The sequence below is a fragment of the Spermophilus citellus genome (assembly GCF_964194105.1).
Source record: "Spermophilus citellus genome assembly, chromosome: 12".
Taxonomy (NCBI): Eukaryota; Metazoa; Chordata; class Mammalia; order Rodentia; family Sciuridae; genus Spermophilus; species Spermophilus citellus.
The window spans coordinates 126,724,905-126,864,572 of NC_138198.1; the positions used below are offsets into that span (position 1 = coordinate 126,724,905).

Consider the following 139,668-nt stretch of genomic DNA (forward strand, 5'->3'; position numbering starts at 1 on the left):
GAAGTCATAGGAAACCACAAGACTCTCCCAGGCTCAAGGTGGATGACATATTGTTCCACATACAAATGGACACAGATGACTTAAGCTAACAGTTTTACATTCAGCTTGGAGACACCATTTTTCACATTAAAAGTGTTTATAAACCATTTGATATAGATTTTCCTGTGTGAGCATTTCTGAAGCAGTTATCATCATCACACTTTAAAGCAGATGTTGATGAAAAGAAGAGACAACTATCAAGTTACCTATACATATTATCTCTTCAAAGGCTGATCAGATCTTTGGCCGGATTTTAAACCACAGAAGATTTTGCATCTGAGTACTTGTGAAATAAAAGTATGCCTCTTTTACTCCACACTAGTGGTGGATATGCTTTTGTGTGTAACTCAAACTTGATTTTGTTGCCAACTGCATAATCAAGAGTTTGCACCTGTTACTTTTCTTGAATTGATTCAACTCAATCGAGTCCTGCTTTGTGATTCTCTTTGTATCAAACATGCCCCTGCATAATCATTTCTCTTGCTTTGCAAACAAAGGCTTTCTTTCTGACAAAGAAATAGGATTATCAAATGCATTTACTTCATGTGTCTGACAACTTAATTTCAATACATAATAATACTAAGATGGTACTGTTTTCTGTTGGTGTAACAAAATACCTGAAACAGTATGACTTATGTAAAAAAATGGCACAGCATCTGCTCAGTATCTGGTAAGTGCCTCATGCTACATCCTAACAAGGCAGAGTGTGTTGCATGGCAGAGAGTGCTATTACTTTGGCTAAATAGGGATGGGGAAGTTTAGAGGGAGATTTTTAAAAAATATTCTACTTTATGTATTCCTATTCTTTGAAATGTTTACCTTTATATATGAGAACAAAGCAAAAATATTTAAGGGCTTTTGATCTAAAGAATAAAGTCCTAGGCAGCATCCACACCCTTGCTCTGCTGTGGCCTGTCAGCTGACTATAGCAGAGGTCTGGTCAACTTCTACAGACTTTGTCTTAAATATGAGCAGAGAGCAAATTCTAATGGGAAAATCAACAATCCAGGAAAACAGACAGAAAGAGCCTATATAAGACAGAGAACACAAGGAAGACAGGGATCATTTTATTTTTTTGTGTTAACTTTTCATTTTGGAATTATTTCATTAAAAAAGTTGTAAAAAATATTTATAAAAAAGATATATAAAAAATTTCCTACATACTCTTCAGATTCTCCAAATGTTGACATTTGATACTAAAATCAGGAAATTAGCAGTGTGTTCTAATGTGTGATCGATATCCCTTCTTCAGATTTCACCCATTGTTTTGTTAGTGTCATTTTCTGATCCAAAATCTAATCAGATTTCTTGCTCTCATCTGTCCCAAGCCTTAGCCTCCTCCTAACTCTTTGTCTTTAAAATTTTCAAAGAGGAATATAGAATACAAGTATAAAATGTTCTTGCCCCTGTCTTAGTCTAATGCTTCCCCATGTATGATTTTTGGTAAACATCACAGAAGTGATGATGTGTCTTTGACATACCAGGAGGCTATGATTTGCTCATTACTGATGCTGTTGACTTTAATGGTTCTGTCTTCTCAGGTTATTCACTGTAAACTTACCATTCTTTCCTTTGTAAGTAGTTAAGTATCAGTGGCATGAGACTTCAACACTACATCAGACTTGGGCACCCATGACTATGGGTTTGCAGTTAAGATGGTAATATTTTTTTGAAAAGGAAATGGATAGCCTAAGACAGTTCTATCCAGGAATGGACAAACTCTAGCCTGAAGCCAAGTTCAGCTGCTGCCTGGCTTTATGAGGTGGTAGTTGTTTTTGATGATTGTCATTTTAAAATTTTTATTGATATGTTATAATTATACATAATAGTGGGATTTATTGTTACATATATGTACATGCACATAATATAATTTGGTCAGTTTTATTCTCCGATACCGCTCCTTTCCCTCCTGTTGCTTGTTTTTGTGTGAACATGATCCCACACCCTCATTTATGGATCATCTGTAGCTGACTTCACACTACAGGGGCAGAGCCGAGCAGCTACAACAGACACCATATATCCCATGAAGCCTAAATTATTGTCTGGCCTTTATAGAAAAGGTTTTCCAACCCTGCTTTGGCAAAATATTGCCCTTGCAGGCTGGGGATGCAGCTCCATGATAGAGCACCTGCCTAGCATGTGTGAAGTCTGGTTTCAATCCCCACCACCAGGGGAGAGGGGGGACTGCACTTAATAAACCAGTACAGATATTTTGAGAAACAACAACAAAAAAAAAAACAGAAAAAGAGTTCCAAAAAATAAAAAACCTGATTATCAAAATGAAAAAGCAAATTCAATAGAAGGATTTAAGAATAAACTGTAGCGGGGATCCAACATGGCCGCCGGCTAGGAAGCAGCGATTCCAATGTCTCCACATTAACGGGATCAGAAAGACCCATTGGAACAGCTGCAGTCTACCTACTGAGGAACTTCTAGCAAAATTCCGTTAAGAGGGGACCTGCAGGGAATTGGTAGGTTTATTAGAAGTGTCAGTTTGTCCCAGACAAGTGGATCTTGGCCGGCCACGCGGGCGCAGAGGTCCAGTCCCAAAGCCACCAGCCGCTTCAGAAAGCGGCCGGCGGCCCAGAGTGGCGCGGCCCCCCGAACCCACAGACGGCACCCGCCATCCCGGCGTCCCGGGGAGGCCCTGCTCTCGCTCTGCGAATGGCCACCCCGCCTGCCAGGCTCTTAGCCACGCTGCCGCAGCTGCCCGGCTCTACAGGCGGCCCCCCGGCGGGTGCAGAGGTCCAATCCCGCGGCCACCAGCCGCTTCAGAAAGCGGCCGGCAGCCCGGAGCGGCGCAGCCCGCCCGAACCGGCAGACGGCACCCGCCATCCTGGCCCTCCCGGGAGGCCCCGCTCTCGCTCAGCGAATGGCGACCCCGCCCGCCCGGATCTTAGCCACGCGGCCGCAGCTGCCTGGCTCTACAGGCAGCCCCCGGCGGCCCAGCGCAGCGAGAAGTGTCCCCGCCTGGCCCAGCAGACAGCCCGTGACCTCCCGGCTCTACTAACAGCCCCGCCCACCCGGCGAACGGCTTCCCCCCCCCCCAGACAGCGTGAAGGGAATCTAACCAACCCTTTACGAAATAGCGAACTAGGAACTAAAACCAGAGATTGTGTCAGACCAGAGACAAGCCAGTTCCACCCCTGCCTTCGGACACTCCGGCAAGGAGCCAGGGGCCCGCCATAGCAGAGAGGGGAAGTCACCAAAGTTCGGCCAAAGAGATTCCTTCCCAGCGGAATCTACTTTAGCAGGTGTGTGACTCCTACCCACATCAGATACAAACAACCAGGAAACTTCAAAATCTCTCCGTGGATGTGACCGTAAGGGCCAAAGGACTCTCAACCCCCAACTCCCCCTACTGCCAGTGACGAGGGCGTGACTGTAGGGGCAGAGGGAAGCAGAGAACACTCCCCACCCCCAAATCCCCCAACCGAGAACTGAGAGGGTGTGACGGTAGGGGCAGAGGGAAACAGAGGACACTCCAGACCCCCAACTCCTCCTACCGCCAGCAGAGTGGTTGTGACTGTAGGGGCTGAGGGAAGTAGAGGGGATCCTCGACCCCCAACTCCTATTACCACCAGCAGCGACACCAATGGTCTTAGCTGCCAGATTCTGAAGGTGTGCCCACCAAAGGGGTCCGGGAAAATTAAACAATTGACTCCCAGACCACAGCTCCACAGCACTGGGGCTTAGATGAATGACAGAGAGAGTGCTCAGTAGTTAGGGAAATAGAGCACTCGGTGGGGCTGAAAGTGTAACCAAATCCTTGGGGAACTGCCTCCGGTGAGCAGGACCTGGCTGGCTGGCAGGAGGAAGGGGAGGAGGGGCCATAGAAGTGAAACGGCTCTGGACCAACAGGATTGAGAGACTCCCAGGAACCGCCTTACAGGGATTGCTGTTGACACATTGAGGGCAAAACTCAGCCCGGAGGGCACAGCTTTGCCTACAGGAAGAGAAGAAAATGGATCTCTAAGACCTAATTTTATTTCCTATTTCATTTTATTTTTTTCTCTCCCTTTTCCCCCTCTCTTTCCCCTTCCAAGTTTTACTGCTCTTTCCATTCTCCTCTATGCTATCTATCTCCCTCTCCTTCTTTCTTTTCAAGAGCACCTACCTTCCCCTTCCCCCCAACTTTCATCCCAAGCATTACGTCCTCCATTTCGCGTAACTGTCTAAATGCAAATAGGTGTGCGCCCTCCCCCCGCGCCTGCAAGGTAGGCGGACCTGCAACCCACCAGCAGGTCAGGCCCAGCAACCTGGGAGTGGCAGAGCCGCCCCACGCGCCTGCAAGGTAGGCGGACCTGCAACCCACCAGCAGACCAGGCCCAGCGGCCTGCAGAGGGGCAGAGCTGCCCCCTCCCCCCGCGCCAGCAAGGTAGGCGGAACTGTGACCACCAACAGAACAGACTCAGTGGTCTGCGGAGGGGCAGAGCTGCCAACCACGCCTGTAAAGTAGGCGGACCTGCGACCCACCAGCAGAATAGGCCCAGCAACCTGCGGAGGGGCAGAGTAGCCCCACGCGCCTGCAAGGTAGGCGGACCTGCGACCCACCAGCAGACCAGGCCCAGCCGCCTGATGAGGGGCAGAGCTACCCCCTCCCCCCGAGCCAGCAAGGTAGGCGGAACTGTGACCACCAACAGAACAGGCTCAGTGGCCTGGGGAGGGGCAGAGCTGCCAACAACGCCTGCAAAGTAGGCGGACCTGCAACCCACCAGCAGAGTAGGCCCAGCAACCCGCGGAGGGACAGAGCCGCCCCCCGCGCCTGCAAGGTAGGCGGACCTGCGACCCACCAGCAGATCAGGCCCAGCGGCCTGCTGAGGGGCAGAGCTGCCCCCTCCCCCCGCGCCAGCAAGGTAAGCGGAACTGTGACCATCAACAGAACAGTCCCAGTGGCCCACGGAGGGGCAGAGCTGCCAACCACGCCTGCAAGGTAGGCGGACCTGCGACCCACCGGCAGAATAGGCCCAGGAACCCGCAGAGGGGCAGAGCCACCCCACTTGCCTGCAAGGCAGGCGGACCTGCAACCCACCAACAGAACAGTCCCAGTGGCCTGCAGAAGGGCAGAGCCGCCTCCCGCACCTGCAAGGTAGGCGGACCTGTGACCCACCAGCAGAACAGGCCCAGTGGCCTTCAGAGGGGCAGAGCCGCTGCCCGCGACTGCAAAGGAGGCGGAACTGCGACCACCGACAGGACAGGCCTAGCAGCCCGCAGAGGGGCAGAGCCGCCGCCCGCGCCTGCAAGGTAGGCGCACCTGCTACCAACCAGCAGAACAGGCCCAGCGGCCTGTCGATGTGGTAGGCACATTGCCCCAATTGGAGGAGGAGCAGAGCCCCTGCCCGAGCCTGCGCGGGAGACTTTGCAACTATACAACAGTAATACAAATATATAGGGGGAAAATTCAATAACACAACAGTCTCAGTAAGCAGAAAGAAACGCAAACAGTATGAAGAGACAAGGAAAGAAAGGACCACAAGCAATGCAGGTCAACTCAACGTTAGAAGAGGTAATATCTGCAGCAGATGGAATGTCAGATAAAGAATTCAGGAGATACATGCTTCAGATGATCTGGAGTCTCAAGGAAGACATTAGACAGCAAAATCAGACAATGAAAGATCTCTTCAACAATGAAATACATAAACAAATCCAGGAAGCAAAAGATCAACTATACAGGGAGATAGAGGTTATAAAAAACAAACAAACAGAAATCCTAGAAAGGCAGGAAGCAATAAACCAACTTAAAAACTCAATTGAGAATACTACCAGCAGAGTAGAACACTTAGAAGATAGAACATCAGACAATGAAGACAAAGTATTTCAACTTGAAAAGAACATAGACAGCTCAGCAAGACTGTTAAGAAACCATGAGCAGAACATCCAAGAAATATGGGATAACATTAAAAGACCAAACTTAAGAGTCATTGGGATACAGGAAGGCACAGAGCTCCAAACCAAAGGAATGAGCAATCTATTCAATGAAATAATTCGAGAAAACTTCCCAGACTTGAAGAACGAGACAGAATCCCAAATCCTAGAAGCCTACAGGACGCCGAATGTGCAAAATCATAAGAGATCCACACCTAGACACATTATAATGAAGATGCCCAACATACAGAATAAGGAGAGAATTTTAAAAGCTACAAGAGAAAGGAAGCAGATCAGATTTAGGGGTAAACCAATCAGGATAACAGCTGATCTCTCAACACAGACTTTGAAAGCTAGAAGATCCTGGAATAACATATTTCAAACACTGAAAGAAAATGGGTTCCAACCAAGAATTGTGTATCCAGCAAAATTAAGCTTCAAGATGGAAGATGAAATTAAAACCTTCCACGGTAAACAAAAGTTAAAAGAATTTGCAGCTAGAAAACCATCTCTCCAAAAAATCCTCGGCAAAACATTACAGGAAGAGGAAATGGAAAATAACAATGAAAACCAACAGTGGGAGGTAGGACAGTAAAGGGGGGAAAATAATCAAAGAGGAAAACAAACCATATTCAGTAACATAAATAAACAAATATGGCTGGAAGGATAACCCATATCTCAATAATAACCCTAAATATTAATGGCTTAAACTCACCAATTAAGAGACACAGGCTAGTAGAATGGATCACAAAACATGACCCAACAATATGCTGCCTACAGGAGATGCATTTGATAGGAAAAGACATACATAGACTGAAGGTGAAAGGTTGGGAAAAATCATATCACTCATATGGACTTCGGAAACAAGCAGGAGTGTCCATACTCATATCAAATAAAATAGATTTCAAGCCAAAGTTAATCAAAAGGGATAAAGAGGGACACTACATACTGCTCAAGGGAACCATACACCAACAAGACATAACAATCATAAATATATATGCCCCAAACAATGGTGCAGCTATGTTCATCAAACAAACTCTTCTCAAGTTCAAGAGTCTAATAGACCACCATACAATAATCATGGGAGACTTCAACACACCTCTCTCACCACTGGACAGATCTTCCAAACAAAAGTTGAATAAGGAAACTATAGAACTCAATAACACAATTAACAACCTAGACTTAATTGACATATATAGAATATACCACCCAACATCAAGCAGTTACACTTTTTTCTCAGCAGCACATGGATCCTTCTCAAAAATAGATCATATATTATGTCACAGGGCAACTCTTAGACAATATAAAGGAGTTGAGATAATACCATGCATCTTATCTGATCATAATGGAATGAAACTGAAAATCAACGATAAAAGAAGGAAGGAAAAATCATGCATCACTTGGAGAATGAACAATAGGTTACTGAATGATCAATGGGTTATAGAAGACATTAAGGAGGAAATTAAAAAATTCTTAGAGATAAATGAAAACAAAGACACAACATATCGGAATCTATGGGACACAGTGAAAGCAGTTCTAAGAGGAAAATTCATTGCATGGAGTTCATTCCTTAAAAAAGAAAAAACCAACAAATAAATGATCTCATACTTCATCTCAAAATCCTAGAAAAAAAAAGAGCAAAACAACAGCAAAAGAAGTAGAAGGCAAGAAATAATTAAAATCAGAGCTGAAATTAATGAAATCGAAACAAAAGAAACAATTGAAAAAATTGATAAAACTAAAAGTTGGTTCTTTGAAAAAATAAATAAGATCGACAGACCCTTAGCCATGCTAACGAAGAGAAGAAGAGAGAGAACTCAAATTACTAGCATACAGGATGAAAAAGGCAATATCACAACAGACACTTCAGAAATACAGAAGATAATCAGAAATTATTTTGAATCCTTATACTCCAATAAAATAGAAGATAGTGAAGGCATCAATAAATTTCTTAAGTTATATGATCTGCCCAGATTGAGACAGGAGGATATAGACAACCTAAACAGACCAATATCAATTGAGGAAATAGAAGAAACGATCAAAAGATTACCAACTAAGAAAAGCCCAGGACCGGATGGGTATACAGCAGAGTTTTACAAAACCTTTAAAGAGGAACTAATACCAATACTTTTCAAGCTATAGAAAAAGAGGGAGAACTTCCAAATTCATTCTACGAGGCCAACATCACCCTGATTCCTAAACCAGACAAAGACACTTCAAAGAAAGAAAACTACAGACCTATATATCTAATGAACCTAGACGCAAAAATCCTCAATAAAATTCTGGCGAATCGGATACAAAATCATATCAAAAAAATTGTTCATCATGATCAAGTAGGATTCATCCCTGGGATGCAAGGCTGGTTCAATATATGGAAATCAATAAATGTTATTCACCACATCAATAGACTTAAAAATAAGAACCATATGATCATCTCGATAGATGCGGAAAAAGCATTCGACAAAGTACAGCATCCCTTTATGTTCAAAACTCTCGAAAAAATAGGGATAACAGGAACATACCTCAACATTGTAAAAGCAATCTATGCTAAGCCTCAGGCTAGCATCATTCTGAATGGAGAAAAATTGAAAGCATTCCCTCTAAAATCTGGAGCAAGACAGGGATGCCCTCTCACACCACTTCTGTTCAACATAGTTCTCGAAACACTGGCCAGAGCAATTAGATGAAAGAAATTAAAGGCATAAAAATAGGAAAAGAAGAATTTAAATTATCACTATTTGCAGATGACATGATTCTATACCTAGCAGACCCAAAAGGGTCAACAAAGAAACTATTAGAGCTAATAAATGAATTCAGCAAAGTGGCAGGATATAAAATCAACACGCATAAATCAAAGGCATTCCTGTATATCAGCGACAAATCCTCTGAAATGGAAATGAGGACAACCACTCCATTCACAATATCCTCAAAAATAATAAAATACTTGGGAATCAACCTAACAAAAGAGGTAAAAGACTTATACAATGAAAACTACAGAACCCTAAAGAGAGAACTTGAAGAAGATCTTAGAAGATGGAAAAATATACCCTGTTCATGGATAGGCAGAACTAACATCATCAAAATGGTGATATTACCAAAAGTTCTCTATAGGTTTAATGCAATGCCAATCAAAATCCCAATGGCATTTCTTGTAGAAATAGAGAAAGCAATCATGAAATTCATATGGAAAAATAAAAGACCCAGAATAGCAAAAACAGTGCTAAGCAGGAAGTGTGAATCAGGTGGTATAGCGATACCAGGCTTCAAACTATACTACAGAGCAATAGTAACAAAAACAGCATGGTATTGGTACCAAAACAGGCGGGTGGACCAATGGTACAGAATAGAGGACACAGAAACCAACCCACAAAACTACAACTTTCTTATATTTGATAAAGGGGCTAAAAGCATGCAATGGAGGAAGGATAGCATCTTCAACAAATGGTGCTGGGAAAACTGGAAATCCATATGCAACAAAATGAAACTGAATCCCTTTCTCTCGCCATGCACAAAAGTTAACTCAAAATGGATCAAGGAGCTTGATATCAAATCAGAGACAAGGCATCTGATAGAAGAAAAAGTTGGCTACGATCTACATACTGTTGGGTCGGGCTCCAAATTCCTCAATAGGACACCCATAGCACAAGAATTAATATCTAGAATCAACAAATGGGACTTGCTCAAACTAAAAAGTTTTTTCTCAGCAAAAGAAACAATAAGAGAGGTAAATAGGGAGCCTACATCATGGGAACAAATCTTTACTCCTCACACTTCAGATAGAGCCCTAATATCCAGAGTATATAAAGAACTCAAAAAATTAGACAATAAGATAACAAATAACCCAATCAACAAATGGGCCAAGGACCTAAACAGACACTTCTCAGAGGAGGACATACAATCAATCAACAAGTACATGAAAAAATGCTCACCATCTCTAGCAGTCAGAGAAATGCAAATCAAAACCACCCTAAGATATCATCTCACTCCAGTAAGATTGGCAGTCATTATGAAGTCCAACAACAACAAGTGCTGGCGAGGATGTGGAGAAAAGGGTACACTTGTACATTGCTGGTGGGACTGCAAATTGGTGCGGCCAATTTGGAAAGCAGTTTGGAGATTCCTGGGAAAGCTGGGAATGGAACCACCATTTGACCCAGCTATTCCCCTTCTCGGTCTATTCCCTAAAGACCTAAAAAGAGCATGCTACAGGGACACTGCTACATCGATGTTCATAGCAGCACAATTCACAACAGCAAGACTGTGGAAGCAACCTAGATGCCGTTCACTAGACGAATGGATAAAAAAAATGTGGCATTTATACACAATGGAGTATTACTCTGCATTAAAAAATGACAAAATTATAGAATTTGGAGGGAAATGGATGGCATTAGAGCAGATTATGCTAAGTGAAGCTAGCCAAGCCCTAAAAAACAAATGCCAAATGTCTTCTTTGATATAAGGAGAGTAACTAAGAACAGAGTAGGGAAGAAGAGCATGAGAAGATGACTAACATTAAACAGGGATGAGAGGTGGGAGGGAAAGGGAGAGAGAAGGGAAATTGCTTGGAAATGGAAGGAGACCCTCAGGGTTATACAAAATTACATACAAGAGGAAGTGAGGGGAAAGGGAAAAATAATACAAGGGGGAGAAATGAATTACAGTAGAGGGGGTAGAGAGAGAAGAGGGGAGGGGAGGGGAGGGGAGGGGGGATAGTAGAGGATAGGAAAGGCAGCAGAATACAACAGACATGAGTATGTCAATATGTAAATCAGTGGAAGTGTAACTGATGTGATTCTACAATCTGTATACGGGGTAAAAATGGGAGTTCATAACCCACTTGAATCAAAGTGTGAAATATGATATATCAAGAACTATGTAATGTTTTAAACAACCAATAAAAAAAATCAATTCCAAATAAAAATAAAATAAAATAACAAAAATTTGAAAATGAAAAAAAAGAATAAACTGTAGGCAATATTTCAGAAAATTGAAATAAAAGATTAAAACAAAATGAATTAAAACAATCAGTCAAGAAAGAACAATAATCCATCAATAAAAGTTACAGAAAAAGACAACAGAGAAAGTACTGCCAGATTAAGAAATCCAGAACTGCAATACACAAATTCTTCAATAAAATGATCCACAATAAATACAAAGAAATTCCAAAAATATCACCTTGAAATAAATAAATAAGGAGAAAATTTTAAAATGCTTCCAGAGAAAGCGGAGAAAGATTGCATATGACAGGGGCCAGGGGTGGGGGATAACAAATGACATCTCACAATGCTAGATGCCAAGGAAAAGAGGTCTTCAAAGTTTCAAGAAGGCTATTTTTCTTGTTTACAACTTGGTATCCAGCTAAACTATCCTCCAGGCTTTTTTTTTTTCTCTCAGAAATTCATGAATTCAAAATGCATGTCCCACATCAACCTTTCTTAGAAAGCCACAGGACAATGTGTACCACTGAAAAAGGACAAGGAAGAAGACAGTATTCCATAAAGTTGGGATGCCCACAGGAAACCCTAAGATGACAACCGTCCAGCAAGGCTAGAGAGCAAGCAGTTTCAAACAAACAAAGGCAAATGAGGATAAAATATTCTGGGAGAAAAAAGAAATTATAATTCATACCTTATTTAATATGTTTAGATATATTTAGAAATATGGAGGTCAATATAAGAAGCAGTAGCTTTAAGAAGTTGCATATTGTATCAGACACATGAGAGGGCATGTGGGGACAGTAGTGTCTTGTAGCCTTACTCAGTCACATAAGGTGTGCACACTTGCTTTGGAGTACCATGGCTTCCTGAAGGCTGTTCCCCTGCCTTGAGTACCTTCCCCTTGCTTCCCAACAACTTCCCTGAGATGCAGATGTTCCCTGAGATATGAATGGTTTCTAGTCTTCTTCAAGCCTCCTTCAAGCTTGAATAGTTGCTGATATATTAGTTAAAATAGCTTTCACTGATTCAACCAATAACTACTGAGCATCAGTTTTTGGCCTGGCATCCTATTGGATGCTAGAGATAAAGCAGTGGACAAGAATCATAGTACCTGCTACATGACTAGCAATCTGGCTCTAAAGGAAGACATTAGGCATTAGTGAAGTCCAGTATTGACAAAGTTTGCAACAATAAGCCCCAGTCTAAAAGCTTTCCAGTTGTCCTATATTTTGTTGTTAAACAGGAATTGAAAAGACAGTTCTTTCTCTGGTTCTACCTTATTTCTGGTATTTTCAGGATGTCTAGTCCCTGCACAGTGTAACCAGCAAGTTTAAGGAGTCTCCTCAAATAGTCTTGTGATGGTTTTCGGACTCAGTCCTGTGAATGACATTTGACTCCAAGATAATACCTTTCCTGCCTCCAAGGTGCCAACCTGCCTCTCACCAACTCCTCATACTCCTGTCTCTGGTCACTGCTAAGCCAAAGCCTCTTCCCTCCCCAACTCCCACTCAAGTGGGGCAGATACTCTTAATGCTCTCTTTGGTGATACCATGAAATGATGTTGCTTTTCACTTTCAATGTCTGATAGGAATTTCAGATTCTCTTCTCAAGGGCTTCAGTCTGAGGCCAAGGAGAACAAGAGAGTGGAGGACAATGTCAGCAGCAAAAAGTCTTTCTACTCTCACACTTCTTTGAACATTAACCTAATATCTGTTCCAAGTCTTCAGTTCATTGCTGTCTTCAATCTCTTTATTCTTCATTCACACACACACACACACACACACACACACACACACACACAATCATGTACACACCTCAAAAAAGAAAATTTGTTATAATTCAAAAGAAGGAAAAACACAGGAGGATAAGTTTAATCACGCATGCCTGATTATGAGAAACATGGTGAGTTACTAAAAAATCACCTCTGAGATCAACTTTCACGAAGGAGATAAAAATATGGTCAAAGCATAGTGTAGTCTAAAAAAAAATCGAAACCAAATGCCCTAAAATAACATATCCTTATATACACACTGACTCTCCTGGATTATTTCTACAGGTGAAGTGTTTGATAACTCCTCCATCTCTACCCTACTAAGGGAGAGCTGGTCTAATTGCATTGCACCAGAAACTGTTCTTTTTTTAAAATTCTTTTTTAGTTGTATATGGACACTATATCTTTATTTATTTATTTCTATGTGGTGCTGAGGATCAAACCCAGTGCCTCACATGTGCAAGGCAGGCACTGTACCACTGAGCTATAGGCCCAGCCCAGAAACTATTTTTAATTTGTATTTCTTCTGATGATCTCAGATACATCTTACTTCTTGGATTTGCCACATTTATTTACTTTGTTTTATTAAATAACAAAATGGCTGTTGAGCTGTAAAACAGCACTGTGTAATTCTAATGAATACCATGAAGTTTATATTTAAATATATATTCAAATATATATTCTCATTTGGGCTTCTTACCGATTAAGAAAATACAAAGATTAAGCTACCCAGCACACATGTAGATTAGGTAGACTTACTTAATTTTTTTTTTAAATAAGGGCATAAGAAAAGTAAATATCATTTTCCCTTTTTGTTTTAAGTGAATTTTCATTGGGATATGCTGTTTTGTTTTGTTTTTTAAGACTTTTTAGTTGTCAATTGACCTTTGTTTTATTTATTTAAATGCATGCTAAGAATTGAACCCAATGCCTCACACATGCTAGGGAAGCCTCTACCACTGAGCTACTACCCCAGCCCTGGGACATGCTGTTTTTATTTTTAAATTTTAATTCGACTTCTAAATATTAACTTAAAATGACCCGCGAATCATACTTTCTAATGTAAAGTAAAAAGCCACCAGATTACTGCAATATGCTTTATTTTAACTTCCAATACCAGGAACAAATTTGTTAGTCAAAAATAAACAGCACACCACACTTTGTCCTCTACTGTCAATTCTTAATATTCTGTCCCAAACCAATGGTTTATTTTTGCCACACTGAGGTAAAGAACCAGGCTGACAATGAAGTATTCTTCAGTCTCTTCAATCCACACCAGCTCCGCATGCACTCTTCCTTCTGTATCCATGTAGTCCACATAGTATGTCTGTCCCAAGAAATTGGGACCATCTGAGGGGCAGGCTGCAGATCTCATGCAAACTGGAGAACTCAAGCACCAAAAGGGCTTCCTGTGTTCATCCAATAGTGTTATGTCCACTATAGAACAACTCTAAAAATAAACAAGATTTATGGAAATAAAATGGCCTATTAGACGCAATTTTCATGGAGATTGTGACTCTATGTAAAACTGACTGGAAATCCTGCATGTGACATCAAAATTGGAAGACTATCACTGGCATTTCGTGGCCTAAACCATAATTAGTATTTCCTGCCTCATCATTTAACATTCACACTCATTCCAACACAGAAGGGGAGGCCTGGGGATCTTCCAATATGGTACAGAACTTTAGTGCCAGAGCCTGAGAGGTGCAGCACAAACGCTGCCCCTGTCCACACAGTCTCACCATTTAGAGGCAACAGATATCACACAGAGGACACAGATGGTTGTGAAGTGCTTCCAAGAGCATGGGGCCACGCTGCCCTGGAGAGCAGCAGTGATTCCTCCAGTGTCTCGATGACACCTACAGACTGTGGCCTCCTCTCCTGCAACAACCCCTGCTCTTTGAGGCTCTGAAGTTCCAGCGCTTCCACGCTTGCTTCACCCGGACTCAGTCATAACCAACCTCATGCTCATCCCTCTCACTGCAAGGCAGGCCCTCTGTTGCCTCTGTGTCTCTCTCTCCGCTCACTTGTTCCCAGGTTTCACTATCCCCTGAAGGATTCCAATACCCACAGGGTCTCGGTACTCTCAATTCCTGCACCACATGACGTCTATGGTCTGCTCTCCACTTCACTTCAGTCATTCCTTTCCAGGGTTTTACCTTTAAACAAATCATTCCCCTAAGTGTTCTCCTTCAAGATCAACACTGTTTCTATGTCTCTTTACCTTTCAGCTTATTCACAACCACTTCCATCATGGCTATCCTTCAGATTCACCTAGAATTTTCACACTGCAAATCACAACTAATTCGTGCATCCTGAATTACATTTAGTGGGGGCACAACTAAATGTCAAAATATAATAAAACAGCAAACTTCAACAAGCATCATACATAATAAGCATAAGTATTATCTTATGAATTTGTGTTTTAATGACCCATGAATATGTATATTCACATGTATGTGGATCACAGTGGAAATGTAAAATGACTTGAGAGCACAGTGCATGCATCCTCACCCCCTGCCCTCCAGTTCTCCCTTCTCAGGCTCTTCTCACCTACTTTAGACCTCCCTGTCCTTCTCTGAACTGATGATGAACACTTCCTTTGCCTCTCTTTCATCATACCTGAGAGCAGGTTTAGCCAAACCCCAGCCCTGGATGAACTCCATTATTTCTCTCTTTCTCTTTGGATCTGAGTGAAAAGCTATTCCAAAACCATGCTCAGCGTCACATGTGGATCCTGCTGTGCTGCTTTGGGGGCTCACTCATCCCTCCCTTGTCCCTCAGCACCCTATTCAAGGTGCCGTGGCAGATAACCACACTCTGCACAGGAAGATAAAAAAGGCACTTTCCTTATTATCCCAGCACCAAACCTGCCATGCCCCCACCCCCACAAAGGGCCATGCCTAAACTCTCTCCCCAACCCTTGGTATGTCTCAGCCTTCAGAACTCAGAGTAGACACTAGTTCCTTGGGGAAGTCTCCTTGACACTCCTATCTCCACAGGCCATAAGCTCAATGGAAGACAGTTTTTTGATGTTGTTTTAATGTGGTGGTTTTGTTGGTTTTTGGACTCATCTCACATGCCTGAGCACCCAGGTCAGACTAGCCCTTTGTGGCCAATAAATATTTGCTGATGAATTAGCAAATGAATGATAAGTAAGCCCTGTCATAAGGCTGAAAAGAATTCATTCTGCAAAAAGGAGAAAGAAAAGGAAAGAGCACATGCACAAAGGCTGAAAGAATATGACACAGTGGTTGTACTGAGGACCAGTCTGTATGACCAGGCCCAGGAAGGGAGACTCCAGAGTTGCCAGGGCAGGTCTCACATTAGCTCCTATTCTCATAACAGGGTCAAAATCGAGTGTCTGGCAGACTATAGCACCCGTCCACGTGGGAATGCCCTGCTCTTTCATGGCACCAACAGCTTGCAGCAGAACCTATGCAGCCAGCCGCAACACTTCTCAGCAAAGTAGCCAGAGCACCCTTCTTATGGGGCATGAGCACCCACAACATGCAGGACCCAGGATCTTCCCATGGCAGGCTCTACTGACCTCAACTCTTCATGCATAAAGCAGAATGACAGATCTATACTAAATACCTAGTTTAAGTTAAAACTTATGTCAAACTCTATGTAGATTTATAAGGAACATTAAAATAACATCAAAAAATACCAAAGCATGAAAGACAAGGAAAGGTAGACATACAAGAAAAGCTTACCAAAAGAAAATTCGTCAGAAAGCGTGATAGGAACTGAGAGCAAACAGAACAGGGGAGTGCTGTATCATATATCACACTGATGACTGCAGCAGGGCACCCTTTATAGGGAACTTGGACATCTAAAGTGTCTTTGTAAAATAGTGTGGTCACTGCTCATATAGCAACTGTCCTATGTGGATTGGTTACTGACATTCAGCCATTGTAAGTATCTTTGAAATGCATTTTAGTTGGTGGTGTGGGCCTATAATCCCAGTGACTCAGAAGGCTAAAGTAGGAGGATCTCAAGTTCAAGGATAGCCTCTGCAACATAGCAAGGCCCTAAGCAAGTTAGTGAGACCCTGTCTCAAAATAAAAAATTAAAAAAATTGGGGATGTGGCTCAGTGGTTGAGCACTCCTGGGTTCAATCCTCAGGAGGAAAAAAAATTATATCAAATCTGACTTATTTAAAAGGAAAAAACTGATCTGCTTTTACTGTTTTTAATGCTGACCCCACTTCAAGATGTTTCTCACTGGCACCTCCACCATCCCAGCAGGTGATAGCAGCCACCACGCTTCTGAACTCACTCCAAGCTCTAGAGAAGAATTTTCATATGGAAACAGTGAAGTCCAGAGGATCAGGACCCTTGCCAGGACATGTCACTTCAAATAAAGCAATGTAACAAGGCAACATATCCTCTGTCATCTACATTATTTTTGGTTTTTTATTTTTTTGTCCTTAGCACTATAATCAGTTGGGTGACATACTTTCTTACCAGTATTTGCTCAGATGGGCATTTTAAGTGTCAGAAGATTCCTTTCCAGAGGCAGTTTTCAGAAGCAATTTTTTTACGTCTATTTTTAATAGCTATATATACCTAAAAACACTTTATATCTTATGCTCTTGTTTAAAAATAAAGGCTTTAGCTCCTTGAGAGCAACTTCTCAAATGTATTTTATTAATTCATTATTCCTATGCCTGAGCTGCACGGCAAACACAAGGAACATATCATTCACTTGACTTCCTTCTTTGGGAACAAGGACAGCTTAGTCTTAGTAGTGACCCCATATATAAATGGCAAATGCAGATTGACCATGCCCCCCTCCAGCTGAGAAGAAGGCACAGAATTTTGAGCTATCGTCCTCCTTTCTTCTCCCAAAGTTCATCCAAGAGAAGGAATTTATAGGGGAACTATCCAGAGCCAGGCAGTCCACTGGCTACTTCAGGGACTCAGAATCCTGTTTCCAGATCAAGCTGCTGTGCCAGAAGCCTGAGTGCCTGGGAAAATCCACAGCAGCCTGCACCTCTGCCCAGAGCTCACTGAAGGGCCTCAGCCTCTGTAAGAACTGCTATGAGGAGTACACAAGTACATTTGCTGCTGAAGTGCTATTTAGGGTTAGTTGGCCTTGCATACAGCTCCATTAGAGATGTTGTTTTAATAATAGAGCTGGAATAAAGCTTTGCTTCTTAGTATAATTACTATATTTCCCCTTGTCCCTTAGTGAGACTAAATGACAGCTTTCATCTTGTTCTAAACTTCCAGAAAACACATAACAAATTATTTTTAAAGATTATGCTGGCCCTTTACAGAATTCATATTTATATTCAGACTTTCTTAGTCCACAAGGTAAATTTTGATTCTAATATTTTATCTTAGTACACATTTTTATTTTAGGCCCCCTCTAAGGCTATCAGAGGAAAATAAAAAGTTAGGTTTATGCTCTTAAAGACATGAAACAACATTCTTTTATGTGTGATAAACATAATGTTTACCAAATTTTAAATGTGCGCTTCTAGATAAATAGGATGAGTAAAACATTTCATTGTGCCAAATATTTTCTCCTTCCTCCTACATCCTTCCATCCTTCCCTACCAATTTCCAACACTAAATCAACTCCCATCCAAGTGGTTTAATTTTTTATGTAACTATCAAAAAGACACCTGTATCCTGGAATAAGAATTTATAACTGCAGAAAACTTTAAATTCATGTAGGAATGATGATGACATTTTGAGCAAATGCTATTTGCCTGGTCCAACTTTCAGCTCTGCTCTCTCTCTGCAGAACAGACAGGCTTTAAGAAAGTGGAGAGTGCAGTCAGCTCAACCCAAACACTGCTCTAGTCTAACTACACACACCATGAAGAGCAAAAGGTGCTTGATAAGAACTTGATGGAGGAATCAAGTGATTGTCACTGGCTTAGGGAATGCCCACAGATCTACAAGGACACTAGCTGGACACTAGCAACTCCATCACTGAAGCAAACAATACCCATGTTCCACTCTCCTTGGCCTCTTTGCTTGGGGATAGCTGGCAGCACTGCCCAGCTCATGTAAACCAGAATAAAAAGTCCAACACTTTAAAGGAAGCATCATAGATATATATCAACACCCTCATTTTGTTATACAGAAACCATGATACGAAGAAAAGGAAGCAACTGTTTTGTTGTTGTTGTTGTTTGGTTTTTTTACCTTTATAAAGCCATCAAAAATATTAGTTCTCCAAGCAAGGCCAACTTTTCCAATAAGAGGTAGGTGTTCTCTGTTATTTTTAAAATTTATCACAATCAGCTTCACATATCCATCTTCGATGCATCCTGAAAACAATTTAAGGTTGTTAGTTACTATAATAAGGCAGGACAACAAATCAAGAGTCTTCAGGTTGGCAGGTCCATAGGGATACTTATCATGTTAAGTTCTAGATTTACCCAAGGACATCTGAACAGCAAAGCCTGGCCCTGAACTGAGACTAGAGCCTTAGAGAAAATTAATGTGTATTCCTAGAAAAGGAGAAACGGATGTTGAAGGTGAGTCAGGACATGTACCTTGTCTCTAATGAAAAGACTACGTGAAGAGCCTTTGTCTTGATTAAGGCTCTTATCACTTGGTCAATGCAATAGTAATGGAAACAGAAAACCAGAAATATGAAGCTTAAGGAAGCAAATACAGAAGAGGCAAAGAAAGACCATAAAATGAGAGGAAACAAGGAGAACACTGCCCTGAGAAAGGAGAGAATAGAGAGCAGATAAACAGGAGGTAAGGGAAGAAGAACAGCATTCAAAATGAACATCTTTGCACATGCTCACAAAAGAGTACAAGTCCTTGCACATGCTTACTAAAGTGCAAGGCCAAACCTTGCCTGGGCTCCTAACTAGCTCAAAGCTGGACACTAGCAACTCCATCACTGAAGCAAACAATACCCATGTTCCACTCTCCTTGGCCTCTTTGCGTGGGGATAGCTGGCAGCATTGCCCAGCTCATGTAAGGATGAGCTTCACAGATCCAATGAACACACCATAAAGAGCAACCATTAAGCACAGTAACACCGTAGCAAGATGATACAACACCTGAATACGATGAAGCACAATTCAGAAGGCAAAGCACATGGGAAAAACAGAAGAGCAAATGTTCTTCGGCCCTAGGTTTAGTTATTTCATAAGACAAAATACAACCAAAGCCAAGTTGTCTTGGGACCAATGCCCTGTTACACAAATTCTATACTGTCTCCTATAACTGAAGCACAGCTAAAGGTAAAAACCAATGTTTTGCAGGGCACTCCTCTATAATAAACAATGTAACTTAAGTGGAAAACGCCACCAGAGGCAGGCATCCCATGTCCTGGGGAGGGGCACTCTTCACCTAGGTATTCTCTCTGCTGGCTTCTGAGAGTCTCATCTCTGCCCCAACTATGGTGGCAGCCCACACTTCCCTCCCTGTTGTTGAGTAATTAACAAAAACTGTGCAGCTTCTTTCTCCACTGCCTCTAGGTACAGGATCGAATGCCAAACAACATTGTCCCTTCCCAAACAGCTCTACTGTCATTTGCAGGGCTGGACAGAAGCAGGCGAAGTCTGTGAAAAGCAAAGCTTCGGTAATGACATTCTGAATGGACCAGATGTGACTGCTCTGCTGTGCACTACTGCACAGCTATGAGCAAAGCAAGAGAGGCCTCCGACTGGCATGGCAAGGGCAGGCCTGTGTGCTAGCAGTAAGTAGCACAGCCATACAGAAAACCACGAGTCCATTTCCATGTGACTTATCCTCAGCACACCAGAGAAAATACACTCCCGATTCAACAACCAATAACATCTCAATGGCAACTGTCTGAGCTAATACACAAGAAATTCCTGCAGGAGGCAAACCTGCTGTTATTTGTTATTACCAGATATCCTACCATTTCAAAACAATCATGATGCTGTGGTGGCTTCAAAGGTCCATGCTCTTTTTGCCAGTCCTTCGCGCCCACTTACATTTATCTTACAGAGAAGGTTCAGCTCTGTCTGCATTTCAACAGCCCACACAGGAAATGTGTGGGTCAAAGTGTGTGTACACACAGGTGGCACTTGGAGGACTTGTTGCCTACCACTGAATTCAGCATTTTACATACAGTAGCTTAAAAAATGCTTTGAAATATTATTTAAAAAATAATGCTAGTAATTATGTTTTATAGTTTTCTGAATTCATAGATGAGAAAACTGATGGACAAAGGTTAACAATGATTTGTTGAAAGTCCTCCCACTAATAAATAGCAGAAGCACAATTGTTTTGTTGTCTAAAAGATTAACACATACAAAAAGGGACAAACAGACTTACCTACTGGTTTTTATACTAGTTTATACTAGCTAAGAATTTATAAGGGGGGCTGGGGATGTGGTTCAAGCGGTAGTGCGCTTGCCTGGCATGCGTGCAGCCCGGGTTCGATCCTCAGTACCACATACAAAGATGTTGTGTCCATCGAGAACTAAAAAATTCTCTCTCTCTCTCTCTCTCTCTCTCTCTCTCTCTCTCTCTCAAAAACAAAGAATTTATAAGGGTAATTCAAATTCTCATGATGCTTTGTTTACATATTACTGTCAATAGAGAAAACCCTATCTATAAATTATCAAAACAAGATTCACTGGGGGATCATTTATGGCTCCCTCAAACTTTTGACAATTTTTCAATCTGTGAGTCTCACACTCACCATTTCCCATTCTCAACCCTCCATTTAGCTAGGTAATGAGTGCCTTGATTGCCCCTTGATGAGACAAGCATACCTATTATGGTTTAGACATTAGATGTTTCCTAAAACCTCATTTGTGAAAAAATATAGGAAAGTTCAGAGGTGAAATGATTGGGTTATGAGTGTCTTAATGTAATCAGTGCATTAAACTGCTGACAGAGATTAACTTGGTGGTAACTAGAGGAAGGTAGGGTGTGGCTGGAGGAAGTGGGTCATTTAGGGATGTACCTTAGGGGTATATATTTTGTTCCTTATGAGCTAGACCATCTCTGCTTCCTGGCTGGCATGACCCAGGCTGCTCTCCTCCTTCACACTCTTCTACCATGATGTTCTGCCTCCCCTTAGGCCCAGTGCAGCAGAGTCTGCCCTCTAGAGACCAAGACCTCTGAAACTATGAGTACCAAATAAACTTTTCCTCTTCTAAAATTGTTCTTATCAGGTCTTTTGGTCACAGTGGCAAATAAGACTGACTAAAACAATGGCCCTGCATACCCAAGGTCAGAAGTGAGCAGAGGATGGGAAAAGCCATTTTATGGAAAATGCAGTGCAGAGAAGCCCTATTACTTGGGGCTGGCAGAGGCAGAGCTCTAGAATAAGTGCACTAATAGGTGATGTTTTCTGGAGAGAAGCCACCGAGTGTGTATCTCAGGTGCAAATGTTCCATCTGTGCTACTGGCAAGACACTGGGATCCTATATCCACACTACATTTCTGTACTCTTTAAACCACTCAAGATAAATTTTACTGTAGGAGACTCCAACTGAAACCTGTGGGTACATTAGACCATTCCCCAATGCACCAAATAAAACTTAAGGCTCACCATCTTGGCGTCCAGTATCAATGCACATATAAGAATGATAAGGACACGATTCTGAACAACGCCTGGCCATATACTAGCTCTATAACCAAGGTCAACTTGCAAGCTTCATAAAATAGGCATACAAATAGAGAGCATCTGAGAAAGCTTTGTGAGAAGTAGTGGAACTAGTAAGATATAAACATTACAAGGAAGCTTATTATGCCAGGCTGCATGTGAAGTACCTTATGTGCATTATTAGAACAAGAAATCAATCTAAAGGGCCAAGTCCACTGTCAAACAGGTAGAGATAACCAAGTTCATGGATTCAAGACTGAATAATGTTACGGTATCTATTTACCCAAATATACTATTGGTATATACTATACTATTGGTCTGTCTTCTATTTTTGTGAGATATATATATATATATATATATATATATATATATATATATATACACACACACACACACACACACACACACTCATACACACATATATATGTATGTATGTATATGTATGTGTGTGTGTATATATATAGTATCTATTTACCCAATCTACCTATAGATTCAATGCAATCACAATCATAATTCTAGCAATCATTTTCATAAACACTTTATAAATAATACTTATAAATAATTTAAAATAACAAGATAATTCTAAAATCCACATAGAAATGCTAAGGACCTAAAATACTCAAAACTATCATGGAAAAAAGAAAAGGGACTTCAACACTTACAATAGAGCTCCAGCAATCAAGACAGTGCAGAACTGATTCAAAAGACACATAAATGGATCAATAGAATACATGTCCAGAAACAGAACCACTTTTATAAGCAATTGATGTTTTATTGGCACATTACAATTGTACATAATAGTGGGATTCATTATGCTATATTCACACATAATTTGATAAATCTCATTGCCAGTACTTTCCCTTTTTCTTCCCTACTCCCTCCCCTAATCCACTGACTCTACTATACTGATCTTCTATTATTATTTTAATTAATGCATTATAGTATATATGATTCAAATTATGCTATGGCTACAACTACTTCCTGATGACCTTCCCTCCTTCTGAATCCCCTTCCTCTATACTATTGGTCTGTCTTCTATTTTTGTGAGATATATATATATATATATATATATATATATATATATATACACACACACACACACACACACACACACTCATACACACATATATGTATATGTGTGTGTGTGTATAGTATCTATTTACCCAAACTACTTATAGATTCAATACAATCACACTGAAAAAAGAATATATATATGAAAATTATAGAATACTGAAGAGACTCAAAAAATTTATAAATGTGCGCATATATATATATATATATATATATTCTTTTCTCTCTCTAGCTTCTGTATACGAAAAGGAAACATTTTTTTTTTGCAAGGCACAGCATTTTTTTATTTATTTATTTTTTATTGATTATTTAAAGCATTACATAGCTCATGATATATCATCTTTCATACATTTGACTCAAATTGTGTTTTGAACTCCCATTTTCACCCCAAATACAGATTGCAGAATCACGTCTGTTACATATTCACATTTTTACATAATGCCATATTAGTGACTGTTGTATTCTGCTACCTTTCCTATCCCCTACTATCCCCCCTCCCCTCCCCTCCCCTCCCATCTTCCCTCTCTACCTCCCCTGCTATTGTTCAATTCTCTCCCTTTTTTTCCCTCCCCCTTGCCCCTCATAACCTCTTATAATTTTATGTATCATTGAAGGTCTCCTGCCATTTCCATATGCTTTCCCTTCTCTCTCCGTTTCTCTCCCCCCATTCGTCTTTGTTTACTGTAGTCTTTTCCTCATGCTCTTCGAAAAGGAAACATTTAACCCTTTTACTTTTTGAGTCTGGCTTATTTCATTTACCAATGATGTTCTCCAATTCAATTCATTTACCTACAAATGACATAATTACAATTTTTCTAAGTAAAACTTCATTGTGTGTATGTGTGTGTGTGTGTGTGTGTATATACACACACACACACACATATATGTACATACATACACCACATTTTCTTTATCCATCCATCTGCTGATGGACAACTAGATTGGATCCATAAATTGACTATTATAAATTGCATTATTATGCATGTGTCACTACAGTATGCGGACTTTAGATCTTTTTGATAAATACCATTTCTAGTCTTTTGAGGAATCTCCATATTGCTTTGCAAAAAGGTTGTACTAATCTGAGTTCCCAACAAAAATGTGTAAGTATACCACTTTCCCCACCCTCTCCAGCAATTATTTTGTTTATATTCTTGATGACTGCCATTCTAACTAGAATGAGATAAAATCTCAATATAGTTTTGATTGGCATTTCCCTAATTGCTAAGGATATTGACCATTTTTTCATATATTTGATGTCCATTTGTATTTCTTCTTTTGAGAAATGTCTTTACATCTTTTGTCCATTTATTAATTAGGTTATTAGTTTTTCTGGTCTCAGTTTTTTTTTTTTTGAGTATATATTCTGGATATTAATCCCCTGTCAGAAGAATAGCTGCCAAAGATTTTCTCTCATTCTTGTTTCCTTTCTTGCCCAGAGGCTTTTTAATTTGTTTCCATCCATATATTGATTCATGGTTTTATTTGTTGAGATTTAGGAATCTTATTAAGGAGGTCAGTGCCTGCTCCCATATATTGGATTATTGACCCTATGTTTTATCTATCAGGTTCATTGTTTCTGGTCTAATTCCTAGGTCTTTGATCCACTTTGAGTTGATTTTTGTGCAGGGTGAGAGAGAAGGGTCTAGTTTAATTCTTCTATGTAAGGATATTCTGTTCTTCCAAGCACCAGTTGTTTAAAAGGTTATTTTTTCTCCAACTATGTTTTTGACACTTCGGTCAAGGAAGAGATGAGTGAATTTATGCGGATTTATCTCTGTGTCTTCTATTCCATTCCACGGGTCTTCATATCTGTTTTTATGCCAATACCTTGTTGGTTGTATTACTCTAGCTCTGTAGTATAATTTGATTATGTACTATCATGCCTTCATCATACCTCTCACTGCCTTGGCTATCTGGGTCTTTTATTCTTCCATATGAATTTCAGGACTGTTTTTTCCTAGTTCTATAAACAAGGTCATTGGTATTTTGATCCCCATTCAGTGCATCCCCAGATTGCACTGAATCTGTATATTACTTTTAGTAATATGGGCATTTGACACTATGAATTCTGCCTGCCCATGAATGGGGGAAGGGGTCTTTTCATTTTCTAAGGTCTTCTTCAATTTCTTTTTTCAGTGTTTTCAGTATTCTATAATTTTCATTGTAGAGGTCTTTTACCCCCTTAGTTTGATTTATTCCCAAAACTTTACTTTTCATTAAGGTTATTATAAATGAAATAGTTTTCTTGATCTCATCAAATTCATTCAATAGGAAAGCTATTGAATTTTCTATGTTGAAAATTTTGTATCTTGCAACCTTCCTGAATTTGTTTATCATGGGTCATTTAAGTTTAGAACCATTCATCAGCAAACAGAGATAGTTCGATGACTTTTTTTTCCTATTTGTATCCCTTTAATTTCCTTTCATTTCCCAATTCCTTTTGGCTAGAGTTTCAAGAACTATATTGAATAGGAGTGGTGAGAATAGACATTTTTATCTTGTTCCTGATTTTAGAGGAAATGCTTTCAATTCTTCTCTGTTCACAATGACCTTGACTGTGGGTTTGCTATACATAGCCTTTATAATGTTTAAGTACGTTCTTTCTATCCCTATTTTCTTCAGTGTTTATTTTCTAACATTAGAGGTGCTAGATTTTTTGAAAAGCTTCTTCAGCATCTATTGAGATGAACATGTGATTTCTGACCTTGATTCTACTTATGTGATAAAACACATTTATTGCTTTGCATGTGATGAACCAACCTTGTACCCCTGAAATGAATCTAACTTGATCAATTGTGCTTTTGAATATGGATTGCTAATATTTTATTGAGGACTTTTCACATCTAAGTTCATCAGGGGTAATTGTCCGCAGTTTCTTTCCTTGATGTGTCTTTTATCTGGTTTTGGTATGAGGATGATACTGTCTTCATAGAATGAATTTGGGAGTGTTCCTTTCTATTTCATGAAATAACTAGTGAGAGCTGAAATTCATTATCCTTTAAATATTGGGTAGAACTCAGCTGAGAATCCATCTGGTACAGGCTTTTCTTTGTTGGAAGGCCTTTTATTACTGCTTCAATCCCATTGCTTGCTCTTAGCTATAGGTTTTCTATATTCTCTTGGTTCAATTTGGGCAGTTAGTATGTGTCTAGAAATTTGTCTATCTCCTAGATTTTCCAATATATTAAAATTCAAGTTTTCAAAGTAGTCCCTAATGACCCACTGTATATCAGAAATGTCTGTGGTGAGATCTCCTTTTTCATCTCTAAGCTTGATTTGGGTCTTCTATCCTTTGGTTATTTTGGCTAAGGGTTTATCAATTTAGTTTAATCTCTTCAAACAACCAATCTTTGCTGGCATTCATTCTTTACATTTTTTATTCTCTATTTTATTATTTTCTACTCTGACCTTAATTATTTTCTGTCTTCTATGGTTTGGGGATTGGTTTATTCTAGCTTTTCTAGGGCCCTGACTTATGGCATTAGATTACTTGGAATCTGTTCTTCTTCTTTTATTTTTTTTTTAATTTTTAATATTTATTTATTTATTTTAGTTCTCGGCAGACACAACATCTTTGTTGGTATGTGGTGCTGAGGATCGAACCCGGGCCGCACGCATGCCAGGCGAGCGCGCTACCGCTTGAGCCACATCCCCAGCCCTTCTTTAATTTTTTTAATGTGGGTGCTTAATGCTATAAAATTTTCTCTTAGAACTGCCTTCATAATGTCCCAGAAATTCTAATACATTTTATCATTATTCTTATTTGATTCTAGAAATATTTAAAATTTCTCATTTCTTCTATGATCAATTCTTTGTTTAAAAGAGTACTGCTCAATCTCCATGTTTTTATTTGGTTTTTATAATTTTTTTCTTGCTGTTTATTTCTAATTTCATTTCATTATGATCTAATAAGGTGCAAGAGATTATATTGTTTTAAGGGGTTTTGGTTTCTTCTTTTGTTTTTGTATGTGGAAAGACTTGCTTTGTGACCTAAGATATGATCTATTTTGGCAAAATTTCCATGAGCTGCTGAGAAGAATGTGAATCTTGCTACTATTTAATTAAATAGTCTAAGGATTTCTGTTAGGTTCTTTTGAGTTATAGTATTATTCATGTCAGCAGTGTCTTTATTATGACTTACTAGTTTGAGGGATATGTTGACATTGCCCAGTATAACTTTACTGGGGTCTAGCTGGGACTGATGCCATTACGTTTGTCTTACATAATCAGGTACACCAACTTTTGGGTCACAAATATTTACTATTATTATAACTTCTTGCTGGATTATTCCTTTTACCACTATGTAGCAATCTTCATTGTCTCTCTTGATTTCCGTTCACTTGAAATCTGCTTCTATGGATATGACAATAGCTAGTCCTGCTGATTTTCAGACTCCCTTTGCATGGAATATTTTTTCCACCTTTTTACTTTCAGCCTGTGGATATCTTTGCCTATAAGATGAGTCTCTTGCAAATAGTATATATAGTTGGATCTTGTTTTTTTTATCCACTTTGCCAGTTTATATTTTTTAATTGGAGAGGTAAGAACATTTACTTTCAGAGTTATGACAGAGAGATGTTTATTATTTTCTGCTATTTTTGTTCCATATATTTAATTTGGTCTTAATTTTCAGTTGCTTAATGGCTCGGGTAGTGAGCTTCATCCATTTGAGGATCTGGGGTGCATTTTTCAAATATTTTTTTAAGTTGTATATGGACACAATATCTTTATTTTTTATTTATTTTTATGTGGTGCTGAGAATCAAACCCAGTACCTCACACGTGCAAGGTAGGTGCTCAACCACTGAGCTATATAGCCCCAGTCCTGGAGTATATTTTTGAGTTTCTCTGGTGTGTAGTATTTCTTTAAGTATTTTCTATAGTGCTGGCTTAGTGATCATGAATTTTTTTGGTTTATCCTGGAAAGCTTTTATTTTTTCTTCAGTTCTGAATGATGGCTTTGCTGGATATAACAATCTTGGCAATTGCTTTCATGCAGAGCTTGGATTCTCTTATGCCAAGTCCTTCTGTGTTTTAGTATCTAAGCTGACAATTCAGAAGTAAGCCTTACTGATTTACCACTTGTTATGGTTTGGATGTGAGGTGTCCCCCAAAAGCTTGCATGTGAGATGGTGCAAGGAGGAAAACTGACTGGGTTATAGCCTTAACATAATCAGTGAATTAATCCCAGATGGGATTAACTGAGTGGTAACTGGAGGCAGGTGGGATGTGGCAGGACGAAGTGGTTCACTGGGGGCCTGGCTATGCAGTATATATTTTGTTTCTAGTGAGTGGAGTATCCCTCTACTTTCTCATCATCATGTAAGCTTCTTCCATCCACCACACTCTTCTGCCATGATGTTCTGCCTCACCTCAGCCCTAAGGAACGGACCTGGCCTTCTATGGACTAAGACCTCTGAAACTGTGAGCCCTCAAATAAACTTTTCCTCCTCTACAATTGTTCTGGTCAGGTCTTTAAGTCACAGTGGTGAAAAAGCTGACTAAAACACCACAAAATGTGACTTGATGCTTTTCTCGTGTGGATTTTACTAATCAAATCTCATGTTAGGCATTTTGATTATGATGTATCTTGGAAAGGTTCTTGTTTGATCTTATCTATTTGGAATTCTATATGTTTTTCGTATCTGAATGTCCATCTCATTCCTAAGGTTTGGAATTTTTTCTGTTATTTCACTGAAAAGGTTCTTAATGCCATTAGCCTGCATCTTTGTGCCCTTTTCTATCTCAATGACTCTTAAGCTTGACCTCAATGTTGTCCCAGAGTCTTATCTATGCTGATCATGCTCTTATATTTCTAAACTTATTGAATATTGAGCATTCAAACTTAGATACCCTATATTTGAGGCCTGAAGTTATTTTTTCTATGTAATCTAATCTGTTTATGATAATTTCAAGTAAATTTTTAATTTAATCTATTTTGTCTTTCATTTTCAGGAGTTCTGATTGTTTTCAGACTCTACCACTAATTAAAGGTCTTTCACTGCTTATATTTGTTTAATTTGTTCTTTAACTTTTCTTTTAGCTCATGATTATTTTAAAATCCATCTTTATAGCCTTTCTCTGGAATTTCATCTCCTTCCATATCTATAGTCTATTGCTGAGGAACTATAAATTTTGAGTGGAGACTTGTTTGCCTGTTTCCTCATGCTTTCAGATGTTTTAGGTTTTCCTATCTGTTCAGAGGGATTGCTCCTTCTCTTTTCTAAGGGTGTCCTTTGGTGTGTAGTTATTTCTTTTGTAATAATAATTCTGTGTTCTTGGCATATCTAAGCTTTAATGCCTATGTTCAGTATAATTTAAGCTATCTTCAACCACCAATGACTCTCAGTTTGCCACTGCAGAACTATTGATATAATTCACTCTTTGAAAACTGCTGCAACACTGTGGGATCTCTGAAGCACTGTCTTGGAATCTGTCTCTTTTTGCTGTAGGAGCAGATGTCCAAGAGTGGGACTCAAGGTACCTGCCCCACAGTGCTTCCTACCTGGGGCTTTGTGACTGGTTTGTGGTTTTTGCACTCCCTCTTCTACATATTAAAATATTTTTGATGCTTGAACAGGGTTAGTTTGTGTGCAGAACAAGATGAATTGTCACTTTGCTGAGTTTTGGGTATGGCTCAGCAGTAGAATCTCTTACCAGTGAACTCAGTGTCCCAGTCCCTTTCCAGCCCTTCTTAGAAAAAAATGGGAAACAAACAAAAGCAAGAAGAGCAGAAAATGACACATAGCATTAAAATGCCCATTGTCTATTGTGATATCTACAATACTAATTACCACAAAAAGAGGAATGGTGGGGTCAGCAATTAACAGCAGCCAGAAAAAATAAATAGTCCTGAACTATATCTACCATTAAAGTAAATAGCAAGTGTCAATTATTCAATTCATAGTACTAATAACCACAACAAAATGAATGGTAGTAGCAGGAATTATACAAATTCAATAGTTCTAAAAGATAGTAAAATTATAGCTCATAAGAGAAAAGATGAGATATAAAGAAAGTTTAAAATATTCAAAAAAAGAGAGGAAAAGAAGACAAGAGTTAGCAAGTGATGACTATAAAGGAGGTAGAGTAAAAATAACTAAAAGAAACTAAAGAGAGAAAGAAAATACAGAATTTGGCTATTAGAGATGGAGAAAGGGAAGGAAGAATAATGAGAAACAAAAATAAAAGCAAAACCAAACAAATAACCCTAACCTTTCAAAGACAAAATAAGATAAAATAACAAATGTGTGTGTGTGTGTGTGTGTGTGTGTGTGTGTGTGTGTGCGTGTGTGTGTGTGTCTCCATTAACCAATCAGGAAGACAGGAATGGGAAGTACTGACACTTGAAGTTTTGTCCAGACAGATGAAATCAATGCACTCCCAAGGTAGGGCTGAAGTATTGTTCTAAAGGGGACATTTTGGCAGCTGCTGGCTGCTGTTTAGCTCTGATTAGAACTTTGTGGGATGGTAAATGTTTCATAGAGTTTAGATCAACACACCCTAGAGCCAGGCAGATGCCAATCTCTGTAGGCATCTGGATCTCTTGGTTCTCCAGAGAAATCCACTTGTAGGGCAGGGCAGCTAACCCTCCACAGGTCTCACACACTCCATCACCCATGAATGTCGTCTTCCTTGGATCAAACCATAAGTGCAATTATGCCTGCCTGATCAGCTTCTGGACTTTCCCCACATGGTCTCATGAGCTGCCAAACCCAAAGGAAAAGCAAGCAAGCTGCACTCCACTCCATGTCCCCATCTGGAATCCCCCCTGGGCACAATCCTCTGTGTCCACTTGAGTTACAAACCCACCAGGGATACCCTCAAACCAAGGCAAGCACTTGCTGGTATAGTCTGGCAATGCTGTCTATGATCTATTGGACTCCTGCAGCAAGAAACAGTAAGGTAGCTGCTTCAAGATGGTTCCCCACTTACAAGCAAGAAACAGAGTACTTTTCAAACACCAGCTTGCTGCACAGCCTCTGGTCAGCTAAGATCAGACTGGCTCTCTGTTTACAAGTTCTCCAGTGCCAAATTTGTTTGCTCTGTTTCCTCTCCTTCTACCTGAGTCACTGTTCCCCTTTGTGGTAAACTACTACTGCTAGCACCACCACCACGATTCCAAACTACTCCTTCCTGTCCTATGCTCAAAGCATATTTCTGTTTCTCTGGTTTTCTTGCTGTCAACTGAATTTCAGTGAATACCCTGTTACCCACCTCACTAAGAAGCCATATTCCTGCTTGAATCCCAAGTCAGAGAGTGGCTGGAAAATGTACCATTATTCTATTCAGCCATCTTTCCTTCTTTTTGATTTTAACAAAGACATCAAAATAATTTAATCAAGAAAGAAAGTCTTTTCACAAATGGTACAAAATAACATGAGAGGAAGAAAACAACCCTTACCTCATACCTTACACAAAATTAATTAGGAACTGATTCGAAATCTAAAAGTAAAAAAGGCTAAAGCCAGAAAACTACTAGAGAATATTCTGTAGCCTGGATAGGAAAAGCCTTTAAGACAGGAAAAAAATACCCATAAAATTAAAAATTGATAAAATTAGATTTCATCAAATGAGAAACCTGTGATCATCAGAAGATACCATTAAAAAAAGAAAACATATGTCTGACAAACAACTGATATCCAGAATATATAAAGAACTCTTACAATTCAGGAATAAAAGGATAACTCATATATGTAAAAGCAAAAGGATTGAGATATTCCTAGTAGAAGTCTCTATATTTTTCATATTAACTAGGACTTAACCAGCAATACAGATGATGGTATTTTTTTCAGATATTGGTGACAATTAATTTGAGTTTAAAAAGAATAAAATATGTGCTTAGACTCTAAAAATTCACTGTCAGTTAATTCAATTGAGTATAAAAGTAGCTTTTTCTATTGCTATATTAAGAGTTTCAACTGGTATTTCTGCAAGATTCAGTTCTGTTTTCCACATCTTTGGAGAAATTTTTTATCAACCCAGTCCAGTCCAGTCCACTCCACTTGGTACATTTTTTCTAGACAAGTCCTTTCTTCTAGACTAGTCCTTTCACAGAAGTCTAAATGAAGAATATATGAATATTTGTTATGGGCTCTCTGATACCTGTTGTGTATGTTCCAATATTCCTGTAAGCAGCACACCCAGGTCAGGTCATATGCTTCACATACAGAAGGTAGGCCTAGTTATCAAACATTCTCCTTACCCAGCTACAAGACTGACTCAACAAGGAGTTCATGGCCTGACCAGAACCAAGAAGATGCAATGAAAATCCTGGGAGGAGATCAAGGGGTCTTGGAAAGGAGAACCTCAGACATGAAACAAGAGATCTAGAACTAGTTAGTGCTACTTTGCAAGGAAGAAAGGTAACTAAGATTAAAGTGTAGCAAGAAGAATCAGGATGGGAGATAAAAATAGAGATAGTCTTATCCAGATCCATGACCAACATTGGACAAGCATGATGAGTCCCTGAATAAAACTAAACTTGAAAAAAAAGACCTACCTCTGAATCTGAAACAACATGACCCCTTTTTGGTAAGCCAAGTTTTGAGTTTGGTTGGGTTTTCTACAACTTTCAATTAATAAATGTCTTATACAGAAGTACTTTGTCTTTTAAAATATTTTTGACACAGAAAGAATATATATATATATTTTTTAAGTAGAAAAGGAGTTGATGGAAAAATAGATTTGAGATGATGAAAGAGATAAGAGACAAATGGCTAAATAAAGGTCCCAGAGCAGGCAGGAGCAAATATACTTAGGAACAGAAATTGGAAAGCTCATTTTAGAAAGAAGTGGGACATCTTTTTCTCTGAAATAGGAGAAAAAAAGAAAACAAGAATACAAAGAGCTTGTGACACAGTGAAGATGCGCTGCCAGAGGAAGATCAGGAAGCACAACTGAGTGACAGTTTCTCCTTAGCACAGTGAGTCCGAGAATAAGGAGCAAAAGAGGAAGATGCTGTAATGGTATTTTTAATTCCTTTACGTAAAATGTTAAAGGGAAGATATCAAGAGTTGGTTTAAAAATTTCTTAGTAGGAAGAAAGGATAAGTTGAATGCCACAGTGGACATGCCTTTGTGATTTCCCTTAAGAAACTAATGAGCATTCAAAGTTTAAAAAGCAACTTCAGTAAGGCGGAAGGGAGTTTTAGATCAGTGGGGGTGAAGGTACAGGGCGACAAGGAAAAGACCTCTGTGGTGCCATATAGGATGAGACAGCCAAGGTGTCATCTGGCTAGATATCCAGAAAAATAAAACCAGAAAGAGAACAAAGACTCAGAGCAATAAGAAATCCAAACAATTCACCAGCAGTAAGAAAGGTGGCATTATAGATGATGGGAAGATTATGATCCAACAAAAAGCTTTAAACCCAGAATCCTAGAGATCCAGAGTCCTGATACCAACTAAATTCATACCAGGGGAAAATTAGAAAATCCACTCCTCATGTTTCTTACTAGACTTACCTTCCCTTATTTTAAGTAATAGATTCTATTTCTATAATTGCCTTACTAAATATTTTACTAAATACTGAAGTCTTATTTAAGCAATATTCTTGAAAACATAAATATAACAAAATAAAGAACACATATCCTTCCTTTTGAATGATTAAAAAAAATTCTAATCAGAAGAGAGAAAGAACAAATGAAAATTTAGGTCAAATTTTGAATAGAAGTCAGAGTTTAAGAATACCAGAGAAGCTATATGGGCGCCTGTAAAGGACTTCAGAATCTTGAGGCTTCTGCTCAGCACAACCTGTGTTGTAGGCAGGGCCATGCTAGGGGTGAAGCCTATGTAGTTGTGAAGGCCCCCCTCTTGCTGTAAGGCTCTACCACTGCCATAAATTCCTATAACTTTGAAACATGGATCCCCACATTTTTCTTTTTCCCTGAGATTATGCAACTTTTCCCACCCATGGGTAAAAGCACAGCTTAGTTCTGATAAGCACTGAATGAAATTATGGAGATCTGGGTTCTCTGACTGCATGAACAGTAATTTGTAATGCTTATTTTTCATAATGAGTCACCAGATGTACAAAAATGTACAAACAACTACTAATGAAGTTGCTATAATGAGTTATCTGTTCTAATTTTTTTTAGGTAATCACCACCCTGAAAGGACAACACTGTTTCTAATGCTTTACCTGTTATGATAAATGCTTACACAGTACAACCTGACCTAGAAACATAGAAAACCATTAATATCAGAAAGAGGGGAACAAAAAAAGTCATCTATTTTTAGAATCACAACAAAAATAACATGATGGAAGCAGAAAATACCTGCAATAAAACAATAAAAACTTGAATAGAAGAATTTTCTGGCTTATCAGGTTCAGCTGCCGAAGAACTGAATGACCCCACTCTTGGTACAAAAGAGCAGTTTTTAAGGCCCTTAACTTTTTTTATCCCCTCGACATTTTTTATGATGTCTTACTGAGTAAGCCCTGAATTTATTATTTAGTCAGTATTTTAATGGAAAGCATACTGCAAAAACTATATAGGAAATAGAGCAAATCTAAGAAAATGCAGATATACTCCATAAAACTTTATTCACAAATGCAACACAAAAATGAAGTGTTAGTGAATAGCAAAAGGTACTTTTCTAAGGGTAGTAAAGGAAAGCTTCAATAAATGGAAAGATAGACCAAAACCCTAAAGAAGATATACAAATTCTTCCAAACTCATATGAATCTGATCAAAATCCAAATAAGATATTGTGTAATCTGGCCAAGTGAGTAAGCACAAAGGCACAAAAACAATCAAGAAATCAGTGACAGAATTTCATTACTAAGTTTATTTTATATTGAGGTAGGGATTGTATACTTTCAGAACAAAATGAACAAGTAAAGTCTGAAATATCTTATTGCCTGGAGAGGATAGGTGCACTAATTCTCAACAGAAGGAAACACTCCTAAGAGGCATAGGCATGGAAACTAGTAGTCTGTGTAATTTTCATGTTAATTAAAAGAAAACACAGGGGCTGGGGTTGTGGCTCAGTGGTAGAGCACTTGCCTAGCACATGTGAGGCTCTGGGTTCAATCCCCAGCACCACATAAAAAATAAACGAATAAAATAAAGCTATGAAAAAATTACTTTGTTAAAAGAAAACACAGATTTGAAAAATGAAGAGAAATTCTCAGTCTAAAGGAAATACAGGTTAGTATTCACCTGATCTTAGAGAGTGAGGGCCTTCCCCCTTATACACACACACAAACACACACACACACACACACACACGTATGTATATATAATTTGCGTGTGTGTGTATATATATATATATATGACAATATTTAAAAAGTAATTTACATAAAATTAAAAACTTTTGGGCTGGGGATGTGGCTCAAGTGGTAGCGCGCTCGCCTGGCATGCATGCGGCCCGGGTTCGATCCTCAGCACCACATACAAAGATGTTGTGTCCACCGAAAACTAAAAAATAAATATTAAAAATTCTATCTCTCTCTCTCCCTCTCTCTCTCTTAAAAAAATTAAAAACTTTTGAGAAATCCAAACCAATATATATAAAATTAAATTAAGGGGCCAGGGATATGATTCAGTGGTAGACCAACCACTTGCCTAGTACACAGAAGGTCATGGGTTTGATGTCCAGCACCAAAAAAAAAAAAAAAAAAAACCTTAAAAATTTAAATTTAATTACATAAAAAGGCAAAATACAAAGTGGAAAAAAGACTGTAATAAATGTAATGCATATAAATCTTGTAAGCATTTAAAACAATGGAATAAATCAATACAAATGCAACATAAATATTCAAGTTGAAAAGAAATATAAAAATAGACAATGATAATAGCAACATAGTGTCATACATATTTGAGACTCAGTTTATTACCTCCTTTTAATCCCTTGGAAGGTAGTTCTAATGTTATTCTCATTTTGTAAGCAAGGACATTATGGTGATTGACCAAAGTCACACAAATATTAAGAAATGGTACTGAAGTTGGTTCCTAGGAAGATATCCCTAAATCAGACTTCCATGTGGTTTCTATAATAACCAAACCTCTGTTACAGTCAATAATTTTTTAAATTTAAAAAAAAATATGCAAACTTAAAGTAATGCAAACTTAAAGTAATTATGCAAACTTAAAGTAATTAGATGTCATTTTCACCTTCCCCAAAGTCACCACATATTTTTTCAAAATAATGTTCATAAGAACAGTATTATAATCATGAAAAATGGAGACCTAAATGCCCAATGTTAGGAGTATGGATCATGAAATCATGATAAAACTAAACAAGGCAATGTCATATAAATTTGCAAAATCAAATGTTCTAAGACTTTTTAGTGACATTGAAAAATGATCCCAATGTAACATTAGGAAGAAAAAGAACAGCATAATTCATATAATATTGTCCACTAATATAAGATTATATATTTGAAAATGGACCAAATTATGGACAATAGTTGTCTTTGGGCAGTTTTTATTTGCTTTTTTATAAATTTCTTATATTTTAAAATGTCATATCTTATAACCAAAAAAAATAGTTTTTAAGTGTGTTTTTATAGTAACTCAAAAAGTCCACTTGGACTTCTGGCTTTCTGTTCAGCACTATAAGAAGTTTATAGGTCACCACTGCATCTTAACAAGTAAAAAGCTGACAAACTGAAAAGTCAATATTTCTTGTTAGATCCACAAGAAAAGTGAAGTCACAGGGCATACCTCTACCCTCAAACTGGAGAAGACAGGCAGGAGAATATAGGAAGTCAGAACTTAGTAGAAAACAATCCTCCATGGAAGCCTGAGCAATAACTGACAAATTGTTGGAGGTCAGGGTGGACATGTCTAAGGGTAAACTCTAGAGGCACCCCACTGTAGGGTAAAGGCATATCTTTATATTATATAGCCTCCAGGAGCTTGTGTACTGAAGCTGGTTCTCACAGTTGGTATGAAGGGAAAATTCCACATTCTACTGTAGAGAGGAAGGGAAAGGAACCATTTTGAAATATACCAGAGCATTTTGTTCTTTTTAATAAGGGTTATCTTCAGAAGAAACCCAATGCAGCCTAACCCATAGGAATTTTATCAGACCCTAACCTACCTTGAAGAAGAGAAATCCCAACTCCAGCCCCTTCCAGCCATCTTGTGCCATCCCCATGTAGTGCAGGGAAACTGAGAAGCATGTGTTAAGTTCACAGTCAGAGGCACATGCTCACTAAAAGACTGGGACCTAACATACAACCAGGGAATGCCCCCACCTGCATACACAAACTTTATCTCCACACTACTAAAGGTATTTATTGTGACTCCTTTTACCCAGCACATCATGTCCATCTATCAGGGAAAAATTGCAAGGAATATTAACAGGCAAAAATCAGTTTGAAGAGAAAGAAAGCATCAGAATCAGACTCAGTTATATCAAAGATGCTGGAATTATCACACTAGTTACTTAAAACAATGATGATTAACATGCCAAGGGCTCCTATGGATGACAACATGCAAGAACATATAAGGCAAGACACTGAAGTAAGAGAAATGTAAAAGAAATTCCAGAGATTTAAACACAGTAACAGAAATGAAGACTATCTTCATGGGCTCTTGTTAGTAGACTGGACACACAGCTCAGTAAAGAATCTCTGAATTTAATAATATTCTCAATATAAACTTCCAAAACAAGAGAAAGAAGACTAGGGAAAGAAAAGAACAGAATAGGTGAGAACTGTGATATATGGTATGACTACAAAAGATATAATGTACACATAATGAAAACACAAAGGAGGAAAAAAAGAAGAAATATCTGAAACAATAATGACTGAGAATTTCTACCAAATTAATGTCAGACACCAAACCACAGGAAGCCCAGAGAACAGCAGCAGGATAAATAACAAAAAAAGGAAAAAAATCAAAGATAATCTTGAAAGAAGACTGAGTAAAAGAAGATGTTGTCTATAAAGAGAAAAATTACATATGATTTTCTCTAAGAAACCATAAAAGTAAGAAGAAAGTAAGAGTAAAATATTTGGTATTATGTGTTGCAAGAAAAAAAAAGCACCAAGCTAGAATTCTCTACCCTGTGAAATTATCCTTCAAAGGTTAAATAGAATAAATAAAGACTTTCTCAGTCAAATGAAAAATCAGAGAATGTGCTGCCAGATCTGCCTGGCAAGAAATGTTCAAAGAAGTCCTTTTGAGAGAAGGAAAATGATATGGGTCAGAAACTCACATCTACATAAAGAAAAGTAGAGCACTAAAAGAGAAGTAAGTGAAGGCAAAATAAAACTTTCCACATTTCCACATTTCTCATTTGAAACTTATTTGTTCAAATACTAAAAAAAATACTATATTAAAATATGTACACAAATGTACAATATATATACACATATATACATATATGCTTATGTATATGTGGAATGAGTGACAGCAATGATACAAGAGACAAGAAGGAAAATTAGAATTATTTTGTTATTGTAAGGTTATTCGCAATGTCTATTGCAAATTCCAGGGCAACAACTAAAAATAATTTAAGAAAGAACTATAACTGATATACTAAGAAAGCAGAGAAAATAGAATCATATTAATGTTCAAATAAAACTGCAGAAGACAGAAAAAAGAAATACAAAGAACAGGGGTAACAAATAGAAAATGACAACAAATATAGCAGACATTAATCCAACTATAAAATAATCACCTTAAATATCAATGGTCTACATATACCAATAGAGACAGTGGTTGTCAAATTGGGTGAAAAAATAAAAACTCAACTATAGGTTGGCTATAAGAAAACAACATAGAGTAAAAGCAAATAAGTGGAGAAAACACACCATGCCAACACCAATCAAAAGAAAATGGAAATCGCTATATAAGTTTCAGACAGAGCAGATTTCAGAGCAAGGGGATTATCAGGTATAAAGAAGAGTACTAGGTAATGACAAAGGGATGGATACCCCAAAGAAGACATAATAATCCTTAATGTGTAGGTGCCTAACAAAAGAGCATCAAAAGACATGAGGCAAAAGCTATAGAACTGCAAAGATAAATAACTGAATCCATTATTAAAGCTGGATACTTCAACACCCCTCTCTCGGAAATGAACAGAACCAGCAGGCAGAAAAATCAATAAGGACAAAGCTGAACTCAATAACAGCATTAATCGACTAGATATAATGGACATCTATAGACTACTTCATACTATAAAGCAGAATGCACATTCTTCTCAAGCTCACATAGAACAATCACCAGGAAAGACCACATTATGGGTCATAAAACCATAAAACGCACTTTAACAAATTTACAAGACTGGAAATCATAGACTGCTAGAAAGCCACAGTGGCATTAAACTAGAAATAATAGCAGAAAGTTAGCTGCAAAATTCTCAAATACTTGGTGATTAAACAATGCACTTCTAAATAATACATATGTCAAAGAAGAAAACTCAAGAAATTTTAAAACATTACGAACTAAATGATAATGAAAATATAATTTATCAAAATGTGTGGGATGCAACAAAGTTGTGCTTAGTTGGAAATTCAAAGCACTGAATGCATATATTAGAAAAAGAAAAAAGGATCTAAAATCAATCTCAGTTTCCACACTCTAGAAAAACAGAAAAAGAAGAGCAAATTAAATCCAAACTAAGCCAGAAGAAGATAATAAAAATTAGTGCAGGAATTAGTGAAATCAACAGAGAAAAATCAATGAAACCAAAAGCTGGTCTCCTTTGAAAATTTCACTAAAATCAATAAGCTTCTAGCCAGCCAAACCAAAAAAAAAAAAAAAAAAAAAGAGAGAGAGGATGCGAATTACTAATATCACAAATGAAAAAAAAATAGATCATTAGTACAGACCCCATGGACATTAAATGGATAGTAAAGGAGAACTATGAACAAATGTGATAATTAGATGAAGTGGATCAATTCCTTAAAAGACATAATGTGACAAATTTACATAAACAGATGATCTGAACAGGCCTCTATAATGCAGCATTATCCTAATTTTGAAAACAAAGACAGTATATGCAAATAAAAATACAGACCAGTATCTCTCATGAACACAGATGACAAATTCTCAACAAAATCTATCAGCAAATAAAATTCAACTATGGAAAAAAAAAGAGGATTATACACGATAACCAAGTAGAATTCCTCCCAAGTGTGCAAGATTGGTTTAACATTTGAAACCAATTAATATTACCTGTTACTTCAATAGGCAAAAAAAGAAAAATCACACAATTATTTCAAGAGATGTGAAAAAAAGCATTTGACAAAATCCAATACCAAGTTATGATTAAAAACTCTCAGTAAACTAGGAATAGAGGGGGAAACTTCCTCTATTCAACTGATAAATATCTACAAAATAATCTACAATTAACAATTTATGATGAGAAATTTTCAACTAAAATAAGAACTGAGAAATTCAAAGCTTTCCCTCTTAAATCAGGAATAAGACCAGGGTGTTTCTTCTCATTGCTGCTTTGCAACACTGTGCTGGAAACATCTAATACAATAATAAAAGAAATAAAAGGTCACTAAAACAAGTTCCTGAGATAATCAACTTATGAAGAGAAAAGGTTTATTTTGGTTCCATGGTTGGTTGGCCCTGTTACTCTGGGCCTGTGGTAAGGCAGCACGTCATGGTAAGAGCACAGGGAGCACAACCATTCACCTCATGGTCAGGACAGAAAGAGGAACAGGCTGGGGTCTCATTAACACTCTTGAGGATCTGCCGCCAATGATCCAGAGACCTGCTGTCAGGCCGTACCTCTTGACATCTCCACCATCTCCCATTAGAGCCAAGATAGAACAAGCTTTTTAACACATGAGGCTTTGGGGGACATTCCAGATCCAAATCACAGCAGAAGGCATCCTGATCAAGAAGGAAAAATTGAAACCGTCTTTGTTAACACATGGCCCAATCATCCACAGAAAATATCCAAAGAATCTTTTTTAAAAAGTCCAAAATCCAGAACACTGACAAAACCAAATGCTGGTGAGGATGCAAGCCTGGAATATGTAATTTATTGCCTCTGGGGATACAGCTGAGTTGGACAACAGTTTGGCAATTTCTTATAAAATTAATCATACTTGTACCATATGATATAGCAATAACATTTTATGGCATTTACTCATAGGTGAAAACTTATGTCTGTACAAAACTTGCATGCACATGCTTATTGTATATTTATAATTGCCCAAACTTGGAAGCAAGATGACCTTCAGTAGATGAACATAAAAATAAACTGTGATAAATCTGGACACTGAAAAGGAATGGGCAACTGGGCATGGTGGCATACACGTATAATCCCAGTGGCTTGAGAGGTTGAGGCACGAGGATTGAGAATAAAAAGCCAGCTTCAGCAAAAGCAAGGCACTATGCAACTCTGTGAGACCCTGTCTCTAAACAAAAAATACAGAATAGGGCTGTGGCTGTGGCTCAGTGGTCAAGTGCTACCTGAGTTCATTCCCCAGTACCCAAAAAATAAAAAGGAATGGGCTATGAAGCCATAAAAAGACATTAAATGCATATTACTAACTGGAAGAAGCCAATCTGAAAGCCTATATACTATATGATTCTAACTCCATGACATTCTGGGAAAGGAAAAACTATGCAGACAATAAAAAGATCAGTGGTTTCCAAGTACTAGTGGGGGGAGAAAGGGAGGGATGGGTGAAGCAAAGATGACTTTTAAGGTTGTAAAATTACTCTGTAATACTATCACAGTGAATACATGCCATTAAAATTTGTCCAAACCCTTACAACGTATTACACCAAGAGGGAAACCTATTGTAAACTATGGCTTTTGGGTGAAAATGATGTGTCAACATATGTGATGCTAACATATGCTCTACTGTGATGGAGAACATTAAAGGTGGAGACTATTCATTTGGGGGTGACGGGTGTAAGTTCAGGAAATCTCTGTACCTTCCTCCCAATATTGCTGTGAACTTAGGTTCTAAAAAGTAAAGGGTGTTTTGTTGTTGTTGTTTTGTGTTGTTTTGTTGTAAGTCAAATGACAGGAACAGCATACTTTTTATTTAAAGTGACTTCCTTCTGCTTCTTTACTATGACTATTCCACTCAAAACTTATTAAAAAAAAAAGACTACAATATACTGTGTTTTACAAGACCTTCTTCCTTCAACTTCTGAAAACTGGTAATAATTGGCTTGATACTAAGATCAAAAAAATATACACTCCTTTATACTTTGCAATGCTGATCAAGCCCTTTGGCAAGCTCTATTTACACTTCAAAGACATGACTGGACTACTTCCTATCTTCTCTTCACTAGGCTGTACCATAATCTCATTAAAATGTTAATGGATAGTTGTGCAGAAAGGAACTAATACAACAAGCCTGAGTCTGTCTATTCTTGGAAAGATCTGCTTGCAAGGTTGGCCCTTGAAAGTCTGGGAACTTGGGAATTTAGGTGTTTTCCTATCACCATTCCCTAACCAATAAGAGTGATTCACTGTGCCTAAACTACTTGTACAACGTAATTTATACTGAACTCATTTCTTCTGGGAGTCTGGACTGTGGTAGTATTATGTAGTGAGGGCCTACAGGACCAGTCCCCGGTAAACACTCCAGGTGTGGAGTCTCTAGTGAGCTCTAATTAGATTATCTAATGGTTGACAGTACTTCACACGCATAGTCACAACTCATTCCAAGAGGATAGGCACATCTTGTATGATTCCACAGGGAAAGAATTCTTGGAAGAGTGTGCTGGCTTCCTCTAAACCTCACCCTATGCACATTTTCTCCTTGCTGAGTATCCTCTATCTATATATAAAGACCTTTAACTATAACTTTAACTTTGAATGCTGCTGGACAGTCAGCATTCAAAGCCAAGAGCCAATTTTTAGCCACTAACACATCTATATTCAAGACTTAGGAGTCCTCCTAGTGAATCACTGACCTTAGGGCCTGTCTTGGGGACTTGGTGTCAATAGTCCATTTACATTTCCAAATGAATAGAAAACAAATTGTATATAGAAAAACCCATAGGCACTTTCATAAGCTTACCTTGAGTTTTCATTTATAAATTACTTTCAGTATTTCCTTAACTGGTTATCCCTCCCTCCCTTTAGCCCCTCATAAATCCGATTCAGATAGCAAAATATTTCCTCACCTAAACCTCCTTTTAGTTTAATTTTAGTGGTAACACAAAAAGAAGCAGATTCAGGGATTTTTTTTTTCAAAAGAGATTTTACGGATCTTTTTTTAAACTCTCAACATGACATGACTTATAGTAAAACACAAAAGAAAGAAAGAAAGAAAGAAAGAAAGAAAGAAAGAAAGAAAGAAAGAAAGAAAGAAAGAAAGAAAGAAAGAAAGAAAGAAAACAAGCTAGCTTCCCATTTTCTTGGGGGAGGAGTATACCAAAGTTCTAAGGAGAAGCAATCAAACTGATGAGGAAGAAAAGACACAGATCCTGATTATTCACTCTCAAATGGAGCTGGGAGAGAGAGAAAACTTATCCCAATTCCTTGCTGAGGGAGAAAAATTCTAGAAACATGAGGGATATATTATAAAATTAAAGAATCTAGGCTCCTCCTGACTGTGCCAGAAGAGAAGAGATCAGAAAAAGCAATAAAATGAAAAGCAAAGCAGGACTTGATGTTCATTACTGGGAGCTGGGCCTGCTGGACAGTCAGCATTCAAAGCCAAGAATCATCAGCTCTACCTTGAAATGGATGAGGACAGCACCACTGAGCTCAGATACTCTGCTTGTCTGCCAAGGAGGCAATACATATCCTTGAGTATTCATGAGGATTCAGTTGGTCAAGTGATCCTCCATGTGACTCAGAAATCTAATCCTAGACACCTAAGCAACCACTTGGGGGCTTAGGTGGGTTTGGTAACACATACGGAAGAAAAAAATTCAAAGAAGCTTATAGTAAAGCATATGGAACAGAGTTAAGAAAATAGAAGGAAAGCATATTTTATTCAGAGAAAATACTATGACCAAGAAGTAGGCAACATTAAAACATTAGAACTTACTCTGAATATTCCATGGGGATCATTCTGTCTAAAAGTAAATATATCATAAATTCTTTCAATATTATTTATATCCCCTTCGTATTCAACTCTTAGAGATCCTATTAGCTAGTCTTTGGCAAATTACATAATGGATTCTATAGAACCTACAGAAATACCTACATATTCTTTAAAGGATGAAGATATGTCCAGATATACAGACATACCATGAAGCAATTAATTTAAATATTAACTGCTTTTCTGTAAGTCCAATATTTATTAGGATGTGGATAAGGGATTTATGAATATAAACTAATGTGACAAAATAATCTTGAACAGCAAAAGATGTGTAGAAGTATTTTGCTCCATTCACCTGAGTTTCTATCCTTCAATGATATCATTCTTTCTTGGTTACTGGAGTTTCAGGGTGTGTCCAGCATTTGATAAATAGTCCCCCTCTTACTATTCATTTCCAAAATTTAATCAAGACCGAGATGGTGATCACACAGGTTTCTGCTTTATAGTAATCTGTTATACGAATTTCTCTGTGTGCCATTTCACAATACAAAAAAAGCTTAATTATTTAAAAAAAGAGTATACAAGAGAATTATTAACATAATAGAGGATGGTGGTCCCCTCTGGCAGAAGGAGAGACAGATGGAGAGCAGGAAGGGACACACAAGTGACTTCAGCACTCAAAGTGATAGTTTCTTTCTTCAACTGTGTGCTGGCTCTCTGTTTTTTGTTTTTGGTTTTGGTTTTTATTGTATTTTCTCCTGTAGCCTATATACATTCCATATATAGAAAAGATATACTAACTCAAAATTGTAAAACAAATTTGCAGCCATTATTAATGCATCTTATATTTCCAAATGGATTTTAGACTCAACTTTGCAAGTTTTGTAACTTCCCACTGAGATGTTTTAAAACAACTGCAATGAATTTGTGGATGAAACTGGTATATCCACAGAATCTTTATTCGAAGATGAAATACTAGAAATGGCCCTATAAGATGACCAGATGCAGGCCCTGTTTATAAATTTCGTCCTATTTAAAGTATTCTCTTTTGCACTACAGCATGACCCTGGAAACTGGACACATGTTGGTCTGAACACAAATGGTTACTTTATCCCTACTGGCAGCAACTCCTGGGTGTCTGTCCTTAGAGCCCCCCAGGAATTCCTAACTCCATGCTCCTGGCATGCACCTGTGCCTGTGCATCCCCTGCATTCCACAACTGTTGGTTAACAAATGAATCAAATAAGTCGGCCTCAACCTGTTGACTTCCCACCACTCCAAAGAGCCTGACTCCTTAGTCAGGCCGGATTCTTCATGTTTCACTGAGGATTAGAGATCACAGAGCAACCTGAATTCTGGAGACATGATGATAGAATTTATCCTTGATAGGAAGAGAGTGTTTTTTAAAAATAGGGGCAAAGTGTTGTCATCCCCAACTGCAATGACATAGTTGGAATTTACTAAATATACCACAAGAGAGTCTCTCAAACACTGTAGAGGACATTCTATTTGTACTTTCAAAAATGTCAGAGACACTCTGATGGCAACAGCACCCTCTGCTGACTCTTCATAGAACCACATGAAAAAGAAATGCATTTGAGTCAGCCTGGGAAGTCATCTGATTATGTAAAGACTTCTTTTGAAAAAAAAACAGACAAAAAAAAAGACAAAAATAGGGTAATTCCCATCTCAGTGTCCAGGTCTCCTTCTTTAAAAACTTAACCTCTTATAAGCTATAACAATCACATAATGATTGAAGGGTGTTACTAGAATTAACACAGAGCTGTGCTGAATGTAAATGCAACAGCTCAGCACATAGGGGCCAAGCCTTGACCACAGTACAATGCCAGCACACTGCACAGCTAATCACACACACACACACACACACACACACACACACACACACGAGAATATGTACTCTAAAAGCATCTCATTCACAGGAGTTTGTAGAGCCAGGTGTTAAGACTCTCAGCTCTGGAGTCCTGTGGGCCTGAGCAAGGACTGGTCCTGGAATTAGAGAAGTGACCTATGCCATTAGCTGTGCGCTCCTTGTCAATGACACAGGAGAGGTGAGAGGACCTGTCTCACAGGCTTTCAATGAAGACTCAGCTAAATAATTAGTGTAGATATAAAACTTATGCAGAAACCTATAATGAGGGCTCATAAATGTGTCCTAGCACTCTCATCTCTATCATTAAGGGTATCTTGTAGATACAAGGAATACAATGTAAAATCTGATCAATATTATACTCTATTTGTTTAGAGGAAGGAAAGGCACAGCCCTGTTCCCTGTATTCCTGGGTACTCCCAAGTCAGACCTGGCACCTAAGAGACCTAATCCCTAAAGAGTAGTGGTCAGGCTAACTCCACATATATACATATATGTATATATGCATACAACACAAATATAGCAAAAATGTTATAAATTGGTAAATTCTGCATAAAAGCTATACAGGAGTTCTCTGTATTTGTACAGTGTGAAAATATTTCAAAGTAAAATTTTTTAAAGTATACAATAGTATATAAAAAGTATCTTAGTAGGAATTTTTATAGATGGCTTGGTAATTTGAAATATTCATGCCTTATAAACCATGTCAGATCAGAAAAAATGTTTATTGTCTACCTCACAGTGAGAGCATGAGGTGGACAAACAGTAGTTGTATCAGATGCTGAAGAAATTTTATTTTGGAGCAAAGTACCCTACTATAGGTACAGAGATACAAAGCCGTCTGCTAAGACATACGTTTATGGAACTTCTTCCCTCCAGAGAGAGATGTACACATAGAAGTACTTAAAAAGGAGGGTTCTGACTCTTCCTCCGGATTCTAAGAGAAAAGGAAATGAGATAATAAGAGGCAGAACTGCAGTAGCATCTCTGGAACTAAGAGATGACCTCAGAACCAGGCTGAACCAGTATTTGGGGGCCTCCTGGACTGTGAGAGGTGGAATGAGGGCAGGATTTCATTTTCCTCCATGGAGGCTTAACCACTAGCGACTTCCCTCACTTTGGTCAAACAAGGAGGCCACTAGGCTACAGATACTGATTCTGCCATGCTAGAAGACAGTCCTGAACAAAACAGACACACACACACTACTTCATGGAGCTCACTTTTATAAACTAACTAATAAACTAAATACAATTAAATAATATAATAGATATCCTGGTGTGGCCTCACAGGAAAGCCTCACTGTGAGGCTGTGCAGAGGGCTAGGACAGCAGCACTGCAGGCGGGGAAGCGGGAAAAGTACCCAAGCACACAGCAGGCCTGGAATGGCCAAGGAACAGGGAGGAAGCCAGAATGGCTGGTGCAGATTGAAGAGAGCAGGCAGAAGATGGAAGGCAATAGGCAATAAGGCCAGAGGGGGACCATGGGAACACTGAGACCAGGAAGAGGATGCAGAGTGAGAGCCCCACAGGCCACTATAATAATGATCACAAAGTTCAGAGGGCAAGGAGAGTTCTGGGGAACAGCTGTGGCAGAAACCACTCCAACTATTTCATCCCCTACTGTGGGTACTAGGTCTCATTCATCCATCACCCAGCCAATTTCTCGCCATGATAAAACCATGAAAGGCTAGCAAGTGTTTCGCAACTCAAACTCAGTCAAGGCTGGGGGAAAGGGACACCTAAGGACACAAGTATGGGCTCCTCAGAGAGCAGTCTAAGTTCTCTGCCAACACAAGCATCAAAGGCACTGGCATTTGAACCTGGGTTGTTATATGGCATGTCAGCAAGACCCTTAACAGTGCATACCTAGATTCCAAGGATCAGATTTTATCTGCAGGGCCACAAAGGACAGAATGACTGCAACCAAAGAAAGAATTTCCACAACTTTGCAAAATGGGTGGGCTGTTCACAGGCAGGGCACCTGACCAAAAGGCTGCCAATGCCTATAACCACCATCTGAAGTGGAGGCCACAGGGCCCAAGTAAGTCCAGGAGAGGCCAGCTCAAGAGCACCTTTCACTGCCTGCCTACCTCAGAGAGCCCAAGACTCTGGGTACAGCAGGAAAAAAACGAGGAAAAACATAAAAACCTGAAAATGAAACAACCTGAACAGTCAATTCAGAATGCTAGGGGGAAAAAAGTCAAAATACACCTACAGAAAACACACACTACTTCATGGAGTTCACTTTTCTAAACTAACTAATAAACTAAATACAATATTAGGAAATTATACAAATACCAAATCTGATTCCAAAGGAGAAAGTCTGATTATTACTGAATCAGTAATAGAAGAAAAAAAATGAAAACTGTACATTGTACCATCTGTGAGTGAGAATGAAAAGACACTAAAATCCAAGTAACTAAAACCAGTGGCTTAAATATAAATATGACAAGAGGAGCTCATTGTAGGGATTCTAGAATATTTAGTATTAGAAATTCATTAGTGAAATTTACTATGTTAATAGTTCAAAGGAGAATAAAAGTCATATGATCATCCATAGTTGTCCAAAGTTATTTAACAATTACTCCTCATTTAAAAAATAATAAAAATCCAACTAATCTAGGAATAGAAAGAATTATCTTCAACCTATAACAATACATAACAAAAACCTTCAGTACCAGCATTCCCTGAAGGAGACTGGAGGATCCCAGTTCCTTCTTTCCCTCTCTTTTTACCTCCCAACCATAAGGTGAGCAGTTATGCACCATGTGTTCCTGCCATGATGTGCTCCTTACTAAAGACCCAGAACATTATGGCCAATTGACCGTTGCCTGGAACCTCTAAAATCATAAACCAAAATAAATATCTTCTCCTAATAAGTTGGTTATATCAGGTATATGTTATAAATGATCGTAACCTAAAACATGAATGAAAATGAAAATAAAATAAATCAGAATTTATGGGACCCCACTAAAGCAGTACTAGGTAGAATACACTATGTCTCTTCATTATCAAAGTTCCTGAAGCAATGACTTCAGTTTTCCTATTTAAAAAGCTAAAAAAGGAAAAGCAAATTACAAACCTGAAGAAGTGGAAAGAATAAAAATCTGCATACAAATCAATGAAACACAAAAGAATATCAAAGAGAGGCCAATTAAACCAAAAGGTGGTTCTCATAAGATCATTAAAATTGACAAGTTTCTAGCCACACTAACCAGAAAAAAAGAAAAGACACAAACTAGTTATCAGGAATCAGGGGGCATCACTACAGATCCTACAAATATTAAAAAATAATAATAAGGGACTATGAACAACTTTATTCTAACAAATTCAACAAGTGAGATAAATGAACAAGTTCCTTGAAAGACACAAATTATCAAAGCTCACACATGAAGAAATAGATAACATAAATATCCCTGTAGATATCAAAAAAATCAAAACTACAGTTAAAATTATTCCCTCAAGGAAAGCTGCAGGCTTTGATAGATTCATAAGATTCTATGTAAAATTCTCCAAAACTCCAAGAAAAAGGAAGACTTCCCAACTGATTCTACAAGACCATCTGTGACCTGAGGCCAAAACTACACAGATATTACAAAACAACTAAAAGACAAAATGGAAGAAAAGATACAAAGATTAAATAGTCACTAAAAATCTTAATGACAAATGTACAAAATTAGTATGAAGAAGATGCTAAAACACTCCTAAAAGACATATAAGTATTTTTAACAAATTGAAGGGCATTCCACATTCTTGGGTGGAACTATTCAACAACAAAAATGTCAAAGCATCTCATGTTAATATATTCATAATTACAATAAAATGCCAAAAAGCAAAGGAAAATATAGAAATCTTGAATCAAAAGGCAAGGAGGGCTCGAAGACTAATGGAGAAGCCAGGTGTAATGCAGCACACCTGAATCCCAGTGACTCAGGATGCTGAGGCAGGAGGACCATAAGTTAGAGGACAACCTCAACAACTTAGTGAGACTCTATCTCAAAATAAGAAATTAAAAGAATGTGGGATATATCTCAGTGGTAAAGTATCTCTGAAGGAAAGGGAAAGGGAAGAAAGGGAAAGGAAAGGAAGACAGACAGGCAGCAGACTAATGGAGGTGAATCCAAAGAACACAGAGCAGACCCCAATGACCAAACTGGCAACAATTTTAGCTTCAAAAAGAATAACATCTATAACTTTTTATAAATTATTGGATAAATAGACTTACCCAAGAATCCAGAGAGACACTAAACATGAAAAAATAAAGGAAGAAAAGAGAAAGAAGTATGAAAAACAGTTCCACTATAGGAGGTAACTACACATCATTTTCTTAATCTGAAAGTTGACACTTAAAATGAAAAGAATTAAGCATCTACCTGCCTTCACCCAAGTGATAAAACAAAGTACCTTTTAAAATCTCAGCTAGAAAATATAGAAATAATGACATAATTAGAAATCCAGCATTTTCTAAATTCAAAAAAAAATTAGGCAAGGATCATTAATGGATGTCAAGTTCATTAGGTAAAAAGCTTTTGAGGAACAGTGTATCTGGTAAAGAATGGCTTTATAATGAGAGCTCTAGTGGTCAGTTTAACCAAAAGAAATTCAGCAATACTAACAGTGAGATGACCCGACATTATACGCCTCTTAATATGATGCAAAATGAAGGAGATATAATTTCCCATATAAAAAATTCTTATCAAAAATATTAAACTCAATTATATACAAGTATTTACATCAAATTCCATGTGTACAGTATACAAAAGAATGAAAAATCGGAATACAGATATTCTCTTTTCTTTTGCTTAGCTCAAGTTCCCTCCTCCATCCCTGGATCTCCCTGGCCTCTTCTCAGCTTTGGCAAGTGGGACAACACTTAACTCAGCACACATAAGAGAAGGCTAGCCTCTCTTTGTTCTCATCCTGGACAGGTACTACATCAGCTCTGTTGGAACACTGACCAAATCCTCAAAGAAAGAAGGGAAAAGGGTGGGGGGGAGTGCAAAACAATAAAAAAAATATAAGCAAAGAAAATGAGACCACATCCAGAAAGTAGAAAGTGATGGTGGTGAAAGAGTCAAAGCCAGATGCAAAAGAGATTCACATTCACAAAGCCAAGGAATCTCACAAGTCCAGAGTGAGATGGGGTCAGGGAACATAACTGTGCCAATGGATTACAAAATGACCAGTTAGGAAAATGATTCTTAGCCCCAGAAATTAGTTCCATATTCTCTACACCTTTTACTTTCATGGAACAAAAATTAAATTAACTTCACCTTTCTTGGTGAAGAGATTGCGAAATGTACCACACAGGTAGAAAACTCCACCGCCGTGCATGTCAACATGGAGTTGGTAGCCATGCAACCCGTACTCTGGACTGTCATCCAAAAAGGGACTGTGAAGAGGCAGCTCATAGGGCCTGAAAAGAAAAACAAAACACACGTAAATCTGTCAACACCAGAGATGAAATACTTGGGTTGAAATTACTTCTAAAACAATTAGCATTCATTCAAAGCACTATCTTTTACCAATGAGACACTATAGAGACACCAATAATCTTCAATACCATAAACCCAAAAGAACTGTTTCATATTCCTCTCACCAATTTCTATAAAAACAGGCACATTTATGAGTGCCAAAGGTACCCATAGGACCACCATGATGAAGGTATTTCTGAGATGGATCCCAACATCAGTTCTACAAAGGTAGAACTGCCTTCAGTGTTCTCAGTAACCAGAAACTGGGGTACTCAGCAAGGAAATGCATCAAACAGCAGACCTACAGTTTAGGGACTCAGGCAAAACTGAAGCCAAGATGATCAAAGTTTTGCTCTATAAGAAAAACCTTACTATAAGGTAACACTCAAAAGCACCCAGGAGCTTTTCAGACAATAAAAAATAAAAATAAATGAGTAAGGGAGTGTATTAGTCCAAAGAGGAAGGTTAAGAGCTACAGGGAAATGGAAAGCATGTTCCCCAATAAAGGACATTCAAATGCATTAAAAGATACCCCAAACAAAATAAATCTGCAGACCAAATTCATCCAGAGGGCCCTTAATGTGCGTGTCTTGCAAAATATGAAAATTCACAGAAGTGCAAGAAACTGAGGGATCAGCTGGCAGCATCTTGTAGTAGTGAAGCATTCCTATGTCCATGAATAATGTTATATTAGGTACAAAATCCTTAACTAGGGATACATAAAGCAAATATGTACTCATTAATAATCCAACTATGTGAGCAACAGCTAAAGCACTTATGCCTGTTGGCTTGTGTCTACCGATTAGAAGAATATCTTTGTAGCTATTGTCAAATATTAAGATGGCATCAACTTCTAACCATTTATATTGATGGTATAAAAATTCAATTCACCCATAGATACATACACAGAGGCTGAGCCTAATGTGCTCCTCTCCACAAGGTGATGAAAATGAAGATTTGCCATGACAAAAGCCAGTTCTTCCTCCTTCTGAAAAGTTAATTAAAAAGAATACATTTTTCAACTGAAATATTTTAATATTTCACAAGGTCGTTGTGAAGATCACAGCACATTCATCTTGCAGATAGATGTGGCTTCTAATAACTAGAAGATCACCATGGCACAAATACGTTATTACTGCTAATATATTATTACTATCTAATAAGACTTATGTGTCACACTGACAGCAGGACCACAATTCATCCAAATAGGCAGAGCACGCAGTACCAAAGAATTAACATCCTAGGACTCGGGAAACATCAAGATACTCTATTATATATGATGATTGCAAATTATAAATATATATATATATATATTTGTGATTGCAAATATGTATAAATGTATATGCATACACACACACACACACACACACACACACATCCATGCATATGGTCAATTCAGGGCTGTTTCGAACTCTTGTCCAATATAAAGACAATGCTGGTAAGACTTTCACAAGTACCAGATTAATTCAACAAATACTGAACATTACTGGCATAATGTTCCTCTCTCAAGAAAGTACTTGATTTAGCAAATGCAGTGAGAGTGATCAGATTCAGCTTTTTCTCATGCCCATTAGGCTGAACAGAAAATGTGACTATTTGGGACTCATCCATCTCTCTTCAGATTCATGGTTGATGCTGACTGGTGTAGACACTCACAAACAGTAAACCTTCAAATACCAGGCAGAAGACAAGCCGATCAACCACAGTCTTCTTAACTCTATAGGCCAACACAGATGGATGGTCAAGTCATAAAATGTAAAATAAAAAAACCCTTGCCTCACCCACAAGTTATCTTCAAAGAGAAGGGGACAGAGGAAAAGAAAAATGGACAGCCATAGGAGATTGAAAAAAGAAAAGAGTGCCACAAGATGATGCTCTATGAAAATGGAGACCTTGATTGTGTCTCATCAGTGTACACTGATGCACACTGCTATTCTCAAAATAAAGTCTGTTAACTCCCTTAAAACATCCACAGGCCAAAGACTTAAATTTGTATACACAGAGGTATATTCTGCCAGAAAATAACCCCAGAGGAGGAGCAAGCAACCAGCCTGACTTGGCACAACAAGAAACCTATGTAAAAGGAAAGGACAACTTCTCAAACACTTGATCCTGAAAAGCAAATTATATCCCATGCTACATCACAGCATCAGAAGCATGCTTGGAACACTACCATGGTGAATGACCAAGAGGCTTTGGCAGACAAGGACATGAAAGAAACAGAGGAAGAAACACGGATTGATTGGAAGGGGGAAAGGAGAAGCCCCATGACATTAAAAGAACAACGTTAACAAAAACAGAAAAGGAGGAAGAAGTGGTTTGTCAACTGTGACAGCAGAACAGTAGAGCTGCTTCAATAAAAGAGAAGATCATTTAGCCAGAAAAATGAGGCTGGTAAGATGCAACTGCTGAAAAGTCAAGGAGTTTACATATGACTTTATACCTAATGGTGAGTGAACATGGGGCTGTGACAGGGAAATGATTCAGGATACACAAGGAATACATCTTACCTTCCATAGCCCCACCAGGAGACCAGGGTGTAGGCAAAAGATCTGAACAAGTCTGTCGCAACCGATCATGGTAGATTCCGTTAAGTGACTCAAGTCATACTTTGCAATTAAAGAATGCCATCGAGGTCTTTGAAAACCCATGCCAAAGAAAAAAAAGAGATGTGAGCTTTCCTATCTGTATCACTGTTACTACTCAGTGTATCTAAAAATGCTTTTGAAGAGCAATTTATACATACTTATTTACTCAAACTAAGTGGCACAATCAATCATGACGTGGGGACACAAAAGACTTGCATAAATAAAACGCAAAATGGATACATTTGAGCTTTTCACCATACTATGTTTTCCCCACTCCCTTGCTCTATCAACTCAATGACCCAGCCAGAGGGGCACTGAAGAATTAGCATGGTAAAGCAGTGGCAGAACTCTCTTCTATTCTCATACCCCCACCCCCACCCGATGCCAAAACCCAGAAAAAACATGACAATCAAAAGTCAATTCTCAATATGTAATTCTAATCTAGTGAGTGAAATAGTGCATAAGCAAAGGTAAGATACTTTAAGTTACACAAAAACAGGTAATCTCAGTAGGATATCTGAACACAAAAGTCTCTTTCAAATTTATCTTCAGGGAAACTAAGAGAGTGAAAACTGAAACATTAGAAAATAAATTTAAACCAAAATCATGATTGTTATCATAAAGGAGATAACCTGAGAACTCAGTGTCTAAGAGTAAATACTCAGAGGTGTAAGAAAAGACAAGTCTGTGTCTCATCACAAGACTTAAAGTCATCTAGTGAAACCTTCTAGAGCACTATAAACGGTAGACATGAATGTCTGTCATTCTCAGGAACCTAAAGATAATTCAGGGAATTATAAGAAAGATGAGATCTCATTGGTCAATTAACAGAGCACAGCCTTAGAACAAAGTCCCGAAGGAGTTGGGGCTCCAGAGCATTCCAGAGTCTGCCCCCAGCACCTAGCACACAGAAGTCAATAAGTATGCAAATGTTCATTAGGTAAAAGAATTTTTTAAAAGGTCAGCTAATAGCACTGTTTCATAGCAGAGGATGCACTATAAGGCACTAGAGGCAAACCCACAGCTCCCATACCAGGGAATTGAGCCCTTCAAGAAAACTTTTTGTGCTGAGAACCACTGGAAAAGAAGAGGTGGTCAGTGAGCATATGTGTGATTCAAAAACTAAAAATACATTCAGTATATGCAGATTATTCCTGAAGGAGGATGATTTCTGATTTAATTGTGGATTCAGGGAAACCTGAGGTGAACCCTTAGCTCCCACTGCCAGTGACTCTTCCTCCTCAACCACAGCAGACAATTTCTTGTGTATGAGATCACCAGCCTCCTCAGAAGGGAGGTTGAAAAAATAAATGAGAAAATACCATGAGAGCATAGTGCACATGGCGGGTACTTAATAAACGGCAGTCACTGCCACTTCCATGATTAAAATGGAGAGGAGGTGAGGTGGGGTGTGAAAATCCCTCTTCTCTCCCTCTCCAATGGGCCCAAAGGTTAAAAAAAAAAATACACCAGATTCTGTGGATGTGCTGAGTTCTCATTTGCCTCGGCCTTACAAGCCACTGACATACACTGGCAAGGAAGCCAACTGAGATTCAATTAGAAAGCAATGAATTATAGGGAAATCCAATTCGCAAATTACATCAACAGTACTTTCACTGTCTCTGAAAAAATTCTCATTGAAGAAACAAAAAACAAAAACAAATAAAAGTCATAAAGTATCTTCTTGGAGACAAGGATCTGTGCTGCCGCATGATGACAGCACTGGTTCACAAACTTACAATGAAAGAGCAATCAAAACCAATGCCATGGTTGATCAGAGGCCAGCTAAAGTCCATGGAGTGTTAATGGAAATAAATTACATAAAATATATTTCCTCAATAAATTCCAGCATTGCTCACTGTATATCATCCAGTATTCCTGACCTTGATGTCAAGTTTTAGGAATATACTGTTTTCAACTGAGTGTTACAATTCCACCTGACCCATTTAGTCTTTTGTGTTCATTTTAATTAATGTTAACAGTTTTGTCCTAATACTTGTAAACAGTATTTCATGATATGCCAAGTAGCATGTTGTTCAGTCAAATAAGAACAGAATCTGTGGGCTCAGCCTCCAAACACTATTTCATAATGTGTAAAACCTAAATATTGTATTAGAATAATCTGGTACCCATCATGATACCATATGCAATTTCAGAAAGTTATTCAAATAAAAAAACTATTTAAAAGATAACTGTGTTTCCAAAATGTTTTCAGTAATACAATCAGAAAAAATAATTCATATGTTTTTCACTGTGGCATCAAGGGCATTTTCAAAATACAAAACCTGGACTTACATCAGTGAGAAGTCTGAATGTCCTCATATTCACAGCATAGGGAGAACTAAGTGATCACAACAGGACCACAGAGAAGCCAGACACAAGATCCACCTCCAGGGAAAAGGTAAAGAGCACTGATCCTCCTGGGGACAGCTAGCCCTAATGTCAGGCACCTGAACACCTTTCACCAAGGACAAAGAGAGACCCATGGGTGAATCTGCAGCATGCAAGAATAGCAAGAAAAGGGGTATGGGAAGTGTTGCTGAAAAGTCCAAGGACATCGTAACAGTGAAAGAGGAGGGAGGGAGAGCAGGACATAAATTCTGCAGAAGGTAGATAGACTATGTTAGCTTGCTCAGGAAATGGGGATGCTACATGCCATAGTCCAACTTTCAAGAGAAAATAACTGATAATGAGAAAAATGGCATGAGAGATTTCCTGGGTAAAGTAAACATCAGCCTTCTAATGAGTATGGACTCAGTATAAAGCCACCTAACAATAGGAAAAGAGTGAGTGTTCAGTAAGCACTAGCACTGGGATACACACACCTTTGATATTGCATTTTAAATTGATAAGAGTCTGATCTTCACAGTAGTCCCCCCACACTAAATACTACACAGGCACCATCCCATTTACAGATGTGACAGTGGAAGCATGCAAAAAGTTACGTACACAAGGTCACACATGTATTAAGTTCAAAAGAAAGACAAGCAAAATAAAGAATGGGATAGACAGCAGAATACATCAGTCACTAGAAAGGCAATTTGTAAATCAATGGAAATGTAACTGATGTGACACAGCAATCTGTATACGGGGTAAAAATGGGAGTTCATAACCCACTTGAATCAATCTGTGAAATATGGTATATTAAGAACTATGTAATGTTTTGAACAACCAACAATAAAATAAAATAAAATAAAAGAATTATATGCATGACTTCATACTTCAACTATGATTGGTATAATCATTTACTAAAGAAAAATGTAATCATTTTATAGATCTTTCTGTTAAAAACTTCAAAAGGTTAGCCATCAATTATCCAAGAAACTTTGCTAACTAGAACATCATTTCACATTGTTACATATAACCAATACATGAGGAACTTAAATTCAGACCTGATTTAAGTATGACAAAGACATTTTTTTCCTATTCCATGGTGATGCAAAATGGCAGAAAAGTCTAGGGTACAATCAAATTAAAATACATTAGCAATATTTTTGAATTACCAAAGTAATGCCAACTAATATTTATGTACAAGATGCTATCACTTGAGAGTTCTGCAAATTAATACTTACCCATTTTTGGCAGGAGGTTTATGCCGGTCCATAAAAACTGGCGTCACACCACACAAATCCAAGGTTGTTAATGTTGCTAAACATGGCCAGTTTTTGCCATACCACACAACAGTAACTGATGTATCATTTAAAGAAAGATCAACATGCTGCATGATATATTCTTTTCCACTTTTTTCTCTCAATACAATTGCCCAACCTAAACCTGATATCCTGCAGAAAGAAAAAAAAAACCTAAAAATGTTTACCTCATTCTAGAAAATAAATGCTAAAGGCAATTTCATACATTATCTTGAAAGCATCTATTTCCGTGAAAGCAAAAATCAACATTCTCGGAACACGCACAACATAATTTTTGTTTCACTAGAAGTTCCTTTGTTATACTTTTTCTCCTCTCTTAAAACTGACTGAACATCTATGATGTTCCAGCAACTGACAACAGACGTTAAGTACAACAAAGATTCCGCCCAGAAGGAAGAACATCTTGAACACCTTTGCTTTACTAGAGCAGATCATTAGGTTATTTCTGCTTTTCATAAAAATAGAAAAACTTTAGGCCACACATATGGAATAGGAATACACTGCATATTATATAGATGCAGAAAAACAAAAAATTATCAGCGATAGTTCCCCACACCTAAACTACACATCTGCCCTATGCACAGGACACTAAGAGCTGAGGCCACCAGTCTTCTCTAAAGTGGTTATAAATTGAAAGGTGCCACAGTCTGTCCAGGAGCCTCAGAGGTCCCTGCTCAAGGACACACTGCATACCTAAGGGCCTCTTTGGTTTTCACAGGAAGGCCTGTGTAGGGGCTGACAGGTTGGAGAACCTGGGCCAGTGCTGTCTTCACAGATGTGATCTGTTTTGCAATATATTCTTTCTTCCAATAGCCAGCTTCTTTATCCTCAACTGACAGTCCACTCACAGACACAGTTGTCTCCTCCACTGAGTTAACTTTCCAATTGGATCTTTTAGGTGAAAACACAGTTGAATAGATTCTGAGCCAAATAAAACTGGGGAAAAAAGAGAAAATACATAAACTAAGAGACATTGCCATACACCTGTATTATGCATCTCATTAAATTAGAGATACATAACAGTTCAATTCCATGAATAAATAAAGCTGAACATTTACAACTGTTCATATGTTAAAGTGAACTGCAGTTTGAAATGCAGTGCTTTAGATTCACTAACCCCAAAAACATATAAAAAATGGAAAAGTCTGTTTCTGAGGATAAAGCATAAAGTAAGCAATCTCATGTTATTTAGGATAATCCAAACCACTGCCTTGCTAACTGAATAGGAGTTCTATTCTAGAAAAATAAGAAGCCTATGTAGTACAAGTCTTATTTTTTTTTACACATGCATGCTTTTAAAAAGATCAAAAAGGATACACACACACAGAAATATCAACAGGGAAGAACTGAATTATGCATTTCTTTTGCTTCCTATTTTTTAACTTTTCAACAGTAACATGCATTGCTTTCTCAAAGATAAAAATGTGAATGTTATTGATAACACTAACAACAACTGTTAAGTTTTTTGGAGCAAATACTATATGTCAAGCATTTTTTAAGCACTTTATACACATTAACTCATTGAGTCCTCACAACAAACCCAGGAGGCAGCTCCCCACTGTAGAGATGATGCAGCTGAAGCCCCGATGCAAAGTGCTCTGGATCAGGTTGGTACACCCCAGGACACTATGGAACTGGGATTTGAACCCATGCAGGCTGGACTGGAGCTCTCATACCCATATGCTTCACTCTGTCTCCAATAACTGAATAAACTAAACAAGGTTGTAATACAAATTCCCTTCAGATACAAAGTCTGTGTTCCTTCTGCTCACTGTTTCTAAGAGGCCAGTAAGAAACCCCACGTGCAGTAGTACTCAGTCAGTAGTGGGCTTAAGGTTGGACCACAGGTCTCCTGTCTCTGAGCTAATACTCTCCATCCTAGAAATATCAACTAGGGAAAACTGAAGCAGGGGTTAAAATCAATTTCCTAATCTGAAAGATAAGCTTCCCATAACTAAAATTTAATTATTTGCTATTTACATCCCTACATTTCTATTTAGAGAAGTATGGAATAAAATGATAAATGGCCAAGAAGCCTCCCAGAAGAGGTTGCTGCTGAGCTAGAGATACCACAGGTACCTCATTCACTCCAAAAGGAACGGATCACTTCTCACAAAAGGACTTCAGAGAACCTCTCCAGAATTCAGACATTTGCATGGACTTCCCAACAAATTCACACATAATCACAGGCCTAGTGACATCCCTTTCTGGTATGGTTTTCTAAAGTCATTTCTTTCACCCTACAAAATCATCACATGCAAGGTAGTTGTACAAAAGCATTTACGTTTTTGGTTCAGAAATTTCTAAACTTTCATATGTGAGCCAACAGATGTAAAGTAATGATTAATTAAACATATCTAGGTAAATAAAAACTGTTTTACCAAAATCTCTCAAATACATACTTTTAAAAAAACTCCTCCCTGTGCATAAAGCTTACTTGTGTTTTCCTCAGATTTACTTAAAATCTCATTCTACTTAAGTGTTCCTTTCTTTTAGCAAGATCTTTATGGAACTTCAAATTTTGCGGGAGGCAGGGGGGATCCCCGAGCTATCATAGCATCTTCACTCAGCCTTGAGACAAGAAGGTTTTGATCTGGCATTGCAGTGTGGCTCCTTCCACTTCGTGCGATGCATGGGATCACTGCCTTCCCTGGGCTAGGAAGTCTGCTTTCTTCTAGCTCCGGACTTGGGCATAACCCATTGGGCTTGGACAGCCTACCCCATGTCTTATTTGGTGCAGAATATTCTATGGAAAAGCCTTTGTGTATCCCCCATATTAAAAAAAAATGCAGGCTCACACACTCTCTTTTGCCAGTGTGAGGTCAAAGATCCATCCTGCCCCAGCTTTATAAAAAATTACTTCCGTAATTTTAAAAACTGTCAAACATATGACATCAAGTCATTTCAGAACCTAGTCACGTGGTCTTTTCGCCACCAGCCTACACTACACAGAGGAACCCCAGAGGAACTCCATTTCCACCACCCATGCAGGACGTGGGTGGGATAAATTTCTCCCATCAGCACTACCAAACCACTGCCAATGCTACTGGTACATGGTCTAGTCCTCACAAACCACAAGAGCAAGCACTGCTGTGGAGAAGGGGTCAGATCAGCAGCCCCACACACACTCCGCAGCAGTGACTACACCATGGTGCAATGCTGAGCTGCATACACACACACTGGCACGTTCAATTAACAAGTGATGCCTACACAAAAATGTTTTATATTATGGAATCAAAATATTAAATCAGATTGTTCTTGATTATTTAATAAAAATGTTAAGGTTAAGACCCTTTTAATACTATCATTAAATATAATGAGAACTCTCCAGCATACTACAGTTTTGGACACTAGATTACTATTTCCTTGAGAAATTCCTCACTGCATTATGCTTTAGTAAATTCTATCATCTCTTTTTAGGTTGTTAAGAAAAAGAAACATAAAAATTGCTCTCCATTCACTCTACAACTTCTGTCAAGAACATGATTCATAATTTCACTCACTGATGTGTGTGTTGAAACAGACAGACAGACATAGTTCTCCCATATAGGAGACATCTTTTTAAATTGAAAAATAAGTAAAATCAATGCTTCCCAACCAGAGAATAATATACGTGTTCTCCTGAGTATAATAACAGTTGAGGGCAGCCTTAATGGAGTCTAAGAGCTTATTTTGAGTTCCTTAAGTAACTGACAAACATATGACATCAAGTCATTTCAGAACCTAATTTTCAGCAGTATAAGCTAAAGAAATGTTAAAAATACAAATTCCAGAGCACTGAATTACAGTCATCGGAAATGCAGATTAGAAATCCAAGGTTTTTTTCAAGACTTCCCAGCTGGTTCTGATTCAGGTTTCTATTGACTAGCATATAAGAACCAACATACCATATAACATTTCTTGCCTGCCACATTCCAAGATTAAATTATATTATAGACCTTCTTTTGTCGTTCTATTAAACAAAACTACCATTAAAACCTGCATTTGCTGGGCAGTGATAATGGACAAATTATATTATTATACTGTATGCATGTACAAATTGAAACAATAAATCCCATCATTATGTATAACTATAATACACCAATAAAATGTGGAAAGAGGGAAAAAAGCAAAAAATAAATAAGTAAAATCTGGATTCCCTTGATGTTTTCCCTCATGACACATGGATTCTATGTAGAATTAGTATCTGTGTGATCTTTTGATATGAATGAGAGAAGGGCCTAGAAGACCAAAATACTCAGTTGTGGGCACACAATGCTCACCGGATGTCAGGAGGTCCCATAATCTCCCCACACAAGATAAATTCTGTGGTGTGGGCAAAGCTGAGTGTCAAAACAGTGGAGAGATTTTTCTTTATTCATAGACACCCTGGGAGCTCAGGCAAGGGTGACTCCCTGCTTCAAAGGCAACAGCTCCAGAAGATGCTGTGGGCCTCCCCTTCCCTCCTTCACTCTCCCCACAGAGTGAATTTACTTGATTGGCAAGTTTGGGGGGAGGAGCTACATCTATTTAACTTGGTTCCTGGTGCTTGTTCCTCTAGGCTCTGCCTGCCTGCCTGCCAGAAGAAAGCATGTCATCTGGTCTGCAAACCACGGCCAGGGACAATGGGGAAGTCTCTGTGGTGCTGCTTGAGAATGTGGATGTGTCTGTCTAGTGCTGGGGTGAGCACCCCTAAGAACCCTAAGGGAACAAAGCTGCAACCTCCAATTACTACAGCAATAATGAGCCTGATCTTATTCAGTATATGCAAAGAATATTCCTTTCTTTAAGTATACAAATTCAAAGAGCTGAAAATATATGACTACATAAAGTATTAGACAAATTATTTCTATTTATGCCTAAAAATACTATTGAAATTATCTTAAAATTTTAAAAACATTTCAAAAGCTCTTAATAGTTTTCATGACTTCTATCAAATTGTCATTTTTATTTATTTTTAAAAAATGACAGCAGAATGCATTACAATTCTTATTACACATACATATCACAATTTTTCATATCTTTGTTTGTATATAAAGTAGGTTGACAACCAGTTCCTGTCTTCATACATGTACTTTGGATAATGATGTCCATCACATTCCACCATCCTTGCTAATCCCCTGCCCCGTCCCTTTCCCTTCCACCCCTCTTCCCTATCTAGAGTTCATCTATTCCTCCCATCTTCCCCCTCCCTACTCCACTATGAGTCAGCTTCCTTATATCAGAGAAAACATTCAGCATTTGTTTTTTTGGGATTGGCTAACTTCACTTAGCATTATCTTCTCCAATGCCATCCATTTACCTGCAAATGCCATGATTTTATTCTCTTTTAATGCTGAGTAAAATTCCATTGTGTATATATACCACATTTTTTTATCCATTCATCCACTGAAGGGCAACTAGGTTGGCTCCAGTTTACTATTGAGAATTGTGCTACTATAGCCACTGATGTGGCTAAAAACATAACAGACTTGGTTTTCTACTTACTTGTCGTTAGCCAAATGATAGAAGCGTCTGCTTACACATCCAGCACACAGCAGGTTCACAGCATCCAAGTAGGAAAATATCTTCAGCAAGATCTCAGAAGGCATTCTGAGAGGGGAAAAATCAGAATTGTACCAGTGCTTTATCTAAAAAACCACCCAGAAAACAAGTGGCTATTCATCTCTAAATAGAAGACCATAAACAGATTCTTCCTTAGAAGAGGCAAATGTACTCACAAGGTTCTCCCCTTGTGCCAGAATTACAAATAATCTTCAGTTATTTTCTTTTTTTTAATATTTATTTTTTAGGGGCTGGGGATGTGGCCCAAGCAGTAGCACGCTCGCCTGGCATGCGTGCAGCCCAGGTTCGATCCTCAGCACCACATACAAACAAAGATGTTGTGTCCGCCAAACACTAAACAATAAATATTAAAAAAAAAAAATGTTTAAATATTTATTTTTTAGTTGTAGTTGGACACAATATCTTTATTTTATTTATTTTTATGTGATACTGAGGATTGAACCCGGGGCCTCACATGTGCTAGGCAAGCCCTCTACTGCTGAGCCACAACCCCAGCCCCTTCAATTATTTCCTTGACTGAAATTTTCATTAGAATTTTAGTAACAGTCAAGGCATGGTGGCACGTGCCTGTAATTCCAGCAGGTCAGGAGGTTGAGGCAGAAGGATACAAAATTCAAAGTCAGCCTCACAACTTAGTGAGGCCCTAAGCCACTCAGAAAGATGCTGTCTCTAAATAATATACAGAAAGGGGCTGGGGATGTAGCTCAGTGGTTGAGTGCCCCTGGGTTCCATCCCTGGTTAAAAAAAAAAAAAAAAGAATTCTAATGACATAAACCAATAAAGAAATCCTAAGGCACAAAGAGCAAACTTCCTCAGCATTTTAATCTCATAAACTGAATCAACAGGCATGACTTCACCACCCCTCTATGAAAGTATATATTATTCTTTGGTGAGATAAAAGAATAGACAAGCCAGGCTGGGAGGAGCATGCCTGTGGTCCCAGCTATTCAGGAGCCTGAGACAGAAGGATCCCAAGTGGGAGAACAGCCTGGGCAACTTAGTGAGACTCTGTTTCAAATAAAAAGGGCTAGAGGTGTACTTCAGTAGTAGAGCATCCCTGGGTTCAATCTCTCCACTATCAGAGGGAAAAGGAGGAAATAAAAGGACAGAGAGCACATTCTTAGCTATTAGTAAGATAAAGCAGAATCCCTCCTCCCCCTCAAAAAAAAAAAAATTCTATGCTAAGTAGAATTAACTGAAATGGGGAATATCAGCTTATTTCCTACCTAACCTATGCCCTCTGGTACATCCTCTTCCTAAATGCTCCTGTACTCTTACTGCTTTCTCTCAGTTCTCAAAGAGACACCAAATCCCGTAATGTTTTCTGAAGTGACTTTTTCAATTTTATGCCTAAGTAAATAATGTTGGATGTATTCAATATTCCATCAAGCACAGAATTCTACAAAGAGTACGAGACTCTGAAAGTGCCTAGAAGTGTTACCAGTGTTAATAAGTCAAGAATGAGTGTTTAAGCACCTTTATGAACATTCAGTAAGAGGGAAAATGAAATGAGACAGAAGATTGTATTAATGACTGGGGTAATGTGGTCTAGGGATAGACTGGGGGAAAGCCTTGAACCAATTTAAAATGGCTTTCCCATACTCTCTACTCTCATACTTGTGATTTAAATCATCAAAAAATTTGTTACTTATGATGGAAATCAGATGATCAAATGTGTCACAGTCCTGAAATTCTGGTAACACTGAGAGAACAAAGTGGATCCTCAGAAAAAAGCTGATGATATATGTCACTGTACAAGTGCTACTAACTGCTCAAAACTGGAAACATTATGAGAGTCTAAATAGTAGCCTTGCTTAGGTACTAGTTAAATGCCTCCCCTTGGGGCTGGGGTTGTGGCTCAGTGGTAGAGCACTTGCCTGGCACATGTGAGGCACTGGGTTCGATCCTCAGCACCATATAAAAATAAATAAATAAAATAAAAGTATTGCATCATCTACAACTAAAAATTTTTCTTAAAAAAAATAAATTAAATAAATGCCTCTCTTCAAATGAATTCCCTTATGTTTTGAGCCATTAAATTTAACACTTTCCTGGGAATGGAACCACCATTTGACCCAGCTATTCCCCTTCTCGGTCTATTCCCTAAAGACCTAATAAGAGCATGCTACAGGGACACTGCTACATCGATGTTCATAGCAGCACAATTCACGATAGCAAGATTGTGGAACCAACCTAGATGCCCTTCAATAGATGAATGGATAAAAAAAAATGTGGCATTTATACACAATGGAGTATTACTCTGCTTTAAAAAATGACAAAATCATAGAATTTGGAGGGAAATGGATGGCATTAGAGCAGATTATGCTAAGTGAAGCTAGCCAATCCTTAAAAAACAAATGCCAAATGACTGCTTTGATATAAGGGGAGTAACCAAGGTCAGGGTAGGGACGAAGAGCTTGGGAAGAAGATTAACATTAAACAGGGATGAGAGGTGGGAGGGAAAGGGAGTGAGAAGGGAAATCGCATGGAAATGGAAGGTGATCCTCAGGGTTTTACAAAATTACATATAAGAGGAAAGGAGGGGTAAGAGAAAAATAATACAAGTGGAAGAAATGATTTACAGTAGAGGGGGTAGAGAGAGAAAAGGGGAGGGGAGGGGAGGGGAGGGGAGGGGAAGGGGGATAGTAGAGAATAGGATAGACAGCAGAATACATCAGTCACTAGAATGGCAATATGTAAATCAGTGGAAGTGTAACTGATGTGATACAGCAATCTGTATACGGGGTAAAAATGGGAGTTCATAACCCACTTGAATCAAACTGTGAAATATGATATATTAAGAACTATGTAATGTTTTGAACGACCAACAATAAAAAAAATTTAACACTTTCAATGATAAAGGGTCTCTAATGCTACAGATAGCAAAGTTACAAGAAAATATGTTTTTGTGGCCATTCAGGTTATCTACTGTATATAGTTTTTATATTTTAATTATTTCATAAGAATTCATACCTATTATTTTTTTAAATCAGGGTAATTTTTAAAAAGTTAAACTTGGGCTTAAAGACATTTCAGAAAAATATGTAGTAAGAAACATTTAACTAGAATGAAATCCCACTCAAGTTAAACATCAGACAGGATTTTACCTTCCTACCACCAAACTAATATCCTAAAAAGGGATCCTTTCTTTGCAATTCTGGCACAAGGGGAAAACCTCGCTCTATAGTTAAAATGGCTAAGATTAAAGTATTCTTAATTATTGTTCCTAAAGTTTCCTCCAAGATGAAAGCACCAATGGTTACGCCCATATTGGGTTATTTTCTTTTGGGTTTTCATTTTTTCACATTTGCAGTTTTACAGTTATTGAGGGAGAAGAAAAGGATAGGGGACTATGGGGGAGAAAAGTGACAGAGGAAGGCAAGAAGAAGGACAAAGAAGTTTAAAGCAAGGAAACTGCTTTAGGCCAACAGGCTTCCCTGAGAAACATTGAGTTCATTTGTGATTGCTCATTTCAGAACTAAGGGAATTCAAACTTGAACATAACTTTGTCCCTATTTCTTATTGTGATCCACTCCAATACTTTTGCATCTATAATCTCTACACCTCTCTGCCCCCGTGAGAATACTCATTTCCTCCTATCAAACCACCTGTGCTCTGAGTCCCTACTCATCCTCAAGAACCCCAGCTTTCCATTCCTGCCCTGCTTTTCTCTGAAAACACTGCTCCAAATATCTCATCATAACATTATCCTCTTTCCTCATGTCTCCCTCCAGCTACCACACAATCTCTAAGACCCCCCACACAGCCAAGCTTCTAGGAAAGAACAGAAGAAAACAACTTGTCACACCTGCTACCCCCACTTCGTGCCTCCCACATTCTTTTGTACATTTCAGTGTGAAATAAAACATTCAAAAAACATTTTTAAAAATGATGTCCAGCCATTTCCTTCTGCTGACCTGAAACAGTTCAAGGTTGCCACAGTCCACCCACTTTCCCTCCCGCCACAGCAGTTACAGGACCATTCCTGGCTTTTCAGCAATCTCCTCTCCTGGTTCACACAACACCCCTCTTGGATTTATTGGCCCTCGCAGGTCTTCCCCTAGCTCCCTGGGTGCTTCTCAATGCCCCAGTCTCCCAAGCTCATCTTATGCCACATTTGCTTCTTTCTCCACTCTCTCCCCAGGACACCCCACAGTCTCCAGTAGAACAAACTCCTGCTGACCTCACCCTGAAGGAGACTCATGCCCATTGTCGCCTGGCATCCTTTTCTGTCATCACTGACCTTCTTCTGCCCCCAACCATATGAGTCAGAAGCACCTTCATTTATACAACTGCTCAAGCCGACAGGTTCAAGCTCCTATCTGATGTCAATTTTCCCCTCACACTGATTTATCATTCGAAAATGAGTGATACCAATTACATCTAAATATTATCACAAATTTGCATGTATCTCCACTTCCCCTCCTTCAAAAGGAGAGAGGCAAACAAGCAAACAAGACACCAAAAAAGTTAAATGACACCATGCCATACTATGATGGAAGCCTGGCTTCACGTGTTGCCACCACTGTTCCAGCAGCACCTGGAGCAGCACCACCACCTCCACACCTGTGGGTCCTCTTCTCCAAGCTCCTGAGTCTGTTCTCAGCCCTCACTTTCTATGCTACCCCCTCAGGGAAGTCTTTCTTTACCATTCTACGCCACTGTTCTGCACTATGGAATCTATTTGTTTCTTGGATAGAATGTATCCCAATTTATAATAATTTACATTTTAAAAATCTGTCTCCCCCATTAGACCATAAGCTTCATGGGAATTGAGTGGCTATTTGTCTCCAAAAGTGAGCACAGCACCCCAGGCAGAGTAGGTCCTCAAATACCTAGACAGATTAACCAAACTAACAAATATTTGCTCTATTTCCATCTCTGATTATTGTAGAAAGATTGTATTCCCAGAATAAAGGGTTCTAAACTAAATTGATGTCCTTAATTATCTTTTTGGCTTTTCTTTGTAAAACCATACTAAAATATTCACAATAAAATGTGTATATAAAAATATGAACACTATTAGCTGAACTAGTCATGATATATTATAAATGCCCAGAATTTGAATGCAGGAAACTTATGTTTGAATCACAGTTTTGCAACACAGGACTATGTGGACCTCACTTCCTCCAATGTAAAATGTCTCTCTATAATAACACCAAATTTTCAGAGCTCCACACAATGTTTAGCATACAGATAATGTTACTACAGTGCAAATCTATAGACATCTTATCAATTACAAATAACTATTTTTACAAAATTCTATGGATCTTCATAATGAAGGTCACAGTATGGAATCTTGTCATAGAAAATGGGGTCCCAAAATACTGGTAGCTAAGAAATACAGAGAGAACTTCTAAGATTTTAGGAAAATGCATTTTAATCTTCTTTCTCTTCTTTCAATGGTCTTTATCAATTGAAAAGTGAATAATTTTAGAGAACATTTTAATAAAAGGAAAATTCAATTTATGTGTCACTTTTATAAGCTTAGTTTCATAAAACTAGTCTAATAAGAATAATGGTGACAGGCTCGTGACTCATATCAAATTCTCTGTTGTACATTCTTCCTACACAATCCTATTCTTAGAGAGCTCAAAATAGCAACTTGGTATATACAGCGCTATGACTTTCTCTAAAATCTCCATCTAGAGCCCCCAAAACAGTGGTCAGCTACTCCAGCTACTTACCTATCCAGAGATATAGAACAGTTAGAAGATTTCTCACTGTGCTGGCCACATCTGGCATATTGCTTCACAGCAGTGCGGCCTGCAGAGGATTTGACACCAGGCCCCTTTCTGAAAGGAAAAGTGGGGATTCAAATTACATGACTGCCAAATGAGGTGAGTTTTCTGTTCCTCTCTATAAAATTCTAAAGAATTCATAAACTCCAAAGATGTCTCACTGTGAAACTTCATCTCTGCACAGCTCTATAAAGAAAGCATGGGAAGACAGGAAGGAGGGGAAGAAGAAATGAAGGAAAAAAGGGAGGGCAAAGGAAGAAGGTCCTGTGGCATGTGTCCTGGTGAGTAGACCTGAAGCCTGGACTTACTCTGATGTGTTTTCAATCAAAGGTTTAACACCTGCTCTCATTACAAATTGTCAGCTTGTCAAAGAAGTGCTATGAAATGTATTCAATGGACACAAGAAGGAAAAGGAAAAATGTACTGACTGGCCCAGTTATGGTAACACAAAAGAAACATAATAAAGATAGCATCAAGAGCTTGAGATTTTTAAGAACTTTAGAACTCTCAACGCAAACTACAACTTTGCTTAACTTTGGGGAGATTAGGACCAGTTCCAACTCTGTAGCTTTGGCAGTCTTGGCCACAGAAATACCAAATACTCATCCACAGTACTCTCACATTTAACATCTCACATTCAATGAAATATATTTTATTTGGCCTCTTTTTTTATTTTATCGAGTATCTAAATTAAAGTTTTTACATTTTATGAAATAAGATATAACACTTTCCACAATTAGTCCTTATCATGATCAAGCCTCAAAACCAGCAATGATTGATGGCAGTTTAGAGGGGATATGAAACACCCTAGAAGAGTCATAGAGCTCAGATTTCTAGGCAGGATCCTTAAGATGCTAATTCTCTTGAAAAGATTTGGAATCTGCCTCTTGAAGCAATGTACAACACACACACATCAGTTACTGACCCATCTCCCACCCAGCATGTCATTCAAGAAGCAACTAAAATCTAGAGTATACTACCCACATGCTCAGTTCACTGCCATGACTTTAGAACATGTACTTTACTCACAGAGAGTTTAATAACCCTCAGTTTCTGTACCACACTGATTCCCCAGGCATACTTGGACTAACACTCAAATAGGAAGTAAGCAATGATTGGGGACCAAAATGAGGTGCCCAAAGCACTTCAAAGGAAGGCTAATTAACCCTCTGGAGCTGAAGTATGAAATCCACTTAAAATGGATCTTAACAAAGGATAGTTTTCCACTCCAAGCACACCCTGCTCTTAGGAGCCACAGGTAATAAAAGGGTCCCTGGCCCAAGGTGTCAGCTGACAAGCCAAGTGACAGTGTAGGTTGAGTCCTACCACCAAGGTAGCACACCATGATGTCCACATGGCAATGAGCACTATGTTACCCAACAGCACACATCTGCTGTGATCAGCAGGCACCACTGCATGTACCCAAGCAGTTGAAGAATGAGCTTCTCTTCCCTGGATAGCTTTTCCTCTATAGAAACAAGCAGGACCTATATACCCTACATAAAGAAAACGTGCCCAGATAGCTCCCATGAGAATATTCACCTCAAAGCTGTCTTCACTGGATAAAAAGATGGAAACAGCATAGTATTGGTTAGGTTGTATGGCTGCCATGCTGTTTACCTTGTGCAGACAATGAAGATGCAGTCCCAACAAAGGTGAAGTGCTTGATGTACAAATAGACCCACCATGTCTTTCAGGAGTCTGCTTAGCTTGCCCCCTCACCTTCTTTAGGCACTTACAAATGTCACTATCTCACCAAGACCTTCCTTGGCCATGCCTCCTAAAACTGCATCCAGACCCTAAACACATACCCTTTATGTTATTTCCCTACTAATTTTTTCCTTAGCATATGTCACCAACACTATGCATTTTAGTATTCTGTCTTATTTATTATCATTGGGATGTAAGCTCCATATAGGTAAGAACATGTATGAGCTTTGTTCAGTGCTAATTCTTCAGCACCCCCATGCATCTGGTATGCAAATAGCACTTAATAAATATATTAAATTAATGACATATTAATTGAAAAGTCAGGTCATATCAGAATACAGTACATAAACGAACTTTCCTATTTCTCTAAGAGTAAGCACATGCATACAAAGGAAAGATCTGAATAGAGAGAAAAGGTATTACACACATGCATATATATACGTGTAAATATGTATACATATGTATACTACATATATATATATATATATATATATATATATATATGAGTCATAGGATTAGAAGGTTTAATAGTGGTGGTGATTTTCAAGTGGGGACTGGAAGACTTAAGAGGCAAAACTCCATTTATTTTTCTCATTGTTTTAATATACTGAGTATGTAATAAATTTTAGGAGTAGTTGTTGCTTCAATTTCAAAACTGAGATCTTATGCACATAGCTGCTAGAAGTCAGTTTGGCAGCACAATCCTTCAGAATGAAGCAGTGGTTATCTGAGGCATCCTGGCAAGGGCCCCCAAAGAAATTGAAACCAGATCTGAATAGAGACAAGGTATTCACACACACACACACACACACACACACACACACACACATATATGTACACATATACACATATATGGATATACACACACATAAATGTGTACATATGTGTATATATATATATATATGTGCATATATATACACACACACATAATGCATGCTCCTAGATAATTTATCTACCTTTTTCTTACAAAAATTACCACTTAAATTATGTAATAATTTTCCAAAATCTCTGTGTTAATTTTAGACATCAGAAAGAGTGTCTATTTGTCCCTTACCCAGTGGCACCTATCCATTTGAGAAGCACAGAGAGATGGGGCTCAGCTGTGTCAAAGAACACATACCGGCTCTATCCAGTGAGTTCTTCCTGAGAAAGTTAACTCAAATGTCCAGAACTTATGAAAGCCTGCTTTAGAAATGTTCAAGAACTGAATAAAGCCACCTGTTATGTAAATTTACATAACCTATAATGTAAATAAAATAATCTTCGTGGATTTCTCAAATTCAAGCTGTAATTCTCCCAAAGATAGTTTCAAATAGTGATCAAGCAGGCAAATCCTGTTTGGTCCTAGTTATTTAAAAAACAACAACAACAAAAAGTACCAAAGGCTTTTCCCTAGTCTGAATCCCTAATGAATATGCCTCTGTCTTTGACTAAACATTTAACAGGGTTCATTTAGTAAGTACAATTCTACCAATACTCCTTAGTTGGATACTCTGCACAAAGTAATGTGCTAAGTGCTTTAAAACTTATTTCATCCTATTTCATTTAATTGAAAGTGAAAACTGTTTTTTCACAAACATATTTTAACACTTTAAAAATGCTAAAATCTTTTTTTTAGTTTTGTTTTTCTCACAATTAAAATACAATTTATGGAGTCCATCATTTCACAGAAGACTAAGGCTCTAATTAGGCAATTAAAGAGACTTGTTCAAAGTCCCAAGCTAGGGCAGGGAGCCCCCAGACCCAGCCTGCTATTTTTCCCTTCAGAGGTCTTTTTCCATGTTTGATAACATTTTAAATTTTGACACTGTTGAAAGCACATTTCCATTCTTCCTAAAACCAACTGTACATTGTTAAGGGCCATACATTAGCATATCAGTTAAGTTGTATGCATGTTCTCCTGAGATCTAGGTCTGAAGACACAAGTGGTGTGAAAATACTTTGTATACAATCAGTGACTTGAAAAACTGTGCTCTATATGTGTAGTATGAAACGAGCTACAGTCTGCCATCGTGTATAGCAAGTTAGATAAATAATTTTTAAAAAGATCTATGTCTGATATACTTACTGGAGTATATTTGGTTTAAAACACTTTTTTTTTCAAGTGACAAATTTTTGCCTGATAACTTTGAATAAGTTTAATATTTTAAAAATCTAATTTCTCTGCCTTCTTTTTAGTATCTAGTAAATCAAATCAATTAGGGTAGATAAAAACTGAGCCAACTTGATACATGTGCTGCTATATTTCTTACAGGGTGACAGTTATATGTAGACTATTAAAAAGGAAACCACTGATTCCTTATTCACATCAGTTTTCCACAATAAGACATTAAAAGTAATGCTTTGTTGATGCAGCTATCCACTCCTTGTCATTTACCCAAAAGAACTGAAATTAGCATACTATAGGGATACATACATACCAATGTTTATAGCAGCACAATTTACAATAGACAAGTTATGGAACCAGCCTAGGTGCCCATCAATAGAAGAATGTATATGGAAAATGAGGTATGAATACACAACTGAGTTCTACTCAGCCATAGAAAAGAATGAAATTGTGCCATTTGCTGGTAAATAGATGGAACTGTAAAAACATCATGCTAAGTGAAATAAGACTGAGAAAACTAAGGGTTGAATGTTTTTTCTGATATGCAAAATATAAAGAGAAATAAGGAATTAAAAAGGGGGACCTCATGAAAACAGAAAGCAGAACAGTGGAGTAGAGGAAGGGGACTGAGGGAGGAGGGTTAGAAAAGGGCAAGAACTGCGGAAAGAAAGTATTCTATATGCAAGTATGAGTATATCATCATGAATTCCACTTTATGTATAACTGTAATGCACGGGTTAAAAAATAAATAAAAGGAAGACCAACAGAATAGAGGTAGGGGATCAGGAGGGAGAAGACATATAAGGGGGTAGTACTGGGGATATAAACAGCACCAAATTGTATTAAATGCCATTCATATGTCAAAATGAACTCCACAACTCTGTTAAACTATAATGCACTTTTTAAAAGTAGCTTCTCAAACCAGAGTTATTCTATTTTTAGCAGATGACTTCCATTTACCAAGTAGCATCTATACATGTTCACACCACAGGCTGAAATGCAGTTTCCCATGCCAGGTATAATGACTGGCACTGAAGTGAACATCATTCCACCAGGAAGTTCACTCAACTTACAAAGAAAACATCCATCATATAAAAGTCATTCTGCTTCCCCCAACAGAGCACTACATAAAAACTAATTTTAGTAATTGAGGCAAACTGACTTAAAGCTTAAGTTTCCTACTTAGAAGCCAGTTTTTCTGTTCTGCGTAATAATTTTTGCAAGCACTGTGACCTTTGGTTTGCCACAGGGTTGCGCTTTATCCAGCATTATAGCCTTTCAAACAAGAACTGCTGTCGTGGCACTGAAGAACGGGGCTGTGCTTCAGAGACCAGGCGACGCGGAGTAGCGGGGACCAGGGAGGACAGATGCACTCCTCCAGTCAGGGGAGGGGGAAAAAAAACTTGAGGTAACATCGAAGGCTTCAAGACAATTGGCCTTTCGCTTCGTAGCCCCACAGCCTTGGGAACAGGGAATCCTTAGCATTATTCCTGCACAGAATAACGGGGACAGGGCCAGACACAGCTGGCGAGGAAACGGGACGAAGTGCGGTGCCTCAGCAGCTCGCAGGCACTCGGGACCTCCCGGATGGAGTCCCCTCCTCGGGTCAAACCGGATTCGGCTGGAGGGCGGCGCCACCCCCCCACCCCCCCCACCCTGGCCACCCACACTGCAGAGAGGCCTCCCTGGGTCCCCAAGCCTAAGAGAGGCGCCGGCAGGGCAGGGTCCTGTGTGGAACTGGCGACCTGGCCCGCGGCGGCGGCGCAGCGCCTCCCCGACCAGCCTCCACCAGAGGACCGTGCCGGGGAGCGACGGCGCCCAGCCGCCAGCAGGTCAGCCCCAGGAAGGTCCGGGGGGTTGCCGCTCCTGGCCCACACCTAGGGCAAGGGGGGATTCCCGCCCCAGACTCCTGCAGACACTGGCAGAGCCTGCCGCGCGGGCGGCGCTGGGCTCTTCCCGGGAAGTACCAAAGAGTAGGAAACCCACTTTTCCAGGGTGAGGGGACCTTTCTACCGTCCTGCACCCTTTCCCGCGTTTAAAAAAAAAAAAAAGAGCGCGCCACCAGTCACGTGGCGACGTCCGACCAATAAAAGCACTCGCTCGAGGGCAGCAGGCGGGGACGTCCGCCAAGGGTTCACGGATGGGGTAGACACGCCAGTGGACCCCACTGTCACCTGAACCCGGTGGCCCCGGCACGCCACGCGGCCGGCCCCGCGCTGCCCCGCGGCCAGCCGCCACCCTGGAGGGGCCCGCGCTGCGCCTGGAGGCCAAACCAGTGCTGCCTCAGGATCCGCCCGCGTCCGGTCGCCATGGAGACCTGGTGGGGCCCGCCCAGCGGCGCGACCTTCGGAGAGCGCCTAGGCTCTGCGCAAGCGCAGAAGCGCGGCCGCCTTCGCGCGTGCGTGCACTGGCGCTACTGACGTTGTCGCCTAGCTACCAGAAGGCGTTCTAGACGCTTTGGGGCCGGCTTCTTTCCCATGCCCGCGTCGTTCTGATGCCCAGGACGCCAGGCATCAAGTCCGCCGCTGGGACTTTACGACACCCTTGCCTGCTTTTTGGCATCCCCGTTCATTTTCACTTAGCTGTTGTCTGGTTTTCTTGAGAAAAAACACAGAAATGAAATGATTTGCCAATAAGTTCAAATGGGCCACCATGGGGCGAAGGATTCTCCAGTTAACACAGCCTTCTCCAGAACGATCAGGAGAACACACAGTTTACATCTGCTTATTTGATTCTTGCAACCTCTGCTGGACCTACCAGGACTGAGGCACAAGTTCCTGCGGCCCCTCCCCCTGCCGCCGGATGATGCGCGGCGCATGCGTGGCCAGACGCGTAGAGGCCTCTGGGAGGCGCGGAGAGGGACAACGCGCTTGGCCGCCTTGCATTGTGGGAGATGCAGTGCTTGCCGCGGCCCTCGCGCGGCCCCCGAGTGTGCAGCACGGTCCGGGAACTGCCATTCCCAGACACCCAGGGGTTTCCCAGGCTGCTCTGCGGAGCAGTAGGGCGTGAATGTCAGCGCGGAAGGGTCAGGGCTCTCTCAAGCAAGTTGGAGGCCGGGAGGGAGGCGGACGCCGTGGAACGTGAAGGTGTGGATTTGTGCGTGGCCGGCCAGTCGTGTTGTGGATTGCGAAGCTTTGCTGCTTCGTGGCGTCCCTGAGCGGGACGGCTTTCTGTGAAGATGATCTGTACTGTCCTAAGAGCTCTGCAGTACGCGGAGAGGCTGCACGGGTCCTCGGGGAAGCGGCTGTTGCTGCCAGACCGTGGGCTTCACAGGGCTGCCTTGAAGACTCAGCCCAGTTTGAGGTGGGGCTTGCGAGAGCCGAAGAAAGCGGCGCAACCTAGATCTGTTCTTGGACTCGTCCAGAAAACGATCTGGACACAGGGACCGAGCCCCTGCAACGCACAGGAGGACCGCCGCAAGCAAGTGTCGGTGCACAGAGATCGGAGAGCGGAAACCGCAGTCTCAACCTCCCAGAAAGGTAAAGGCGGTACTTGTCTTCCAGTCAACCTGACAAGAGCTGAGCATGTCCTTCTACCAAGTTTACACCTAAGGAGGGAAAAACGATTCAACAGAAGAACCGTTAAACTGTTTAGGACCAGGTTTCAAAAATTCGAATTTAGACATATGGAAGTTGATCTTGAATTTGATCATTTTGTCGCATACTGTCTAGGAGATTTTTCTCAGCATGTGTTTCAATGCCTATGAGAAAGAGAAATTGGATAGGATAGATTGAAGAGAGAGAGATTATCAAGTTACAACCAATAGGAAAAACTCAGTAATCACTTCATGGAATAATTGATGCTGTTCCCAGATACTGAGCTACACTTTGTAGACTATAAAGTGAAAGACATCCAGAACATCCCTTGCCCTCACACGTTAGGTGCAGTAATAGAACATACAAACAGGAAAGATGAAATGTAATTTAGTCGGAAAAGTCAAAGGTATTTTAACAGGTATTTTAAGTTTAATTTTTTTCTTATTGTTGTGTTCTTCATTTCACAAGTATGTGGTAGAAAAAATGAAAGGCACAGAAAGCAATTCAGGCACTCATAATTATATGTCGCAGATAAAACAATTGTTTAGATAATAATTTGTGTTATTTCAGTTAATATTCCTGATTTTTAACAAAAATTGGTATCCTGCCAATTGTTTTGTAATCTGCTGAACATGCCAAAAATATAATCTTTTGTTTAGGATAGCAGTTTAGCACACACACAAAAAAACTGATATGCAGAAATGGAAGATAAAGGTATGCATATATATCAGTTACTCTGGCTCAAGGGCCACTGTTGCTTGCACTACAGACTGGACCTGCCATAGAATCCTTTCTTGATGTGGATCCCATCCAAAGGTGACAGCACTTCTTGTTACTCAGTGAATGAATGGGAGCAGTATTTTCAAGTGTGGAATACACTGCCTCCAAAATGCAAAAAGACCTGCCATGCATTGCGGTCACAGTGTAGAATGCAAGAATTTGCCCTTTTTTTCATGGGACAGAATGGCATGGCATGTCTGAGACAGTACCTCCTGCAGGTCTCATTGATATGGTTAGTGAGCCTCTGAATCTAACAATTTTTTTTGTTGTTGTTTAGGCCTTTGTCAGGCCCATCATTCACACATGAAGCATATATCTTACCAAATTTTCCAGTACACTTGCCACTTACTACTTATTGGCTCCAACAAAATGGCATCTACATAACAGTCAAACAGGTGATTTTGCTGAATGTTTGAAACAGCATTGTCCAAATAAAACTTTGTGCAATAATGGAAATGTTTTATATCTGTGTTATCCAATATGATAGCCACTGGCCACATTACAGAGAGTGAGAAAGTAAGCAAATCCTGGGCAAGGCCACAGGTATCCCATTTTTATTACCATGCACTACTTCTGCTCCTCCTCAATAGAGGTAGAAAAGAAGGCATTCTTCAGATCACCGGCCAATGCCATGAGGCTGTATAAATGTGCTCCCATAAAGTTCCCATGTTTGGCATTATTACATCTACATTGGGACTGCTACTTGGTTTAGTTTGCATTGATCCGCATTATTCTCTAGCATCTGTCTGGTTTTTGAAGGGGAAGGTTGGTGGGAGTATAATGGAGACCACTGCCCTGCTCTGTAAGGTATAACTATGGCTTCCTTAAAGCTTTGGTAAAGTGCCCTCCAAGCCCTCCTATGAAACGTGGCTAGCTGCTGGGTTCAGAGTTCTCTCTAGTATCCACTCTAGCATGCCTGATGAGCCTTTGCTCCATTGTTTGCCACTTCTGTCCTCTCATTTTCACATCACTTCATGGGGACCATCACTGTTTCTGAGTTTCCAAGAGCAGACATGACTGCACTTCAGTTCCTGGGGCGCTTACCTGATTGTTATGTTCTTGATCTCAGGAGGGTACCCCATGTAAATCAACTCTCAATCAGCCATGTTTGTATTCTGTGACCTTGACACACACCCTTTAAGAAAAAGTCATGTATATGTTTTCCAAGCAGTATTCACAGTATGGTTTATTTTTCTCCTTCTCACACCCAAGTTATGTTGTACCTTGGCCAGGAAAGGAGGTTGTAGACACTTCTTGAGGAGAGTATGTGTCTTGCTAGGCAGAAGCCTCACCTAATCTTTAAGAAGTAAGACATTATAGATTTTAATGGGGAAGGAGTGAGCCGCTTTTTCAGGAGAATCTGAATATAACAGATTTTTTTAGAGCATTGACCTCAATATTCTTGTACCAAGCTTCACATTCCCTTTACGCCCCAATCAGGGCATGGCCCCAGCTTGGCAGAGCTGACTTGTTTGCCATGCCAGCCTCTTTGCTACTCTATTACCTTGGCCCTGACCCTCAGCCTTTTCTGTCTTCTGGGTGCAGCCTGAATCTCCTATGCCCCAAATCTCTCTTGCTTTTCCCACTTCACCTTCACTGGTGAAGATTATTACCAAACTCTCCCCTGCCTTCCCCAGTACATCCCTCTTCCCCCCACAACCATGCAACACCAGTCCTAAAATTACCTAGTCCTCCAGATTTTTCAAAATAACACCAACCAGTGCATTCTTGTTTCCCACTATTCCATTCCAGCTCATCATGGTGGGCAAAAGCTGCAACAGTTGCCTAGAATTGCATGCTGGGGCCTGTCAATGCTCCATCTACCACCAGGCACGGAGAGTCCTCATTGCCAGTGAGTGGCTGGTGATCCATTTCCAAAATTTCAATTTGGAATTGCTTCATTGGACCACTCCTGGTAGCACCTGTTGTAGATCATCCCAGGGAAACAGACAACAGATTTGCATAAGGACATTGAGGGTTAAGGAAAGCAGTATTGGCAGAGGGAGGAGCTCAAGTGCACTTGCAAGAAGGGCTTCAGCCAGTGGTCAGTGAACTCTGAAACTAGGCAGGCCATGACCTAGGTGAGAAAGCTCTTTTCTGGTGAAGGAATTTGCAGAGAGGAACTGAAAACTGTCAGCTACCACTCCTCCCTGCAGCCAGAAGTACCCATACTGCACCACAGCACCCACTGCAGGTAGTGTGGAGAATTGCAGAAACAAATACTAATGAGGTTTTTAGGTATGAAGATAGGTCTAAGAGGTCAAGAAGAGTAAGGTAAGCAATGAGCAGCTTCCATTGGTGATACTTATATATTAGCAATAGAAATTTTTTGAATGCATAAAATGTGGATAATATTCAGCACAGCCTTTATACATAGTAGATATGTAGTAGCTATCTGTGATTGAATAAATAGAGAAGACAGCCTATCAGGAATGAATGTATTGAGAAAGAGACAATCAGAAATCCAAGGTATGGAGCCTGTGACCTGATTCAGGTAATAGGCTCAAATGAAGCTATCAGTATACTCCCAGTTGGGGGCTGGTACGCTACTGGCAATTGATAGTTATCAAGGTGTTATGACAGTGATGAGATGGAATGAGGTGGTGTCACCACAGGCTTTTCCACATCTGAACCTAAGTAAAGAAATGGGATTTGTGGTGAGAATTATTTTTTAGATCAGTCTCATGAGCTGAACAGATTTGGCAGATGCACTATTTTTATTGTTTTAATCACATCTTTTAAGGTAGGATTGTAGCTCAATGGCAGAACATCCCCAGGTTCAAAACAAAGAAGTCTTCCTAAAGTGGTGAATAAATCAAATATGTAAACTAATGCTAAGGAAGAAATGTACTTTTTCAGCATCAATTAAACAGTGTAGTTGTAATTGCAATTTTTTGCATAAACATGTCTTGATTGAATTTATTTAGCTCCCAGAATTTCTCTTTAATCCATCTGGACATCTTTTATCTATGTGGGAAAAAATAAATGCAGTGTAGTCTCTATGTAGATTCTTCTTTTTTTTTTTAAGTTTGTTTGATTCATAATTCTTCCGTTGAGATAAATTCCTGTTCTGAATTCAGTTCTCTTTGTATTTTATGCACCAGTCAGTGGGGTTACAGAAGGATGGCATTTGGGAATGTTACTGACTGTTAAGGTTTAATGATCGTTTTGGTCTCTTTGGTTGACAAAGCCAACACTTCTTAATCTGTGCACTGGACCTGTGTCCAGAGCTGCCTGATACGTGGCACTTGTTCTTATTTCTAAGAGACTGGATGAGGAGTCCTCCTCTTAGAAAGTAAGACAGTATCAAGATTATAACATTAGATGAAGTAAAAACTAGAGACTCCTAGGCACTGCTCTGAGATCCTGCTAAAACTCCAAAGCATAGGGAGATTCCAGAGCTGCCACTGAGAAGGCACCAGCTCTGCTTCTTTTGACTCTGACTTCACATGACCCCTGCTGCAATGTCAAAGAAGCTGGAAGTGGGCCTGCTCAGAGGGGACACACCTGTGACTCCTTGGCATTTTCTCTTTACAGTGAAAGAAGCTGGAAGAGATATCACCTACTTAGTCATCGTGGTCATTGGAATCGGCGTAACAGGTTGCCAAAAACAGCAAGTACAACGTCGCTGAACATTTTTTTCACTAACATATCTTCATCTCTCACTCTTAGTTTGCTTCATCATCTTTTCCTGTGATTTTCAGGTGGCTTGTTCTACACGATTTTCAGAGAACTCTTTTCTTCATCCAGTCCTAGTAAGGTATATGGGAAAGCCTTAGAAAAATGCAGATCACATCCCGAGGTTAGTTCTCTGATGAGAGGGAGAACATGTGGGGGAGGCAGAAATGGGCCCAACTAAAATACAGTTCTGAACCCAGGGGATTCATGGAACAGCACATAGTGGTTGGGTTGTGATTACGTTAAGTGTTTGTTCTGTACTTGAAATGCTTGGGTCACAAGCACCCAAAGGTCTGTGTGTGGATGTTTTCATCCTAATTGTACTAGTTGCTCATAGATAATCATCAAAGTGTCAAACTCAAGCAGTCTGTTTCTAGTCTTTTAAAATACCTGTTTCGTGGTCTTGTGATCATGACAATAATGGTTAACATTGCCAAAAGTACGGCATGTGCCAGGCAGTGCTTAGTGACTCCGTGCATCATCTCATTAAGTCTCGCAGAGGTCCTTGGCATTAGGTCTTACTCTTGTCTCCAGTTGCAGAGGGGAAAACTGGCATTATTAACTAACTCAGCGTCAATCACTGAACTAGGTGAGAGCCAGAACCCAAATCCAAGCTGGTCGGTTTCCACATCTTACCCTGCTGGGCACAACCTTCCTCAGCCATTCCCTGGGAGGAGTCGACATGCAGCCACACTGTGGTTTCTGAAGGAACCTTCCAGAAGGAAGGCTTTAGATCATGACCATCCAGTCACAGTTTGCAAGACATCATGGCCCGTGTGTGACAGATTCCTTACTCCCTTGGGGGAAAGCTTCAGCATTGAAAAGCATTCCTTGCTGAAATCCTAATTTTGATACCTTGAAAGGGCCCAAGAAGTGAGTTCAGAGAAGCAGAGTCTACAGTCCTCAGCCAGGGGCAAGATGAAGGCCACAGGTTTTCTCAGCGTGGTGTGCTGTGCTGGGTACCCTGGAGCAGGGCTCTGAGTGCTACATCAGTCTCTGGTCGTGTCAGGTGTGTGGCTCAGCAGCCAGTGGGCGCTGGCATTTTGCTTTTCAATGTGTTGATTTCTCTGAACTGGACTCTGGTTGTTAGTCTATGTGAACCGTGGAGAGGGAGGCAGGAAGTGAGAACTGTCCCTGAGAGAGTTGAAAATGGGCAGGGACTAAAAAAGGTTGCTACTGTGGTTATTGGGAATCAAATTATATTTGGATTGTATTATATCTAAGTTATCTGCTTTTATAGTTTACAAAAATAATATCAGTAGAAACCTAGTTAGATATCAGGATGCATCTCTGAGAACAGGTGAAGAATTTTAGTGTTTCACAAACCCAGCGTCTCATAGGATTTATGGCATTTTGAACAAAACAAAATCTATAGAATAAACACAGAGTATGATATTACTAGGGTCATAACTTAGTTTGCTTCCAAAAGGAACTCTGAACAATAATTAAGTTTTAACAATTCAGTTTTGTCAGTAGTTTTTAAGGTCCCAAGGATTCTTAGGCACCATGCTTGATTAAAAAATAGATACTCCTAATGTTCTGATACTGATGTGTTTAGTCTATTAAAGTAAATTATTTGGACAGTGGTTCCTTGGTTTCAGGCACACAGATCTTAAATATCTCTCATCTTACATAGTATCCTTTTCTTTTGTGTCTGGAAATTGTGATAGTAAAGATGCTCAGCAAAGAGACAAAGACAATTTTACAAAATTGAGGGTCAATTTTTTTCTTTTTAAGTTTGACATCAAATTTGTATTTTTTAGAGAGAGTTCCAAAGCATTTGCTTTTTAAGTTAAATAAAAAATACATTTCTACTTCATGTGAATTTTACCATTAACAATAGTAGATTCACACCTGATTTTGAATATGCTATTAATTCTTGGGTTTTTTTCCTCACTGTTTGAGTGACTTGACTCATTTCAAGATCACAGTTTTGGGCATTAAACCCCATATATTAAATGTCATTCAAAGTGTTCGTACATTTTTTACCTTGAAACCACGAAGTGTTAGAGGAATGTTTAGGCACTGTTTGTGTTCTTTTGTAAACGAAGTGGAGCAGCTTCCTCTAGCCCACCTTGGCCACTACAGGTGAGTGCCAGAAGGTCTGTTTCCATCAGGGATGACTTTCGCTACACAACCTCCTTTCCTGGCGTCCGCATCATGGAGTCACCGTGTTTTAAAGGGACCGGGCCTTCCCGGCTTTCCCGAAGGCACGTGGTGTGCAGAGCGGCTCCCTGGAACTGACCAGCGCCTTCTCCGCAGGTGGTCAGCGTCTTCGGGGAGCCCGTGAGAGGCTACGGGGAGATGACGCGCCGCGGGCGGAGGCAGCACGTCAGGTGCCACGGCGGGAGAGGCGGGTGGCCTCCGGGTGGCCTCCGGTGGCCTCCGGGACTCGGTCTTACTTCGGCCCCTTCCTCCGCAGCTTCATCGAGTACGTGAGAGACGGGCTGAAGCACCTGCGCGTCAAGTTCTACATCGAGGGCTCCGAGCCGGGCAAGCAGGGGACGGTGTTCGCTGAAGTGAGGCAGGTGGGCCAGCGGGGCCAGCGGGGCCAGCGGGGGGACGGGCCAGGCGGGGCGGCCGTGGGGTGGAGGGCGCGGGCCGGCGCTGGAAGGCAGTCAGGCTGGAGACGCGTGCTTTCCAGAACCCGGCGGGTGGCGACTACGAGTTTCAGTACGTGTTTGTGGAAGTGGACTCCTACCCTCGAAGGACTATCGTGATCGAGGACAACCGAGGCCGCGAGGACTGAGCCGGCAGCCTGCGCCCAGCAAGGGCGCCGCGCACTCCCAACAGCGAAGGAACAGGGTCTCCGACAGCTTAGACAAGCCACGTTAAGGATTTTCTTGTGAAAAATCATGAAAGCGTATTTTATGTTTCCTCATTAAAGTGTCAATCATGACAGCATTTTTGCATCTTTTATGATGAGAATTTTTTGTTACTGAAAAAGAACAGATTTCAATATTTTATGCTTTTTTATATTGTATAGTTGTGTTAAGCCTAAAGAATAAAGTTACAACTAAAAGATTCGTGTACTTTGGAATCTGACATGAGATACATGTGAAAATATTTGAGAACTGTAGTGAACCAGGTGATGAATACATTAGGAAAGGTTGTACATGGGTTTAGAAGCCCATCTCATTGCCCCGGCACCAGATGGGAGCATTATCCCTAGTGGAAAAGCGCAGGCTCTGTGGCCAGGTGCCTGGCTCTCACCCCTCCTCTCCTAGTAACCTTAGCTGGTCAGCCCTCACCAGAGGTTGGGGTGACTGAGTGAGATGAGGGTGCAAGTGCCTAAACCAGGGCACCATGAGGTGTTTCCAGCCCACTCAAAGCTTATGCTGATACTTTATATTGCTAAGAAAAGCCTAGAAAGCAATGGAGGCCATTTAAATGTGTGTATTAGGTCTTTTTAATTTTTTTTTTTTTAATATGACCACCCTATTTAATTTGAAGTCTTTGCTAGGAATTTCTTTAAAAAAATGACTTCCTCTTAAAAGTACTGCTCATGTGACACTTAAGTGCTGTGTGTACTGGGTAGTTTAGAAACATCTCTCTCCATAGTGGCTTCTGAATGGTGTCTCCGCAGTCAGGTGTTTCTTCTTCTCCTGCAGAACTGTGAGTGCAGGGGTTTCCAATGTATTCTTGAGATTGTAGGCTATTGGGGGTAGAAGGACTCCCAGGCTATCTCACCCACTTAGTTTATCTCCCTCCTTACACTAGTGAATGTTTTGGTTTAAGTGCTTGTTTTAAATGATTAATTTTAATTCTAAAAATCTCAAACATGTAGAAAGTGTAGAAAGAATCTGAGCAATGTGCCTGTCTCCCTGCTGTAACACATGTGAAGTGACAGGCTGAGCTCTGGACGTGGGCTCCGTCTCCTAGTTAGTGTTTCCTGTCCGTCCCAGTAGAATGCTCTATTCCTGTGTTTTTATTTCCCTGAGGTGACAACATGTAACAGGCTGAGAAGTTCTTCCTACCATCTTAAAATTCAAAAAATCTGACCTGATTTCAGACCTCATAGCAGTTGTCAAACTGCACCTGGACAAAGAACCCTGGCATCTGTGCTTAAGTGGGGATTTAGTCACCCTCTCTGACCCTGTTGTTTGGTTTAAGACCATTTGCTTTCTCTGTATTCAGCTTTACTTACCTCCCATTTTATTACATACCCATGTCCCTTAAGTTCTAAGCTTACCAAGTTACTTTCATGTATGTTTAAGAAACCTAATTATTTCCAAAGGAAACATTTCTGAGCCCATGAGAGCTTCTTCTATCTAATACAGAAAAACATAATGTGTAATTTTTTAGTTACTTATTTGAGCATCTTTAAGCAGCTTTTATTCTGGCATCTCTGTCCATAGGCTTCTTCTCCCATCTTCTCTGAATTCTGTTCAAAAATCTCAAGGACATATCTGACTGCCCAATATCCCTCCTCTATCATTCTGTGCATTTACAGATGATTTGGTCATTATCTTCTCAGGCGGTTGTCCCTTCATGCCTAGTCAGTGAAATCTTATGAGCATTAAGAGTCAGGCAGCGTTTCCTCTTCATGGTCTTTATCTCCTAAATGAAGAGACAGGTTTCAAGTCAGAAGTTTTGTGAGGTTCTGCTTACTGAGGAATGAGATTCCAGCCTAACTACCTTGCAGGCCCCTTTACAACTGTACCAGGAATGCTTTATTCACTTCCTTCCATTTAGTAAACTAATACAGGGATGTTACTTCTGTTTCTTTTACTCTTACCCAAATATAACTTGCCAACTTCTAATTGATGGAGTTCCACTTAGGGATATAAATCCTTTTGCAAACTTACTGTTTTTACTGTAGACAATACTTGATCACATCATTTCTGTTTATTGTGACAACATGTAGATGTCATAGTAGGAACTGTTTGGTTTAATGCTGTATATTGTTTACATTAGTGGTTGTTGTTATTTTTCTCCCCCTAAACAGCGAGGTGCTGGAAACGTTCAGGGACACTATAAGTCCACAAGGTAGAAACTCTCCTGCCTCAGATCCATACTGTTAGATAGTTAGACACACAAATAATATGAAAAAGCATGGGGAAAAAACCACCCCAAATGAATTTTAAAAAAACTTCAATAAAAGAATCCATTGATACCAGCACAGTGTAAGAAATGTCAGAGAAGGAGTTTAGAAAGTTCATATCACAGTGAAAAACTGATCTGCAAGATAAAGAATGTTATAAGGAATACAATCAGATAGAAAATTGAAGTGAAAGATCACTTCAACAGAGATTTTGGAAAAATTCAAGTAGAAATCCTCAAAATGAAGGGATCAATTAAAAAAAATTCAATGGAAAGCATCAACAGAATAGACCACTTGGAAGATAAAGTTTCAGGCAATGAAGAAAAAACATATAATCTTGAAAATAAATCTTGACCAAAGAGAAAAGATGTAAAAGAGACCATGAACAGAACTCCCCAAAAACATGGTATAACATGAAAAGAGCAAATATAAGATTTATCAGGATAAATGAAGACTCAGAGATATGAACTAAAGGAATGCACAATCTTTTCAATGAAATAATATCAGAAGTTTTCCCAACCATTAAGAATAAAATGGAAAATCAAATACAAGAGGCTTTCAGGGCTCCAAATATACAAGATTGCAACAGACCCACACCAAGCCACATTATTAAGAAAATGTCTCTAACATACAGAATAAGGAAAGAATTTTTAAAATTGTTAAAGAAAAATGACTTAACCTTTAGAGATAAACAATTCAGATCCCAGTTGATTTGTCAACCCAGATCCTCAAAGGTCTTGGAATGTTATATACCAAGCTGTGAACGAAAATGGATGGCAGCCAAGAATACTACACCCAGTGAAAATAAGCTTCAGAATTGACAATAAAATAAAAACATTCCATGATAAATAAAACTTAAAAGGCTTCACAACTAGAAAGTCTGCACTACAAAACATACTCAAAAAAATATTTTATGAAGAAGAAATGAAAAATAAAGATGAAAATCAGCAAAGGGAAGAACTACACCAGAAGAATAGTTAATTAAAGGAGATATTAATTCAAATTAAACACAGAAATAAATCAAAATGACAAGGAATAAAAATCATTTCTGAATAATAACATTGAATGTAAATGGCCTAAGCTCATTAATCGAAAGATACAGACTGGCAGATAGGATTTTTTAAAAAACTTAACAATATGCTGTCTCTAAGAGACTCACCCACCTCATAGACAAAGACATCCACAGACTGAAGGTAAAATATGGGGAAAAAAAACATCATTCACATGGATCTTATAAAACAAGCAGCTGTTTCTATCCTCATATCAGATAAAATAGATGTCAAGCCAAAGTCAATCATAAGGGACAAAGAAGGACATTTTGTTACTGAATAAGGAAATTACACAGCAACAAGACATAACAATCATAAGTATTTATGCCCCAAACAATGGAGCATCTACGTACATCAAACAAACCCTTCTCAATTTCAAAAATCAAATAGACCACAACACAATAATACTAAGTGATTTTAACATACCTGATGAGGGCCACAATCAAGTTAAGATGGCGCCTGGTAGTATGCCAAGAGGAGTGATTTGTGAAGTAACACCAGCAAGCCATTAAGATGATGAGGATTCCTTAATGACTGACTGCTGTGTCAAGATGATGTCAATTAAGTTAAGCTGTGTGTAATTAGTTGGGTATATGTACCTCTACAGTCCGGCAGAGAGGCGGCTCCTGCTACCCTGGGTGCCCGCTACTTTGTGTTCTCAGTTCCTGCTGAGTTCACTGGCAATAAAGTAGTTCCTGCTTCAACCTTCAAGTTGCTTGTCACCTCTCAGTTATTTTGCCTAGCCGGACTTGGGCAGCCTAGCCCACTGGATATATCTTCCAAAGAAAAACTAAATAAATAAGCTATAGAACAAAAAACTACAGTTAATAATTTAGATTTAACAGACATATGTAGAATATTTCACTCATTAATGATTAAATAGACTTTTTTCTAAGCAACATATGGATCCTTCCCTAAAATAGACTCTATCTTAGGCCACAAAGCAACTCTTGGCAAATACAAAAAAGTAGAGCTAGTACCTTACATTCTATCAGGTCATAATGCAATGAAATTAGAAATCATTGATGATTTTTTTTAAAAAAAGAAGCTACTCTAACACATGGAGACTAATAATACACTATTGAATGATGAATATATAACAGAAAAAATCAGAGCTGAAACTTTAAAAATACTTGGAAGTAAATTAGAATAGTGACATCAAAATCTCTGGAAGACTATTAAGGTCGTTCTAAGAGGAAAGGTCATTGCATTGAGCTCATTCATTAAAATAATAGAAAATCATCAAATAAATAACCTAATATTACACCTCAAGGCCCTGGAAAAAAGAACAAATCAACACCAATAGCAGTGAAAGAAAATACTTAAAGTAAGAGCTGAAATCAATGAAGTTGAAATGAAAAAAAAAATCAATAAAACAAAAAGTTGACTCTGAAAAAAAATAAAATTAATAAATCCTTAGCCAAGCTAACCAAGAGAAAGAGGGAAAAAATCAAAGTTTAAAACTCGTGATGAAAAGGAAATATCACCATGGACACTACTGAAATACAAAAAATAATCAGAAACTATTTTGAAAATTTATACCCCAATATAATAGAAAATCTTGAAGACATCATCAAATTTCTAGAGACATATAATCTATCCATATGGAATCAGGAGGACATAGAAAATTTAAACAGATCATTTTCAAGCAATGAAATTGAAGAAAGCATCAAAAGCTTACCAACAAATAAAAGCCCTGGACCGGACAGATTCTCTGCCAAGTTCTACCATACCTTCAAAGAAGAACTAACACCAATCCTCCTCAAATTATTCCATGAAATAGAAAAAGGAGAAACCTTTCCAAACTCATTCTATGAGGCTAGTTTCACCTTGATACCAAAGCAAAAGACAAATCAAGGAAAGAAAGCTTAAGACCAATATCCCTGATGAACATAGATACAACCTACTTGGCTTGACCTGGTCATTCTCCATGGCCATGGAAACCAGGGGGTCCTCTGACCTCTCGCCCAGGCTTCAAGAAGAAAAACCACTGCCCGAGTTCTCCTTTCAGTGCTCTCTGGAGAAAAAAAGGGGGTTTCCATCCATCTCAGACTAATCAGACTTTTCCTAAGCTGGACGTTTCACCCTGAGGAGTGGAAACTGAAAAGCATATGTGAGGTATGAAGGAGGGAGCAGGGAATGAGGAGGGAGCAGGGTGTGTCTGCTCCCTGAGGCTGCCAAAGCAAAGTACCACCAATGGGGTGGTTTAAAGAAACAAATGTGTGGTCTCACAGCTCTGGAGACCAAATTCTAGCTGCAGGCAGGGCCATGCTCCATCTGGAGGTGCTGGAGATCCTCCCCACCTCTCCTAGCTTCTAGTGGCCCCACATTCTCCAGTCTCTGCCTCCCCCTGCACATAGCTTCTGCTCTGTCTTCTGTTATGGGTCTGGCCTACAAGGATGCATGTGGTGGAACTTAGGGCCCACCATATCACCCAGAATAAGTGCATGCTTTCAAGATCCTTCACCCAGTCACATCTTTTGCCATATAAGAATGTAGCATTCATAGGTTCCAGAGATTAGAAAGTGATGAAAGGGAAATATCCACCTTTGGGGAGCCACCTTAAGGCAATATGTGCCTCAAGTTCATCTTTTTTATGAGCCTGGAACCAGGGATTTGAACCCAGGCCTGTTTGATTTTCAAATCCCAAGAGTTTTATTACCAAGTGTTGCCTTCCCTGTTTCTTCACCCTGTACATTTCAGTTTCCTCATCTCTCAAGTGATGACAATACCTGCCTCGTTGGCATTTTATTAGGACTGTCCAAGATCAGACAGAAGACAACTCAACAGCAGCAGGTACATACTGTATTGCAACTATCAATGTATTGATTTTTCCATGAACCAGACAGGATCCTTTGTCTTTGGCACAGATGATGGAAATCAGCCATGTTTTTCCTGGAAGCCGCCGGCTACAGTGTGTGATGGGCTGCCAAAAAATACTGTCAATTGTATTTATTGATAATTCAAATAAGACGCCTACATTGATTAAGTTAAATATCACAGTAATTGATGTTGATTTTATTTAGCGTATAGATGCATGAAGTGGGATAATACAAAAAAACTCATTTCAAATAGTACAAATGAATCTTAATAGGCTCACTAATTTTCATATTATAGAATTATAAAAGTGTTCATTTTCATCTTTATCAAATATGATTACATCATTCATCATTATCAAGTCATTTCCTTTTTACGCTATTTTTACTGCTAACACCAGTGTGTGAGGACTGGGCGGTTGTGGCTTCGCTCTCTAGTCCTCTTCTTATGGCAGAGCATGAGGGACAGGTGGTGGGGAAACAAGGGTACCCCGGCACCCTGGGAGCAAACACATGGGAAGTCCAGTGACAGGAAAAGCTAAGCACTCTTTCTATGAGGGCTGGGAGGGAATTGGGGCAGCATAGGACCCTTCCTGGGAGAGGAGACTGGGGGTCCCACAGATGCAGGCCACTGTCAACACACAGGGCTGTGTCCCCCCATCTGCACACTCTGCAAGTATGTAATGCCTCGGTTTAAACAGAGAGGGTAACAGAGGGCAGGCGTGCACAGGAAGGAGGGTGAGCAACGTGGACAGAGTCTGGAGACAAAGGACAGGCTGCTCCAGTGTGGGCAGCTGCAGGGCGTCAGGGGCAGCCAGGACATGGAGGAGTCATCCCATGGGATGATGCATGGATCCATATCTCAGGTGCTTCTCAACCTCAAGTCGATTAGAGTTGTCTGCCTGGGTCACCAGAGCATGACCACTGGAAGTGTCCCCTCTAAAACCATTCAATGTGCAGCAGGTGTCACAAAACTCAGAACCAGACCATTGACTCAGATGGCACTGCCTATTATGGCTTGGATACAAGGTGTCCCCTAGAACCTCCCATTATGAGGCCTGTAACCTAATCAGCCTTTCTTACTGTGAATGGACTGATGGAGTGGTGACTGTAGGCAGGTGGGGCATGGCTGGAGGAGGAGGGTCACTGGGAGCTGCCCTGGAAGGGTGCATCTTCCCTGTGGTCCCCTCCCCCTTGCTTTCTCTCTGTGCTTCCTGGCTGTAGGAGGAGAGCTGCTTTCCTCCACCGTGCTCTTCCCCATGAGGTTCTGCCTCACCTTGGGCCCAGAGCAATGCAATCGGTTGTCTGTGGACTAAGACCTCTGAAACCATGAGTCCCCAAATAAACTTCTCCTCCTCTCAGTTATTCTTGTTCAGTACTTTGGTCATGACCATGAAAAGGCTAAAACATTAAACTGCCTGATTTTCAGAATCACTCTGGAAATTTTTAAAACTTGATTTCAGTAGGCCTAAGCAAGGCCCATTTTATTCTACCAAAATAAATGTTCACAACCTGGCCTGAAAACAGGCTTATTCCCACAGTTCTGGAGGCTAGGAACCTGCCAACAAAGCACCAGCAAGACCACACTCCCCAAAAGGCTCCCTGCCCTTGTGGCTGCCTCCCACAGTTTCTGCCTCTGTCACTTCATGGCCAGAATTCTGCTCTCCATCTCCCCATCTCTTCCCTTCTAATGATAGCTGTCATTGGATTTAGGGACCATTCATATAACCCAGGATGATGGCATCTCAAGAACCTTGATTACATCACAAAGATTTCCCAAATAAGATCCCATTGCAGGATCTAAGCACTAGAACACACGGTGTCTTGGGGGTGGGCCACTGCATCTATGACAGGGCCCAGAAACCTATCATTTTTAATGGAATTCTGAAGTGACATGGATAGCTGGGGACAGCTGGCCAAGAGAATGCCCCCACCTTCAGCTCTTGGTGCCTTAGCAGCCTCTTCATCTGTTGCTGCAGTTGGTTTTGGCCTTGTAAGGAAGCTCTCCTTTTACTAAGGACAAAAGCCTTTCTGTGTATTGAACAAACATGCAACAATGAGATACCACATGTGTAAGATGCTATGCAAAGTGGTACTAGAAGCTCTCCCAACAGAACTCAAGAGACCATGCTGGCCCCTCCTCTGCTATGCTGCTTGAGGGCCCTCTGCATCTGTTCACATGACATCTGCAGTAATTTAATAAAAGTCAGCACACAGAAGAAGGTACTTCAGTTCCTGGAGGACATTTAACATGCTGCAGAGGTAGATTGTTTGACTCTCCTGGTGAGAGTCAAAGCCCGGTGCCCTTAATGCAACTTATGTGGCTTCCTATGTGCCTGAGGGGGAGGGGCAGGAAGGTGAGGCCCAGTTTCCAGACTCTCTTCCAGCTGAGCCCTCCCAGGCCCCAAGGGGAGGAGCCATTAGGAGGGGGATATGAAAATTAATAGGGTCTTCCTAATAGCGCCACACACACATACAAAATATATATATATATGTATAATATTGAAGAAAGAAAAGAATTTAAAAAAAACATAATTTAAAAATTTAGAAGACCAGAAGAAAACCTTGACACTCAGAGCTATTTCATTTTTTTCCCCTTAAAACCGTGAAACCAGAGCTGGATGACATTTCACAGATACAGTGCTCTCTCCATTGTGGCTGAACAGACATCAGGAGCCTGGATTAGAAGCACCAGGGTGTTCCTCAGCGCATTAGCACCAAGCCACCCATCTGCTGAGGCTAGAGTACACTTCATTTCCTGCTCAAAGGAGAACTTAGGTCTTTGTTCACCTTACTGCCTTGTACAGCTGTCACCACAAACTCCTTTGGATGCATCAGTGCCAGAGAGCAATCCCAGACGTGACTTTAGAAATACCCTCGGTTCTTTGTGGAAATGATGATATTATGAGGAAGTGTTCATAGAAACTAACTGTTCATTACCATTCACAAGAGACCCATATTCAAATTTAAACATATTTTCAGAATGAAAAGGAAATTTTGAATTGTTTAATGTGCTTTAAAAAAGAGTTTAGCTTAATTAGATTCTGTCATCTGGTCAAAATAGTTTACATAGCAAAAAAAAAAAAAAAAAAAAAAGGAAATAAATCCCTGGCTCTGAAGGACTTTTAATATGCCACTCATTTACCTTGTTTGAATTATATTGAGCAGAACTATTTGGAGAAGTGCTAAAGTTACTCTGCTTATCTTTTTAAAACCTTGTTATAGAGTCTAACTGTGTTCTAAGAGTTATGCTGGGATTTACCACGGGAAAGCAGAAATGGTTTCTTTTTGCTGTGCAATCTTTTCTCATACATTACACCATGAATATAACATTTTCCTTTATCACTGTGTTACCTTCTCCCACTGGCCTTGTTCATTGCTAAGATTTTCCTTGTAGGAGTCCTGTTCTGCTCCCAGCTGTGATTGTTTTCCCGTTGAGAGAACATGAGCTCCTTGGTCTCTGATGCACAAGGGAGCAGGAGGTCAGACAGTTCTGATCCCATTTCCTTACCCTGTGCTGGACATGAGATCATCCAGTGGGGGTTGGAGGGGACCCAGAAGCTTTCCTGTGCATCATGGAAGGAGCAACATAGAAATCAGTTGTCACACTGGAAACCTATAGTCATTTTTTTCAGGGAAAGAGATCTTGATAGTACCTTGAAAATCAGGAGTCTTAGACTATGACTTGCAAATTTCAAAGTTATTATAGTTGAATAGTTGGGGACAAAGCTTAGAGCAAGACAAACCAAGGAATGAAATCCTAGCTCTGCCACTTACTGGAGTGACATGGACAATTTCACTCAACCTCTCTGAGTCTCAGTTTATCTGCAGATAACAAAGGGACCCAGAAGGACATGAAGATTAGAGGTAAAAACATATCCAGCTGAACAAGAGGGCAGCGATGTGCGAAGCCCCATGGACATCAGCTACAGTGTCACACATGCTCACACGTTTCCACAGTGACCGGCTGCACATGAGAAGATGGTCCCAGAAGGTTGTAGAGGAGTTGAAAATTTCCAATGGCCCAGTGATGCCTCACGTTTAGCCACACTGCAATGCACTACTCACCTGTTCCTGGTGACACCACTGCAAACAAACCTACTGCACTACCTGTTGTATAAAATATAGCAAGTCAACCATGAATAGCACACCATACTTGATAATGATGATAAATGACTGTCGTGGGCTCTTGTATTTAATACATATACTTCTATAGCTATTTTAATGTATTCTAGTTATTTTTTTAAAGGAAAGTCCCTTTGGAGGAGTTCCAGAAGACCTCACAGGAGGTGATGGATCCCTGCCTGTTACGGTCCCTTAGAACTTTCAGTAGGACAAGACATGGAGGTGGAAGACAGTGATATTTATGATTCTGACCCTGTGTAGGGCCAGGCTAATGAAACTATTTTTGCCTTAGTCTCTTAACAAAAATGTTTAAAAATAAAATATAGATTGCACCATACAGCCCAGGTGTGTAGTGGGTCACTCCTTCTGGAATGTTTGTGTTAGCATAGTGCACTCCGGGACATTTGCATAAGATGACATCACTGCAGCTGGGGATGTAGCTCTGTCATAGAGGCTCACCTAGCATGCATGAGTTGTGGGTTCAATTCCCAGTACTGGAAAAAAAAAAAAAAGTCACCTAAGGATGCATTTCTCACTCTACTAGTGATCTGGCATTGCTCTAACCTAGTCCTACGAAATTACAAAGACAAGAAGTTTTGCAGTTAAAGGCCACATTTTTCCACAGAGCAAAGATGTGTCCACAGATGTTCAATATTATTTTCCAGGGACAGCTTAATACTTGAAACCCATGGGGTCTCAAAATGCAAAGAATAATACAAATTGAGAAATTTGGGGGAAATCTCAACAACAAATCAGTATTTAACTCTATTTAAAGAAAAAGTAAAACCTTTATTGCCTATTTATTTTATTAAACACCATTTTCTAAAGAACTCCCTTGTTTCCTTATTATTTACCTCTCAGATTGGTCTTCCTATTAGTGATAGCTAACCTGAAGATATTTTTAAATACTTGAAGACTAGAAAAACTTTAACTTATTTAAACTTGAGGCTGTGAAAATCTAATAATTTGTGATCTTACCTTATTTAGCAATTCGGAGCTAACTTCATAACTTACCCAAAGGGAATACATCTTATAAGGAAATTCTCCCTGTAATTTCCTTTTTCAATCAGCCCATTATAAGGTATGCTGCTTCTCTTTCATTGCCACAATTCTCAAACTGCTGCATAAGAGATGACACTAAGAACTTTAGCCTGAACAATTATGGTTAATGATGCCTCTGACCCAGTGAGGAACTAGGAATGGACCTGGCTGGCAGTCGACACAGGGACAGAATGATGATGTGTTCCTGCTGGGCTTGCTGGACTACAACTTCAGGCAGGCCAGCATGGAGGACACCAGTTGTGTCTCTACTGGACTATTGCACAGATGGGACTGGAGACCTAGAATCTTTGTCATCCAAACACATGCTTCAAGTACCCAGTGCTCAAAGACATGAGAAAGGGAGTAAGCATCATGAGCATGGTACACATAGCAAAAGAGTCTGGCAGACTCCCTCATCAAGAGCTGACAGTATGTCGGGAGGCAGAGGCAAGGCTCACCTTAGACACTGTGCTCAGTTAAGTAGCATCCCCAACATGCACCAGGAGCTGTGGAATGTGTCCTTAACTGGAGACCAGGTCTTTGTAGATGTAATTAAGGTAAGGCTGGAGAGGGAGCATAATGAATCAGGGTGGCCCTGAATCTAATTAGACATCCTAATAAGAAAGAGAAAAGGACACCGAGATACAAGAAGGCCACGTGAAGATGGAGGCAGAGAATGGAGTGAGGCAGCCACAAGCCAAGGCACACCAGGGGTGCTGGAAAGGACCCTCCTTGGAGCCTGCACAGGGAGTGTGGCCTACCAAAGCCATAATTTTGGACTTCTGGCCTCCTGAACTCTGAAAGGGTGAATTTCTATTTTTTTTAAACCACCCAGTTTGTGGTGCTTTGTAAGAGCAGCTCCAGTAAATGAACCCAGAAACCAATACCGTGGGGACATTAGGAAGTGAATGGGAAGCAGTGTCCACGTTTCACAGGGATCAAGCAGAGAAGACTAAGAGTGACATCACAAAAGACCTTCAAGGGGACATTTTCACAGAGCAGAGGGAGGGGCAATGAGGGATGGTGGGAAAAAGGTGTTGCAAATCAAGGGTGCAACAAAACATTCCTGGTGAGTCAGGCAGCAAGGAGAAGGGTGCCTCACTGGACAAAGCAGAAGATACTGGGAGGGCAGAGGTGGGGATTTTAAGGTAGACAGGGTTACGTCTGAAGGCAAGCAAAGACTTACAAACTTGCTCTAGACTAGACTTGTAAGAGTCACAGAAAAGATGGTTAAATAGCTTGATCGACAAGCAAAGATCAATTTACACTTTTCGATTGTAATCCAGATTCTGTATTTCATGAAACCAAGAATGCAGCCCACCAAATGGACATATATATTTCAGCCCTCTGAAGGCATCTCATGTGTACACCAGATTGCCCAAAAAGTGTCTCTTTGTTTCATTTGTGGCTGGTGGAGGGACAGGGAGGTGAAGGGGCTGGTGCATCCTGGGACCACCAGTAGGAGCCTTGGAATAGCAGGGTTCCTGCCATGTGCTATTGGTGACTCCTAGCAACTTAGGTTCCAGGGTGTTTTGTTTGTTTCTTGGTTTTTTGTTTGTTTTGTTTTGTGTGTGTATGTTTGTGTGTTGTTTGCTTATTTGTTTTGGTGCTGAAGATCAAACCCAGGGCCTTGCACCTGTTAGGCTACACCTCCAGCCCTACGATCTTGAATGAGATGTGACAAAGTGAAATTCCAGAACTAGCATATAATTCTAGGGGTGGCCCAAAGCAGGGTGCCAATGAACAGGATGTCCAGAAGTGGGGATGTGGCCTGTGTAGGGACCAGAACCCAAGCAGAATGAGAAGAGCATCCCTAGGGTGGGTGGGGGGCTTCATGGGTATGGAAGCTCAAGTAGCGGGGAGGGGGCAATTGAGTATAAGAGTATTGAGCCTGGACAGGTGAGGAGGGAGAAGTGCTAAAGCTCAAGTGGGTGAGGGAGGACCTTAAGAGGGGGCTGCAGGGACACTGACCACATATGGAAAAACTGGTGGAATGACTGAATCTATGAAAGACAGCAGAAGCTGCTCCTCTTGCTGATGGGGAAGAGAGCTGTTAATATGAAAGGGGCAAAAACAAGAAAGAACCCTGTACAATTGGATCAGAATTAAAAAATACTATTGAGAACTTGTGGCTGTTAATTCATACAGATAGGTTTGGAGATGCAGATACCAATATGCATGTGTATATACACCAGAGTCCTCCAGAGAAATGGAAGATTCCAGGCCTGGGGCCAAGTTTGAGATGAGCTGAGAACACATTATGTCAAAACTCAAGAGAGTTCTCCAAGAATGATGAGAGCAGGTCCAAGGAACACAGAAACTCCCAGAAAGATACAGCTCTTTGAACAAAACAGAATCCTGAGCCCACACTGATGAAAACGCATGAATGAGAAAATGCAAAGTCAAATGAGGAAAAAATATATATATATATATTTGTTTGTGTACAAATGTCCTCTTCTTGTACCACTATAAATCACATAGGATTGGTGTACACCCTAATTTTACCTTAATTACCTTTTATGGAATAATGTCTTAATATTACATTTTGAGGTCCCGGGGGTTGGAACTTCAACATGTGAATTTGGTTAGATAAGGGCACCATAATTCATCTCATAAAAGTAGAAGATCCACTTGGTATGGTGGCCCATGCCTATTATTTCAGCTATTAGAAAGGCTCAGGCAGAAGGATCACAAGTTCAAGACAGCCTGGGCAATTGAGTGAGATTCTATCTTGAAATGTAATTAAAAGAAAAAAATCCGGCAGTGCTGGGGGTGGGGTGTAATTCAGTGGTAGAGTTCTTGCCGCACACACAGTAGCCACACAGTGCTGCAAAATAAACAGCAGGAAAATATCCTGGTCTGCAGGGAATGTGCTCTAAAGTGTATGGCAGTATTGTGGCATCCTCTCAGAAGTTCACTCCCAGATGGTGCTGGAACAGGGTTCATGTATTGCATTTACAAATTTCTATAAGAAGATTATATATATTAAAGAAAAATAATTGGTGAAGGGCATGTACAATTTTCATCGCTGGGTGGGTGAGTCAACCAAGCTCAGTTAAATGGCACAACAGCTCTTTGACATCTCAGCTCATGCCACCTTTCTCTAACGTAATTGTTTCTCTCAGTAAAACATTCTTCAGTGTATCTATTGGCAAACGTTGGCATGAATTCTTAATATTCTGAAAAAAATGATCCTGGAAAGTATAAAATATTTACAGCCTGCTGTCTGTTCTGCCTCACTTGAGGGAAATCCTCATCTGCACACATGTATTCTTTGGTTTTGAGGAACAGACGGCGAAGAGCAATAAAAAGACTGAAAAATCAGAAGGCAGCATTGGAGCAGGATGCCCAGCAGAGAGGTTCCCCCGGCCCGCCGACCCCCGGCAGCAAGTGCCTCTATGTTCTTCAAAGAAACTGGACTCAGCTTTAATCCATCAGGCTCTGCCCATGGCTCCTCTCAATTTCATACTCACTTCCTCCCTGTTCCCACCCGTTATCCATTACCCAAGGAAGCTGCTTCACTGCCCATTATCATCCTGAAGCCATGGATCAGGAATGTCACATTGTTGTGGCATTACTAATGCCCTCCCCTGAGCAGGAAGCCTGGTTTAATGCAGAGGTCATATTGGGTTCTCCTACCAGGAACTGTCCATCCCCCCGCCATGGTCTTCCGCATTCACCTCTTTAAGATTTCTGCAGCCCAACCCTGAGACCCTGTCCTACCTCCTACTTTCTTCAGGTCCATCTGACCTGAAAATGATACTGCCATCTTAACTGGTATCTGCCCTCAGGAGAGCCACTCTCATACAACAAGCTGCCTTTGGGACCTCATAGACTCATGCTCCTCGCAGGCGAAGCCGGCAGGAGGGCTGGGGGTACTTTCCCACCTGAGTCAACTATTGGACGAGGAATATGTTAGATATATTTATTCCTTGCACATCAGCAAGACTTTCTCTGGGATCAGACTCTTAGTTTATTTGGCAGGTGACCAGGGGACACAAGCAGGGCAGGGAAGTGAGACAGAAAAGGCAGGTCCCCTCTTCAGGCCCATGAAAGCCAGCCCTCAGGCCTCTGGAGGGTACTGCAGAATGTGCTGGGCATTATCCTCCAGGGCAGGGGCTAGGGTGGTCCCCTGCCCAGGTGTTTGGTGGCCAGACCCCTCAGTTTTCAAGTCGCTCTGTGTGGACCTCATCCTGTCCTCCCCGCCCCTCCAGCCATCCCAGCGGAGGCTCCAGATCCGCTCCAGCTCTGCCATTGGGAGGCTACCCCACAAGGCTCCATCTGCCTTAGCAATTGAGCGCAGCCGAGTCCTTTCCTTGGTGTCTGGAAAGCCAGGTTTGAGGCAGGTTCGCTGCTCCTGTTTTTCAATGAAGGAAATGGCTTTCAATTTTTACAAGGCCTCAGTCATGATGGTGTGTTACATTTCTCCAGGCATACTGGGAAGACTCTTCCAGCTTGCCTCATTACTCTTTAGCGCATGCCTTTAAGTAAATGAGCCTTGATTCTCAGAAGAATGAGAAGAAATCCCTCTTCTGGCGGGTAGACAGCTGGCCGACTTGAAGAGGGCAATTGACTTCACCTTATTTTCTTCTTACTTACCGTTCTTCTCTGAAGAAATACAAATGTGCCAAGAGGATTCGCAACTCAGGATTCCTCTCCTCATCAAAGATTTCATCTTAGTTTATTTTACAAAAGAATGGCCTTCATTAAATTTAGTTATGATTTATATACTGTGATTATATAAATAATCTTACAGAGGTGTGACATTAATTTCTGTGATGACACAGAAAGGTGGACCTCTTCCCTTATCTGGCAGTGTCCTTGGTGCCTGGAACTGGGTGGCTTACCTCTGCCCATTACAGAGTTTTAGGAAGTTCTGGGGAGCCTAGGCGTGGCTTAGGGTCCTGTCAGCCCCTGAAAACCAGGATGAGCTGGGAAAGGAGGGAGTGTGGGCCTCCTCTGTGGGATAGTAAATGCTGTAATTTGGACATTTTGAGGCTTGGATGTGATGCTTAGAGCCACTGTGAAATAACAAACTTGGGCAGGTCTGTGTCCCCATGGCAGATTGGTATCAGGTTTTGTTAAATAATTTTTAAAATCCCCTAAGATAAGATTCTGCTAGGTAGCCAAATGGTTCTGTTTGATACTACAACAATAATGGGCATATACTGAATATTTAATAAGTAACTTGAGTTTTGTTAATTGTCTCAGGATATTTTTTAAAATAGGCCATGCTGGTGCCATTATTACCTTGACTTTACAAATGAGAAACTCAGGGTGCAGAGTGAGGAGGTACCCATGGAAGGTCACAGGGCGGTGGCTTTAGGTTACAGGCAGGGCCTTAGGGAGGAGGTCTGGGTGGCTGGACCACCCTCATGGTGCTCCCCACTGCAACGTGAGCATCGACATCCTCGATAGCACGCCTTGCACACTTAGTTTGTTTGGATCATCCCAAGGCCTCCCGGACCCTGACATCTCTCTGCTCCCAGAGTTGGCAATAACTGCTCTTCCCACATGCCCTCCTGCTGTCCCTCTCCTTCTGTCCACTTTGACCCTTTCCCTATTCCCACATCCCCTCCTGCTGTTCCTGTCCCTCTGTTCCTCATCTCGATATTTCATTGATGTAAAATTCATATCATACATTTAGATTAATTTATACCCTCAGAATTTCACAAAATGAAAATAATTTTAAATAAACAATGCATTTTTTGTCTTCAAATTATTTCATTATAAGATTCTTCAGGCATACAAAAAATGTCATAATAATTAAAAAAATACTCACATGTGCACCTAATCTGGCCTGAATATCTTCTAAATCTTCTCCATTCAATTTTCTCCTATGGGATAGCCGGCTCCAGTCGTCTTGCCTGCCTGCCGCAGTCTGGCTGGACACAAATCACGAGCCACTGAAGCAGGAACAAACTTTATTTCTGAACTCCACCAGCACACTCCACACACGCTCCCCGGGAATCCTCCCGAACACCACGTGCCGGAGGCTCCTCCCAGAACCACCAACCGGAAATCCCCCCTCCTGCACTTCCCCAACCAATGGGAACTCTCAGGGAATCCCGGAGAGAACTCCAAAGTAGCAGGCCAAGGCGGACAGCAGGGGTCTAATATAAACAGCTTAACATAACCATTATCATCTCAATGGCTTGCTGGCACCTCTCAACCACTCCGTACCACTCCATTCTGGCAAAAATGTCATGCGTCATTCAGACTCGGCTGTGGCTCTCAGCACCTGCCTTCAGCAAACTTGACTACATCCACCAGCAGCCATGAGGGCCTTGGCCGTCTTCTCTCATCTTGCACGATGCTATTTTCACAGGCCCCCTGGGTCCTCTCTGCTGTCATTCATCATAGGCTCTGCTGGCTTATCCTTCTCTGTTACCTTTACCTGATGGGCCACCTGTGTCCTAGTCCATACCTTCTCTCTTGTCTTCACTTGCTCCTCAGTTGCTCTCTTTTGGTCCAAATCTGACTCTTGTTTATCTTCAGCACTGAGGTTGTCTCTAGCAACAGATTCTATGACATCTGCACTTGGATATTTAAGGGACAACTTTAATTTTAATATGTGCAAAACAAAACAGTTAATTTTTGCTACTCAAAAAAACCCCATACTCAGGCCTTCCTTTCCTGGGTGAGTGGCATCTTGGACCTGACTTTTCAACAAGTTTTACCAGCTTTGCCTTCCAAATATCAGACCCTCTCTGGTCTCCAGCGTGACTTCTCTGGCCAAACTGCCACTGCCCTTTTCCTGCCCAGCCTGCTAACCTCTACCCCTTTCTTCTCCCCTCTGTTTCCACACATCCAAAGAGAGAATTGTGTGAATCAAATCATTGCTCTACACCTAAACTCATGAAGAAAGTCGAAGCCATTAACAGAGTCACACTCCTCCTGCGGAATATTAAAATTCTTGGGCAGAATCCTTTGAGTAACAACTTTGAGTAACAGCTGCAGTGTCCTGATCACCAGTACAGATACCTGGCAGGAGTTTGCTCTACCAAAGTGCAGCGGGCCTCCCAGGCCTCTGTGAGGAGCCCCTAGTTGGCTTTTAGGAGGGACAGCTCAAGTGGATGCCACCCTGACTCAGCAGGTGCGGTCTCCAGCGAGCCAACACCTCCCTCTTCATTCTCTGCGGAAGGCTGCTCGGCCCTGCAAGGGCTGCTCCCATGTTCAGCTGTGGTGGTGTGGATCGGGACGCCCCCCAAAGCTCTGTGTTGAAATCGAGGTCCTCGAGGCAGCAAGGTCGGGAGGTAGGCTGTTAGACAGGACTCGGTTCTCAGGGGCTGTAACCAACAGTGGATCACTCCATCTCAGAGTTTAAGCACATCACAGAGTGTCAGAGTAGCTACAGTTGGGATAGCTAGAGAAATGGGCACCAGAGAATGCCCTGAGACCCTATCTTGTCCCTGACTCATTCTCCCCCCACCTCATTCTGGCTGTACCGAGCTGAGCAGCTTTGACAAGCCCGCTGCCATGGCGCCCTTCCGCCACGTGGCGTTCGCTCTCACTTCAGGGCCGCAGCAATGGAGTCAGCCAGCCATGGACTGTATTAGAAACCATAAGCCAAAATAAACTTCTTCTCTAGGTTGTTCTTGGCTGGTGTTTTGGTCACATGACAAAAAAGGCTGACTAACGGCATCTGTATCTAAAGAGTTTCCCACAAAGAGAGATTCATCTTCAAGAATACTCTCAAAGTCCTAGTCATTATTTATGAAACCTTAGGAGTTGGACACTTTCAATAAGATTGGAATTAAGTCTAAAATTTATTAAGACTTTCCCATTCTGACATATAAACCACTTACTTCCCTTCTGAATTGTTATTCTCCCACTCAGAAATATGCCGTGGTTCTAAATTACCTCTCAAAGTCAAATATCAACACTTTATCCCATAGTTCTACAAATTTCAAACTCCTTTTATTCTAGATGTCTAACTTTCCACAATATCATCTCAGAGTTGGCTACAATTGAGCCTTACATCCTTACACCTTCTCCCACTCTTTGGAAGAATGCTGTCTTCTTCACCCAGAAACCATACCTTCAGCCAGATTGATCACCCTCATTGCATCTAAAATAAAACTCAAATCTGTTTCATAAGAGCCTCCATCCTCCGAGGACTCTTCCAATTGCTCCAACAATAATTTCAGCACACACCTGCAAAAAAATTTTGTCCCTTTCTTTGTGTCACACATACATATGCCCATATGCGCACACGCGCACACACACACACACACACACACACACACACACACCTTTAACATCCAAAACAAAGAAATATGCACTAACACAAAGCCTGAGTTATAAGAAGTCATTCAAAAACTATCATTGTGTGATTATCTTCCTCAAGTAGTTTTTTAAAACTATAGTTTCAATTCAACCACCAAATCTATAGAAAACACCCCAGAATCAGAGCCAACTAAAAAGTTAAATGCCACTATCCAAAACAATGGTGCAAATAACAATAAAGGGCATCTGCCAACAAGGAAGTGAAGCTCTCATGAGTGAAGTTACAGTATAAAAACTCCTTCGATTCATTCATTCATTCCACAAGTCCTCACCTTACACCAGGCTTTGGCCTCAGCCAGGAACAGACAGATGAGAAGAGTCTGTCTCCATCCTGGGGGAAACTGCATATTCTGTGGGGAAGGCATTTGAGTGGGAGGCAAATACCCTGAGTCTAGCACCTTCTCTAGCAAGGGCCAGTACAGCAGGACTGCAGGACTTGGTGGCTTCCACTGTGTGCACCACAGGCGTCCACACCAGGGGTACCATTCCCATTGTGGGCAACTTACACTAAGAACTTTTATATATTTTATTACAATTTTGTTAATACTAAAGACGGGCATTTTTATATTTATAAAAAAAATTCTGATTTCCATCTGTCAGAATGACTAGTTCTAACAAAGAAGAACTAACAATCGCAGCAACTTCTTGAATATGGAAATGAGGTACAGCATTCTAATAGGGGTGAGAGGTAGAGCTAGGTGATCCCTAGCTGGCTAGATGGATAGATCATTTCCCTCCCCGAGGGGCAGAATGACATTGGCAAACCACAGATGACACACACTCTGAGCACTGCCCATCCACTACATCTGGTAGCTAAAATTGATTTTCTTTGGCTGCCATAAAATGACCACAGACTTAGAGGCTTAAACAATGCAAATGTATCACCTTGCAGATTCGTAGGTCAGAAGTCCAATACGGGTCCTATCAAGCTAAACCAAGGTGTGGGCAGGGCTGTACCCTGTTCTCTCGGCTCTTGGGAAGGGTCTGTTTCCTAGGATCTTTAGGTTGTAGGTGAATTCCGTCTACCAGGTTATAGGACCAACAACAACGACTGAGTTCCTCACACTGTGAACCTGTGCTCTCCCTCCTGCCTCGTCTGTCCCTGCCAGGAGTGGTTCTTCAGTGCTAAGGACTCACAGTGACCGGAGGTAAGCCATGAGGTTTGCCATGAGTCAGGCACCAAGTAAGCAGTGAAACCCAGGTGCCCAGCTCAGAGGCTGAGCCACCTCAAGAACCCACAGAGAAGACTGGGCGGTGCCCTGCCAGTGGGAGATGAGGGCAAACAGGAAACCAGAGCTTCTGACCCTGCCCTTACTTCAAGGATCGATATTTTGCTTATATGTACAATTGGTGTTAATTTTTATTTTAAAAAATGTTTTATAAAAATGTTTTCTTGATAATTGAGTTTTAAGCACTTCTTAAATTATATGTACACAGTGGGTACCTCACCGGCCTCTCACTGAGGGAAAGTCACCCACTGCTGAGCACCTTTTAAGCGAATTGAGGTATGCAAACAGCTGTCCCAAATCCAGGTTCATAAACTGCTTAAAATAATAAAACATTTCCATATTACCAAAATGGGAATGGAGCCAAAGGTGTTCATGGTTCTCGGGATCCTGAAACACACAGAGCTTCAGGTTTTCCACGGGCCCAGGGAAGACCAAGAAAGCAGAATCGTTCTGTCTCCCACTGCTGCGCCCAACACCCCAAAGCAGGGCAGCACACTGCTGTGTTTGATCAAAAGAGGGAGCCATAGCTCACCTTTGTCGCACCCCCAGTCTTGGTGATCTTTTTCATTTCTAAATGGACGGGCAGTAGTAAGGATCCGGAGTGAAAAGCTAAGGCGCCCGTGAGTCCGTACCACTGTTGTCGCTTTACACATTTCTTTTGCCACTGTTTTACCTGTTTGGAAGCTGATGTGCCTGCTCCATCTCAGCCATCCTGAGAGAAAGGTTGTTTCCAGAACATTGACACTCTAAGCCTCAGGCCACTAGGGGCCACTGCCACCACCAAAATGAGTGGACACCAGATTCAGACGATAAGTTGTAATCATTTACACTGTAGGGACCCTTTACACACAACTGTTTTTTTAGATATAATTTCAAAGACATTTATTTCTTTAAGACTCATTTTATATAATATTTGTCTAAATTTCAAGGTCCCCTAGTCAGTCCAATTAAATATTTGGGAACAAATTATTTACATAACCTCTCTGCATCAACAAATGTCTAACTCTTACATCCTGCATTCTCCAAGCCTGTGCTACACAGTGAGGACACAAAATTGAGGAAGACCCAACTCTTGTCTTCAACAATAGGTGAATTGGAAGCACACAGACTAATCCATAATGAGTGTCAGCAATGACCTATGCACAGGCAAAGGAGGGGCTCTTTGGGAAAAGGGGGGTTCAGCTAAGTGCATGCAATATTGACCAGTATATAAAGAGACATATGTTAATATGGAAAGTCAGGCAGACTATCTGGTCTCAACCTGTTTCTTACATGGGATGTAGAAAGTGTGAAATCATTTTCCCACTCCCAAAGGGCATATTGTGTTCACCATTGGATCTACCAAAGAAGAAAGAAAAGGGGGTTCCTGAAGATCTAATGGCACCAAGAAACACCTCCAAAATGCTTTTCCCCATAAGAAACTTAAAAATTATTTTAAAACCTTTTTAAAATATTTTTTAATTTGAGGGTTTTTTTTTTCATATATTCTCTCCAAAGGACCTGCCTCATGGGATGAGAAGCCAGCTGACCTAAAAAGGCCTGGAATGCCCTGCCCCAGGGTCTCCAACTTCTGAAGGGGGCATGTTGCCTCTGTTTTGCATGATGAGAGCTAAAAGGGTCACTAAAGTCAAGAGGGAAGAATAAAAAGCAGAAATTCCTGCCAGTCCAAAGACCTGGACACTTCCCTTTGTGCCACTTACCTCTGCCCTGGGAATTGAGCTAAAAATTAACCAGCTCAGAGGAGCACTCGGGTGACTCCGGGGCCCCAGGAGTAGTTCAGTCCTCTCTGTCCAGGAGATTCCCAGGATTATACAGGACAGCAGGACATGGAAGACACTTGGAAGCACTAGGTTGCCCTCAGCCAGTGTTCACGCACCAACCAGCAACCAGGAAGTGCCCCCTGCCATGGTTCCCGACCCCAGGGCCATGGGGGTCCTGGCTAACCACTGTCATCATGTCACTACTGAAGGACATGCTCTTTGTACTTCACAGCTAAAATACAGTTCAGTTGTGAGTTTGTGAGTTTGGGTTTGTGAGACAGAATGAAATTTGCAATACAAAAGAGCAATACGTGCGCAACCATTGGGGCTGCGGTTCCTGTGGAATTCACAGTGTTTTCGTCCAAATGGTACCACTGCTAGTGCTCCATGACTTTGGGGTAAGTTTGTCACAGTGATTTTAGACAATTTGGCATAAACAAGTAGAGCTTGTTATCATTAATCCTCACAGGGATGGTGTAAGATATGGGTGGGCTGTATACTCTGCTAGTGGGTTTAAAAATCATAGCAATTTTTATTATAGCATAGACTCCTGAATTTAGTAATATGTCTGCAAGAAGTGTGGACCCAGCCACTAGCTTCCACGTGTGCACGTGATAGTCTCAGCTGGAGGTGGCAGAGGGTGACTTTACTGCAAATGCTCCTATGTGTGCCAATCACAGGAGGCTATCAGCAGTGTGGTAGTGTCTGAGCTCAGCAGTGGCAAAAACATAGTAGGAAGTTTAGGGAGCTGGCGGATTTAGGGACAAATTAATGCTATGAGCAGAGGTCATGAGCCAGTCAGTGTGAAAACAGGAAGTAAATGATGGTGTTTCCTTGTTCTGGATGACTTCCTCACTAGGAAGCAATGATTAGATTGGGCTCAGTGTTGCTGAAAGAGAGTATAGAATATAGGCCCTTCTGCTGCCGTGAAGTTCATCAGGAGGGACATCTGCAGAACAGCTGGTGTTTACCAACCAGAGGCCCTCACAGAGCAGGTGTGTCCCCCACAGAGCAGGTGTGTGCCCCACAGAGCAGGTGTGTGCCCCACAGAGCAGGTGTGTCCCCCACAGAGCAGGTGTGTCCCCCATAGAGCAGATGTGCCCTCCACAGGTGTGATGTCTGAGTGATGAGAGAGCTGAGGTAAATGTAGACTTACAATGACTGCAATGTTTTAGGGATAACAGAGACAGGCAGTCACAGAAGAGCTTGGTTTGGAAAGTGCTGAATGAACAAATCTGGGACAAGGGCTCATATAAAGCCCTGAAAATCCTGATAAATAATGTCTATCAAATATACATCAGTGATAATCGTAAAATAGTCCAGGAGAGTGTTAGGGCCCTGAGTTAACGTACACATCACACATCAGAAGATCAGTAGATGACACACCAATTATAAAAAAATGCTCTAACAAATTTAAACAGACTAAAACATTCAATTCATCCCTTCAGCACTTAAAGATACTTTTGAAATTGCATTTACATCATTAAGCTTTTCTGTCAGTGGAAATAAATTTCCTGGTCAAAGCTGAGCTTTAGACCATCCACACTGAGACAAATCCATGAAGACTGAGCTTACTTCTCTAATGATTTGACAGACATCTCAATGAAAGCAAAAAGGAGACACCCTGGGCTACTGGAGAATAGAATTCTGGTCATGCAACCAACGGTTAGAAGGCAGAGTGAAGAATTTTACGTTTCATATCCCAAGGTAAAAATGGAATCCTTATTCCTCTAAAGACAGAATCTTTATTCCTAGAACATTTTTTTCTTCAATTTTGAATTTCATGTGCTTATTTTCCATTTTAATATAATTAAGTCCCAAAAAAAGAGGTTTATAAGCCCCCAATATTTCAATTAGGGCACCAGCCAAGGGCACCAAGGATGGCCAGCAGCCCCCAGGAACTAGAGGAGAGGCCTGGGACAAAGTCTCCCCCCTGACCTGGAAGGAGACCTCTTTGCCCACACCTGTTCTCAGACTTCTGCTCTCAGAGTTGTGAGAGAGTAAGTCCCTGATGTTTAAGCCAGATGTGGTGATGGTTTCTCTGGCAAGTTCCAGAAAGAGACACCCTTCTGTGGGCCTCCATGGCACAGATGGAATTGGCAACAGAGGAGCTGGGGGGTTAAAGAGCCCTGGGATCAGACCCAGGCCCTGCTCGGCCTGGAAGGTGTAAGCCTGGCCACTACTCCGTGCCTCCGCACCTGTGACCTTCACCTGAGTGACAGGATCGGTGTAAATAAAGTTGCATAAAGTATACCTTTCATGGCCCCCACACGTGTGTAAGATCATAGTGAACACTCTTCTAACCCGTCAATGCTAGAGAAAGTCTGGGAGTAGTATTTTTGGTACAGCAACCTGAGCTGGAAAATGGCCCCTCTGGCGTGGAGTGATGGCGGTGAGGAGAGCTGGGGCTGGGGTGGGGTGTCTCAGAGTGGCGCTGAGCCCTGCAGCCACTGCAGCCTGGGGAGCGTTTCAGATAGTGCTCAGGGAAGGAGCAAGGCACCCTGTGGAAAACTTCCTTACACTTGGCACTTCCTCAAGACCTGTTTCTGTGGGAACTTAAGAGGCAGGTGATCCCAGGACACTCAGGACAGTCATCTAGGTTACCCCTCAGCTTAAGGGGAAAGTAGGCAGCTCATTTGAAAACATAAGAAAACACATCCAAGAAGACAAGGCACTTGTGAAAGCAAGTTGATGTGTCGGGAGATCTCTAGTTTTCTATAATTGAGCAGTTAAATAACATGCAATGGAAAAGGGTTCCCAAAAGGAGATTTCTCTCCTGAGCAACAGAATCATGTCAAAAACTCACTGCTCACTCACTCCCACTCAGGACAGACCATTCCTAAACAGGCCACACTCCCCTTGTGGACCCCACACACTCAATTTAACGAGTTCTTAAATTTAGTTCTTAGAAAAAGGAATGGGTTGGAGTTGCAGATTCTTTCCTGCTCCCTTCTGGAACCCCCAGGTCACAGTATGTAAGGACTGGCCCCAGGATCGCACAGGGTGTGATTTATGGAGGAAATTATCAATGGAAACATGGCCCTGGGCAGCAACAGCAGGACTTCTTGGATCTTTTCAATTTGGGTGAGAAGGAGAGGCATGTTCATGGGTTAGGACAAAAGTGACTGCATTCTTGCTGGAATGTACGTGGTTTATCTTAAGGTTATCAGAGGTCCAGGCACGTCCTGGAGCCAGTGTCCAGATGTGGAGTGCCACGGTAATGGGTGACAAACCCCGGCCTGGAAGTAAGAATACTGTCATGAGATTTAGTGCCTGGGACAGTAGCGTTTTTCACCCCTTCCTAGTATCTGTCTTCCCCTGGGAATCTAACTACTCCTTAGAAGTGTGAACGCCTCTGTGGAGGCTGCACCCAAGGCTAGAGATTTATCTAAGGCCTCATAAGAAGAGCCAGTCCTTCCCTTTATCACAATCTGCTTCTGTAAACATGCTTCCAGCTAGAAACTCATTTAGACTAGAAAAGTTATGACACTATATAGCTTATTTTTAAAAAATAGGATTGATCTTTATTTGTTTACGTGTGGTGCTAAAATTGAACCCAGTGCCCCACACATGCCAGGCAAGTGCTTTACCATTGAGCTACAGCCCCGGTCCCAAGATAGCTTATAAATGTTGTGAAAACCTAGTGATGAGCACTCAGAATTTGGAGTCTGATCTCCTTTGGGCCCAACAGTGTAAAATAAAGTTTGGAGTTCTCTCCGAGGGGTGCTTGCTGCTTCTCAACCAGTCTGTTTCCTGCAACAGAACCACTGCAAAAGTTTTGTCTATTAGAGTTTGCTGGGAAGCTGCAGAAAAAACTGATGAGGGCAGTCATGGCAGTCACAACCAAGATGGCTGTGGCCATGTCAACCTTGATTCATACATGCTCTTACATGGCTTAATTGATGTAGTAGGGTCTGAGACGACAGTCACGGTGAACCCACAGACCAGGAAAAAAGATTCAGTACATCCTGAGACGATTTCTGTGTGAGCTACCTAAAAGAGGCAAGTTTAATGTCTTCTCTCAGAAATGAATCAATTCATTTTAAGTTGCCATTACATAATTGGTAAATGCAAAAAGTACACATTTTTTTTACAGTTTTGCTGAATTCTAGGCACATCCATTTACTACAGAGGGCTCTTCAACCACCTTGTCTCCCAAACCCCATTCTAGCTTATTGAAACTTAAAATTTCACCACTAGAAAATGATTGCTTTATCTTAACCTTAACACAACATTTTTGCCTCTATTATACAAAAGTTTCTGATACTAGACAACAGAAATCTTATCTCCTATTTACATCCCTCAAGTTCCCAAGGGAAGGATTCAAACATGTAAAGCTTATGGATAAAGGATACAGAAATGCGAATCATAGGTGTATTTCTACATCCTTATTTCTATGCTGTTCGTGTTATTCAGAAAATAAGCCAAAAATTGTTCACAGATCTCCTCAGTAGGGCTTCCTCCAGGCAATTTCTTATCAGGAAAAGGAAATAATTTTTAAGGAGCCCTGAATGTTTTTTTTTCCCCCTGTGGTAATAATGCAAGTTAAAATCTTTGGTTCTGGTCAATCCATCCTCACTATTTCTGGTGCAGTGGGTGCCTTTTTGCCCCTGTCTCCACTAGTGCTTTTTCCTTACCTAGGAGAAGGGAACATCTCTATCAATGGAAAGAATGTCACCTTTACAAAGAGAAATCCAGGCCTGCTTTTAGGCAAATGGGGGAGACCAGAGAGTTGACCCTGTGCTTTCTAAGCCATCCTTCTGCTAAACTGGCATTTTTAAGGTGGCACATTTGATCCCCCTCATCTTTCAGTTTCTAGCACATCCTTCTCCCTCATGGTGATCACTAGCTGAGCATCTATCATGATTGTTCCAACTGCTTTTGAAACTTATTCAACGGAAACATAGAGTATGTGATTTTTCTAAAAAAAAAAAAAAAAGTATTCCTTCTTTTTAGTTATACATGACAGTAGAGTATATTTGACATATTTATAGATACACGGAGTAAATCTTATTCTAATTAGGATCCCAGTCTTGTGGTTATACATGATGTGGCGATTCACTGTGGTATATTATCAAATATACATTTTAAACCAGGTCTAAGTGGAAAAGGATGTTATTACACTAGGAAACGTGTGCAGAGGCAGGTGAGCTGCATGGCATCTGGAGCAGGAATGGCTCTGGTCAGCGAGAACATGCACCTGTACAGGTAGAGAGGCCGAGTGTCTCTGGCATGTGTAACCTTCCTCAGAATGCACCACAGGAGACACACAACACTGCTCCCTAGAGTGCTCAGACCCCTCTCACCTGCTAATCCCTAGCTCCATTTTTCAGCTCAAATACAGCAGGTATGCCTCTCCAGATGCAATTTAATAATAAACTGCTGACATCTTACCTGACCAATTAATCTTGCATACATCAGGCATTTTTAGTTTCAACTATCAGAAACCCAAATCAGGCAAACTCAGTATTAAAAGAAATTCAACAGCCTCAGAATCTAACAGGAAAGGTTGGATAGTCAAAGGCACAAGGCCATAGCTGCAGCTGGACTCCAGGATCACTGGGAGCAGCCTTGACAGGGCCAGAAATCTCCCTGCACGTGGGCTCCGCTCCCTGTCTGTGCAGCTAGCTTCCTTGGCTGGCCACAAACAAGGACACCTATGAGGCCAGGGTCTGGCTTCTCCTCAGTCCTACTTCAGTCACAAGTCCTTGCAGATGCTGCAGCTGTGGCCCAGGGACGGGGGTCAAGGAGAAGCCCATGGCTCTGCCAAAGCCACATGGTTAGACCCAGGAGGAGCAGGAGAGGGAGCCACTACCCAGATGAGTGACAAGTTCTTGGGTGGAGGCCAGAGAGAGGGGGAGGATTCCAGCCAAGCAACTGAGTGGACAGTCATCAGTCTGTGGTCAGTCAGCCCTGCTGCTCTTGGCCCCCAGGAGAAGCAGCCTATCATGGTGGGGAGCCCCTGGCTCATAACTGTAGAAATATGTGTTTTTTAAAACATGGCACCTCATGGCCAGGAAGCAAGAGAGGAAGAGGAAGGGGCCAGGATCACACCACCCACTCAGGGCCCACCTCCAACAACCAGAAGACTTCTTCCTAGACCTCATCTCTTGTAGTGTCCACTGCCTCTCCATATTGCCAACCTGGGCACCGAGGCTTCTACACACAGGCCTTTGGGGAACACTTAAGATCCAGCCAGAGCAGGCAGGCCTAGCGACTGCAGGTATTCGGGCAGCTGCCTGGGGTCCTCAGCATGCTCTCTTGATGGTCCCTGGGAAAGTTACTGATGACCTCATTGTTTTTCATCAGAAAAATTGAGATAACTGACCCCACCTTCCTAGTTGCAATTGGACACCATCATTCATACCCACTCCCCTCTAATGCTTCCCAGATCATTTATGACTTATAACTTGTCCACGTTTTTTTGTTTGTTTGTTTGTTTGTTTTATTTGATTTCAATTCCAACTTATGGCACAGGCATGGAGAAGTGAATTGATAAGGAAATTAGATGAATTACGACTTGCCAGTGTTATCCATGTAATGTATTTACTAAGGTATTTCAGCTTTGGAAGTCCAATTATGGCTAATCTTGTTTTCCTGCAGTTTCCCACAATATTAATTTGTAACACATACCTGATATTTCAATTGTGATTGATAGTTTGGGACATTTTACCTAACTAAGCCAGTTAATTGCCCCAACTGTTTTGAATAATGAGAGGCTTAATATACTAATGGCAGAATGACATGAAAAATTAAATTGTTGGAAATGAAGTTAAAGAAATCAGAGTTTAAAAACTATTTAGAATATTTTTAATTTTTAATGTGAACAACATCATCCATGATAAGAAAATCCACGTGTGTGCAATGAGGTAGACTTTGACCCTCTTGAATTATGTTAATTTTTAGCCAAAACTTAATAAGAAATTTGAAAGGTCTTATTAAGAGGTAACTGGCTACAAACATCAGGTTTTAAGAGCATTTCTGAACTTCCTGGTAACTAAAAGCTGCCACACCTACAAAATAAGCGAGCCGAGCATCTCACCTTCTCTCAGGCCATGCCATCAACAAGAACTGTCTTTCATTGGCTGTGACTAAGCCCCAGATAACTCCTCTAGAAAGTTCCACTTTATACAGGGGTTGCAGCAATGATGGGATTGGGGGTGACATGATAGGCAGTGGATAGTGGAGTTTCCCAGGAAGCTTATAGAAAGATACTGACAGCAATCAGATTGTAAGACGTTTTGTGGGGGTTTCCCCTAAAAAAAAAAAAAAAGACAAAAAAAAAAAAAAAACAGCTGCTTTTAGATCCTCCTGAGTGCTGTTAACCCAACATGAATTAGTAGAGAGATGAGAAATGGCATTCTGCAAAAAAACTGTGCTACCTGTGGGAACTGAGAATATTATGCCTCAGCCCAGGAGGAACAGACCGTGAACAAGCTAAAGAGGGCAGCTGTGTTGTGCTAATGAGAAAACCTGGAACAACAAGGCCCAGCAGGGTTGGGTCTGGTCAACAGGGAGCTGGGAAGCCAGTGCCAGAAGCAGAAGCAGCTTAAGAAAATCAACATACACATTTCAAAAGGAAAATCTGGTGTGTTTCACAGTAGCCTTGCCTGGTCCCTTGTAAACAGTCATCCAAAAGGTGGTCTCAATTCACTCTGCTGCACACACTCAGGATTAATTGAGCATCTTCATGGGAGTGAAGTAAGTCAAAATGATCAAATTCTTGCAAAATTTTTAAGTCAAGCTGGTGCGGGCTGTATAATTCATATTTACTTTTGAAAATGCAACTATATATCAAAATAGACATTGTTTTAACTATGGGAGATGATGTATTAAAGAAATCCTAGTTTCAGATTTGAATGTCCAATAATGGTCTTATTATTTCAATCTTAGCCAGGATTCCAGATTTAGAATATTTTCTACTGTCGAAATACGACGTGTATAGGCATATGAAATACTGCTCAACAAAGGTGTTAAAATACAAAGTCCCAGATAAAGTACACGTACATTCAAGGGGAGTCCCCTCGGCAATGATTCACTGTTTAGGTCCCTCAAGTATAAACATGGTAGAATTCTGACCCAGAATGGGTACAAAGATAAATGTCACCTCATGGCCAAATCCTGACAATAACATTGAACACGTACTAAGAACCCTGGAATGTTCCAGGCACCTTTCATGAAGTAACTCATTTAATTCTCTTCTCATGATGACTTAAGAAGTAGGTGCCTCTTTTTCTGTGAGAGGACTAAGAATCGCCACACCTTACCCAAGTTTGCACGCTGGAGAGGGATGAGCCAGGCGGCGTGGCCCCAAGCACAGGCACTGACGTCCCCAGGTGCAGGTCCTGAGCACCATGCAGATGCCCATGCTTGCTCCGCACCCTCAGAGCCCTGCCAGAAGCTCCCAGTGGACCTCACCCCATCCCCACGGACTGTGCACCCTTTCAAAGCTCACCTGGAGATCACAGAAGGACGCGGAGCTGGACATCAGGATGATGGATTCTACAGGAAGTAGCTGTGTGGTATGCAGTTTGGTTTGTGGGGACAACATCTTAAACACTGGGGACTCCAGCAGAATGATTTTCTTTCAGGGTAGATGCAGGCCACAGTCTCCCTATGGGAACAAAGGACCCCAGAGCCAACCTCGAGCCTCTCCTGACTCCCAAGAAACCCCAGCAAGCCTACCTGTACCACAGGCCCCTCCCTGTTGCCGTCACCACTGCTCCCCTGGGGCTGGGACCCCAAGGGAGTCTGAAAGAGGAAGCAGGCCTTCCCCTCCCTGTCCAGACCCCAGCAAGAGAAGTTGAGAATGGAGCCTTGGCACTCTCGACCCTGCCAAAGGCTGCAGTACTGGGCAGGGCCTTGCTCTGCTTTCTGGCTCTGCAAGGGCCTTAGAGGCTGAGGAAGCCACACCCACCCCTCTACTCAGCTGGACCCCAGTGTGACATGGAGTTAGGCATGGTCCTTTCTCAGGTCCTTTGTCTCCTGAATTCAAGGAATGAAACCCCAGGGCCCAAGTGTGAGAGCAAAGTTACAGGATTTTTTAGAGGAATAGAAAGAAAGCAGAGCTCCTGAGGGGAAAGGTCCTGAGAGAGGGCTGCCCAAGGTGTCTGTTGTCCAGGGGTTTTAAAGGGCATATCTGATGGCCCAGTGCAGGTGATTGGTGGGGTGAGGGATTGCCAGCGTGGACTAGCTCTTCAAGCTCCGAATTTAATAAGCCAATCAGAAGTGTATAATCCCCTATTTACATAATTAGGAGAATGGGTCCATCCTTGCAGTTTGACCTGTCTGTTGGAAAGAGGGGGCCTTTCCATTACCTTACAATTTAGGTGTCTGCTTTGTGGTCGGCCGTTGCTAGGGGTAGGGGGCAAGGGTGACTGAGGGAGGGCCTCTGCGGCTGCTGTGGTTGCAGCTGTGAGAACAGAGGCAGGTGTTCTGACTCAGAAGGAGGCCTGTGGCTATCGCTGGCAGGGAGCAGGAGCTGCAGGATGTCTCACCCGCTGTCTCCTCTCAGGTTGGCATATGTCCCCCTCCCCACGTCCTTCTCCAAGGCCCTCATCCTGGCTGCCTGTGGGAGACCTCTCTTCATGCCGCTATGGGATGCTCAGACCTCTATGGGATGCTCAGCTGGTAGAGCTCCCTAACTAGGCAGTGCCTCCCTGGAAATGTAGTGAAAACCAGCAGGAATCAACAGAGACCTGCCTCCTCCCTTGCCTGAGCTGACCTCCTGCTGCTGCCCTATCTGTAGCTTCTCTTCCATTCAGCTAACTTCATGTGGAGGCTTAATGACGGTTTTCCAAGCTCAGCCTTTCCCCCAGGTGATCAAACATGGCATTACCCCAACTTCAGAGCTTCACAGATGCCCAAAACATAGATAGGCAAAGTTGGAAACACTGCTTTCATTTCAAAATAAAATGAATAAAAGGTCAAGAGAGCAAAGAGGGAACTTGCAGAAGCTGAGTGGTGGACACACTGGGTTCTCCTGTGCCCAAAGGTGGCCGAGCCAGTTGCTCCCTGTTCCGAAGTTCTGAGGGTTTCAAGGACGGAGCACCACGGCAGCTCTGGACAGCTGCACCCCACAGGGCATGTGTCCTTTGGCCTCTTCTACAGACAGTGTTTGAAACACACATGCTCATTGCCTCCCCCACACCCACACACACAGAGAAATAACAGATAGAGAGAAAAACCCTCTTCTCTTGGGATTCACAGATCCCTTGCTCCCCAAACTATCCATCTCATAAAGCTCTCTCCTGTGAAGGTTGATGCAATTGTAAATACTTGACTTGCAAATGCTTTTTTAGCCATTAATTTGTCTGTAATACCAAACAGTGAAAAGAAATAAACTTCCAAAGGGTATCATGGTTCTTGCTGGCTGTATTGCAGAAAAGACTGTTCAGTAAAGAAATAATAAATTTTAAAAACATAAGTGACTCTGGATGATTTTTGTTTGATTAAATTAGGGGTAAAATATAGATATTCAGCTTAATTTGAATGTCAGGTAAACAACAAATGAGATTTTCATATAAGTGTTCCCAAAAAATCTATTAGGCAAATATTATATGGGATACACTCATGCTAAAAAAAAAAAAAAAAAAATCATTGCTTACCCATAATTCAACTTGAACTGGAAATGCTCTATTTTTATTTGCTAAATCTGACATCTGTCAATAGCATTTTGTCCTAAGATGTTCCTGACAAAGAAGAAAAATTATTGAGTCTCAGAAACAGAAAACTGATGTGTGTTCTGAGCTCAAAATACACTTTAACAAACAAATAAGAGTGTCCAAGCCAGTTGTGGATCGAGGCTAGCCCCAAAGATGCTGCCCAGCTCCATGTGTGGGTGAAATACCACCTGACATTGGAGGGAGAGTTCAAAACGGTTGCCGATTTAGTAACCAGATAAAAGAGGACTTTTCCTTTTTTACGTACTTATTTTTTAATTAGTTTTTAAAATCTCGAGTGCTGGTTTTGAGGACAGGCAGGTTTCCCTGAAGGTAAGTTGGTGTGCTAGAGACGTCTGCTGTGGGAAAAGAACTGCTGGGCCTCACCTAGGACTCCCAGCTCAGTCCCTGTCCCCTTCTTACTGTGCCTCGCCTTGCTCCTTGGGCCACATGGATGGCCCTGGGAACAACACAGCAGAGAAGGCAGGAGGTGCACATGACTGCTGACAGGCCCAGGGCCAGCCTGGTGACCCCTTTAATACTTAGGGCCAATTCCTCCCCTGCCCACGTGTAACTCACACCTCCACAGCACAAGTGGGCCACTGCACAGGTGGAGGTCCCACCCCTACGAGGGAGAGGACATGCACACCCTCCTGCAGGACTAACAACCAATCAGTGAAGCCCTGGGGGTAGGCTTGGTAGAACCAGAGGGACCAGCCGGGCAGAGGGACAGGCAAGGGCACGGCCATGGTGCCACCAGTCTGAACGGCAGCTGGTCACAAAGCCAAAGTCATGCAGTCAATCCTTGTTTGAGAATTTGTGTTGCAAATTTACCCACTCCATAAAACTTACCTGTAAGCCCAAGATCAGTTCTTGGAGAATTCCACAGTCATTCGTGGACATGCGTAGAGCGGCAAATTGTGTTTCCCAACCCCACCTTCCCCTTCTGCCCTCTTGTTTCAGCTCAGATAGCAAACAAGTGTTCTTTTTCAGTCTGTTTAGTGCCACGTTTTACACATTTTTGTGGTTTTGTTGTTGTTGTTGGTGGTGGTGGTGGTGGTGGTGATTCAGTTTTTTAAAGTGTCCCCAAGTGAAGTGCCAAATGCTGCCTAGTGAGTGCTCCTGTGCACAAAGAGACAGGCATGTGCCTTAGAGCAAAAGCACACGTGTCAGATAAAAGCTTCATTCCAGCGGCGCTAGGGCACTCTGTGTCCTCAGTTCAGTGCTTCGGTATGGATGATATCTGCTGCATGGGGGACTTCCAGCAGCACCCATTAAACAAGGTTACCCTTAGAGCACTTGGCGACCATGTGACCAAAGCTCCCAGGAAGGTAACCCTATGCGCAGTGTTCACAGTCACTGCTCAGTGTTCACCGAGACTTCAGGAGACAACGGTGCATGGTGAGAATCAACTGCATTAGCTCTTTCTTTTTCTCCCATCCCCTCCACTTCCTTCCCTTGGCAGTGCCTGCAGCTGCGGGGCTCTTTACCTGGGGTTCTGGCCCTTTGTGAGCCCGTATCTATCGGGTTACTGAAGCGTCTCAGTACCTGCACAGTACATGGAGCATGACGAGGCATCTCAGTAATTCCTGGCACCCCGTCATCCTCCTCCCTGTCCCCACTGGGGAGTAGCAACCCAATACCTCTCAAAAGTGGTATCAACCAACCAAAGCTTTAGAGCACCCCATCTGGGACTTAGGATCAGTGGCCCATGGAACTCAGGAATGTCAGGTGGGGAATCTGGCTTCCAAGAAGGATGAAACTGTGGCGCTGAAATGAGAACACGACGCTCAGCCGCGGGTTTGAGGTTGTGTGGTCACTGCTCTCAGGTACGTGTATTATCCTGGAGACCCAATCCCAACATTAGGGTGTTGCCCCTCAGCTGTCAGGACTGCTCCTCTCCCTCCAGGGCCCTGTGGGGTGCGTGGGAAGGTGTGATGCCCGTCACTGCAGGTGTGCATTTGTACAGAGAACGGGTCCCGTGCACAGGACAGCACAGCCCTGCACAAGGCCTGCCTGCAGTCTGAAAGCTTTTCAGTCCAGGAAGGTGCTGTGGTTTGGACATGGTTTCAGTGTCCCCGAGGCTTCTTGTGTTGAATTTAATCCCCACTGGGAGATTTTGAATGGGTGGGAACTTAATCCAACTGTGCTGTTTCGAGGTGGGTCTTTGGGAGACGATTAGGGTTATATAAGATCATTAGGGTGGAGCCCATGACTAAATCCTAGTGGCTTTATAGGAAAAGGAAAAGAGACAGGAGAGATATATGTGCACACTTCCTGTGCCACCTCAGGACACTGCCTCAAGAAGACCATCATGAGAGGCTGGCCCTCAACCTTGTGCCTCTAGAACTGTGAGCTCTGATAAACCTCCTTCCTTCCTTCCTTCCTTCCTTCCTTCCTTCCTTCCTTCCTTCCTTCCTTCCTTCCTTCCTTCCTTCCTTCCTTCCTTTCTTTCGTTGTACATGGACACAATACCTTTATTCTAATTTTTTAATGTGGTGCTGAGGATCAAACCCAGTGCCTCACATGTGCTAGGCAAGTGCTCTGCCACTGAGCCACAACCACAGCCCTAAATGTCCTTTCTTCACAACTCACCAAGTCCCTGTTATTGTGTCATTAGCAACAGAAAAGGAACTATAAAGGTAAATCCTAAAAGGATGCCTGCAGCCACAGATAAACCAGCAAGGGTGTGAGCAGACGAGTCCCAGGGAGTCAGCTTGCCACTAGCTCTGGCAGCAGCCCACCCTGGCCACCGGGGTTCAAAACCCACAAACACTGCAGAGCTTGAGCCACTGCATGTGAATCAGGGTGAATTCTAGCCCTGGCCATGTCCCCCAGGCAAAAGGAACCAACAGGCACCCTCCCCAGAGTTCTGCCTTTGGGGCGTCTCCTTCACCCCGTACTCTCAGGGCTGACTGGCTCAGGCTATGATGAGATGGCAGTCTTGCTGAGCGCAGTGGAGTCGGCCTCCGCTGCACCCATAGTTTTCTCATTCAACCAACAGGTGAGAGCCATCGCATGCTGCTTCATCTGGCACTAAATCTTGAGTCTCCCATGAGTGTGTCCAGACCATGTGTGGTCCACTCCAAAGCTACCTGGCATCCTACTTAGTGTAAGACCCAGAGGATCTATTCCAGAATATATAGCCTGGGGTTAAAAATTAGCAAACTTGTTGGTGGAAGAACCTTCCTGCTGGGGAAGGAAACCTTGAAATCCTCCCTCCCAGAGGAATTGGGACAGAGTGTTGGGTTCTCAGCTCCACAGGCTCCCCAGATGTCTCTTCCCATCTCCTGTCCACCTCGTCCCCCCTGATGCCAGTCCTAAGGATATAAGAATGTTGTTGATGTAACCACACTACACACCCACCAGATGCCCATCAATGCCTGCCTGGTGCTTCTAGTGATCTATGACAGTTTTAAGACTAATATCTGGAAGCATTTGTGCCTTGAACCAGGAGCTGCAGCTCTGAATCACCACTGTTTTTCTGAAACTCCCCAGGATAAGAAGATATCCCATCATCCTGTGACCATCATAACTGGAACATCAGTCAAATGCCGCCTGTATTTGGTCTCCCGAAGCCTTGACCCTGGCCAGCCCTTCAGCCCAGGCAAGTCAGTGATGATGTGGCAATCGTGATGCAACTCTGTGCAAGTTTCCGGGACCCCTCCTCCATCTGCAAGAACACTATCTCTTGTGCTCAAACAGGTGGGCAGCCTCGACAAGAGCCTTATTACTCAACATCCAACTTGAGAAACACAGATCATTCCAGCATTTAAAACAGAAGGAATCTAAGGTAGGGATTTGGTTACACAGGTGACAGAAGAGCAGAGAAACCCAACCAAAGATTCAACCAGAGGTTAATGACAAAACTAGACACCACTCCGGGTGGAGGGAAGGGCTCCTGGAGCTCAGGGTGCAGGGTCACCTGGTGGGGGTGGGGACCACAGCAGGACTAGCAGACAGAAGCTCAGACCACAGACATGATGCCACGACTAACTGGGACGCGGAGCCAGATGCAGAGAGGGAAAAACACTGGCTTTCCCTCCCTCTCTGTCCTGTCGCCTGCAGTTGTCCCATTGGACAAATCAGCTGCTCTGAGAGTTTGGGAAATGCAGCCTGAAAGGGTTACCCCCAAAGGATGCAGAGTTGAGTCGGGGACAGGGGAGGAAGATCTGGTGGATGGCAGGGTGCCAAGGACCAGCACCCAGGTGGCAGGAGCAGGGTGGCTGCAGCAACACTCCTGCAGCATTTACACCCGAAACACTTAGCAGTGGCGGGTGCAGGCCCTGGAGGGAAGGTTTGAACAACAACCTAGCAACTCGGGAGGTGGAGGCAGGAGGATCCCAAGTTCAAGGCCAGCCTCAGCTTAGACTCTTATGACTTGTGACCAGAACGATGACATGTGAATAAATCAAAGGCAAGAAAAATACCATGTGAGAGAAATCAAACAAGCCAATATCTATGTTGGATAGAGTTTGTCATTCCCTGTGTGGTGTTCTGGACACAGCGGATCTCTTTAGTATACAAAATAGGTGAGGTGGACACTGCTTAAAGTTGAAACGGGGCCTGGGGGTCTCACCACCCACCTCATATCCACGGGGTGCTGCGGGTATACTGTGACTCCAGGAAGGCCTCTCCATGTCAGGCCTAATGCACAGTTTTGGCAACACTGTAGGTAACCTTTTCAAGACATACCAAGAATCTCAAGAGACGTCAAATTAAATCCTTGGGGCTTAATACCGCGTGGGTTTAAAATAATGAGAGCTAGACAGAAAGCTGGACTCCGTCTTCTGTGTGAACTTGTCTGTGAATGTGCAGCTGATGCCACAGAGTCTAACTTCAGGAGGAAGAGATGGCGAATATTGAGCTCCAAGGCAGACAGAGAATGGCAATTCCTGGCTTTAAAAGTTTCTACTTCTGATTGGGTAGAGAGAGGTGATGGGAGGGGAGGGGAAGGGGGGATAGGAAGGGCAGCAGAATACAACAGACATTAGTATCTGGAGGCTAGTCCTGCTCGCCGTAGATCCTGTGTCGAGAGATGGCTTCAAATATCTGTTAAAACTATAACAGACTGGACTTCCCATGGAAAGTGTGCATGAGAAGAGGCTCGACTTTGGTCAACTCTAGCTCTCCTTGGGAAAGAAATTATGATAAGCCAGGCGTGGTGGCACCTGTAATCCCAGCAACTCAGGGGGTTGAGGCAGGAGGATCCCAAGTTCAAGGCCAGCCTCAGCTTAGAGAGGCCCTAAGTGACTTAGTGAGACTCTGTCTTTAAATAAAAAATAAGAAGGGCTGAGGACATGGCTCAGAGGTAAAGCACCTCTGGGTTCAATCCCTAGTAGGGGGGGGGGGAGGGAGGGAGAGGGAGAGAGGGAGAGAAATTGTGTTATATCTCAAATACTGCATTTCAAGAGCACCTACTTCATCTTTGCTTGGCCTGGGACCTCCTAGATCTGGTGCCGACCTCTGCCACAGCACACAGCCCCTGGATTCCCTCCTTTCTGCCACTGCCTCTCGCCTGCTTAGGGGTGGCCGCTTGTGCCTCTTCAGTGGTAAACACAACTCCTTCCAGCACATGACAAACACTGCTCCACACGAACACCTGAAGGAGTGCAGATGATCAAATCCTTCCCCCAGGAGCCCGTTCATAGAAGACTCTTAGTTGAGACTGGTTCTAAGAACCCTCCCTGGGCTCGATTCAGAACCCACTCCTCCTCAGGCCGGGTTCATGCTTGTGTCGGTCCCCGCCATCCCTCCCACTGGTAGCTTCCGCTCTTTGAGTTTTCTCTCATAACAAACTCCTAAGTAAGTAAGCAGTTTAAAGATGTGACCTCTCAATCTTACAGAGTCAAAACAGCAATAAGTCATTTTTTTTCCCAAATGTGTTCCAAGTGCTATTTGAGGGCTGGGGACATAGCTCAGTTGGTAGAGGGCTTGCCTCCTATGCACCAGGCCCTGGGTTCTATCCCCAGCACCACACACACACACACACACACACACACACACACACACACAAGCTATTTGATTATCCTCTTATTTTATGAGAAGAGTAAATAGGAGTCTATTTAGAAATGAAAGCCTCAGGGAGGTTAGATGATTTAGGAAAATATTTAGAACAAGAAACATGTACAGATCTTGGGTTTTCTTCCAGGTATTTTTGTCTTTTTTCTTCTTCTCTTTTAAGCATAAGCCTTTGTTGGCTGTAGACAGGAAGGTTCTAATAAGCTCCAGAAGAAAAGCTAGTGGAAATATCTTCATTCAGACATCTTTTTTTCACATTAGAAAGCACATCTCAGATATCAGAATCATTTTCACCTAATTTTATGAATCACTTCAAATCCTGAAGAAATATTATCTTACAAGTTTCAAGTCTTACTTTAGAATGATCCATGTATTCATTCAGCAAATATTTGAATCTATGCTATATAATAAGCAGCATGCTGGATCCTGGTGAAGGAAACCTGAAAAGTCCAACCAACTCTACCTCCTGGAATTCAGGATCTACCCAGATGATGCCATGGGATATTTTATATATTCTTCACAATCCAGGGCAATCTGAAAACTATGCTTCATGCCTTTCCTATCTACACAAAACATTTGGCTATTGAATTGACCTCCAGCAGAGGTGCTATGAAAATCGGAAGCAGGGAAACTCAAGTAATCCCTTTACATAACTTTTAAGCACATACAAGGAAATTGAGATTATTGGCTAAAATTACCTTTATGTCTCAATCCTGTTCAATACCAAGAACAATAGTGTGCCACACAGGAGTTCATTTAAACATATATATATATATATATGGAATGAATTTCAAAATTATAGAAAAGTTCTAAGAAAAACAATTGCTCAAAAAACATCCTTATCCCTCTCAACCCAGGTGACCCACGGTTCACATTTATACATGAAGTTTCCTAAACCACTTGAGCGTAAGCTGCGTTCATCTGACCTTTCCCCTAGAATATGCTTCCTCAGAACTGAGGTGGTCCTTACGGGACTGAGGTGCCACCTTCACCAAGGTCACTGCACACACTCTGCGTGTGCCTGTGCCCTTCCACTTCTGACAGTGTCCTGTCTCCCTGGCCACCTGCAGTCTGGGACATTCCCGCAGCCCTTGTTTAACTTTGTGGCATCACATTCTGAAGGAGAGCCCTCCTCTCCCTTCCTCAACAGAACCACCCTCACTGGGGACTGCCAGGTGCTCCCTGCTTAGACTACACTAGAGCTGCTGTCCTGCTGGGCGTCCTGCCTGGAGACACTCAGTGGGACCACAAGCCCCGGCATCCCTCTGCGCACAGTAGCTATTGGTTCCCTGCAGGGATCAGCAGTCTAGGGAAGCACCAGAAAACCACACAGACTCTGATCCTCAAGCTCCCCTTGGGATTAGCATCCTTCCAAGATTCTTGCCTGAATCAGTCCTCAAGGCGATGGCTACAAATAATTTCCCATCTCCTGCACCCCTCCACATTTACCAGTCCTGTGAGTAAGAGACCCCCTGCTCTTCCATCTATCCCTTTGATTATCACTAATGAATGCAGGGTTCCGTTTCTCTTCCATGGCTTGTAAGTCATTTCTTTACTGTTCTGGTGGTGCTACCGTTGTGCAGGTTCGGCCAGTGGGAGCCCCTCAGGCAGGCCTGTGAGCTTTTGATGTTCTTCTTTTTAATCGCTCTTTATGTTGTGGCACGATAAGGCCTTCCACACCCACACTGCCCTGGCCATGAAATTCCCGTCTCCGCAGGGAAGAGCACTAACCACCACCACACTCTGTACCCCAGGTGAGCTTGTGGCTGTGGAGGCATAGTGGCCTCCAGGACCTGCCAGAGGACACAGAGACAACAATTCCTGGCAGAACAAACACATCAGTACATTTCTGTTCGTCAAGAGATAAACTTTCCAAGGGTCAAGTTTATCTGAACCAGCATTATAAAACAAGTCTGTGTTCTTTCTCCAGAACAAAGAGTACGAAAGTTCAGCCTAAGAAAGGAAAATCAATGAAAATGCAGTGATAATGGGCCAGAGCTCACTGGGCACAGGGTGTTGGCATGTATGGCTCCACAGGAAGGGAGTCACTGTGACACGAGGCCCCCATCAGAACAAAGCTTTCACAGTCGGATCTGGCTCTGCTCACTGGGTTTTTGCCTTTGCAGGATTTTGGGCCACAAGGCATTGGGTTATTTGAAATAAAAAACCGTGATGCCCTTGATGGGACACTCTGGGAACACGGGAGTCTACTTGATTCTTCATTTGCCCTTCTGTGGATCAAATGAATTCAGTGACACCCAGGATGCTCCACGCCTTATGCACCGTCACAAGCATGAATTGAAGCAAGCGTAAGGTGCCAGGGGACAAGAGTTAAGGGCAGAAGAGGAGGGGCCATTGGGCAGGCATCTCTGCTTGCTGCTGGGTCAGCTCTTGCGGTCACCCAGCTTTTCTGACTGTCTGTGGAATGAGGCAGGCACAGGCTGTGTCAGGTTGCAGTGAGGACTGGTTGGGATGACAGACACAGGGTGCTTACCTAGCTCACAGTGCCCTGCAGCTGGGGTGCTCACCTACCTCAGGGCAGCCCAGGAAGGCACAGAGGAAGGGTCAGAACCTGACCACAGGACACACCCCCCGGAGGGAAGGGGACCCTGCTTCCTCATGGCTCTCAGGGTACCCTGAGGTGGTGAGGGCACTGCCCAGACAGGCCCAGCAGGGTTGCTATTCCTGTGGTGGGCAGATAGGACCAAAAGGAGGGTGGCCTCACTCAGCCCAGCTGCAGGTCAGTTGCAGGAGCACAGAGAAGCCACCAAGATGTGTGTTTGTTTGAAATGAAGACCCGTATGTAGGAACCATCATAGACCACAGCACCTCGGCCAGCTGTTCTTGGGGGAAGCTGAATCTGAGGTCTGCGCTGTCGGATGGACATGGAAAAACCGAACCTAATTTTCACCTAAATTAGGTGTGTGCAGTGTTTGTGTGAAAGGTGAGAGAGGCTGACGTGGTGTGAAGATAGTCCTGAGGGGAAGAGCCTGGTCACCCAGAGGAGCAAGGTGGGGGAGAATGGAGTCACGGTGCCTGTGCCTGCAAGGACACAGACACAGGGGGCTGTCCATGGCGCTCATCAAGGGAGGCTAACAAGGGGAGAGTGGTCTTGAGATGTGTGGTCACTAACGCACCTTATCCTCTGGAGCCACAGACCCCATGCACACAGAAACGAGCAAGAAGCCCGAGGAGCTGCAACACAAGGGCAGAGGGGGCAGAGTGAGTTCGCAGTCTGCACCAGGTGCTTCATGGGCTCATCCCAGCCAAACAGACAGCTCCGACTGAGCAGGAGTTCACAATGATGCGTGACAGACCATCCTTGTATCAAAGGTCTAAATGATAGGACAGGAACCAGGAGCAAATAAATAACCACCACACTGATAAGAAACAGGTATATAAAAAAAATCATTCTCAAATGCCTCCACCAACCCACCTGGCTTAACACACATTATTCCCACCGGAATGACTCACCCCGTGGCCTGAAGGAGGCCACCTTACACTCAGCACCTGGAAATCAGAGGTTTACCACAGATTCCAGTAGAAGAGTCTCCCCAAAGTGTCAGAGGCTTTTAAAACTTTAGGGCCAACACCCAAAACATAAGAAAAGGGGTCCTGGTTCTTTGAAATATTTCATATTCATACATAACAGATGTGTGAGCTACAAGTTCTTCTGAGGTCTTTCAGACCCCATACCCACCTTTCTAAGGCAACTATTTTGTAATTCCATCTTAATCTGAAATGAAATTTATAGATGATATAACTTACATTCACTTTTTTTCTTGACCTAAATCTAACATCAATGAAAATCAACATGAAGGCAACTTATAATTAAATGATATTATTGGTTTCAACGTGTGAGTGCTTGGGTACAGTCATACCAGAAGACAAAAGGTCCCCACACATTTCCACGGGGCCCCAGGGAGATGGAAGACCCACCGGGGAGTGAGCTGCAGGGAGTAGCCTGTGGCCGATCCTATCACGTGGCCAGGAACAGCAGGCCTCGTGGCAGAAGGTGCCAAGCCAGTGACTGGCAGAGCCGGGAAGACAGCACCCCAGGCAGGGTGCAGGGAATGCAAAGCACATCTGCCTGCAGGTCTAAGGAGAGAACATGCTACAGGTAACACCCAGGAAAGAGGCTCAGCAGGGAAACAGAACACTGGTCTTGGGCCAGGCTCCTGTCCTGCTGGTCTCCAGGGCTATGTCCTCCCTTTTTGAAAAGTTTGCTGACTCACGTTCTGTACTTAAAGCCAACATGGTCAACATTTTAGAGTGAAAGGGAGATTTAGTGAGTTTCTTTCCCAGATGGTTTGAAAGCCTGTCCTGAGAACTCATGGTAACAGGCAGGTGGACTCCAGCGGTGGCCGGAGGTCATCTTTAGTTCTTTGTCAAGAACTAATACAGAGCTTCAGGCAGAGTCCTACAGTCCATCATTACCCATGCCCCTTCCCCTTCGAAGGACTGGAACTGGGCGAGCTGCCTGTGACTGCCTCTAGGTGTTGGAGCCTCCCGGCCACCCCTGCACACACCTGCCGTACACAGGGTACCCACGAAGCCCGGCCTGATCTTGCCCATTGCCACAGGTGCTTCTGGAAACTTTCTGCTCCAAAGTAGGCACAGGGTGGGGACTGCCCTGCGGGGGACGCCAGGTAGGGACAGGGCTTTCCACCTGGAAGGAGCAGGAGAGCCCAGAGAAGTCACCTCCGGCTCCAACCCAGTAGAGGCCGATTCGCAACACGGCAGCGTGGGGATTGGTCTCAGTGCTAGGCAAGGTGTTCAGCTTTTAACCTCCAAGGGGAAGAAGTTACAACAAGAATGATTTCTTCATCTGAATGTCACACACTGTCACAATTATGGGAAGTCCGATTTCCACACCAAACAGGTAAGTGCTGAGACGCTGAGAACCCAGGTGCTTCTTCATGCTGCACCCCGTAGCAGTGGACTACATAACTTGTAATCAGTTTTGAACTTCAGCCCTTGCCTTGAAAGTGATTTCCTAACATATATATCAACAAGGCAAGCTGTCTTTTGTATGTCTTGGCTCGGTAAGGAGCACATGAACTTTTCCCTGGGGTCAGAGGTTGGAAATGGGCAAATCAGAAGGTGGACAGAAAAGTGACAATGTTTAACTAATGAACACAGTTGAACCCCGTCTTGAGTAGAGCCACAGGGCCCTTCCATCTGAGAGGCAGGAGCTCTTGGGTGTGTTGGCAACGTCCTTTGATGGCAGGGAAAGCAAGAGGCACTAGTGACCTCCGCTGACCTTTGTCAGGCTGAGAGCCAGAGTTTCACCCATCAAGACTCAGCAAACAGGTTACTGCCCAGCTGCTCTCCCAACAGGGCCGAGGGGAGATGGAGAGGTGTGTGGCCCTTCAGGAGGACCATTCCCGTCTTCCCAGGAACTCCAGCCTGCCCTGTGATGGCCTGGGATAGACTCTCAGGAAGCACAAATGAATCGGGAGATAAATCACCCCGAAAAGAGCTTCTAAACTCTGACACGATTTCTCCTCCCAGCAGAAGGCAAAAGGCTGCGGACCTGAGAAACGAGGGGTGTTAACCACACTTAATTTTGACTCCAAGCTCAGCCTGCGGTGCCTTTGGTGAAAAAGAAACCAGTTGAGCAACCCCAGTAGGAATGATGGACAGTTTAAGTCTCTTGTACCCTAACCTAGAGAAAACATCCCTAGGCCCACAAAACTGGCATGGGTCTAACTCACCACACCCAAATCCCCTCCGGCCATGACTCAACAGGAACCTGAACATCCTCAGGTGTCTGCTTGCAACTCCAGGTCCCTTCTGTTCATTCTCTAAGGAGTGTGTGGAAGGCACGGATTTCAGGCTGTACTGATGTCTAAGGTGAGGGGACAGCCTCATCTGACACAGTCCCAGCAGAGGCTGGCTGTCATCTCTTACACAAAATGGAACTCTTGAGCGTTAACTTGCTCCCATTGCTAAACTGAGCTGGGTTTTTGCTCAGTATCATAATCCATCTGGGTTGGGGCTGACTCCCTGGGGACCACCAGGACCAATTCCTTTGGAAACCTGAGGCCAGCTCAGCTGACCCCTGCTCTTGGACTTGGCCATGGCAGCCAGTGGTAGTCACTGCAGAAGCCATCCCTTGCACTTCTTCGCTTTGCCAGAGTTTCCACAGCAAGCCCAGAGACAGCACCTCAGCACAGGCAGGCTCTGGAGCAATCAGCCCCGGGGGGTTGGAGCTCCTGCCTTTCTCCCCTGGAGCTGGAGGCTAAGTTCTAGGTTGTATTAGCCAGAGGTTTTTGAGTTGCCAGTGATATATAAACAAATAACAACAACAAAAACACCTACAATCAACTTAGAAATCAAAAGAATTTATGAGTTTCAGCTCTCACGTTCAGCTAAAAGACACTGACATTCTTATGGTCGACATTCATTAATTATCAGCAATATCTTATGCTTTCAATCTAATAAAAATCCCCAAAGATGGAGCCTCAGGAAGGCCATGATCCCGCCCCTCAGCCAGTATCCCGCCCCTCAGCCAGTATCCCCATGGTCATGCACCTTCCCAGTCTTTCTAATCTGCCCTTTGTGGTGATAGGCTTAGCCTCGATGTCCCTGTGCTCCTCCCCAGAAGACCAGGCACTCATCAGGTCAAAATGACAGCAAATTCCAGACATGCAGGGGAAGAAAAGCCTCTCTTTTGACAGCACTCGGAGAAGGGGGAAGCGGGTTTCCCGTCCCATGAGCACTGGCCAGCACCTCTTCTGCCTCCTTGGTTCCCACAGAATGGAATGGTTTCCCACTGTGGCCGGGAGATGGGATAGGTGTCAGCTCAAGTTCCTCCCAACTCATTGCAGAGTTGGGGGTGGGGTCAATGGCCGAGAATGAGAGCAGTGGGCTTCCTGAGGTTAATGAAGAGTGGACATCTGGTGACCAAGGGATGCTCAGGCATAGGCTAGCACTGAGACTACCACAAACAGAGCTAGTCTTCGGCCCAGTGAGACTGCTGGGGGCTAGGAGGCACTTCAAGGAGGAAGACCCCAGGGACCATGGACCTGGCCTCCTGATAAGGGGCATGTGGAGCCTCAAGCTGGTCTGTGAGTAGAAACAGGGTAAGAAACTTGTGCTCCGGCTCTGGCACCAGTGCGCACCATATATGGTGGTCTCTGATCTGTGGGCCTCATGGAAATATCCCACATCTCTGTCACCTGTCCCCACATTTGCAGAATTGTCACAGCCTCCCCTTCCTCTCTCTACCATCTCCCCCTTACGCTTGGTGGGAGGCTTCAGGAACGGAGGAGAATGGGGGTGAAATGCCAGTTTCCCTTTTCCTTCATTCCCCAACACCAGGGACGTCTTGCTTCCCTGGCCTTTCCAGGACAGATGGCGCTTCTCCTCCAGAGGCCGAGCCAAGCTCCAGGTCTGTTCTCCTGCCCCAGGGACCTTGACTACCAGGCAGACTCTCCTCCCCCAGCCTCAATGTCAGCATGGAAACCTACATGCAGATCTCCTGCCTTTGGAATCAGGCTGCCACTGGCCTGCTCATCCCTGCTCCAGGTCCCAGTCCTGGTTCTTGAAGTCACAGCCCTGCTACTCCAGTCTCCTGGAACCTGCCTCCTGGCCCTTCCTCTGCCCCTGCAGGCTGGCTACCTGGGGCAGGCCACTGGGCGGTTCCGGGAGGCACACAGGGTACTGGCAGGGACTGAGGAGCCACACTGCAAAGCTTGAACCTCTGGGCTCACTTAGGTGGGATCTTGGAAGAGTGCCTTTGTGGCTGTGTTCTTCAAATGGAGATAACGGAAGGTTTCTCCTCTTGCAGGTGCTACAAGGATTAGATGAGGTCATAATTGCAGCACCTGTCATGGCTGCCGGGCTCTGTCAGCTCTGCACCTTGCTGTAATACGGCACCCTCCCTTCTCTCTGGCCTCCCAGTGGCATTGAGTTCTGCCCAGCACCTGTGCAGCCCTGGCAAGATCTCTGCAGCCCAGAGCCCCACTCTCCTGCCTACCTGCCCTGGGGCCACCTATGCTTAGCACCCTCACCCCCAGCTCTACCTCTTATCCAGTTTCTTCTCAAAGGCCAGCATGAGGTTCCACACGCCCTTAGCAGTAGGTCAGGTCTCTTGTCCCTGGGGCCTTCCTCCTTAAGGTGCTCCTGACCCCAGGGTCCTGCTGAGCTGAAGGCTTGCTCCTCATCTGATAGGCCTTCCCTCCCGCCTCTCTCATCTTCTCCTTCCACTCTCCTCCCAGAGGGCAGCAGCTTCACCAGGCTTCAGTGACCGCGGCTGATGTCCCTCCCAGTTTCATCCCCAACTGTTGAGGCTGTTGCCACCTCCCGGAAGTCTTTCCCGTGTCTGAAACAGCTCCCGGGCACTCAGGGAGACAAGCCTCTTGATCATCACATGCCCTCGGGGTCTTTCTACAAAAACCAACATGGGAGTTTTTGAGCAAGGTGGCTGGATGGATGGTTGAGGGCTGGGTGGATGGACAGATGATGGGTGGATGGACAGATGATGGGTGTGTGGATGGCTGGGAGAATGGAGGGGTAGAATGGACGGACAGATGATGGGTGGAGGGATAGATGACTGACTGGCTGAATGGTGGTTTCTAGTTAAGATATTCAGAATAAAAATATAGTCACAAGTTAATACTTGAAGTCCTAAAAGAAGTTGATATTGTCAAGGAAGGATGAATAGAGAAGAGCAGATGCCACAACAGACAGAGCCTCAGGGAACAGCTCCCTTGTGGGAATGGAAGAAGATTCCTTTGCAGGCCTCCTGGCAGCCACATTGAGGCCAGGGACTCTCCTGCTACAGGCTGGGGCCCCAGGCTCTTCCTCTGGACCAGCTCGTTGATACTCAGCTGCTGGGCCGGAACCCACTTTGGGTAGCCAGGGTTTACCCTTGCTGACCTCCTTTAAAGATGAGCACGTGTACACACTTTAGCACGTAAGAAACAATAACGATACAAAATGCACTCCACCTGATAATAATGTAGCCCCTTGGCTTGTTTATAAAAACATATTTCTAAAATATATTGTTAAGTAAAAAAACAATCTTGCCAATATAATTTCATTTTTCTAATGGAGTATGAAAAATAATTCTGGAAGGATATACATTAAAATAATCTAAGTTGTCATTTTCTTTAGATGACGAGCAAGTGATTAAGATTTAAATTTCTTTTTATACATTTGGCTCATGTCTTTTTTTCTATTACTATGTATAAGAGTACTGATTCTATAATTTAAAATTTCCATTTAAAATTTTAAATACATGAAAAATGTCTTTCTTTACAAATACAAATATTTCTTCCTAGACTTAGCGAGCATTTCCCAGCATTTCATTGTGCTTGCTCTTGGCCTCCCACACCCTACAGTCTATGGACGCAGCTCTTCCCATGTAAACCAGATGGTGTCTCTTGAAGTCAGGCTGACTTCCTTGTCCTTCTTCAATACGCCAGGCGTGCTGCTGTCTCAGGCCCTTTGCACCTGTGGCCCCTCCCCTCAGGACTGATTTTCATCAGATATTTTCATGGCTCATTCTCACCCTTCATGATCTCCCATCTGGTCTCCACCCAGATGTTCCCAGTACACAGAGGACTTCCCAGTCACACTAATGAAAATTGCATTCCTTCTGTCCTGATATCAATCCCCAAATCATTCTGCTCCAATGCTTTTCACTGACTGATGTCCCATAAATGTCTCTTTGCTGACCTATACCTCGCAAGCCTCTCTGCTAGAATGTAGCTTCCCAGGGGCAGGGACTGTGGATGGATGTCTTTTCAAGGACTTGTCCCCATGCTGAGAATGAGGACACTGAGCACTCAACAGCTGCCCAATGCATGGCTGGGGGTGAATTTCAGGAACAGTTGTGAACCAAAGAGGGATTTTTCCTCCATTCTTTACATATATATATATATATAAAATTTGGTGGGGGGGGGGGGGTATTAGAGGGGATTGAACCCAGAAGCGCTATTAACCTCTGAGCTACATCTCCAGCCCTTTTTATTTATTTATCGCTAAGTTGCTGAGGCTGGCCTCAGACTTGCAACCCTCCTGCCTCAGCCTCCTGAATCTCTGGAATGACAGGCATGTGCCACCATGCCCGGCTCTTTCTTTCATTCTTAACAAGCTCTTCTCAGTCTTAATGGGAGGATGCTCAGCTGTCAGAGTCACTGACACCACCAAGTGCTTTTCTTCCCTCAAATGGACAAAGCCACTCACAGGCAGGGATTCTTGTCTTTAGGGTTCACAGATGCCTTAAGAAATGCCATCAATATTCTTCTTAGAACACTTCAGGGCTTGTGCCCTGGAGCTGCGTTTTGAAGCTCATATCTGCTGCTCTACGTTTCAGTCTGTACTCACTGAAGCATAACTGCTATCTGACTGGGCAGGAAACTACTAGAAAGATCACTGAGAGACAGATAACTACTTTCATAGGATGGCAATAGTTTATGAGAGAGCACATAGAACACCAAAAATTACAAATGCAAATTTGGAAGTGGAGCTTGAGATGGTGAGAACAAATCAATGACCCAGTTCAGCAGAATAAACTGTAGACGCCCCACCAGCTCATCTCAGCCTGCTCACAGGATCACCTGTCCCCACATCCTCTGGAAGTCAAGCAGCCAAGGCCACAGCTCACTGCATGGCACGGTCAGGTCTGCCTTCTTGGTGGCCAGCACATGCCTGGTTTAACTGGCCCGCTATCAGCGTATCATTCACAACCTGCTGTATCAGCTCCAAATGTCACTGCAGTTGCTCAGAGCACAGCAGAACCAGAAAACAAAGATGGTAAAGGAGGAAGAACCTAAAGAGGAAGCTGAATGCTGTTGGGAGCTTTGATAGGGTGGTGAGAGGCAGGTAGGAGACTCCAGGACTGTTGTGGTTTAGAGACGGCACCTCACGCCACCTTCAAGAAAGGGAAAGGGGACTTTTAAAGGCTGCCCTATGGATACAGAGTTCTAATCTGGATCCAAACTCAAAGAAAAGTTCCTGACAAACAAATTAACATTCAAATGAACTTAGAATGAGTTAAAACAAAGTGGTCCTGATTTTCTCCTTCACCTGACTCTGAGCATCAACCATCTACTATAGAGCTGGGGGGCTCCACTGCCCTCTGAAAACAGGGGGAGGAGACAGCCACCCTGAGAATCAGGGGAAGGAGCGGAGCTGGAGCACCTGCAGCAGGTCTTCTGAAGCAGAAGTGCCACCAGGCTGGTTCTGCTCTTGTCCTGGTGCAGTCCTGGCTCAGGGAAAGGGCAGAGGGGATCCATCAACCTGAGGACAGAGCCCTGCAGCTGAAGGGAAACCAATGAAAGGGAACAAGAGGAACTATGTATTGGAGACAAAGTGGAAATTCTGCTCATAGTTTCCCTAAAAGGATTTTGTTTGCTCTAATATATGAAACATCAGCCCAAGCATTGAGCTGTTTGAATTTGCATCTCCTGGGTTGCTCAGTGATCAGCTCCACACCAACAGGAGACAAGAGGGCCTCTTAGCTATTGCCAGGCCCAGCAGGGGGCCTTAAGCTGGATGATCCTGTTGCATTTCCATTTCCTGGAGGAGGGTTCACTTGAGAGCTCCAACAACCAGCAGGTTTTAATTGAAAGCTGTTGGGACAGGGCCTGTGGCCTGACCTTCTCAGCATGGACTCAGGCCTGGGCTGGCGGTGCGTGCGGGAATGGGGAGATAGAGCGGCTCTGCAGAGATAAAGAGTAACTGCGCAGAAGTTACCACACCCAGGTCCAAAGCACAGAACTTCCTTGACCTCCCCGCACTTACCAGGCCCTGCCCTCCTTCTTGTTCGCTGCTGATAACCTCCCAGCCTCCCTGGCCCTCCCGATAACGGACAGATTCCAAGATCCAGGCAGGCACTGAGCCCTCCTGCATCTCACATGGCAGGTGGATCTCAGAGCCCACCTTTCCGCCTCCTGCCATGCTGAGAAACTACTCAGTCGAAACTCAGACTAGGGCTTCTGGCCTGCCGTTCTCAAAGTCTTCATCCTTAAAGGATAAGGAGTATTCCGAGGGGCAAGGAGCCTTTAGGTGCAGCTTCAACTTGGTGCCCTCAGCAAAGCCTGTGGGAAAGAATGATGTCAACTAAGAATAACCCAGTGATAATGGGAGTAAAAGACTGGAAATACAGACTAGAGGTGAGAGGCCCATTAGGAGACTTGGGTTATTTGTTAGTTTAGCTATTCAGTCAACAAACACCCTCCAAGTCCCAGGACGAGACTGAAGATATGGAGACAATGGCCAGGACAGATCAGGTAAGACTAGTGAACACCTGTGGCGGTAACCGAGAAGGGATGAGCTGAAGACTTGGTCTAAGGCCAGGGCATTGGAGGCAGAGAGGGGAGATGAGTGTCAGAGTGGACAGACCACCAGGGCCATCTAAAGAACCTAGAAATGAAAGCTCTGTCCTCAATTGCAAAAGCTATCTGTTTAATTCAAAGACTATATGAGTAAGCAAGGCATAAAATAAAGGGCTTCCCTCCAGCTTTAGATCTGACCCTCAAGGAGGCCACTTGGGACAGACTGGGGAGAGTAGGAAGCAACGCAGAGGGGGAGGACCAGAGGAGGAGGACTCCCACTGCTGGCATGGACTGGATGGATGACCAGGGACAGGGAACACTGGAGAGGACGATTTCTAGGGCACAGATGAGTTTCCTTTGACATGTGGAATTTTTGAATAAGAGCTTTATTGAAATAAAATTCCCATATCCTACAGTTCTCCCATGTAAAGTATGGAATTCAATGACTTTTAGTATATTCTGAGTTGTATAACCATCAGCATAATCATTTCAGAACATTTCCATACCTCCAAGAGAAACCATGCCCATCAGCAGCCACCCATTTCCCCAGCTCTCCTTCCTGGCCCTAAGTAACCACATTGCCCCCATGGATTTGCGATTCTGAACATTCATATTAAGGGATTCACACAAAATGTGGCATTTTATAAATGACGCCTTTCACTTAGCATGCTTTAAAAATTTAGCCATGTGGTGGCCTGTATATCAACTTTATTATCAGGTAATATTTTGTTGTGCAGATATAATACATCTTGTCTATCCTTCCACCAATAGATGATATCTGGGTTATTTCCATGTTTTGGTTACTGTGAACAGTGCCACGAGCACTCGTGCACAAGCATTTGTCTGAACACCTGTTTTGCCTTCATTTAGGCCTGTACCTAGCAGTGCAATTGTCGGGTAATGCTAATTCTACGTGTCTTTTTGTAAGGAATTTACAGTTTTCCACAGAGGGTGCACCATTTTACCCCCCAAGCCTCCATGCCCACTTCTTTGTCAAAAATTTTGTCTTTTTAGATAACAACCTACCTAGTGGGGGTGAAGTGACATCTCACGAGGGTGAGACTTGCCTTCCCTCTGTTTAATGATGTTGAGCATGCTAACGATGCTGACAGGCCTTCAGTGTAAGTTCACTACAGAACTTTTGCCTACTTTGAAATTTGGTATTTTATTGAGTGATAAGTTTTTTAATGTATAAATTAAAGCTGCAAATCCCTCAGATAGTCTGCAATTATTTTGTACAGTACTCTGCTGTGTACTGTCTTCTCACTTACTTGAGGGTGTCCTTTGAAACGGAGGTTTTTTTAAATTTTGAATTTTCAATATATTTTTTTGTCGTTTGTGCTTTTGGTGTTACCACCTAAGAACCCTTACCTAACCCCAAATCACTAAGATCTAGGTCTCTGTTTTCTTCCAAGATTATGAGTCTTTCCTCATGTCCCTCAATTTATACCAACATTAAAATGTTTCCATCTGTCAATTCTTAAATGAGCCCTCCCTGAACAGCTTTTGGCTTTTAAAACGTGACAAGCATAATCATAAAGGTGAAGAAATCAATCTAGCAATAGAATGTTAGAATAATGAACCAGAAGTTTTCAGTTACAGAAGGTCCTCCACAGAACAATGGCAGTTTAAATTATTATAGGAATTTCAGATTCTTTCTACTAGAACTTCTAATTATCCAGAATTCTCACAGTGCTCCAAGGACATTAAAACAGATCTTTCTAATCTAAAAATGACAACGTGGCATTTTAGCGGTTTTGTATGTTATTGGGATTGGAGGTTGAATTTTTGCAATAACTTGTTCACATTGTTTTCCGGAAGGGTCAAAGTTGTAAACACAGATTCCTTCCACTTGCTCCTTTCTGTTTTGAAGGCAATGATGATCTTGGAGCACTCATCATGCCCAGACCTGCATGGATACTTGCTTCTAGACCAACCCAGAAACCTCCAGTCATCTCTTGCCTGGCCTTCGAGGTCCCAAGCACAGCCAGACGCAAAGCTGCTGCCTAGGAATGGAGAACCCCCCTGGGTCAGAGAGGCCTGATGCCCGGCCCCCCTTCCTTTACTTAAGCTACACTCCCAAACTCAACAGGCTTTGGTGCACGTAGAACCTCATAACTTCGTGGGTTCTTTGTGTTGTCAGCTTCACTGGGGGAAACAAGTGACCAGAAAGACACCAGGGTGGGAGGAAAGAGAAGAAAGAAAGCAGGAAAATCAACTTCATCTGTTTTTGCCTTTTTAAGGACTTTCCCTGAAATATGTCTTCTTCCCACTCACAACAGGGGTTTCATTTTCTTTTTTCTTTTCTTTTTTAAAAATATTTCTTAGTTGTTGGTGGACCTTTATTTTATTTATTTATATGTGGGGCTGAGACTCTAACCCAGTGCCTCACACATGCTAGCCAGGCGCTCTTCCACTGAGCTACAACTCCAGCCTCAGGGGTTTCATTTTCTATCTTGAAAATGATCATATTTCAATCAAAAAATGAGTACGACTGCGACTTAGGTTTCAGGACTTACATAATGATCTCATTGTCAATCTCTCAAACATATATTTATTGATTGATTGCAAAATACATCTTATAGAAGCCTCTCAACCCCACCTCCACACCTGTGGGAGTTCCTGGTGCCCCTTCCTGCTGCTCCTGAGACTGACTGTAGGCTGCCGAGGGACAGTAAGTGCCTCCCTTCCCGGTGAACTCTCACCCTGAGTGCACGGCCTCTAGGTGGCTGGACATGGAGGCACAGACCACCAACTCTCGCCTTCTGTGTCCACTACTGGCAACTTGAGCTCTGCAAACAGGAACCATTTCCTTCCTGGTCACATTCTCTATAAGCTTCCCATTGGGAAATGCTGATGACAGTGCGAGATGATCTCCTGTGAGCGGCTACGTGACATGACAAGCATAATGCAAATATAAAGCAATTTCTTTATTGAATATTTTGAAAGCAATAAAAATGTTCAGGCAGCCTGATGTTTAAACATACAGCACATAACTCCACTTAATATACACTATCAAGGAAAAATGTAAGGACAGGTCTACAAGAGAGAGAGGGAGAACCTGCTGCCAGCCAGGCTCTCCACATGTTCTACCTAAATCACTCCTTAAAAGAATTTGAAAAATACTTTCAATTGTCATTTACAATTTTTCATCGAGTTTAAATCTTTACAAATAGTTCTGGTGTATTTTAAATATTGACTTAAAATAAAAGCTGTGACTTGTTTAAATATACTCAGTGGCATTTAAATATCATGAAGACTTGCCATCACTGCCCTTAAGAAGTGTTTGCTCTTTCTTGGTAGACAGAAATGACACTGTTCCTTTTTCTATTTCCATTTCTTCTACCCAGAATTAGAAATTCTGTTAGGCCCTAATGTCTTTTTTCAATCCATCATACCTCTTAACAACAGAAATACACACTAGGGGAATAAAATTCTGGTTTTCTGTGAACCTGTCACCAAAAGACGACCATACCATCACCTGACACAGTCTCCTGGGGCAGTCTTCAGGGGGTGAAGGAGGCAGGGCTCTGGCTCAGTGCCGATTGCTTCCCTGCTGCTGACCACGTGCCACATCTGAAACCACAACCAACAAATAGGCTGCTGCCCCATTCCTGCACCACCCCAGCCATGCAGGTCAGACAGGAAACGGGAAGTGCAGAGCCCACCTCGAGGGCACAGTCTCCAGTGTGCAGGGTTCCACATCCAGGGTTCCCACTGCCCCACTCTTCATGCCCCAGGGCAATGAGCTCTCAGCTCCAGATGGAGGGAAAATCTGCCTCCCCAGTTCACATGTGGGACCCTCTTCCCCACAAGAGGGAGGCGAGGACTGTGTGTAGTCAGGAGGGCCACCCATGAACTGCATCAGTGTCCTTACAGCAGCCCCAGGAGAGCCTGCTTCCTCTCTCCCCACTGAGGACACAGGAAGCAGCCCTTGGCAGACCCAAATCTGCAGGCACTTTGACCTTGGACTTGCTATCTCCAGAACTGTAGAACAAATGTTTGTTGCTCACTGTCCCCCTGATCCTGTCCCCCAGCAGAAGTTGAGACAGCCTCTTTCCTGAAAAGTCAGGAGAGAGGGAGCTCAGGGCAGTAAATAGAGAGGAGTTGGCACGACTGCCACGTCCATTTCAGAAGAAAATGTTCCGTGGGTTGATCTGTGTTCCCAGAAGATGCCAAGTCCCAACCCCTGGCACCTTATTGAGTGGAGATGTGATCACTTGAGATGAGGTCACAAACTGGTATGAAGAGACAGAGGGGGAGGAGTCAGAGGAGGAGTCCACAGCACCCGAAAGACCACAGCCTTGTTGAAAGCTGCAGCTAGGACTTGAGTGCTGACGTGGGTGCTGCTTTGCCCAGGCAGCCCCGAGACACTGACAGATTCCACACTGAGGGTGTGGAAAGAGATCCTCTCCACACCAGCAAGTCCACACAGTGTTCAGAAAGGCTACC

General features: G+C 41.9%; 2 protein-coding genes across 4 annotated transcripts; one reads left to right on the forward strand and one right to left on the reverse strand.

Moving 5' to 3' along the window:
• Positions 1–13,792: 13,792 nt before the first annotated feature.
• FBXO15 (F-box protein 15) lies at positions 13,793–75,208 on the reverse strand (the record flags this gene model as incomplete). Its single annotated transcript, XM_081262857.1, has 10 exons — positions 13,793–14,062; positions 18,780–18,904; positions 51,357–51,499; positions 52,463–52,545; positions 54,068–54,194; positions 57,718–57,927; positions 58,489–58,731; positions 63,262–63,366; positions 69,027–69,134; positions 75,072–75,208. The coding sequence occupies 10 exons, from the start codon at positions 75,206–75,208 to the stop codon at positions 13,793–13,795; spliced, it is 1,551 nt and encodes a 516-aa protein (XP_081118983.1).
• A 673-nt stretch (positions 75,209–75,881) lies between these two features.
• Positions 75,882–83,915, forward strand: TIMM21 (translocase of inner mitochondrial membrane 21). 3 transcript variants are annotated; one of them, XM_081263453.1, is made up of 6 exons: positions 75,882–76,376; positions 80,751–80,813; positions 80,918–80,973; positions 83,154–83,227; positions 83,314–83,419; positions 83,536–83,915. In XM_081263453.1, the coding sequence occupies exons 1-6, from the start codon at positions 76,076–76,078 to the stop codon at positions 83,638–83,640; spliced, it is 705 nt and encodes a 234-aa protein (XP_081119579.1). In that variant the 5' UTR covers positions 75,882–76,075; the 3' UTR covers positions 83,641–83,915. The 3 variants fall into 3 exon arrangements, with proteins under 3 accessions (XP_081119579.1, XP_081119578.1, XP_081119580.1); XM_081263452.1 differs by having other exon boundaries at positions 75,883–76,376; positions 80,918–81,015; XM_081263454.1 differs by lacking the exon at positions 80,918–80,973 and having other exon boundaries at positions 75,883–76,376; positions 80,751–80,830.
• Positions 83,916–139,668: the final 55,753 nt, after the last annotated feature.

Excerpts from the sequence above, each read along its gene's own strand:
- TIMM21 (XM_081263452.1), top strand. The coding sequence starts at position 76,076 with ATGATCTGTACTGTCCTAAGAGCTCTGCAGTACGCGGAGAGGCTGCAC. Across the intron at positions 76,377-80,750 it reads AGTCTCAACCTCCCAGAAAG|TGAAAGAAGCTGGAAGAGAT; the intron begins GTAAAGGCGGTA and ends TTCTCTTTACAG. Across the intron at positions 81,016-83,153 it reads AATGCAGATCACATCCCGAG|GTGGTCAGCGTCTTCGGGGA; the intron begins GTTAGTTCTCTG and ends CCTTCTCCGCAG.